Source organism: Rattus norvegicus, chromosome 4 (genome assembly GCF_036323735.1).
Source record: "Rattus norvegicus strain BN/NHsdMcwi chromosome 4, GRCr8, whole genome shotgun sequence".
Classification (NCBI taxonomy): domain Eukaryota; kingdom Metazoa; phylum Chordata; class Mammalia; order Rodentia; family Muridae; genus Rattus; species Rattus norvegicus.
In genome coordinates, this window is record NC_086022.1 from 11,855,957 (window position 1) to 12,000,135 (window position 144,179).

At 43.2% G+C, this 144,179-nt stretch overlaps 2 protein-coding genes and 2 long non-coding RNA genes across 9 annotated transcripts; 1 reads left to right on the top strand and 3 right to left on the bottom strand.

The window, feature by feature from the left end:
* Nucleotides 1–22,000: 22,000 nt before the first annotated feature.
* Nup42 (nucleoporin 42) lies at nt 22,001–39,035 on the bottom strand. Of its 5 annotated transcripts, none has more exons than NM_001109217.1 (7): nt 38,796–39,035; nt 36,501–36,723; nt 34,597–34,691; nt 30,883–30,959; nt 28,266–28,352; nt 24,339–24,423; nt 22,001–23,628 (listed from the first exon to the last, which is right to left on the bottom strand). In NM_001109217.1, the coding sequence occupies exons 1-7, from the start codon at nt 38,920–38,922 to the stop codon at nt 23,066–23,068; spliced, it is 1,257 nt and encodes a 418-aa protein (NP_001102687.1). In that variant the 5' UTR covers nt 38,923–39,035; the 3' UTR covers nt 22,001–23,065. The 5 variants fall into 5 exon arrangements, with proteins under 5 accessions (NP_001102687.1, XP_038963998.1, XP_038963999.1 ...); XM_039108070.2 differs by lacking the exon at nt 38,796–39,035 and adding an exon at nt 36,249–36,419 and having other exon boundaries at nt 22,620–23,628; nt 36,501–36,629; XM_039108071.2 differs by lacking the exon at nt 38,796–39,035 and having other exon boundaries at nt 22,620–23,628; nt 36,625–36,723.
* Nucleotides 38,895–41,046, top strand: LOC134486544 (uncharacterized). Of its 2 annotated transcripts, none has more exons than XR_010065741.1 (2): nt 38,895–39,023; nt 39,519–41,046. It is a non-coding gene; the product is annotated as an uncharacterized LOC134486544 (long non-coding RNA). The 2 variants fall into 2 exon arrangements; XR_010065742.1 differs by lacking the exon at nt 38,895–39,023 and adding an exon at nt 39,033–39,386.
* Nucleotides 41,047–42,809: 1,763 nt separating this feature from the next.
* Nucleotides 42,810–91,840, bottom strand: Klhl7 (kelch-like family member 7). The gene is made up of 11 exons (NM_001012187.1): nt 91,696–91,840; nt 70,979–71,081; nt 70,205–70,298; nt 69,445–69,569; nt 64,883–65,058; nt 61,391–61,565; nt 60,054–60,196; nt 52,519–52,759; nt 47,257–47,458; nt 45,637–45,734; nt 42,810–44,163 (listed from the first exon to the last, which is right to left on the bottom strand). The coding sequence occupies exons 1-11, from the start codon at nt 91,813–91,815 to the stop codon at nt 43,880–43,882; spliced, it is 1,761 nt and encodes a 586-aa protein (NP_001012187.1). The 5' UTR covers nt 91,816–91,840; the 3' UTR covers nt 42,810–43,879.
* On the bottom strand, nt 85,954–90,956 carry LOC134486543 (uncharacterized). The gene is made up of 2 exons (XR_010065740.1): nt 88,655–90,956; nt 85,954–88,514 (listed from the first exon to the last, which is right to left on the bottom strand). It is a non-coding gene; the product is annotated as an uncharacterized LOC134486543 (long non-coding RNA).
* Nucleotides 91,841–144,179: the final 52,339 nt, after the last annotated feature.

Here is a 144,179-nt window from a genome sequence, read left to right on the forward strand (position 1 = left end):
TTCTATAATATATGTCTGCATTCACTCCGCCTGGTGTTACAGACATTCATCACACTCTACTTGGAGTCAATGACTAATTTTTCCCTATCTAAGTTCTGAACTGTGGGTGAAAAATCCCCATGTGATTGTGATTCAGGTAATCTCTTTATTCTCTTCTTTCTAAAAACAAACTTAATCACCTTCTAATAATATCTGTCATTAAGAAGTAGCTTGTCTAACTAGGATTTCAACCCAAAATTCCGTTGGAGCCCACGTTAGAAGGAATATGAGTATCCTGAAAGACTTTCTCAAGAACTTTCTCTAAAAAGCAGCTTTTAATCTCTAACTCTCTGATCTGCCATTACTTATCACACAGTAGGGGACCTACAGCCTGCCAGCCCAGGCAGCTTCCCCGTTTCTTTGTTAAATTCCCACCCTTGAGATATCACATGACTTAACATGTCCCTGACCTCCTCTTACTTAGAAAATAAAAACTTTGTCTTAACTTTTAGGATTTCTAGTGGATTCTTGTCCATCACGTTGGTTCACCATCTACTGTTGTAAAAATATAAAAAATAAAAAAAATATGGTTGTCTTTTATCCTCACTAGGTCCGGCACCACATGCCCCAAGATTTCTGTTGGATATCTTAATTCTCAGTCACCTCAGTCAGAAGCCTCTCACTCACTCTGCTCCATCCCATATCACACTGCTGAAGGCCTCTCTCTGAGCCTGGCAGCCATCTCTCTACCCAACCAGTTCCCAAGGCAGGTTTCCATGCCAGACACACACATGCCAACTCTGTGGCGGCCCAGACCAGCCGCCCCACCTTTCTTTCACTTAAATCGCTACATGAAAGAACACACAACACAATAACCTTTGGTCCAATTGATAAGATATAATTGCCCACCTACACATACAAAGCCCAATACACATCCATCCCTTAAAAACATTTGTAACAACCTGTAAAGGTACAGCGTGGAATCTTAACATCACCCGCCATATTGTCCTGCACGGCTTCTCTCCCTCTCCTCCTGCCTCTTCCTCCTTTCCGTTCCAGTCTCCTCCTCTTCCTTCAGACTTTTCTCCCACCCATCCTTCCTTCTCCTCCAATGACAGGCCTCCCTCTATCCTGTACCTGCCCTCACCTGTATTTTACAAATTAAATAAGGAGAAGGTTCTGGTGAAGTCACCTGATTCCTGAGTATGTGACTAGACAGCTGTCCTTGGGGCAGCGGAATTACCATCAAAATACAGATAACTCCAGGGCAAACCACAACAGTATTCAGCTTATTTTTGAGAGAAAAGTTTTTTTTTTTAAATTAGTCAAAAAGGGTGGAATGTGGGATAATGTCACAGGTGAGGCAGGTACAAGATAGAATGGTGTGGAAGGAAGGATGGATGGGAGTTACGTTTGAGGGAAGGGGAAGAGATGGGAACGGGAAGGAGGAAGAAACAGAAGGAACTGAGAGAAGCCGAGGTGGGAAAGAGGTGCTAAGAACAAAGAGAGTACAGCTTCCTACTTGCAAGAGAAGCTAGATAGGTTCTGGAAAGAAGGTCACTAACAGATGTGATGGTTTGAATAGGTTTGGCCCCCATAGTCTCATGTGTTTGAATGCTTGGACCACAAGGAGTGACGCTATTAAGAGGTGTGGCCTTTTTGAAGTAGGTGTGGCCTTTTTGAAGTAGGTGTGGCCTTATTGGAGTAGGTGTGGCTTTCTTGGGGTAGGTGTGGCCTTCTTGGGGGAAGTGTGTCATTGTAGGGAGGTCTTTAAGGTCTCCTATGCTCAAGCTACATCCAGGGTGACATAGTCTCTTCCTGGCTGCCTTTGTATCAAGTTGTAGAACTCTTGGCTCCTTCAGCACCGCGTCTTCCTGCGCACTGCCATGCTTCTCACCATGATAATAATAATGGATTGACCTTCTGAAACTTTAAGCCAGACCCAATTAAATGTTTTCCTGTATAAGAAGGAACCTTGGTCATGGTGTCTCTTCACAGCAATAAAACCCAAACTAAGATGTTGGTACCAGGAGTTGGGTATTGCTGTGAGGCCTGACCATGCTTTTGTTTAAAGGAATGTAGATTCTGGGATTTGGGATTAGAAAAACAGTTGAATGTTTTCAGTGGGGCCTAATGAGTCAACTGAATAGGAACAAGGAAGACAGTAGTGTTGAAGATGATTTGAACTGTGGAGGCCTGTCTCAAGAGGTTTCAGGGGAGAAGAATTTTTGTGTGTTGTCTAGTGATCATCCTTATGAAGTTTACTGAAGAATGTGGTTGCTTTTTGCCCTTGTCCAAAAATTGTGCCTGATGCTAAATTGAAGAGTTTTTAGATTAATTACATTTGCAGAGAAAATTTCAAAACAGCCTAGTGTGGACTGTGTCATGTGGCCATGCTAATGCTGTGCTGTGGTGAAAAGAAGCAAACTGAGCAAGGGAAATTACAAAGTGTACAGTTTGAGGAGAAAGGGGCACCAGGAAGACTTGAGCGAAAACTTGTGTCCTGTGCTCAAGGGGGTAAACAGATTAAAGGACAGATGTTAAACGGAATAAGAGGAGTGGTGACCTCAGAGAAAGACTCCACCCGGCTAAACTTCCAATTTGTGAAGAGGAATTAAAGCCAAGCTTAGGTCCAAATGTAGTGGTACACACCTTTAATCCCAGTACTCAAGAGACAGAGGCATATAGAGCTCTGAGTTCAAGGTCAGACTGATCTGTAGATCCAGTTCCAGAGCAGCTATTCTTAGGCAATGAAGGAAACCACTGAAAACAGAAAGCTGGTGAAGATGTAATTGAATGAGGGAGCCATGTTCCATCCCCAGAAGCAGCAGAGTTTGCAAGCTCAGGCACATGATTCTGTTTTAGAGTCACGGATAGAAGAAAGGAGTTATGGAATTGCCCTCTGCGACTGAGGAAAGTCTCTGAGGCCAGGTGTATGGCAGGGGTGTGCCTGCATGGAAGCCTAGGAAAGGTCATTGTGTGAGGCTGTGAAGAGAAAGCCTGGATTGCCTTGAAGACCCTAAGAAGTTAGAGATGCCACAGCCCTGGGATAGCCAAGGAGAGCTGCTAACAGGGAGTGGAACCAGTTCAAGAGAAAGACGTGTGCTGCAGTCAACAAAGCTGAGAGGGGTTGGAGATCTAAAGGGTGTTTTGACACCAGACATGGGGATTCAGAGTTTGGAGTTTGCCCAGCTGGGTTTGTTCTTGTTTTGGTCGGGTCGTTTCTCACTGTTTCCTACACTTTGGAATGGTAATGTATGTTGGAAGTATGTAATCTGGCTTTGATTTGATTTTATTTTATGTTTGCCTGTTGCGTGTTATTTTATAAACATGCTCCCACCTTTGCCCGGACCGCAGCCCGTGCTTCCTGATTGGCTGCCTCCAGCCCCACTCCTGACATGTCAGTTCCTCCTGGCTTAACTCCACCAATGACCATTCCCAGCCCTTCCCAGCTTCTCTTTTGTTCCTCCCGGCCAAAGACTACCACCAGCCCCACTCCTGGCTTGGCAAAGCCATCGATGACCTGGCTACTATTTCTGCCCACCTTTACTCCAAACAATGAAAAACATTCAGACAGTTTTATTGTTTAGAACTTGCCAGACAGCACAACTGCTGGCCGCAGAATCTCCTGCCCTACACTTACCAGCTAACCTGTATCAGTTAGCCTCTATCAAGCAGACTCCATGGGTGGCTGAGACCGCTGGGTGTAACTACCCCAAGATCTCCCATGGTTGAGGTGTGCTTCTCTTCTAAAGTCTGGTCAAAAAGGCCTTTCTCTTCCTCCTGGGACCTGGAAGTCCCCCCCTTTACCCTTTGCTCAGCAATTAGCTCCTGCCTTCTTTATTAACCAAATCAAGAATCAATTAGGGAACCAGACTTTAGAATCAGCTCCTCCTGCTACACTTGCCTTTATAAGAGTTGCCCTGGTCATGGTGACTGTTTACAGCAGTAGAAATGCTAAGACGTGTTTTCTGTAGATCTGGGGCTTTTCCCTCTGACTTCTGAGGAGTAAGAATTTAATTAGAGGTAGCCAGGGCCAAGTTCCTGTCACAAGTAATTGGTTTACTGGCCACTCCCGCCCTCGGCTGTCTTGTCTGACTCCAGCACTCTTTGGAGTGGAAATGAATCCTGCAGAACTCGAAGCTTTTGATCAGTGTCTTGCTCTAGATAATGGTTCAATGTCAACTGGGAAGTAATCATCTCTCCAGCAAGGAGCTTTGGAGATATAAAGTCCTGTCTACAACTTCAACAATTTTAAACTGTTTTGAAATAACGTCAAAGGCACAGACGAGTTACAAAGTATCACGAGAACTGATGTACTCTTACTCAGACCGACCGATTTCACGATTTCACCGTATTTCAACACCTAGTGTACATGCACGCACACCATTTTTAATGAACTGTAAGTTGCAGACAGCATGCTCCTTCCCCTCATCTTCAGGTGCTGTTCCTGAGATGCAGGATGTCCTCTATGTTAGCAGAGCACAAATGGCAACGTTGGGGGACGTAACGTCAATACAGTGATCAGTACAGCGATCTGATATCGTCACTCATTTCAATAACATATCACCCCATCCCTGTCCCAGCCATGATCCGATCCTGGGTCATGGATCGTATTTGGTTATGTGATGTCTATCCCTTAATCTGGAACATTATTACTGTAGCCCATTGTGTTTCTTGACATCACCAGCGGTAAGGGCAAGATTTTGTAGAATGCTCCTCACTTTGGAGTGGTACATTTATTTAGGTACATCTGGGTCAGGAAAACCACACACACGATTTTTACTTCCTTTGTAGCACATTGTATATCTCAAGTGCCTTTGTATTTTGTTCAATAATTAAATATTTATTCATTTATTCATTTATGTATTTATTTAACGTGTGGTCTCATGTACCCTAGGCTGGTCTTGAAGTCACTTCTGTAGCTAGAAGTGAAGTGTTTACTGCTTTTGCTGGGTTTTATTCACTGCTGAAGATCATACCTAGTGCTTCCTGTAAGCTAGGCACACATTCTGCAAACTGGAAAAATATCTATGGTACAGGACAAGACAGAATCCGGGGCATCACTGCTGCCTGGTTGCATCTCGGAGACTCTGTCAATAAGGATGGACACTCAAATTCTTTTTATACAATATGTTCACTTTTTGTGATCGTCAAACTCAGCAAGCTTACTCTGATTTCAGTACATGTAGGGACTCTGAAAAAGTGTTTAAAGTGTGATTTCACGGGGAGATCCTTACAAAGTGTAACAAAATATACTGTAGTTCACATACAGAATAACACCTTCATTAGCAGAATTCTGGAAAAGGCATTGTACGTGGACTTTTCTCTGGGGTGATGGCCACTTAGCCTCGAAATTTATGGGGTTGTTCTTTCTTCAGAATTTCAGAGCCTAAGCATAACCCGGGTTGTAAGTTATTCCTGGTAAACTTGGAAAACTTACAATGACTGTGTTTGCTTCGGTAATGTTCCCTGAGACATGTAGATCTGATAAGAGATTTTAGTATGTGGAACTGATCCACCTTTTGAAACAATCAATAAAGAGCAGTCTGTGAAGCCTTCGGTCCTTGAGAGACTGATCCCGCTGCTGCTGAGAAGCCTAATTCCTCCTGCGGTATATCTCTCTCTCCGATCAATTGTCTGGCACACCCCGGAACACCAACACTCCCTTTCTTGTTCTAGCAGGCCACTCCCATAAAGGGCACATTGTACAAGTGTTCTGCCTGCTCTCTACTTCCCACATGCTTTAGTTCTCTGGGCTGGAATAACTGTCTTGTATAAGTGTTTACCTTCTTTTTTAATAATCTTTTGCACATAAATCTGACAGATCTTTAGAGCTAATTGGTATATTTCCAGTGGTTCTTTACAGGGTGGAGATAGGATGGGAGTATTTTCAAGGCTTTTAAGTTTTGGCTAGATATGGGTATGGAGGGCAAAGAAGCCCATTGGCTGGGGTGCACATGCTGTGTGGACTGAATTCAGGTGTGCTGCAAAGCAAAGATTTCTGAACAGAGTGGGAACTGGGGCCAGGCATCACCTGCACACCTCGGATCCTGCCAGATTTGCCATAGAACCCTTCCGTGCTGCCTCATTTCTTTTCTTTTCCATCCCTTCTCTACAGATGAAAATTCTAGTCAGATCCCTCTCTGTGTGTGGTGTGGTGTGGTGTGGAGTGGGGTGGTATGGTGTGTGTGTGTGTGTGTGTGTGTGTGTGTGTGTGTGTGAGAGAGAGAGAGAGAGAGAGAGAGAGAGAGAGAGAGAGAAGAGAGAGAGAGAGAGAGAGGCAGAGAGAGACAGAAAGTGGCAGAGAGAGAGTCTGTAGCATCTTTCCCTCCCTGACAGTTCACCATTACTTCACAATTTGGCCTTTTGGAGTAAATTCTGAGGACAATGACAACTTCTTGACTGGAAGAGAGAGGTTTGATCGTCTGTTGCAGGATCTCTGGCCTCCAAAGGGCTTTGGGTTCTTCTCTCAGGTTGTTAGTTGCATTGAGAACTATTAACTGAGTCGTGATCACAACTCACTCAGGGCTAAGTTCTTAAAGGCAAGCCCACTGTTTCATGGAGAGAGAACAAACAGAAAGCTTTTCAGCATCCCGCAGTTTTAGAAGGGCTTTCTGTGACAACCCTTAGAGTTAACATTTAGTATAGTCTTTAAAACCATAATGCATTTTTAAAAACTTTTTAAAGATTTGATCAGGTTTAATACGATGCAAATATGGTTTATTAAAAAATGATGGACTTATAAATTCCAAACTAAATTATTCAGGAGTAAAAGAAAGTCATAGCAAAGGGCTTTTAGACTGACCGAGGCCAGAATTAGCACAGAAGCTTGTACAGTGCATGCAGTATTGGCTTAATGCACTTAACATTTAGACTGAGACTCTTAGGAAAGACACTGGTCAGCTGGTTGATACAGTGGTGGACTATGGCCAGCACTGAAAATCTATCACACATGTTTGCCTGGCTGGCTATCAACCCTTGGTTTTAAACCAAGCCTTGCTAAGATACTCTGGTGCTTTTCAAGCCTGTTTTATCCTTAGGGTCAGACTATATCTTATGTCTGCTCCTCAGACACTTGTGCAAGTCTGAAGTAGAAACTTAAGGGTTCTTTGGAAAGTTGGTTAGATGGTGTTTTGCTGGAGCAAACGCATGAAGGAACGTTTAGCTGAAGTGAACACAGGTGAAAGACTAAAGCAGACTCATGAAGGAATGTTTCACTGAACCAGAAACAGGAGAGAGGATGTTCTCCTAAAGCAAGGATGTGAAAGGACACGTGATGAAGGATTGTTTGCTAACAACACGAATGTATTGGTCCACCTTACATTGTGTAGCTGAGATACGTTTGTCAGGACTCCATAAAGAGAAACTCACCAAAAAACTTCTGGTGGTGTGTTGCAATTTCTTGCCACTTCTGTGCACTTGGACTGATTGACAGAGTGATGTCAGCTGAGACAGACACACATGCTGAGGCAAGACATGTACTGAGGCAAGACCCATGGAAGACACGTGATGTCTGGAGGGTATAAATAGGACTTGGTGGACAGTGATGGAGGCTGAATGAGGCTTGCTGGTAGAGCTAGCTGTGCAATGCCTGTTGGTCTCATGTCTTTGCTGATCTTTGCTTCACCGAGAGAGGCACAGCCGAGAACTTCTGTCATCCCTCCTGCTGATTCAAGTGAAGGCTGAGGCCTGGCTGTCTCTGCTAGGTAGTGATGTAAGGTTCAAAGTGAATATTAACTACCAGAGACACCCCCCCCCCAAGTGAGACATGAGAACGGCGTTTGATGCAAATGCAAGAGGTTTATTTTCCGGCATGTCGGGGTCGACCTTCAATCAGCCCCTCTTGGCGAGTGACTGGAAGGTGACCCCAATGGCTATAACAAGCAGTTTTTATACTTTTTGCGGTACATGTTACATCATCAAGGTTACAGTTTAAACTTATTGGCTAAGCATATTGACCTTTGAATCTATTGGCTAGCAAGCATATGACATGCATTTGAACTCTATCTGGGACCAGAGGGTCAGGTGACTATCAGTCAGTACATGCTGCAGTTTTTCAAGAATGTTTTGTCCCTGCTCCTCCTGAGAATTGTGGGTGGAGAGTGGAACTTGGCCTAACCTTGACCTGAGGTGGAAAGCTGGCACTTGGCCTAATTTTGACCTGAGGCGGTGGCTGTAAAACTGGTGAAAGCCTTTAGGGTCCTTCACAGGAACTCCATAACCTACCTTCTTTCTACCTGGCCAAGTCTCTTAATAGCTCTTACACTTCAGTAGAACTAGGGCCCTTCAGTGATACCTCTGCTGATTCCTGTCTGCTATCCTGACTTTACCAAACTGGACTGCAGTGTGTCCGTGAAGTGTTTGCGAGTGGATCAAGCTGCTGCTGCTGACCTGTGAAATGAACTGCTGATTTCCAAACAACACAAATGGGAGTTGCTCCATAGAACCTTTCTAAACAGGTCCACTCCCCTGTATCCTTTCTTTCCAACTACCTCTGGAGGGTGGTGGGCTAGAAGGGAGGTTAAAGTGCTTAAGAACCATCATCAAAAATAGGTTTTGAAAAATGAAAGTTATACAAGCCAACATGAAAATTGCTCCCTTGGCAGACAGACATCAGCCCCTTCCTCATCAGCCAGCTGTGATTCAAAACAAGGACTCACAGCTTTCTGAAGCTTATCTTCCTACTTGCTGTTCATTTTAAAACATAGCCTGGCCATTTAACAAGTGTTTCCATTCCGTCCTCACACTGGTGGTGAGTGCTCCTGAGATTCAAGATTTTAGACACTTGCCCAGTGCTTAGTCCAGAAGGCCCTTCCGCGGAGGGTCACCCTCCTGCCCAGCCTGGCTGAGCTTCGTGAAGGCTTGAGAGACTGAGTCCATGACAGGACAGCTTTGGCCTGCGTCCTGCTTCTCTCTCTCACTGACACTATGATCTTAGGTAAGGGAGAAACTTGTGTGCCTCACTTTTCTCATCTGTGAGATGGGTAGCACAGGCATCCATGTATACAATATGTTCCAGTTTTATCCTGATAACTAAATGAGTTCATCTGTAAAGAAAAGAATCCAGTCAGTCTTAATCAGAAAGAGCTCATTCTCAAAGCAGCTGCTCTCTGTGTCCTAAGGTTTTATGCAGTGGATTTTGGAAGTGATCATGCAATGGCTCTTGAGGAAGTGAAAGCAGCTCAGTGCAGGTGAACTGTGTAGTTGTAGAATCATTGGGGGTACTCCCCTGCCTCATAATTTATCAAACATGAGATTTAGCAAGTTTGTCTTCAGTATGCAGTTTTATTCATTTGAAAAGAAACCTTTGGGGCTGGGGATTTAGCTCAGTGGTAGAGCGCTTACCTAGGAAGCGCAAGGCCCTGGGTTCGGTCCCCAGCTCCGAAAAAAAAAAAAGAACCAAAAAAAAAAAAAAAAAAAGAAAAGAAACCTTTGTGAATGGCAACAACTGTGGAAGCAATTATTATCTAGGACACAGGGCTGGGCTAGCTCTGTGCTACCCACATCATGTGACTAGCTAGGACACGTGGGATGATGCCATCATACAGGTGAGAAAGGTGCAAGATAGAACAAGGCCTGTCATTGGATGAAAAGGAAGGATGGGTGGGAGGAAGGTTTAAGGGAAAAGGAGGAGACCGGAATGGAAAGGAGGAAGAGAGAGGAGAAGGCAGCAGAGTAGCCACACGGAGAGAACATGGAGGCTGATTAACGTGATCCACTCTGTGTATTTACAGGTTGATATGAATGTTCTTAAGGGATGGATGTGTACAGGGCTTTGTATGTTTAGGTGGGCAATTATATCTTATCAATTGGATCAAAGATTATTGGGTTGTGTGTTCTTTCTTGTGGAGAATTTGAATTGGGAGAGTGTGTGGTAGCTAGAGACACTGGGCCGGCATGGAGTTGGGATGTGTGCTTCTGGCAAGATATCTACCAGATATCTTGGGGTACTGTGGCGATGGACCAAGAGCGGGGTAAAAGAAAGCCTTTTAATATAATTTTACAACAACAAGGACCCAGGGCTGGGCTGACCCTGGCTACCCACATCATGTGACTGTCTTTGTACAGCTTACTCATACCTCTATCACTGGCGAAAAGCTCACCATCTAACTGAAACAGGGTGTCCATTCCAACATTTTAATTTCTGGTAGATATTTGTATAGACTAAGAGTTAATGACAGGAACCAAAGCTTAAAATTCAATAATTTGGACATATTTTGTTCACCGTCTTCTGATCAGAGAGCATGTAAAAAGTTAGAACTATATATTTGACTGGTCAAGACAATTTACCTTTTCACAAAGTCAAGTTTTATTTGCTCTCTGAATATTTGTCACTACTCGAGATGGTTACGATTGTATCCAGGTTCCTGTGCAGGGAGATTGTATGGGTTGAACATTTACATCTGGGTCTTAAAGACAACGGTGGTATATGTGGTGTGTGTGTGTGTGAGTGCGTGTTGGGTGGTGTGGTGTGTGTGTGTGTGTGTGTGTGTGTGTGTGTGTGTGTGTGTGTGAGAGAGAGAGAGAGAGAGAGAGAGAGAGAGAGATAGGGGATATAAGCCACCAAACACAGGTGGAAATGTACAGCCCCAGCAAAACAATTTTTGAGGAATGTATAAAACACATCAAATCAAAACTCTATCCTTATGAAGCTGAACTCCAAGTTTGTAATTTTAGCCATCACTGCTTCTCTTGTTAGTCTGTGTTTGAGCATGACTTCCTGGGGCCATCTGCTCAGACCGGCCTATACTGGCTCACAGAGGGGCCATGGAGCAAGTGAGTGAGGCGCATCGAAGGAGCTGTGTGTTGGTGCACGTCATGGGCTCTGACTCGTGAGGGACAGGGACGTCTGCCCAGCTCTGGCTTTGGGACTTGCGGGAACCTGTGCATACACACCCCGGCCTTTCTTTGATGCCCTCTGTGAATTTTGGCCATAAATCATTGCTGTGCTTCGCTGTGATTACTTAGGTAACTGGTGAGCCTCACAAGCAGAGGATAGGAAGAGCTTTGGATGTGCAAGATTCACGTGATGCTGTCTATGACCTGTGTCACCTGAGTCTGTCTGTCCATCTGGAGTCCTGACTATGGAACACCAGATGTCATCAGCAAAGGCCAACCAGGGAGGACAGAAACCCCTCTGTGTGCTTTAGGGTTTTAAAATTGTCTGAAATTATTTAGAAAAGTTATTTTATTCTATTTAAAAATGATTATTTATCTTAGAAAAACCTGGAAACAATCTGTTGGTTGCTTCCATCCTCTAAAGCAGTTTAAACTGCTGGATCTCCTTTGTTTTTGAATGTTTTGTGTTTGTTTTAAATGTTTTTCTTTAAGATTTATTTATTTTATTTATGTGAGTACACTGTAGCTGTCTTCAGACATACCAGAAGAGGGCATTAGATCTCATTACAGATGGTTGTGAGCCACCATGTGGTTGCTGGGAATTGAACTCAGGACTCTTAACTGCTGAGCCATCACTCCAGCCCATGTTTTGTGCTTTTAAAAGTCAGGATCTTGCTCTGTGCCTAGAACTCATTATGAGGTCCAGGCTGGACTTGAACCTGTGGCAATTCACCTGCCTTAGCCTCTTAATTCGAATTATATAGCACCAGGCCCAGCTTGATGTTGCTTACTATTTCTCTTTCTTTTTTTTAGACAGGTCTCACCCCATAGCCCAGACTGTAACCCACAAACCTTAGCCTCCTGAGTTTCAGGATTACAGATGTGAGGCCTGAACTTTCTAAAATCAAACTTAGTTTCCATGCTGAGTTCCAGGCCAGCCAGAGCTAATAGTAAGACTTTGTCTGAAATCATCATCATCATCATCACCACCACCACCACCACCACTACCAACACCACCACCACCACCAAACGTGAGGACCCATGAAGTCCTAAGTGACGCATGCTGTTGGCATGAGCACAGCCATGTCAAGAATTCTAATGCCTCAGCTCTGGGGCGTGGGGGGGGGGGCAAAGCCTTCCGGGTGAGGCTCAGGTAGACGGGAAAGTCTTCTGGTCTGTATAAATGTTGAGGACAGATGGCTCTTTAGTCAATGTGTGCATAAACTATCAGTCACAGTTCACTTCTCTCTCCCCTACAGAAACTTCCTAATGGAACTAGGCCAACCTTCTTGTTCTATACATAGCATGTGAATTTACCTGTTCTATACATAACATGAATTTCCTGATGCCCTCTACCAGAGCCAGCCCACCCTCCCTATCCTGTCTTCCCTCTCTGTGTCTGTTGTCCATCAAGTGTCTATCACTTCTCTTCCTTCCTGCACTGCCCCAGTCAGGTTTCTAGAGCCAAACCCTCCAGGAATTGGCAAGCAATAAACTGTATGTATGTACAGTATGTGTGTGAGCTGGTAAGCGACCATCTATTACTGACTATGGTGTACTGTATGCAACTGGCCGTTCATTGCACGACTGTGCAAGGACCAGAACGGTGTGCTTTAAAAAAAAAAGATTTATTTGTTTGTTTATTTATTTATTATATATAAGTACACTATAACTATCTTCAGACACACCAGAAGAGGGCATTAGATCTCATTACAGATGGTTGTGAGCCACCATGTGGTTGCTGGGAATTGAACTCAGGACCTCTGGAAGAACAAACAGTGCTCTTAACCACTGAGCCATCTCTCCAGCCTGTTGTTTCCCTAAGGCAGCCTTTGTCCTTAAATTTGACTCTTATATGGTCAGTGGTAGAACACTTGCCTAGGATAAATGAGGCCCTGGGTTCAATCTCCTGAACTGAAAAAAGAAAAGAAGAAAAGAAAGAAAAGAAGAAGGCAATGACTAAGTGGGACTTTATCTGACAATTATGATTCTTTTATTATGCTGAGTGAGGGCCTTGCACATGCTGACTTTATCACTCTTACAGCCTCAGCCCAGCTCCAGCATATAATGGGTTACCTTGTGTGTACAGTCTGTCATTGTCAAACGTCACAAAGCTCGGCAAGAATCACTAACATCAGTAAGCCTGACTGCATACTATGTCAAGTTCTTTCCAGATACTCACAAGAGGAAAGGGTTTAAGGAGCTGTAGCAGCCATCCCGAAGCCATGAGGGCACAGGTAGGGCTGGGGTTTGTGGTTGTAGGACTCGATCAACCCTACGTCCGGGAGGTCCCACTCATGAAAACATGGAGATGGTGAGCGATGCAATCAAACAAGAGGTTTAACGATCCAGCGCACTGGGGTGCTCCTGTACTCGGGACAAAGGCGACCCCCCCCCAACAAAAGCACACACCTTTTATGCACTAGTGGAACAGCTTGAGTTGGTCCTTGATGACGCACATTGATCCTTACATTCATCAGTGGTGAGGATAAAAATTGTCACACGGACTGGGGGACTGCTATGGTTGATTAGCTCATTTCCTGGAACAGGGTGTTATCCTAAATTCTTTGGACAGTGTGTTAAAGTCCCAGCCACCTGTTGTTTCCCTAAGGCAGCCTTTGTCCTTAAATTTGAATCTTACATGGTCAGTGGTAGAACACTTGCCCTGATGAATGAGGCCCTGGGTTCAATCCCCTGAACTGAAAAAAGAAAAGAAGAAAAGAAAGAAAAGAAGGCAATGACTAAGCGGGACTTTATCTGACATCACGAGCTAAGATCAGTGTGCAGCCTTTCCTGTGGGAGTTCACAGTTCTTTGCACAGGTTTTCTACTTCAGATCCAGAGTCAGCATGAGCAGTATGGACAAACAGGCCCGATCAATGCAAGATAGGCAACTGTGCCACACAGACATCACCACTGTGGTAGACTGACACTGACAGTGCACTGTAAACAATGTCTCTGTGTCACACAGGAGTTTTAATTATTTGGGTGTTTCTCAGTAGAGAAACAAAAACCTTTCTTTGCTTGCTGTGTTATAAGACGCAGCTGGCTGGACTTGGCTTATGGCTGCTGACTTCTCTGGGCAAAGGAGGAGCCTAGAAAACAAAATGAAACTTAACCTGCCTCCTGCATACAGGAAAGGGAAAGTAGAGAGAAGGCAGGTTGTAAACCTTTTTCTTCACTTCCGTTGTATGAAAGAGAAGCTATGGTAGTTGAAAATGGCTGAGCAAGAGAGGAGGGAGGCCTGGGAACCAATTCAAGTGGAGAAACCGTGAGTGGTGGAAATCTCATGCTCTCAAGTCCCACTTACCAACTTCCCCAGGCCACTTAGTAGCTGAGGCTGGCCTTGAACCCTTGACCTTCTGCTCCTACTTCCCATGTGCTGAAATGACAGAAGGGCAGTATTAGCATGGCCCACAGCTTGGCCTCTACTGACCTAGACTAAATTTTGTAGGTAGCAGTAGCTGCGTGTTCTGTTTTATGTGAGGCTGTGTCCATCACAGGGATAAAGGGACAATAAAACCGAGGACTGCACATCACAGAGATCCCGACGGAACTGGTTTAGGCTCAACTGATCTGGAAGCATCTTTCATACTGGCTATCCAAGAAGGGTATGTAGGCTCCTGGAGGGGAAAAGTCATCAATGGTTTCTGAACTAAGCGAAGCAGGCAAGATGGACCTGTGGGACGTAAAACCATGGCAGGAAGTTTGGTAAGGTAGAGCAGGTTGAGACCGGAGACTCGGTGGGCACACACCTGAGGCTTAGGTGACTCTCAGCTCCCTGCCAGACTCCTGACTTGGAACATGTGCCATGCTTCTCCATAAAAGAAACGTGTCCTATGGTCATATGTGTTCTCTGAACATACGGTCACAGGACACTCTGAAAACAGAGTTCTCCATGCTACTGAGGTACCTAGAGGCCCAGAGGGCTCAGCCAATAAGCTTCCCTTCCCAGACACTCCTCCCTGTAAAAGGTGTTTAGTCTCAGGCCCACTCTGAGAAAGGGGATGTGGTTTTATGCATCTATTTTCTGCCGTGACAATAAACTGTTTAGAACATGAACTGACTCTTTTCATCAAGATCCTCCATGGGGAGCCCTGAGGAAGGCCTTCACCTGCAGAGCCACAGCCTAATCTCCCACAGAAGATGCACTCTGCCACAATGGCCATGAAGCGTATTAAGGACAATGGTCCTCTTGAGACAAGCCAGATTCCCCTTTCCCCGGCCTGTGGGCCCCTGACTCCATTCTCTGTTCTTCCTCAACTCCCCGCAGTGCCCGGATGCCCAAGAGTCTGAGAAGCCCATGGCCCCAGCCTTGTTGCAGGCCCGAGGACCCCCCCCCCCCACAACCAGCTCTGGGTTTCCCAAGTCTCAGATTGCGTTTCCCCACCCTTAGAGCACCGTCTCAGAGCTTCCCTAAGGCCCAGCACCCTCCCTGGGAATCCCTCTTACCACAGTCTGCCTTCCACCTCCTCAACTGGCTGTGCCCTGTGGTGGAGTGGACCCCCTGGACCCACTGGAGCAACTCTACTGTTTGTAGGCTAACCAATTGTATTCCAATTGAATTTGAGGTCCATCCCTGTTGGCATAACAGTATTGTACCTGATGTAAAGATTACCCTTTATTATTCCAATGCTGATTTCTTTGCCCCCATATCTGGTTGCAATCCAGATATGGCATTGTAATGCTTATTCTAAGAATCTCCTGTCTCAGTGTTGTGTAAACTATCTCTGATTAGTCAGTAAAAAGTAGATCAGCCAATGACTGGGCAGAGGAGAGAATAAGGCTAGACTTCCAATCCCAGCCAGGGAAGTAAAATTGAGAGATAATTTGCCACAAGAGGAAGGATCGGGAGCCACCATGAGGACACACATGGAGCAGAGAAAGACAGATCAATACTAACATGTAAATATATGGGGAATTTTGGCTGGGAGGTAGCCAGATTAGTTTAGAGGATTAGGATAGGTTAATATCGGCTCAGTTGTTGTGCCTAGAAGCTTATTAAATAAACTTAATAGTCTCTAGCTCAATTATTTGGGAGTTAGCCAGGTTAGAGAAAAAAATTGCCACTTGTAAATTTGCACCAACACACCCCACAGGAGGGAATATATCCTGGTGCTGTAAATCTGGCCAAAACACCTATGACTGGGGAGGTTGCAGGACCTAGGGGAGGAAGTGCTATTGATATTTTGTTAAATGAACATGTGGGCAAACCTCTTTCTAAACACTCATGTTTCTATCTGTGGACTAGTGCGCTCTCAGCACGGTCAGAGAAGCGTCCTGCAGAGGGCAACAGTTAGTGTAGAGTGTCACAACTGTCAAAGTGCTGAGAATAAGTGACTGTCTAGTCCTTAGCCCTCAGCAAGGCATCTATGTCACTGTGTCCAAGGCTCAGGGAGCACTACAGAAAAAGGGGTGGTAAGAACCAGAGCTGGAGAGGATGGAGAGGGCTGCTGTGAAACACTGGATGGGTCAGCAGCTGTGACTGCTGGAACACCGTCACAAAGCGTGTGGTTGGAGCAGGGACAGATGGGACAAAGGGAACAGAGAGGGGAGAGGACAGAGAGGGGACCATGGTGAATGTGAGGACAGTCTTCACACATACTGAATTATCACAAGTAAGTCATTAAGAAGAGAGACACCCCTGAAGACCTCAGGGCTGTGTGGGGTCTGTTCCTCTTGTTCCTTATGATTCTGCACTCGACGTCAGCTCTTTCACACAGACACTTGGAACCAGATGGTGGGCAGCAGGGTGTAGAAGGCAGGCAAGAGAATAAAGGGGCAGAGAAAATGTGGTGCAAGGAAGAGGGCTGATGGAGGGATAGCTGAGGGTAACTTGTACCTGACATCGAGGAGTCTGATGAGCAGAGGACAGAACACCTCAAAAGCCAGCCCTGCTCTCAGTGTGGCCTGGGTTCCCAACCCTTGCTGCCTGGTGGCTTCAAATGTCACACCAAGGTAGTAGCAGCTTGATTTTTAGGGAATAGCATACTTCTTGATCCCTTGATCAAGCTAGAGCGTCCTCAGATGCCGCAGCAGTGGACAAGAGCATGGGGAGGGACTTGAGCAGTGTGGGGAATTGGGAGTAGTGTGGGGGACTTGAGTAGTGTGGGGGATGGGGAGGGACTTGAGTAGTGTGGGGGATGGGAGGGACTTGAGCAGTGTGGGGGATGGGGAGGGATTTGAGCAGTGTGGGGAATGGGGAGGGATTTGAGCAGTGTGGGGAATGGGGAGGGACTTGAGCAGTGTGGGGGATGGGGAGGGATTTGAGCAGTGTGGTACAAGTCATCTTGGCAGGGCTGGCAGGGCTGGCAGGGCTGGCAGAGGCTAACCATCATCCACCCAGAAGGACAACAGTGTTGCCCACCATGAGGGCTACTTTTCCTGAGCCAGACAGAAACTCAAGTCTTTCATCTGGGTGGGGACACCGACTGATCTTACAGGAGACTCCTTAGTCACAGAGATTTGCCCAGTACACACTCAGTGCTGGGACTGGGGTCTGGACCCTGGCTGTGTGCCTCCAGAATTTGCTCTTGATCTCTTACCATACAGAGAGGCCCTGAGGGTTGGGTGTTAGCATACTCGGTGTTTTCCTCTCTTTATTTCATGCCATTTGTATTTCAAAGAGAAACAGAAGTTCAGTCTTCTTTTTGTTGCTGTTACATATTCAATTCTACTGTGGACTAGATATAGGGTTTTGGTCTGGAATTCTTTATTCCAGTGTCCAAGGCAAGCTACAACTCCAGATCTTAAATCTTTTTAAGGAGTATTTTCCCTATGGTTTTAACTACACCAGAGACTAGGTTCAGTCAAAATGAGGAGGCCATATCCTTGCTGGTGGCACTGAATGAGCTAGCTGTGAGTGATTCTACAAACAAAAGGCAAGAGTAACAAGAACCCCCAAACACTGACCGGGTCCATTTTGACAAAGGCACCGCACAAGGTAAAGGTCCCGGGACCTCATTTATGCTATCTGTGGTTCTGTTGGTGGAAACAATCCTGCCACCTCTTGTTGAGTTTTGAACGGATTGGATTGTGCACCAAGCTGATCCAGTGGTTCCAGAGAGCAAACAGGAAGAGGAAGGAAAATGGTTAGAGCAGTCAATGGACTGTTAAAGACATTTCCACCCAGCCTCTCCAGTGGTACACTCATCTTTCAGGCAAGCGTTTTGGAGTGTTCAAGCTAAGGAAAAGGGCCACATTCTTCATTAACTAGCAGTTATGAGCACATTCTGAGTGGGTCTAATGCTGGCTGGAGACCACACATTCAGCTGCTCTGCACTGTTCACTGATGTTCAAAGATAAGGACCGCATTGATCCATGTTCTCAGCCCGAGTGCTTTCGTCAGGTTTGTAAGTCATTGGCATGGCACACAAAGCCCCAGAAAGGAAGACCCCGCAAAGGGATCATAGAGGAGGCAGACCTGACTGGCAGAACACACTGGAACCTATGAAGGGAACACTGGGTGTCTGCGAGGTTGTGCCATGGGCCCCAGCTGTGAGATGAGACCTAGTGGAACATGTGGCGTGTGGCAAAGAAGCAGAGTTTCTGAGAAGGAACTAAGGGCAGGCCCATGTGGCAAAGGAAGGCCCGAGTGGTAGAGAGCAAGCTGGGCCTGGCACCAGGAGGGCACAGCAGATACAGGAAAGACACTCCTGCTTGAATGGGGGCCACTATACTGCAGCATGTCACCCCTCAACCCTAGGGTTCAGCCAGCCTCCTGAGAGGATGCTGCTGTCCCACCATGTTCTGCTGTTCAAAGACTTACTTCAACTCTTAAGGAATTACCCCCCCAAACAAAACAAAACAAAACAAAACACCAGGGCTGGAGAGAGCTGACTCAGTGGTTTAAGAGCACTGACTGCTCTTCCAGAGGTCGTGAGTTCAATTCCCAGCAAGCACATGGTGGCTCACAGCCATCTGTAATGGGATCTGATGCCCTCCTCAGATATGCAGGTGTGTATGTCCGCCCATCACTTAGATGCATCAGGACGGCAGGGTGAAGTTTCAAACAAACATTTATAGAGGCAAGTAAACAAACAAGGGGCTATTCAGCCTGGCACACATCTGATTGGGGGCTACTATGGAATTTGCTGCCCTTTAAAAGGATTGGCTGGTGTTGGGAGTCTGTGGTAGATGTATTCACCCCAGACTGCTGGGAAGAAGCTCGATCCTGGGTCTCATAGCACTTCCCAGGGAGCTGTTGGCTTCAAATAGACACAGAGTCTATTATAGAGCAAGATATAATTGAATATTATGAATGCTAAATGACATACAAATGCCTGTTAAATGACATTCCTGATGCAGCGGGATCGGAGGGTGAAGCTCCAAGTCCTCAGCAGGACAAGGGTTTATAGGTAATGGCAAGAGGGGGAGTCCAGCCCGACAAGCATCTAATTGAATGACTCTTGTAAGTCGGCAGGAGGGTGCTCTGAAGCAAAACCAAGAACAACCACAAAAGTTCTGAAAGTACAACTGGGACTACCAGACTAATTCTGATTGGCTGTTGCAAGAGAGTAGTTAGGGTCTAACTGGGAGATGGGCCAGAGATAAGCAATGTAATTTTTCTTGGAACTTGGGTGCAGCTTGAGTTCAGCTGCAGGTCAAGTTCTCAGGCCCCTTTTCTTTTAAAATGGAGGTCAGTTCCAAGATGGAGTAGGTTTGGCCTCTCGCAAGCAGAGGCAGAACAAATGAACTGGAATTACAAATGGTAACTTTGATACCATTCCCATTTTCTATAATACATCTCTTCAGATAAAACAACCTTTAAAACAAATGTGTCTGGGAATGCCAGAGATGTAGCACTTGCAAAGAAGCAATGTTGTTGGTTAAACTTGTTCCTTATTAGTGGATAACATTTATTCAACTTGCCATGTGAGAATACAAGGAGGTTTCAAAACAAAACACAGCAAGTACGGCCTGAGGGAAACTGCATTCCATAAAGCCCTGGAAGCTTCCCTAGACCTTCAGGAGTTAAAGGTGCAGTGGGTGGGTGTGACAAGGGCAGTGGTAGGAATGGGAGTTTGGCAGGAAGGGACAAAATGGAGGGGAACTTCTGTGGTAGGAAATGGAGTTAGGGAACAGATTTGATGGCATTTAACAGGGCACAAATGGGGACATGGAGGCAAAAGAAAGACCCATTGGAAACAGTGTTCATTCCCCCACATTCCTGGAACAGACCTTTTAGCAGCTATTAAGCAGAAATGAGAAAGTACAGCCAAGATTTAACACTGGGTTATGTTAAAGTCAGAAATGGGCTGGTTTAGACAGATGTATGATGGTGGTGGTGGTGGTGATGGATAGATTATGATAGTAATGGTGATGATGGTGATGGTGATGAAATAACATTCAGGTATCTGAAGCAGAAAGGACACATGGTACACTCCTAAAGCCCATGCTAGTAAATCAGCTCAGTTGGAAGCCATGGCTTCAGTAGTGGCTACAGATCATAATGCAGGAACAGGGCACCATGGGACAGGCAGGACTATTCATCATAAACAAAAGGTACTAGGACAAAGCTAAAAAGCCATACCCTGGACTGGGGTTTATTTATGAATAAATGCATAGGCCATACGGTTTAGATTGTTCCCCAACTAAGCTCATAATACATATTCTAGTCTATGTCTGCTGTATGGCTACCTCTCCTCAGTTTCATTCATCTGTCTCCCGAGTCTGGGGCAAAATCTCCCACCTGTGTCTAACTCCCAGAGTTCCAATCTCTGGAACTCCCATCTTCTATATCCTGCCTCAGCTAATAGGCCATCAGCTTTTTACTGACAGGTGGTGCTTCACAGTAGGACCTTGTTGGAGGAAGTGTTGTCACAGAAGGTGGGCTTTGAGGTTTCAAATGCCCAGGCAGGCTCATGTCTCTGCTTGTGGATCAGGATGGGTGCAGCTCTCAGCCACCTCTCCAGCAGCACCCCTGCCTGGCCACGCTCCCTGACACTGTGGTAAAGGATGGTCCTCTGAAACAGTAAGTCCTCAACTAAATGCCTTCTTAGAAGAGTGGCCTGGGTCACAGTGTCTCTTCATAGCAATAGAACAGTGACCAAGACAGTGTATTAGACCAGTTAGGCTGGCTGGGCATTGTGGCACATGCCTGAGCCTCAACCACTTGGGAGGTAGAAGTGGCAGGATTGCAGGTTCAAAGCCAGAATGAGACACACACTGAGAGTCTGTCATCAAATAAAATGAAGACAGTGCCAGACAGGAGGTAGGGGACATCACTTTCCTGCAAGTTTCTACCAGTAAGTTTCTCTATAAGGACCCAGTGTTATTTTCCTCAACAATGGAATTTGGAGCATAAATAGGCACCTTACAATGTTTCAAATGTAAGCTTCTCGCAATCATGGCCATGATGTTATTGACTCTATGGATAAGATTTAAAGGCTAGCTCCTTTTATCTTATCCAGCTGGTGAAAGACCAAACAAAACCGACTCACCTCAAAGCCAGTCTTTACAGGTTGTTTCTCTGCTTAGCTTAGAGTTAAGTGGCCTAGCTCTGGTAGCTTACCGAAGTTCCACACAGACTTGGCTTCAGGGCAAGTTCCTCTCTAGTCTGGATCACAGGTAAGCACTGCTGTGCCCAGGTAGATTATTATAACCCAACATAATTGACACTAATGGGGCCATTTGTGTGTATCTTCAGAGCCTTAAAGAAGTTAAATGGGACCTAGGGAGCCCATAATCAATCGTTAAGAGTCAGAATGCACCTCCTTTTTCCTACACTGAAACTTAATCGCCAACGGGACAGTAACAAGGTGTTCCTTTAGGTGACTAAGTCATTAGGCTGGACCCCTTGATGGATTGGGAACCCTTAGGGAAGGCCTTGAGGGAACAGGCTTACTCTGACGTAAGGACATACATAGCCTTCATCATTTGCTGACTCTCTCTCTGCCACGTAGTGAGTCACCTCTGCAGGACAGACACTGAAATTATGCTCTGGATTGCAATATAAGGAACTCATGAGGAATCAATTTCTGTTCTCTATAAATCTCAGGCAACAGGAATGACGAAGCATTCATCTATTGGCAGGTCTCATTTGAGGCCTTAGGGTTCATGAAGCAGAATTCTAGGACTCTATTCTGTTGGAACCCACAGACCAAAGCAGGAACAACTGATGTTCTACTTACTAAACAGAAAACATAAAAACAATCCTGAGAATGGCTTTGCTCTCACATGCCTCTGAAGTTAGATAGGCATCACACTGTTTAAAAGGATCCCAGGGACTGAATGCCTTGCACATATGCATGAACATTTGGAGGGCCCATCTTTCAATGGGTAAGCCATTTGGTTTTCTGGTCTACTATATGAGTGTGTGTTTGTGCACAGGTATGTGTGGTGGGCAAAGATTGGTGTTGGGTGTCTTCCCCCATCAGTTCTCCATCCTTAGATTCTGACAGGGTTTCTGGAAATCGCTGCTCAGCGAGTTCTGGCATCTACTCGTCTCTGCTTCTTCAGTGCTGAGGACTAAGTGCTGGGTATCAACTCAGGTCCTCACATACACAGCAACTGCTTCGCCCACTCAGTTTATTTCCCCCATGTAAAAAGTTAGGGCTTAGGATTGGAGAGATGGCTCAGAAACTCAGGACTGTTGTTGAGGACTAGAGTTCAATTCCTAGCACCTCTATACAGTGGCTCACAACCATCTGTAACCTCATAGGCAGGCACAAGTCAGAGTTGGGGGATGTGGCTCAGTGACAAAGAATTGCCTATCATGCACAGGACACTGTGCCTGGGTTTGATCTGCAGCAACCACTGTCCACATCCCTATAAAAAGGGGCAGATAGTGAACTGGAAGAAGGTGAAAATTACTTTATTCAATACACTGTATGAGTTCCACTCATAATTACAGCCCAAAATATTTCCCTTGCTTATTGACTTTTTGGCTGTCCTTTATTTACCTAGATGTTTAGAAAAGTTAAATCTCTCAAATTACTGAAAGCTTCCATATACACATAAACTCATCAAGACAACCTCAGAAGTCATAGTTAGGGTGGAGTATGGGTCAGGTAGTACTCGCCTTGCCTGGGTGAGGCCCCAGTGATTCCCAGCACTATAAAAACATTGCTTTAAAAGCCATCAGATCTTTCTCTTTGAAGGTCCCACACAGAGCTGCTGGTCTCTTACCACTCTGTGCTGAACACACTGGCCTGAATGTGAGGCGTTCTGGGTGCTCAGCCTCTCAGACTGCAGGCTGCACAGCGAGCCTGGCTAAAGCACTCTTTCTGTATTGCACCCGGTCCTTATACAGTCAGAAGCTCAACAGGTGGCGGCTTCAGTGGGATTTTCCCCAGGGTAAATTTCTGGGACTGAAACTGTTCCAGTTCTTCCTTCGTCAGCTGATCCCTGGGTGTGAACAGCGCGTTATCCGGGGCACTGGAAGCTGGGACAGAGCTAGATATGCTGCTACCTCCAAACACGTCAGTGCAAGGCTTGGCAAACACAGTCTGAGAATGTGGGCTAGGACTGCCGAAAGCAGCCACAGAACTTCCAAAGGCAGGGGCTGTGGCAGGGCCAAAGGGACTTGTTGCCATGGGAGCTGGAAATCCTGAAAACCCAGGCGATCCAAAGCTGGAAGCTTCAGGGCTCTTGAATGAAAATGACGCAGCAGATGTGGCTTCAGGTTTCCCAAGTCCAAAGGCTGGAATGGAGGACGAGACAGCAGAGCCAGCAGAGGGCCCAGCCCCAAAGGCTGGGTGACTTCCAAACACCGAGGTGTTTCCAGAAGGAGCAGTGGCCAGTCCAGGGCTTGTTTTAAAACTGAAGCTCTGAACAGTAGTGCTGCTGCTGTTATTCACCGGAAAACCTACAAACAGACTACAGTTGGGAAGTGTAGCCGCACCACTCCTTTCTCGTTTCAGACATGGGGGCGGGGGGGGGGGGGAGAGACCTGAAAACAAACTTAAAACCAGCCCTCTCAGCCCCACTGCCCGGTCATGACTGTGGCCGTGACCCACTGCACCCATGAGCAGAGTGGGGTGTGCACTTTTGGCTTGCCATCCTTTTCAGCAGTGTGGCTGTGTGATTGCTAGGCGCTGACAAAGGTCTCAAAGGCACTGCTGCTACACTGGGTGCTCCTATCAAGTCCCCTGAGGGCCTTGCTGTGAAGGCGGAGCTTGCCTGGGACTTCCAACTCTCTATTTCAGCCTCTTTCCCACGCCTAGTTTCCCATGAGGCTGAGAAACATTCCTAAAACTTCTCCTGGAGCTGGTGTGCTGGTTCCCATCTGAAATCCCACTGCAGGGGCAGAGGCAGAAGGATCAAGAGTCCTGGTTCAATAGTGAGTTCCAGGCCAGGCTACACAGTAATGCCCCGTCTCAGAGACAGTAGTCTATAAGCTGAGCTGCAGCAGTCCCCTCACCCCCTCCACCAGCCTGTCTTTCCAAAGCATTTGTGGAGCTAAGCTCTTCAAGGCTCCACAATGGAGGAATTTGTGAGAATTATTTAAAATGGTGACTCAGGCTTTCTAAAGTTGAAATCCACAGAATCCCACTTTTCTGAGCCACATTGTCTTACCTGGTGACCCAAATGTCCCTGCTTGCTTGCTTCCAAATCCAAACGCAGGTGCTGCTTGACTGACTGCATCCTTTAAGTCAGAGAGCTTAAACCAAACAAATGCAATACCTGATGAATAATCACCGCAGACTGCTGCTACACCATACAAATTTAAACTATCATTCAAGTACGCACTTTTAACATACAAAATGTCCATAATGTGATCATGAAAAGGAAGGATATGCCTCCACAAACTATAAAGTCCACTGTCATGAACATCTACATAAAACTGCTCTAGACATGAACAATGGTATCTCTGGCTGGGGAACAACTGACTTTTATACTTGCTAAATTTCAACTTGTTAAATTTCACTTGTTTAACTCAATTTATTAAATTAAAATTGTTAGAATTCGGGCTGAAGAGATGGCTCAGTGGTTAAGAACACTGACTGCTCTTTCCAGAGGTCCTGAGTTCAATTCCCAGCAACCACATAGTGGCTCACAACCATCTGTAATGGGATCCAAAGCCCTCTTCTGTGCATGTGTCTGAAGACAACAGCTACAGTGTACTCATATACACAGAATGAATAAATTAAAAAAATGTTAGAATTCAACTTGTTAAAAACATTATAATCAGAAAATCATTTTTAAATTCTGATACACTGTATCCATATATAAAAACTTAAAGGATAAATAAAACTGCACTTGACACTAACACACATGTCAGTGTTTATCGAGTTAAACCTGTGTGTCAGTCGCTCTAGACACAGGAGACAGGACTGTCAGAGTATGCCTGGTCTACACACTCAGACGCTTCAACCCAAGTGTGGTTGCAGTGTTGTAGAAAGCTTACCACTGAAACTCCAGTATCAGACTGTCCCACTCTGCTAACTGACAACACCCTTTCAAGGAACCTTTCACCCACTCCTTCCCACTAAGACAGTTTTCTTTCTTCCTCCTTTTTCTTTCTTTTCCTTCTCCCCCCACACCCCCACACATCCCCCCTCTTGTGAGACAGGGTTTCACTATGCATCCTTGGCTGTACTGGAACTGCTACATAGATTAGGCCTTGAGCTCATAGATATCTACTTGCCTCTACCTCCTAAGTGCTGGGACTGAAGTTGCACAGCATTGCACCCAGCTTGAAAACCTTCAGGCTGAGCTTCCTTTCCCTGGAAGTGCCTTAGACAATTTTATCTAGTTAAATAAAGCTAGTTTTCAACATTCCTCATGTCCTCATGTTGCAGTGTCCCCCCAAATAACAAAATTATTTTAGTTGCTGCTTCAAAACTGTAATTTTTCTTTTTTTTTTTTTTTGGTTCTTTTTTTTTCGGAGCTGGGGACCGAACCCAGGGCCTCGCGCTTCCTAGGCAAGCGCTCTACCACTGAGCTAAATCCCCAACCCCAAAACTGTAATTTTTCTACTGTCATGAACTGTAAATAAATATCTGATATATAGATGTCTTATATGTGACCTCTGTGAAAGGGTCATCTCCCTCAGGTTAAGCAGAGTTTTGACATATTTTAGTGACTCCTAACACACAGTCACCACAAACACACTTCTACTACTCTTAAGAGCTGCCTACATCCTGCCCAGGCAGACGGGCAGATAACAACCCTCGCTCCACTTCTAGTCCCACACGATTGCTCATTAGCTCATCACTACAGACAAGCTGTGGTTCATAACGAAGGAATTATATAGGTTCTCTTTTGTTTTGTTTGTTCCTTGCTTCTTTTGACAGGAGGAGTAGTCACTAATAGGTGAATGCATAAACAAATGTAAGTACACTATACTCATGACAAAGGAGTAACAACGGCGACGTGCTAAGCCACAGGTTGTTCCAGAAGAGCAGCTCCAGAAGAGCAGCGGAGGGACCTTACATTAACAATGGACTTCAAACATTCATCCCAGAGGGAAACTGTAGTTCCTTAGACTCAGATGTCACTGTCCTACCAGCTCTCGGCAATGGTGATGGGGCCACTTCTCAGCTGGGTCAGAATGTGCCCCACTAAATTCAAAGGGCTCACAGCCTTGCGAGATGAGTAAACACATTTGTAATATTTTCCAATTTTCAAAACTAGTCCTACCCCAGTTAAAAACTTTATGTTAAAAGTCTTAAAACTTATTTATTTATTTAGAAACCAGGTCGAAGCATCCCAGGCTGTCTTGGAGTCCAGTATGTAGATCAGGCTGTTCTGAATTCAGAGACGTCTATCTCTCCCTGTCTGCCCAGGGCTGGGACTAAAGGAGTCTGCCATGTCTAACTGAAAAATGGTTTTAAAAGGCACAACTGTCCCTACTGTTCTAAGAAACAGAAATAAGTTCTAGAACTTCAGCTACAGATGACCACGTGATGAGGGCGCATGAGCACTCAGTGATAGGACGTGTGTGTGTGAGCACAGGGTGAGGGTGTGTGTGTGAGCACAGGGTGAGGGTGTGTGTGAGCACAGGGTGAGGGTGTGTGTGTGAGCACAGGGTGAGGGTGTGTGTGTGAGCACAGGGTGAGGGTGTGTGTGTGAGCACAGGGTGAGGGTGTGTGTGTGAGCACAGGGTGAGGGTGTGTGTGTGAGCACAGGGTGAGGGTGTGTGTGAGCACAGGGTGAGGGTGTGTGTGAGCACAGGGTGAGGGTGTGTGTGTGAGCACAGGGTGAGGGTGTGTGTGTGAGCACAGGGTGAGGGTGTGTGTGACCACAGGGTGAGGGTGTGTGTGTGAGCACAGGGTGAGGGTGTGTGTGTGAGCACAGGGTGAGGGTGTGTGTGTGAGCACAGGGTGAGGGTGTGTGTGTGAGCACAGGGTGAGGGTGTGTGCGGGCACAGGGTGAGGGTGTGTGAGGGCACAGGGTGAGGGTGTGAGGGCACAGGGTGAGAGTGTGTGAGGGCACAGGGTGAGGGTGTGTGTGTGGGCACAGGGTGAGGGTATGTGTGTGGGCACAGGGTGAGGGTATGTGTGTGAGGGCATAGGGTGAGGGTATGTGTGTGAGGGCACAGGGTGAGGGTGTGTGTGTGTGGGCACAGGGTGAGGGTGTGTGTGAGGGCACAGGGTGAGGGTACGTGTGTGAGCACAGGGTGAGGGTGCGAGCTGTGATCTTCTACAGAGACTTTGCTTTGCCCTTCACTAAGGGGGTTGGAAAGATGGCTCACAGGTTAAGAACATTGTTCTTCAAGAGGGCAACCAACCAGAGCTTCCAGGGACTAAGCCACTACCTAAAGACTATACATGGACTGACCCTGGGCTCTAACCTCATAGGTAGCAATGAATATCCTAGTAAGAGCACCAGTGGAAGGGGAAGCCCTGGGTCCTGCCAAGACTGAACCCCCAGTGAACGTGATTGTTGGGGGGAGGACGGTAATGGGGGGAGGATAACACCCGTATAGAAGGGGAGGAGGAGGGGTCAGGGGGATGTTGGCCTGGAAACCGGGAAGGGGAATAACAATCAAAATGTAAATAAGAAATACTCAAGTTAATAAAGATAAAAAAAAAAAAAAAAAGAGGACCTGACTTCGATTCCCTGCACCACATGGCAGTCCTTAACCATAACTCCAGTTCTGGGGGACTGGACACCCTATTCTGACCTCTACTGCATCAGGCACATACTTGGTGCACAGACACACGTGCTGGCAAAACACACATAAAATAATGAAAATAAAAAGCAAAAGCAATAGAGCCAGTGCTCGCCTTTAATCCTGGTGGGCTCAGGGTTCTCTATGAGTTCCAGGCCAGCCAGGGTCATTTCAGATGAGATGCTGTCTCAACAAACACTTGGAAAGCAATCAAGAGCTGGGCCTGGTAGAGCATGGGATAATCACAGCATGGAAGAGACCAAGACGGATGGCTGCGTTCCAGAGCAGCCCGGGCGACGGCATCACGGCCTATTTACTTTTGTCTTAAACACCAACACAAAACAAAATACAAGGTACTTCTTTGAAGAAAATTCTTCAGTACTCACCAGAGCTCCTTTGGTCGACATATTTAGATTTTTCAGTTCATTTATCCTACTCCTCCACTGATTTACTAGCTGTTGAACAGAGTTTAGCTGGGGAGAGAAAACAAAAACTACTGAGGACTGACTGTGTGCCAGAGATGTCCCAGCTCCAGCTGCCGACTGCTCTCACTCCCTGTATCTTATGGTTCGTCACCTGGAAGTGCAGAACTGGTGCTATCTGGACAGGAAGGAATATGTGTAGTAGCTGAATGCACAGTGCTGACTGCAGACAACAGAAATTACTCCTTCAGGCACCCAGCTTATGCTACTGGCCCTGTCAGTCAGCCTGGTCTCTTTTGGCTGACTGGTCTGAGTGTTAATCTGTTGGGCAGAACTGCTGTTTGCGTGACTCTGCTTTCCTGGTCTTCATCCTGGATCAGCACCAATGCCTTTCAGATGACACAAGGTCTGAGCTGCAGGACTGGTCGATAACTTCTTAAAATAATAAAAACAATATCCCTTATCACTTAGTACATCATTATCAACTTATAGAACAACACAATTTAAAAAAGGCATTGACCTACATAAAATTAACAGTTCTCACTGTGGTGGTTTGAATATACTTGGCCCAGAGGGAGTAGAACTGTTAGGAGGTGTGGCCTTGTTGGAGGAAGTGTGTCACCAACCAATAGCCTCTCAAAGGTGCTCTTCACAGTGCCAAGCCACAACTCCTTTGCATGACCCCCTCAGTCCTGGGCAGCCAACACAAGTGAGGCTGCACCTTCACCAATGGCCTTCCCTGGCCTCTCACAGTGCCCAGCCTTAGCTGTTCTTCATGACCACGTCATGCCTTCAATACCAGTACCACCTAGGTGACTCTTACACATTACCAAGTACGCTGCAGCATGAGGAACAACCTTGGCTATCTCTGGAACACAGCTTCTTTGTGCTCTTAGAAAACACTTCCCAGAAGATTTCACCTCAGTGATGCTGGTGTCTTCTTTTCTTTTCTTTTTTTTTTTTTAAAGATTCTATTTTTTTTTATTTATTCACTTATTATATATAAGTACACTGTAGCTGTCTTCAGATAGCTGGTGTCTTCTTAATCACGGATTAGCTCCAGCTGACCAGCATCAATGGTCCCAGTAGTCCGTCCCGTCTATTCTTGACTCTAAAGCCAGAGGCACATGGCCGAAGCTGCTGAGTTGTGCTGCCTGCTGGGGCTGGATTATGGCCCCCTTGTTCTATTACATTCTTACCAGCCTTTTTTTCCAACTCCTTCAGTGCCTAAGGTGGGCTGTCCTGAAACATCTGTAGATTGACCTTGAACTCCGAGATCTGCATAGCTCTGTCTCCTTAATGCTGGGATTAAAGGTGAGTACCTTCAGGGCTGGGGATTTAGCTCAGTGGTAGAGCGCTTACCTAGGAAGCGCAAGGCCCTGGGTTCGGTCCCCAGCTCTGAAAAAAAGAACTCCCCCCCCCCCCCCCCAAAAAAAAAGTGAGTACCATCACGCCTGGACCTAAGCTTTTCATTTTTGATTTTAATCAAGTTGAAAACCAAGAATAGCCATCATGGTCCATCCCTTGTCAATTTGACACATGATGGTATCTCCCTATGTCCAAATGAAAACAATAACCAGCCACAGTATTGCCTAATGTAACTCTCCTTCTTACAACTGCAGATGCATATGCTCAGCTGGGTGGGGTCTTGCTGGGTGAGGTCACCACTCCCTTCATTCCACTACTCTCCTTGAACACAGGATTTAGCTTCATCCCACTTCCGGGTGCACCAGTCTTTGAGCCATACATTTTGTATTTTTCCTTTCTAAGCTTGCTACACTTCATCAAAACACTCCATGAGAGTAAACCAGAGGATAAAGTCTATGCTGGGCTTTTTTGAGACTTCTTTGTCAATGTAAATTAATATAAATCTCTTTACCTTAGCAGACTCTTTTGACAAGGGCAAAAAGCAGCAACATTCTTCACCAAAACATCAGAACAACAATCCAGAGTTGAAATCACCCTTGTTGGGTGATCACTAGCACCAATATTTTTCATATTCCTACTAGGTGGCTCATTAAGCCCCACTTAAAGTATTCTACGGCTTTCCAAATCAAAATACCAAAATCCATATTCCTCTAAACAAAACACAGTCTGGCCTATTACAGCAATACCCTAGTTCCTGGTACCAGCCTTAGTTAGAGTCTTCATTGCTATGAAGAGACGCCATGACCAAGGCAACTCTTATAAGGCCAACATTTAATTGGGGTTGGTTTAGTTTCACAGGTTCAGTCCATTATCATCATGGTGGGAGCATGGCAGTGTGCAGGCAGCGTGGTGCTGGAGTTGTTGCTGAGAGGTCTACATCTTCATCTAAAGACAGCCAGGAAAGGACTCCTTTTTGCAGGCAGCTAGAAGAAGCTCTTTTCCATACTAGGTGCAGCCTGACCACAGGGGACTTTCAAAGCCCAGCTTCTCAATGGCACGCTTTTCCTCCACAAAGGCCACACCTCCTAACAGCGCCATGCCCTGTGGGGCCAGCATATTCAAACCACCACTCTCACCAAACATGTCAAAACACAAGGAAGCCACTACCGATACAGGAAGCCGTAACTGGTAGAAGAACAGAAAACAGACTTACATAGCTCTGCAAGTTGTTGCTGGTTAAGAAGTTATGGTACTCAAGCCTCAACTCTTCTGGTGAAATGTCTGTGAAACCTGAAGTGAGGAATCAGTTGGAGTAAACAATAATTACTGTTGATTCTGGTAGTAAAGCTAGAGTTTAAGACAAAATGTGACAAGGCTGGTTATCAGAAAAATTTCAAGGTCACAGGAAAAAAAAATCAAAGCCTATACACGAATGTTTACATTATTAAATTGGAAGAAAATACAGTTATTTCATCTTTGAATGAAGACTTCTGTAAAGATAAAGAGTGAAGGAAAAAAAGAGCGGACCACAGACACATTCAAACCAACACTGTTCCATCTGCAATAAAGAAATGGAGAAGGCAAAGGAGAAGCCCGGAGGACACAACTGCACGCACATGAGTAACACAACACAGAAGCATTGCTCCCAAGTCAGAGCAGACACAGGCAAAGGCAGAGGTCAAGCAGCCCACTACAATTTCAAAAGCAAGTAAAGAAAAAAAGAAAATTAAAAATTCATCTCAGTCATAAAATGCTCTCCTCACAGACTGGCAGACAGTAAGAACACTGTCCCTCAGGTGTGCCGATAGGTGCTGTTCTGAACACACTAAGGGGTTTCCTGGGGCAAACTGTCCATAAAAAGCACAAGTGCTAACTGCTCAGACTCTGACTTACCTTTCCGGGGTTTAACTTCAGACACTTGTGTCATACAAAAGGACGCTTATTCTAATACTCTCATTGATAATTAATGTAGACCAGTGGGGCTTCGGAATGGAGCTCTGCTCCGTGGTAGGATGTTTGCTTGGTATGCATGGGGTCTGGGGCCCTGATGAAAAAGGCAAGTATGCAGAACAAGACTGCACGGTCACTTGATATAGAGCATGTAAGTGCATAAGTAACGTGGTGCAGGATGTTTTGCCTGCATGAATGCATGTGTACCACATGTGTGCCCAGTGTCAGATGGATCCCCTGGAACTGCAGTTAGTCAGTTTGAGCTGACATGCAGAAGCTAAAATCATTACAGGTCCTCTGGAAGAGCAGCTGGTGTTCTTAACATGCATAGATTTTAAAGGAAATACCAAAAATGTCTCAGTTTTTCTATACCACCGAGTGGTTTTATTGTCTACACTAATGGCTGTACTTTTAGCACTGAGAACACTAAGAAAGGCAATGTTTTTATTTTCAACACAGATGTCCTTGGAACCCATGTACCATTTAGTTTACTCCAGTGCAGAAAGCACTCAGGAATCATACTGGATTTATTTTTCTGTATCTAAAATATTAGCATCCTGCTGGTTCAAAACAGAACTCGACTTTGACCAATTCAGTATCCACTGCCAATAGGTCTAAGTCGGTCACCAGCCATCACTTCCTAACTTGTCTCCCTGCCTCTTTTCTTGTCCCCATCCCAAGGGCTCCTTCTCTCTCCTTCCTGTGCCACAGGATCAGACTTTCTAGTCAGACCTCAGCCTTCTGCTGGGGCTCTGCAACAGCTGCACACCCAACCTAATTAGAGCCAACAGCATGTGGGCCTCGGCCTCGGCTGCCGCTGCCGCGCTGGCACTGTGCTGTGTCACTTGTGATTGTCTTTCTTCTATTATTTGGGCTCACTGCTCTCACCTCAAGGCCCCCACACTAGCTGTCATATTGCTAGGAATGTCTTTCCCCAAGCTTCTTCTTTTTTTTTTTTTTTTTTTTCTTTTTTAAGGGCCTTGCGGTTGCTAGGCAAGCGCTCTACCACTGTGCTAAATCCCCAACCCCTTCCCCAAGCTTCTTATACCAGATACCTTCTCATCCTCCAAGGGTTTCATAAGAATGTAACAACTCTCCATCAAGAAACTGTTCACCTCAATCCCTGTTCTTTCAAGCTGTGACTAGTTTCTTATCTGAAGCACAGAATACAGAAATTAGAATACAGAATTATTTGAGTACAATAATTATTTGAGTAGCTATTTTTGCAGGTTTTAGAAGGATGGCATGTAATGGCTAATCCTGGTTGTCCATGACACTCTGGGGAAGAACCCCATTTGAGGAACTGCCTGTCAGACTGGCCTGTGAGAATGTCATGGGACGTTCTCCTGATTACTGACTGACGCATGAGGGCTGAGGCCCAGCTCACTGCAGTTAAAACCATCCCGAGGCAGCTGACCTGGACTGTGTATTGAGATATTTAAAGTGCATCTTCCATGGCTAAGAGAGTTTACTAGTCAGTGATTTTTTTTTTGGGGGGGGGTTCTTTTTTTCGGAGCTGGGGACCGAACCCAGGGCCTTGCGCTTCCTAGGTAAGCGCTCTACCACTGAGCTAAATCCCCAACCCCTAGTCAGTGATTTTTATTTCACTTAGAATAGGGATAATTTTACTTCCTCAAGTTAGATAAATCCATTGGTTTTATCAACAACACTTTTATACCAGCACTGCACATTTCAACACTGAAAGTGGCCATTAGTGTCTTAGTTATTATGAACTTGTATGAACGTATCCAGTGCCTAGTGATATCTCAGAGATAGGCTGCCAGATTTAACTAACAAGAAAAACAAACAAATAAAACAAAAAAGATGTGTACATAAATTGAAATTTCAAATATAAAACAAATTTAAGTATGTCCCATATATTATACAGGATACATATATTGAGAATATTTTCTTATCTGAACTTTAACTTTAATTTAACTGAATGTCCTATATTTTACATGGTCACCCCTATGCAGAGCTCTATTTCAGAGAGATAAGACATTAGGCTTTAGGTCCACTTGTGAATTAAGATTTACTACTTGGCAGTACTTAAGTACTAATATTTAAACCAACCTAGGGCTTACTAAGTTTACTATTTGCTTATGGAACTTACCGCTACCTTAAATGAACTGTTTTCTCAGTTTTTTGTTCTCCTTCACCCAGAACACAAGGTTCCAGGAAGAAGCTCAGCGGCCCAGGGCTTTTGTGTCCCTCGAATGCAGACTGGGGAGCAGGACAGACCAAAGTGAGTAAGTTTTTACCTGAAGAAGGGAGTGCTGGGGTCAACCGGAGGCAAGGGGGGAGGCCTGGCCCTCCTGAAATCTGACCCTGGCTCTGCTGGGCCTCACCAGGAGAGATTCAGGCTCTCCATGAGAGGCTTGGAAGAACTTGGGAGCCATAGGGATCATGGGAAAAAAAAAATGGAAAGAAAAGAATCTTCTACAGAAATGCCATGCCTGTGGCTTCCTGAGATTCTCAACAGGCTTTCTGAAGAAGTGGGATTTTTGGGAGGGAAGAAGAGGAACTGTAAGCAGCAGCAAGGGCTGTAATGGCGGGCAGCGTGGGACCCTCCTGTCTCTGAGGTAACTAGCGAGCGCGCCCTGAGGTTTTACAAAGGGAAACAATAAAGCAGAGCCTTTCCTTAGGTTGACAACTAAAATGTGGTAGGTTCTGATTTTACTATTCTTTCTTGAGAAGAATACAACTTAAAAGAATGACACTGTTGGTTCTCAGTCTCCGAAGCATGATGTTTAGCTGAATACTTGTACTCTAAAAAATATCAAATTCTAGTTAAGTTTGGAATAAATGTCTTTAGCATGGCCCAGTTCTAGACAGTAGAAATTTCCTATTTAAAACCACAAGGACTGGGCTGGTTCCACGGCCTAGCCACAGGGCTTTGGCTTGGCATGTCTGCAGGTCTGGGTCCAATCGTCACCGAGAACCAACCAGCCAACAAGTCAGCACGTGTCCCAGTTACCTGAAATGTTGGGTTTCTTTCTCACTGGTGAGTAAACAGAAAACATCCACTGCCCTGAAGACTCCCAAACCTCTACGTCCTTAACAATTCCTTCCCTGGGAGAAGAAAAGAAATAAAAGTGAGAGTAGTGGATATTTCACTTGCTTGTTGAAATTTGTTACTTATGAAGTTGAATGACTGAAAATTTAAATTCTAGTAAATACATAAATTTACATAGTTTTCATTTTCTTTTTTTTTTTTAGACAGTGTTTCATTCCTTGGCTATCTTGGAACTCACTCTGTAGACCAGGTTGACCTCAAACTTACCTCTGCTTCCAGAGTGCCAGGATTAAAGCCGTGCGCCGCCACCACCACCTTATTTTCTGAAGACTCTTTTCTACCTTAGAAGTTTACAGAACTATGAATTACAACCTGAGCATGGTGGAGCACAGCTGTAATTCCGGCACCTGGGTAAAATTTGACGAGAATTTTGAGGCCAGGCAGGGTAATACAGTGAGTTTAAGGTCAATCTGGGCTATACAACTTGTTTCCAAAACAACAAACACCTTGTATTTTGTAGTTACAAATAATATACAACAATTGATAGTGTTGGCTTCCTAATTCAGAGAAAAACTATGTATTTTGTAGTTACAAATAATATACAACAATTGATAGTGTTGGCTTCCTAATTCAGAGAAAAACTAATCGATATACTTAAGAATTGTCAGAAATATAATATTTTTTAAGGAACTAAATACAGTGTACCATATTTTTTAACTGGAAACAACAGAAAGCACTACTATTAGTCATAGAGAATCATTAAAACTTAAGAGTGGGTTATAGGACTTCAGACATGTTTTACTTAAATTCTCGACTTTGTAATATGAGAAGCAGGTCCATGCACTTAAAACATACACTTTTAAGTAATTTATTTCTAGTTTTATGTGCCTGGATGTATGCCTGTGTGAGGGTGTTGGATCCCTTGGAACCACAGTTACAGAAAGTTGTGAGCTGCTATGTGGGTGCTGGGAATTGAACCCAGGTCCCTTGAAGAACAGCCAGTGTTCTTAACTGCTAAGCTACCTCTTCAGCTTTCAGGTCTGTGCATTTAACAGCTAATCTCAACAAACTTATACATTAATAAATTAATGTTTCTTTCCTGTCAAATGCGACCATTAACTAGTCAAGTGATAGGTATCACAAAGAATGTTATTACACTTAGAATTGAAACACACACACACACACACACACACACACAGACAGACACACACACACACGCACACACACACACTTGATGCTTGCCCAATACAGTTGAAGATTTAGGTTCAGTCCTTAGTATTTCAGAAGCAAACAGCTGGTGAGGGGACACACACCTTTAGTCCCAGCAACCTGGAGGTAGAGGCTGTGAGACCTGAGTTACAAGTCAGCCTGGGCTACATAGGGACACCCTGCCTTAAAATAAAACAAAGCCCACCTGCCCCCTCAAAAAAAAAATACCCCAAACAAACCTAAAAATCCACTCTTTATGGCACTTCAAATAGAGTAACTGGAATAAAGGTTTTACAAAGACACATGTGTGCTATAACCAGTAACCTTGAGGATAGCAATTGTTCTGAATTATCCAATACTCTGTAACGAGCGCAGAGCACACGGACCATTTAAGCAAGACTAACCTTTGAAATGTGCTAGTACAGTAGGAAGTGGACCAGTGCAGGCAGTCCTAAGAACGCACACTGCTAAGTGACGCGGTCTGAGATGCTCACAGTGTGAACAGGCTGGCTGGGCCACAGGACCGTGGCCGACTTCTTTTTCTTGTTTTGTTTATTCTGACTTTCAAAACCATTCTTTTTTAAAAGAAAATACTGTAAGTGCTTCTGGAAAAACCAATCAATTGGGTGGTGATTTTCTATGGCACTTTAACTCACAGAAGTTTCTTTTCATCTTTCTGCTCATCAGAGAGAGGTGAGGCAAAAGGGTTTTGAGGTGACCCAAAGCCTCTGCTGGTAGAAGCTCCAGAATCAAAAGGGCCGAAGGGCGGTTTGTCCTGACCTCTGCTGCCACCCCAGGGCGTGCTCTTGGAGAAACTGGACGGCTGGATGACATTGGAGTACCTCTGGCTGCCTGCATTCCACCCCCGACGGTTACCCCCTGAAATCATCAACAAAACAACCAGAAAATTGGTAACTTTTTCAAATCTTGAAAATCTCTATAACATTTTATCTTATGTCTTGAAATTATACAAAGGCTAATAAAGTGCTATTTTCTACTAGTCTTAAATGGCGATCTCTTTCTGATTTACAGCTTATTATATGTTATAACAAATCACATGAAGTTCTATTTACATTAAAAAATAATATCAAGGCCAGCACTGTGGAGGGAGAGACAGGCAGACCTCTAAATTCCAGGTCAGCCAGGGCTACATAGTGAGGTCCCATCTCAAAAAGCAAATAAGAAACCCAAAACCCAAATCGACAAAAGGCAACAAGATGAGATCAGTGTGATCATAGAAATATAGAAATATATCGCTGAGTTCAGTGTTAAGCCTATTAAATTGACCATGGGGGGAATAAATTAAAAAATACTCTAAATATCTCTAAAAGCTTTGGGGTAAGCCAGGCATGCTCAGGACCTCTGTTTGACCTAGCACTGGATGTGTGTGTGCTTCTGCACTGGGCCATACGGAGACAATGAATGAAAGAGAACAATCAATAAACTGGACAATAAAAAGGGTTAAACTTTGCTTTCTGTAGTTAAATAGGTATTTAAAAGGCATTGCCCCAGTCTTTACTCTGTGAACACAGTGCCCACCCACCTATCCTTCATACGGAGATTACGGAACATACTAATAGGTGGATAAGTACAGTGTAGGTTTTTCACAACTCATAAATATATTAAAAAATAGCTAACTGGACTTGTTGAGGTTTCAATATTGTTTTTAATCTTATCACTTCCCAGATGATGCTAGGATAAAATAATTTATCTTAGAATTTAGAAAATATGCCATTTAATATATACTAAAAACAGAGCAATGGGTGTACCCATATTCTAAACTACTCAATAAATCCAAAGAGAAAGAAGGCAGCTGAACTGATCTCTGAAGCAGGAATTAATGGCATTATGGCATTTTGTTTTGAAGTTCCAAATCTGTTGCTGGGGGATTACACAGCATGGAAATAAAACTTCCTTTATGCTGCCGCTCAGTGGCCATAATTTTAGCCTTAAAATTCCAAAGCATTCTTTTTCTTTATTTTCATCCTAAAGTTTTATTTATATTTTATTTTTCACCTAATTATCTATCTACTGAACACTTACTTGCAAATTACTACATTTAAAGTAGGTTTCCAGAAACCAAACATTACTCTTAGCAGTCCCGGAGTACATCAATATCTATGCGACCCTGAATCCTAATTTGGAGTCCTTCACTAGACAAGACTGTAGATGATACAATCTGCCTTCTCCACGAAGAGTAGAAACATCAAACTACCATGCAACCGGGAGCTGGAGGGGTCTTAAAGAGAAGGGGAAAGAGAAGTACCCACTGATACCGTCAAGAACTAGGTTCCGGTTCGATAAGAACTGGGCAGTGGTGGCACATGACTTTAATTAAGCACTCAGGAGGTAGAGGCAGGTTGATCTCTGTGAGTTCAAGGACAGCCTGGTCTACAAAGAAGAGTTTCAGGACAGCCAGGGCTATTACACAGAGAAATACTGTCTCTAAAAACCTAAAAACCAAAACCAAAGCAAGCAAACAAACAAAGAACAACAAAACCCACCACCACAACAAAGCCAAAAAGAAAAAAAAAAGCCAAACAAATAAAACAAATAAAAAATTAAGAGAATAAAACGTATTTATCTTTGACTTTTGAAACCTTGTGTTATGCTGGTTTAATGTCTGGTTCCTGAATACCCTTTCCACAAAACCTGTAAGATTCTTGGCCCGGTGTCTCAAGCTACCGACTAGGTAGCCCAAATTTTAAGAGCTTGTGATCAAGAACAAGAGAGTAGGGCAAAGAGTCTGAACGAGACTTCTCCCAATCGCTGCCATTCACCAACATTAAAAACGCAGTTTGGAAGTAGCACCCAATCCAAACGCCTGTCCACATCTAACCAGTGGAAAGAACGAGCCCAACTACTGGGCGAAACATCGGAAGCCAGGGCAGATGTCAGGGTGAAGGAGAGCGTCTGCACCACGTGACCCTGGCTCAGGGCTCAGCCATCACCTGAGGGCGGCTGCTGCTGTGGTGGCGGCTGCCGGGCCCCGGCCGCACCCCGGGCGCCGGGATGCTCGTTCCAGCAGCGGTCTCCGAAGCGGCACCGGCCTTGAAGGAAAAACTGGCAAATGGTCATCGTAGCGCCGTCGCAGCCCGTCCCTACTCGCGGTCAGCTGCGAGGGCCCAAGCTCCAGCAACCGCGGTCCGGCTAGTGTGACGTCATCTCCCCGCGCCCAGGTTCTGTGACCTATCTGTGCGGCGAGAGGCGTGGGCTTTAGCCAATGGGGTTTGAGAGGAACTGAGACGTCAGCGCTCGGGTAAAGGAGTCCTGAGAAAGCGGGCTGTTGAAAAGGAACGCAGGCATTGGATCCCGGAACCGCACCCGAATCTAGAGGATACCAGACAACCAGCAACCCTCTACTTGGCTGCAGTTTGCGAGACTCATTCGTTCTTTACATTTACTTAGAAAAAAAAAAAAGGGGCCTGGCCGTTTATCATAAGGGAAGACTTACAGAAAGTCAGCTGTAACTAGGACATAGTACTCAATGCAGGCGAAAAGCATCTATTAGTTCCTTAGTTGGTACCGTCTTAAAATTTCACGTAAATGTTGCCTTTTGAAATTTTATCAGGAAGAATGAAAAAATGTAAAACCGACACAGCAACAGCCTGTTTTTCCTTAGGAGCACAGTTTCAATTTACTGGTTTTTGTTTGTTTTGTTTTTGTTTGTTTAGATACAGTCTTAGCCCCTGGTCGGCCACGAACCCACAGAAATCCACCTATCCAAGTATCAACTTGATTACTTTTAGAATCACCATAGACACATATCCCTGAGCATGTCTGTGAAGATGCTTCCAGAAAGGTTGAACTGGACAGAAGCTGTACCCTGAATGTGGACTGCACCCTCAAAGGAGTGGGCATGCACTGAATAAAAAGGTAAATTCGAGTTGAGCATCCATTGCTGTTGCTAGCCTGCAGTTGCAGTGTGACAGCTGTTTCATATTGAAATCCCTTCCGAGCTGTGATAGACAGCGCCTTTAATCTGCGAGCCAGAATCAACACAATTCCTCAGGTTGTTTTTGCCAGGTTTGTCACAGTAATAGGAAGTATACAAACACATTGAGACCCAGTCTGGTCTCAAAAGTTAGTTATCCTCCTGCCTTAGCTTAACCAGTGTGAACTGCCACTATTTTTAATCTTCATACCCCCCACAACAAATTGAATTATGTTAAAAAAGGAATAAAACTAGTAAGATCAGTGTGAAACTTAAGGTATTCAAAAGGATCAATCAGGGTTGAATGCTGCAACCTGCGAAATGCCCAGTTTACTGAAGTTGAGTGAGAATCTGGTTTGGTGCCATATTGAATGGAGTAAATTGGAATTTCCCTAATGCAAACAAATCAAAAAGGAATATACTTAGTTGAATAACTATTTATTAAATGGCACGCTTTGGTATTGGTATATTAAAATATTTCCTGGCTCAAGAAGTTTCCATGAGACTATAATAATAAGTTTTAAAAACTAGACCACAAAGTCACAATTACTGTTTATAGTATGTAACAATTCTTGGCTACTAAACATTCATAGTCAAATTGTGATTCTCAAAAGTAAAAACCATGTATTATCAAAATAGACCACTTCAAAGGACAGAATACTGACAAACCCAGTATCTATTGAAATGAAAGCAAAGTACATTATAGGAAAGGAAATTTTTGAAAAAGTAATGAAATGTACTTTGTATACAATTTTATACAAAGCAGTTTGTATAAAAGTAAAATACTTTGAATAGTTTACTTTAACCCATTTTCCTTTAGAATTGTGTACAATAGTTCTGGGATTGGGGGGAGACACATTCTTATTAGGAACATGATACAGGCTATTAGGGGTAAATGAACTTTATTAAAAGAACAGCTAGTATATTTAAAACATTTTAACAGCATAGTCTACAGGTGTAACTGCTCTGTCAGTATAACTATAGTGTGGTAAGTGAATATTTTGTCGCCAAAAAATTTAGCTACATTAACATTTTTTTTTGTGTTTGCCTGCATGTATGCATGTGCTTCACTGAGTGTGTCTGGTACTTGAGGTAGCCAGAAAGAGGGCATTGAATCCCCTGAAACTAGAGATGTTGATGATTGTGAGCCTCCGAGTGGATGTAAAGGACCACACCTAGGACTTTCTGCAAGAACAAGTGCCATCTCTCCAGCTTCAACTAGCCATAGTGCGAACTTCAATATCCTACATAAAAATGTTTGCAACGTCAAATCTAGTGTTGCAGGATGCTTGATTGTGCTGTGAACCTCCAAGATTGGGTTATTTACTGAAAAAACAAAAGTTTCTAGTTGTGGTGTAACTCTTAGCACACCTCTAATTCCTCTGCTAGAATACAGACATGCCTTAGTACACAGCTTTAATCCCAAACAAGGAGAGTAAAGTTAGTTTTTAATAGGGAGTCTCTATGTTCGGAAGTGGTGTCTAATTGAGTGGCAGACAAAGTGACGGGCCAGAGAAAGACTGGACAGAACAGGATATGCCCAACTCTCACAAGAGGAGGAACATGGAGCTACAGAAGAGGGAGCAGAGAGAAGGAAAGAGGAGGCAGTTACTGTGACTTGTAGAGAACAAGCTAGACACAGGTGAAGACAGAACAACCCAGAGAATGAGGAGAAGCCAGAAGATTAGAACAGATTGCCAGACGTACTACGAGGCCAAGCAGAGCAATTATTTCAGAGACTGAAAGAGAAGCCAAATTGAATCAATTTGGAGAGGAGTTTGAGCCAGAGCATCTGAGTGGAACCGGCCGGAGTTCAGGAAGAGCGAGAAAGGATGTTTATTCAGCAGTCAGTCTCAGGCTGAGAATGCTCTAGGCCTAGAATAGACTGTATGGAGGCTAGAAGCCTTCAGGACTAGGCCTAGGGTAGCAGACAGAGGCAGTAAGCTTCTGAAATGACAATCACATCAAGCGAATAAAAGATAACTTTACAGTTTAGAGGTGGAGGTTGCCTAAGGCTGGAATTTGTAAACGTGTAATGGGTTAAATAGTGTTCCTCAAAAAAATTCATTCATATTCATATATATATATATATGAAGCTCTAGAATGCATTTTCATTTGTAGACAGCATCTTTGCAGATGTAAGTGGTTTAAGACACAGTACCAGAATCCTTCTGATGTGGTGGTGCATACCTTTAATCTCAGCATTTAGAAAGCAGAGGCAGATGGGTATCTTGAATTCTGTCAGCTGGGGATAGCTCCAAGGTCAAGGGCACTAGTCGTTCTTCTAGAGGACCTGGGTTCAATTTCCAGTACCCACGTGGTGGTTCACAACCAGATTCAGGGGATCGGACTCCATTTTCTGACTTCTGTGGGCACCAGGCACACATTTGGTATACATTCATTCGTACAAGTGAGTAAAAAAAAAGTAATGGTCCAAATAAATGCTGTGTTTACAAAATAACTACGTGAAGAAAGTTACACAAGAGAAAAATGGCCATGAGAAGACCAAGGTATAAGCTAAGAAGTAAACGCCAAGGACAATGGCAACCAGCAGGAGTGGGAATGGGGTGTGTAGGGGTTTTGCCCAGTCCTGTGAAAGCCAGATTTGAGACATCTGGCCTCCAAGTAATGAAAATACACTGGTGGTTATCCATTAAGCAAGCAGTAGTTGGTAGCAGTCTAGAAAGCTAATACATGGGAAACAGGAGTGATTACTAAGTAAGTACAGAGTTTCTTCTGGAGGGGTTATGAAAACATTTGAAGAATATGACGACTGTACACAATAAAAATAGTAAAAGCCACTAAACTGGTAGTTTAAATGGCTAAGTTGTATGCCAATGGATTGCATCTCAATAAAGCTGTCTGTACATAAGAACTCGACACATAAACCTGTCATTTTCAACTTCACTTTTAGTTTAAACATTTTAGAGTCTGTTATAACCTCCATAGAGAGAAAACTTTTAAATGGAAACTTTCACAGATTTTAAAAATATTATTGAACACACTTAGAATGAATAAACAAAGCAAATTATTTAAGTTAAAAATATTTAATATCGGATAAAAACATTGATTGACAGTTTAACATGGCACATTTCATACATAGTCAAAGGGTAAAACATTGCTGGGAAAATTTATAGTCTGTTTGGTAATTTGTTGTCCAAATAAAAGCAATGAATAGTGATATATTTAATGCCAATTATTACAAAACTTTTAGAGAAAACTCAGTTATCTCTAACATGTTCTGCTAAGAGAGAGAAAAAAAAACGTATCTTTTAAGATCCATATGATTCTGGGCTAAATTATCAGTGCTTTTCTAGTAATCTAGAAATTTCTTCAAACAGCATTTCTTCTGTTGGTTAACTGTTCTTACTGATTGGCTCTCGCAGTAGGGAATGAGGACATACAGCACTTTTCACACTGTTCAGTAAAACCATATAAATTAACGATGGGTGCTAAGCTTAATATTTTATACAGAAATGTGTAATATTTCATTTAATTGGACTGAATATATTTTATGAGTACTTGGGTACAGTGTTAAGTCCCCCAAATCTGTGATGTTTTGTGAGAAGATATACATGTTTGAGCTGCTCTTGCTTACTTTAAAATGGAGTAATTTGGCACTAAATGAAATAAATGAAGACAAGCAAAACACATAACACTATTATAGTTTCTCTATCATCAGAGTTTACCATCTCGGATTGTAATTCATACTACTACTTAGTTCTCGACCAACCAGAAACAAAAAGACCTAACTACACAGCACGGACACAATTAGGAAAATAGAATCTAGAGCTAAGCTGAGGCTACTTCTCTGATGAGCATGCCCCACTCTGCCACAATCGGTTACACAGTTGCGATTCCTGTTTGCAAGAAGTGCTTGCAACTTTTCACGTTTTCTGGCTGATAGGTTCTTGGTTATATGGCCAACTAAAATATGGTCTTTGAATTAAGTAAGGAGGTCCAGATGATATAAACTGATATCTTACTGGAATCTTACTTTATCAAAATACTAGATCAGAACTTCATAACCGAACTCTTGGACTAAACCACTGGCGGCCATATGTCTAAGTTTCAGATGACCGGAGTCCGTTCACCGTCCCCTCATGTTTCCAGGGTCTCTTCGTTTGCCCCGCAGGTATCAACCACACAAATCAAACAGCTTGTGACTGGGAAAGCGCGGACTTTGGAGTTGGCTACCCACTTGTCTGTCTCAGTGTTGTATTCAAGGATGTGCCCCAATCGGCCTACACCCTGAAACCCTGCCAGGACATAGATGACAGAGCCAACTGCTGCACACTTCACTGTCACGCCCCTCCACGGCATCGGTGACACCATCTTCCATTCATTTAACTTGATGTCATAATACTCCACGTTGTCCAGGCCCCCTTCAAAAGAACAAGATACGAGAACTCTATCACCGATTCTTGGATCTCTTCACCAGTTTTGTTAAAAAAAATTTTATATTTTATTTTCAAAAAAAATTGTTAAAATGTAGAAAGGATATAAGAGCTTTATAATCATGACCCACATATCCACTACCTAAATACTTAAAACATAAAAGAAATTGAGAAACACAACAAAATGACAACAAAAAATAAACCCCACACATTTCCTACAAATGTTCTATTCTGAAAAAGAAAATTTAAAAAGCAGTGATTTGTTTTGGTTATAAATGATTTCAAATGTTTTTCTTCCTATCTTTTAGCAATTTATGGAAAATACCAGTGGATAAGAATAACAGAAAAGAAGTTATTGTTTTACTTAACACTTAAAAATCCTGAAAAAATGAAGTACTATTTCTAGATTCAGTTCATATTTCTCCTTATTTAAGATCATTATTAGCATTACATGAGAAAATGAAAAGGTCAGTCCTAAAGAGTAAAGACACTTCCAACAGTGTCTGAAGTGCTGAAAGCGGGGAGGTGGGAGGGGGTGGGGGTGACAGACCCCCTCACAGAAGCAGGGAGTGGGGGGTGGGATACCAGGTTTCTGGAGGGGAAACCAGGAAATGGGATAGCATTTAAAATATAAATTAAAACTGCAATTAAAAAAAGAATTCTCAACTGAGGAATATTGAATGGCTGAGAAGCAACTAAAGAAATGTTCAACGTCCTTAATCATCAGGGAAATGCAAATCAAAACAACCCTGAGATTCCACCTCACACCAGTCAGAATGGCTAAGATCAAAAACTCAGGGGACAGCAGATGCTGGCGAGGATGTGGAGAAAGAGGAACACTCCTCCATTGTTGGGAGGGATTGCAGACTGGTACAACCACTCTAGAAATCAGTCTGGAGGTTCCTCAGAAAATTGGATATAGTGCTACCTGGGGACCCAGCTATACCACTTTTGTTATTATTTTTATTTCCAAATCCCACTCCATTTCTCTTCTCTGCCCCAAAGCTATTTTCTTTAGAGGATGCTATCTGTGCTTGTCTATTTCCTGTAACTATGAAATGCTGTTGTTACCTGTAACTTGCTCCTCATGCCTACAGTTTTTTTTCTTTTAAGTGATTTAAAATTCATATATGCTTCTGTAACTTACTTTTTAAACTTAGATTTAAAAAAAATTTGAGAATTTTGTACATAAAAAAATAAAGTGTTGAAAGCTAAGACCTATTAACATTCAAATTTCTCAGCTGCTCAGTATGTCTGAGGCAGATGTGACAGCATTCCCTATGGGCACATGGACAATCCCAAGCCTGTCTGAGGTAGTCACAATCACTGCGTTTCTGACATTTCATAGTTTGTTAGTGCTTAGACATAATGCTGTGTAGATTCAAGTTTTAAAAATGTTCCAGTAATCTAGAAGTTAACAGCAAACCCAGAGAAACTGAAGAGTAAGTTAACATCATGTACCTAAACCATTCTGACCACCAACAGCAAATATCTTGTCCTTTACAAACACCAGCCCATGATTCTTCCTGGGCTCAATCATTGAACACAGCTCAGTCCATCTGGAAAAAAAAAAAAGCTTTAGTGTGCTCATTTATAAGAAGTGAAAGATTCATCCTAACAGGATTGGTTTGCTATCCTACACAAATACTCATTTACTACCATGTTTCATACATCTACACACATGTATTACATGTATACAAGCCTCAAAGGATTTTAGATAATAGGTTTTTTTTTTTTTTCCGGAGCTGGGGACCGAACCCAGGACCTTGAGCTTGCTAGGCAAGTGCTCTACCACTGAGCTAAATCCCCAACCCCTAGATAATAGTTTTATATGTAAGATAAATTGGGGACTTTAATAGGACATAAAAACAGGAGGAAACAAGTTATAACTTTTGAAGAAATCCATTTTCCATAGTTCCCAATAATTCTTGAAATGGCAACAGAGTGAAGAAAAGAATGTAAAGTGTCAGTCACAGCCTTTTCGCTCTTCTGAGACTCAGCCTCTCTGTAACCAGAGAACTAGAACTTGTCATGTAGAGGACACTGGCCTTGACTTGTGATGATCCATCCTCTATCTCTGCCTCAAGTGACAGGATTACATAAAACACCCCACAGAATGAATAAATACATGTTTGGGGGTTTTATAGTCACTATTATAGATGCCACTATGGCCCTGTTTTTCTGTGTGTGCTTACTGAGGTAAATGACAATCTTGTAGCTTGAAAATGGGAGTATTAAGTACGGTTCCTTCGCTGCCTCTTAGAGTAAGCTGCCACCATGTATTACAAAAATATTTGGCTTGGAAAAATGTTTATATTCTTTTCTAACTATGTCAATGATATAAGTCCATGTTTTCATGTACACAGATTCTGAAATCTGACAGCTTAAAAGTGGCCTAGTGCCACTTGCTCTTCCTGCTGCCTGCCAAGCTCTATGCGGGACTCTCAGTGCCTCTCCAGCACCATGTCTGCTTGAATGCCACCATTCTTCCTGCCATGGTGACAGTAGACTAACCCTGTGAACCTGTAGGCCAGCCCCAGTTAATACTTCCTTGTAAGAGTTGCCATGGTCATGGTGTCTATTCACAGCAATGAAACCCTAAGAAACATTTCATAAATGTTGTTTTTTAGAATTGAAAGCAATAGCGAGGAGGAGGAGGAAGAGGAGGAGACCACAGTTTCCCAATTAAAATGCTAATGCTTATATTTGAGCATAGGATTTATTGGGAGAGGGGAATGCCATGACAAGAACCAGTTTGTAATATTGCTACTTAAGGATTTAATTCTAAGTTTTCTCCCCTTCTCTCCTATATTTCTTGGTCTCTCAAACAACATTTTATGAATCGGATGGACCAATCGGGCGTATCTCATTCATGTTTGCTGCACAAGCAGGACCAGGAAGAGGGGCTCCCATGCGTGACAAAGCCAAGTTATTTCCTAAGATTCAGATTAGTCAAGTGTATGGATATTCTGAAAACGAGAATTAAGTTTCTGTTGGGCTCATTCTACCTTTTTGCATCTTCATCCAGTGAGCTTATGGAATATAATAGCGCTGAGAGAATCATTTTAAATAGATACATACGTTTCTGTGGCAGGATCATACACCTCACAGGAACTCAACACTCTCCCAGAAACATTGTTTCCCAAGCTTCCGCCACACACATAGATGAGGCCATTGGCCTCCACCATCCCATGGCTGCAGCGCTGAGTCAGCATGCTGGGCTTCGTGTGCCAGCTCTCAGTTCTGGTATCATAGCACTCAAACAAATACAGGGCTGAGTTTCCTGGGAAAGAAAAGGACCCAAAGTGAGAGGCCAGTCTGGGGCATAGAGTGGGACCCTGGAAAAGAAAGGCTCCTTCCTACCACTCACCATGCTTGGTTTGGAGTGGTTTGAACTGAGATCACCATAGAGCTACATGCGAAGAGGGAAGAACTGAGGTTTGTAAAGATCACCTTTCTATTTATCACAATAGTTTTTTTTTTAAAGCTAGTAATCTTGTATGGATCTTGGAAGGCATTATAAAAGAATCTTTTGGGCAGATTTATTATATACCTAGTATTCTATAATTGCAACTGTTATATTAACAAGACAATATGCAGATGAGCCTTAAAGTCATCTTGGTCCTTACTGGAATACAACATCAAAGTATCAAGGTGTACTTCTCTCTGGTACACTAATTATGCATTTTAAGAGCAAACACATATTTACTATATTTTGCAACTTAGGCAAACTGTAGGAGCTCAGTGAGAATTTAGAAATAATTCCATTAAAGAGTATTTCTAACAAAAATAGAAAGGACTGAGGAACTTTTATCTAATTATTTTTCTTTTTGAGATAGGGTCCCACTGTGTAGCCTTGGCTGTCCTGAACCCTACTATGCAGGAGCCAACTTTCAGTTCTTGTGTCATAACATTCAAATATAGGGCTGAATTCAGCCTTGAATTTACAGAAATATGCCTGCCTCTGCCTCAATGCTGGGGTTAAAGATGTATGTCACTATGCACAGTTATTAGAAATTACTAAAATTACATAATCATTTCTTGGGTTTTCTTTTGCTATAGTTGTTTTATTTGTTTTCTTGTTTTGTTTTTGAGACACAGTTTCTGTGTAGCCCTGGCTGTCCTGAAACTCACTCTGTACACCAGGTTGGCTTGAACTCAGAGATCAGCCTACTTCTGCACCAAAGTGCTAGGACTAAAGGTATGTGCCATCATGCCTGGCTCAGAAATTTCTTCTTTGGTTTGATTCTGACTTAGAGGAAGACTTAAACTTGCTTTTTGTTAGCTTACTGCTACAGAACAGGAAGTGAAGCCTGGTAGTAAACTGTTTCCTGTCTTCCTTAAGGAAAGTAAAATTTCTTATCTCCCCTGTTTTGATATAATGGCAAATGATTAAAAACATGATATATGGGTCTTCCTAAATATTTAATAAAATCCCATGGATTTTGAAGATTGTCTAGAACATTTAAGTTTCTTTATTTGACTTCCAAATTCATAATAAAAATTTCTATTTCAGTTCTCTTGTAAGGCAATATGGAAAAACATTAATTTAAAATACTGTTTTTTTATCTAGTTTTACACAGGTTTCACTTACAAATCAGAACTTACTGCAGGAAGTTGACTTCAACATTTTTTTATGTGACAAAATGGAGTATGTACCAACCTTGCAAACACTGCACAACCTTGCAACAAACCTTGCAACACTGAAGCATTTTTTTATGTGACAAAATGGAGTATGTACCAACTATGCTTCAAACCTTGCAACACTGAAGCATCACATTTTGTTACATTTTAAATCCGTGTATAAACATTCAGCAATGGCGGGCTGCGACATAGCTCTACTGGCAGCTCCTCAGTGTGAGGCCGAAGGCAGCTAGGATGGATGGCTCCCTCTGCCTGGTTGCTTCTTTGCTCCTCTTTCATTGCACTCATATGGAAGCAGCACAAACAGGTTTCTGAGCTTAGCCATAACTGCACCTCATGGTGACTGCAGTTCCCTTCCAGAAGTGTCACTTCAGACCCAGGTTACACCTCGCTGGGCAACAGCCACAGGGATTCAGAGCACAGAGCATAGGTGCATCAGACACCAATAACTCTATCCACAAGTCCCTTTGCCTGAAAGAGCTGTTCCCAAGCAGTGACATATGAGGACAAGGCAGAGCCTGAATCATTCTCACCTAAAACAATACCAGGCTATGGAGCTCTCAATACACCAGAGAATGATGGGGAAACAGGTTAGAACCCTAGTCATACTGCTGCGAGGTCTGCAACTGTCTTTTTCGGGCAAGCTCATGGCGAAGTATTCCTAAATTAATATGCATTCATTTCACTGATTTGCATTTAAATAAAGCAGCAGGATATGATTTTTACATATAAAAATCATTGGGCAGAAAGGAAAGGCTTAAAAATCTGGGAACCACAAATACACATAAAATTTCCATCTGAGAAAATTAGTTGAATGACTTGTATTTCCAATGCAAATCCCTAATTTGCAATTAGACATTCCAGGCTCAAATGATACACTAGTAAACTAGTAAATATGGTAGGGTAAATAGAAACAGCCCCCACAGATTCATGTATTTGAATATTTGGGTACAAGAAGTGGCACTATTAGGTGTTGGCTTACTGGAGGAAGTGTATCACTATGGGGCCAGCCTTGAGGTCTCATATGTCAAAGTTACACCCAATGTGACAGTCTCCTCCTGCCTGTGGATCAAGATGTATCACTCTCAGCACCATGTCTGCCTGCACACCTCCATGCTTCCTGCCATGATGAAAATGGACTAAACCTCTAAATTTATTTTCTTTTAAAAGAAAATAAGTGGGCTGGAGAGATGGCTCAGTGGTTAAGAGCACCCGACTGCTCTTCCAGAGGTCATGAGTTCAATTCCCAGCAACCATATGGTGGCTCACAACCATCTGTAAGGAGATCTGATGCCCTCTTCTGGTGTATCTGAAGACAGCTACAGTGTACTTATATATATATATAATAAATAAAATAAATCTTTAAAAAAAAAAAAGAAAATAAGTGATGTAACACTTTCACCTAATTCTTCATTTAAAACGGAGAAGTGACGATCATGGAGAACAACAAGTAAAAGAAACATCAGTCACGGTGACAACTCTCAGCAAGTTGGTTTGTTAAGGGAAAGGGTTTCCCTATACAGCCCTGACTGGCCTGAACTCGCTCTGTAGACCAGGCTGACTTCAGACTCAGAGCTCCGCCTGCCCCTGCCTCTCAAGTGCTGAGACTAAAGGTGTGCATCACCACACCTGGCTGCTACTTTTAAACGTTTCCAATTTGGAAGATTTAGTGGAAAATAATATTTAGCAGATATTACAAATATACTATTTAAGGGGCTGGATAGATGGCTTAACAGAAGAGTGCAGTCTACTGTTGCAGAAGACCTGGCTGTAGTTCCCAGCATCCACATGGCAGCTGATAACCATCTGGAACCCTAGTACTGGGGGACCTGACACTTCTGGCCTCTGCAGGTACTTACTAGGCATGCATACGGTACACCCACATAACATACAGGCAAAACACCATGCACATAATAAAGTAAAGGACAAACCTAAAGAAAAAACAAAACAAAACAATATACCAACAAACTCAAAACAAAAAACCCAAACCCAAATAGCCTGTTTTAATTAAAAATCAAACTCAATTAAGTGTTAAAGAAATAAAGCTATCAACAGAACAGGTGCTTCTGTTGGCTTTAGGTATATTTGAAATATACTATATGATATATTATATGACACGAATACTTTTAAAAATAGTAAGAGATTGCCTTTTTAAGTTACATTTAGAAAAACCTTGTTTTATCTTGCCCTTATTTCAGGATGTAAAAACAGAACAAAAAAACAAAAAATAAAAAAAATTACAAGTAAGCTGTTTCAAAGTAAAACATTCTCTGGGCTAATATAAGCTACAAAGAAAAATAAACACACTTAAATCACATGCCTTAGGTTTACTTGGTCTCCCTAGTTTTTTGTTTGTTTTTTTTTAAAGTTCGCTATGTAAGTAAAGAGATTATTTGAAAAATTACTTGAACAGAGGAAAGCATTAAAAAAATTATTAAATGCTAGTCTTTAAACTCTTATTAATCCTGGGCTGTACCTGGGAAAAGAGAAATACTGAGTCTAAAAAAAATTATTAGACAGGTATTTATAGTTAAACCCACACCCTACATTGATCCATCAAAACAAAATTTAAAGCAGGGACTAGGGATATGCCTTAATTGGTAGCGCACGTGTCTACTAGGCACAAAATCCTAGCTTTGAGACTCACACTGCAAACCAGTGATGATGGTGGCACAAGCTTGCAGGTACAGCACTTGGGAGAATGGAAGTTCAAGATCATCCACAGCTACAGTGTAAGTGGGAAGATAGCCTCGGCTACATGACAGCCAATCTCCAGACCAGCGAGCCAGCCAGCCAGCCAGCCAAGCAAGTAAGTAAGCAAGCAAGTTGTTCTTCCAGAGGTTGTGAGTTCAATTCTCAGCAACCACATGGTGGCTCAGAACCATCTGTAATGGGATCTGATTGAAGAGAACAAGAGTGTACGTCCATATAGAAAATAAAAAATCTTTTTAAAAATTTAGGAAGTATATATATATATTTTTTTTTAAAAAATAAAAGGATATAGAGCTCTCAGCTCCTTCTCCAGCACCATGTCTGCCTGGGCGCTGCCATGCTTCCCACCACAATGACAATGGATTAAACCTCTGAATCTGTTAGCCAGCCCAATTAAAGGTTTTCCTAAGAGTTGCCTTGGTTATGGTATCTCTTCACAGCAGTGGAAACCCTGACTAAATACCCTCAAAATAACATGTTCTTAGTGGGTCAGTGAATAAATAAAACTCTAAAACCTTCAAGGGAAATAACATTACCTACTCAAAACCAACTAATCTACAAGTAAAGTTCAAACACTGTCAACCAGCAGCTCACCAAAGGCAACTTATCTAGAAAGATGGCGTTACAATTCCCTGTTACTTTGAACTGTGTAAGGGTGAACATGCAGATGGCCAGAGGCCAGGGGTACTGAAGGCCTTCAGAGCTGGAGTTCCAGGTGGTCGCAAGGCCGTTTGCTGTCCTCTACAGCAGCACTACCTGGTTTAAATCACTGAGCCAGCACTGCAACCCCAAATGCTGGCACTCTTGTCAATTAATACTTTGAAGGACAAAGGTAAGTTAGAAGGAAACAGGCCCTAAAATGTTAACAGACATATGCTTAAACTAATGAAGTATTGGAACACATTTTCAAAATTTTTGAAAACTATGAATGCCAAGAAGCCTGGATTAAAATACTTCTGTTAAACAAATATTCCAACAGGGTCTTACCTACTTCTGAACCTCCAGATGTATAAATTTTGCCTTCTGCAGCACAGGCAGCAAGGCTGTCTCGAGGTGTTGGAGGTCCCAGTTTGGAATACCAGCTATCCTTTACAACATTGTAGCAATCCATTCGCTTTATGGGGAAAAGCTGAGAACCTCCCAAAATGTACACTACGTTGTCCCAAAACACACAAGCTGCATCTCTTCGTTTTTCAAAGGGGCAGCGAATGTCTGTCCAACTGTAATCCTGAAAGGAAGAGCAGGAAGCTTTCAGAAGCAGAAGCCGTAAACAACAAAGCACAGACAAGACAGAGAAAGGCTATTTATTCACTGGACTGCACACATGGAATGTTTAATTCAAGACTGTCACCCAGTGTAGACTGAGTGACTTCTTCAGAATGTTGGTTAGCTAACATGAAATAACATGACTGCATGTCCCAAGGCTTTGAAATGAACATATCTGGACAGATTACTACTACCCTGTCTTCTCTGTCATTAAAGCTCAAAGGTAATAACTCAAATAAATAAAATCATTGCTATTTTAAAAGTATTAATTTTTATTATTTTAATTATGTGTTTGTATCTGTGTGTGGTTATGTGCATGTGAGTGCACTCTAATCAATACTATCCGCTTTAAGGAGCTGTTTTCTGCAATGATTACCAGTGCCAACCAGGTCCTTAAAGTCTGCCCCCATATTCTTTTTCTTTCCTTTCCCGTCCATCCGTCCATCCATCCATTTTCTTTCTTTCTTTCCAAGCAGGGTTTCTCTGTGTGGCCCTGACTGTCCTAGAACTCGCTCGGTAGACCCGGCAGCCCTTGAACTTGGGAGACCCACCTGCCTCCGCCTCCCGAGTGCTGGGATAAAGGCATGCGCACCACTGCCCATCAAAGGATCCCTTTGCTTGTTTTGTATGTGCTTTTCCTTTTAGCTTAGTATTTCCAGTTCAATTATAACAAGAGCAATCAGCTCGAAACCATTTAATCATGTATAAAACAAATTTACCCACAAATTAGTAGACAAGACATGAACAATAATTGTTGAATGGAAATTTAACTTACACTCAAAGTTCCATGATTTCAAAACAATGACTGAACCAATATCAAATAAGAAGCAGGAAGAACAAGAATGAGAGGAGCTAACACGTTACTTAGGTTGGTGAATAACCATCACCACTTCAGCAGACCAAGGGGAAGGAAAGCGTGCACCAAAAGTCTCTATTTACAGCGAAACTACATAGTGTTATGTTATGTGAAAAGAGATTGAAGGTTGTATCCTGATAAAATTCTATATCATTTTGACTCTGAATTCTGCATTTCATTGTAATGAAAATTCATTGTAACGTCTTACTGAAGATGGTGACATGTTCCAGTGTGTACTGGTGATATCTGCTTTCACTTAACGGGGAACTGCCGACCAGACCAGACCTGAACACCTGATGTGCCTATGTGTCCCTTTGCCAGCCCTGTTCCTGGCCCAGGTAACTGACCCGTCTCTAGGCAACATCAGTGCTTCTTATCTGGTGAGAGCTTTGCAGGCGCTTTGCTTTGCCTTTCAGCATATATCACATGCTGGGAACAATAGGTTTCACTGTGTCCATTTCTCACTCGGCTACAAGGTTCTCCATTATATCTGTGTCCCCATTACTCTTATTTTCTTTTCCCACCTCCTTTTCTCTTCCAGTTCCATGTCATTAAAAAATGAAGAGTCCACATATGAGAAAACACACGATACTGTCTAAGTCTGGCTTATCATTTTCTATGTAATGCCCACCATGCATGTGCACGGAAATCCCTGAGGTATAGCATACTGACACTGTGTCCAACTACTTTCCAAAGTCGCTGAAGTGGTCAGTGAGTCCCAGGCTCACTGAGTAAGGCACTCTGTGAATGCCACTGTTGAGGTCCTATAAAAATATCAAATTGGTATTTATATCTTGTAAGCATCTGTTGTGCCAGATGTTCATTAGATTAGAATATAGCCTAAGAATTTCTATTCTGTTCTGAACTCCTAGGAAAGCATTTGCAGGAACTTTAAACTCTTTAATGATACATTAAAAAAAAAAAAAGAACAGAACATTAATTACTCAGGACTTTAGCCTTAAATCTTGGTCCCCTTGGATTACTTGGTGGCATACCTACTGGTTCGCAAGACCAGCTACAAGCTTTATTTTGAAGCTTTAGGAATAAATACTTCCACTTACTCATTTGAGAAAAACTACATACTATAGAATAAGAGTAATTAACATATTTTCTACGGGGAGTATTCTTTAAAGGTAATCTACACGATTCTCATCTATTGTACAAGTCCCCACAGAGCAGAGAAATACAACTTTAATAAACGACATTAACTCAGCCATAGGCCTCAGCACTCTTCACATAACTTGCTGAAAGCTATGTGGGAAACGCTCTGTAACTTTAAGGTATCACTAACTCTCCTATGAGCTTCAACTAAATTCAAGCTGGAAAGATTGGTCACTTGTTCTTTTAAGTGACCTCCAACACCTGCTATTCTTCGAATTAAAAATAACCACTCAGGGCTGGGAACTGACTCAGTGGTTAGAGCACATACTTCTCAAGGCAGCAGCAACAATGCTGGGGGCTCACAGCTGCTTGTAACTCAGCTCTAGGGTATCTGCGGTGGCTACTCTCAGTTATCTACCTGACTCCATTTGGAATTATAAACCCAAGTGGCTGGACACAGCTGTGAGCAATTTTTTCTTAAACAATTTGAAGTGGGAAAAGCCACTGTAAATCCAGATCTTATGAGGTTAGAAGGTCTATCTGGTCACATCTTCTGTGGCGGCCTATAAAAAGGACACTCGGTCTCCTTGCCTGCTTGCTCTTGCTAGCTGGTCCATTCCTTCACTGGCTGCAGAACCCACTTTTTCAGGATTCTGCTACATAGTTGAAGACCAGCTGAGACATCCAGCCTCATGGACTGAACAACTCCTGGATTCTCGGACCTTCCATTGTTAAACAGCCACTGTTGGGATAGCTGGAGTGCAGCTTGTAAGCCATTCTAATATATCCCCTTTACATGCACGCACAAACACATGTACGCAGACACGCATGTTCTTTCTCACCTCTCCCCCCCACACTTCTCCACTCTCTCGCAAATTCTATCAGGTCTGTGCCTCTACAGCAGTAGTTCTCAACCTGTGGGTCAATATCCCTTTTGAGGGATGTCTGTCAAATGGCCCTTTCACAGGGATTCCCTAAGACCATCAGAAAACACAGATATTTACATTGTAATTCATTACAGCAAATTAGAGTTATGACGTAGCAATGAAAATATTTTCATGGTTGGGGGTCACCACATGAGAAACTGTGTATAAAGGGTTGCAGCCTTAGGAAGGTTGAGACCACTGCTTTAGAGAACCCTGAACAAATAATTTGGTACCAGGAGTGGGGCAACCCTAACATGATGTTTGATATCCTCTTTTGACCACCAAGGGCAACTAGACTCATATCAACCCTTACTCCCACTCAGACAAATGCTCATACTCCTAATTAAAAATAAATCTTAACATGTTTTATGGTGTCTTCCTACATTCCAAATTTAAGGATGAAAATAACTTTAGAGGTAGCAAGATAATTCAGAGATAAAGATGCCTGCCAAGGTTGATGACCTATAATTTAATCCCACAGACCTATAATTTATGCTGTTTCTCAGGAAAGTTCTGATTTTTTTCCTTTTTTTTTTTCCGGAGCTGGGGACCGAACCCAGGGCCTTGCGCTTGCTAGGCAAGCGCTCTACCGCTGAGCTAAATCCCCAACCCCTTGTTCTGATTTTTTTGTTGTTGTTTTGAATCAAGATCTTGCAGTGTTGTAGTCATACTCCAACTCTCAGGTGATTCTCCGCCCCAACCTCCTGAGCAACGGATCTGCAGGCACACACCACACCCAGCTCCTCCTCCTTAACATATTCCAGGAGAGTTCATTTTAAACTCAATTGTTACTGTACATGTCAGACACTATGTTTAATAACTATTAGCTACATGTACTCCTGTAATGGTTTCCATTTTTCAGAAGGTAATTTATGTGTCTTTTGTAAGCATTTCTACGAGCACAAAAATACTCATCTCAGCTACCATTTTGTGTCTTACAATTCAGCCTAAATTTAAAAAGGCTCATTTCAGTGTCCTTGGCTATGCTTGTGTATATAAATGAAAAAGAGGGAGAGATGATCTTTGTCTTTTTTAAATATGCATGTGGTTCAGCATCTCTGGAAAGTTGATCTCATCCCTACTTGTGCCACCCCAAGTACTATACTGAGAAAGTGCTCTGATGTTCACTCTTGATGAATGGAGATAATACAGTTGGAGAAAGGTGTTTTGGGCTTGTTAGCTTATAAGTATGAATGCTGGGCCTACCTTAGCAAAGGAATCCATTCTGACTTAGGCCATGCAGGGAAGGAGAGTCATTTACAATCCTCTGAAGGTTGGAGGAACATGTAGCTTCCATGTAGTCAATACAACAGACAAAGGCACTAAGTTACACGTAGGGAGGTGACTATGGACCCAGGAAAGTGATTCAGTGTATTTAATGGGTATTTCATTGCAAAGTTATGTGCTTAGGTGCTGAGAAAACTAAGAAGGATGTGAACAGCATGTGTAAATTTTCATATGCCACCCACACATGTGTACACACTGAAGCATCATGCATGTATAAGCATGATATACTGTCTTCCTTGGTCCTAGTCAGCCTTTCTTGCCACAGACTACAAAATTTTAACAGCAAAGCTCCTTTCCTCTGGCAGGCTTTATTGATTCCCTTCTTCTGAATCATGACCATGCAGAAGTCCAGATGGGAAACTGAGCTCGCCATTCTGCCCTACCCTGTGTAACTGTCCAGCTGCAGGGAACAGAGCTGCCCCCGTTTGCTTATGCACTGTTTATGGCTGTTTACCTTCTATAGCAACACAGCTCAGGAGCTGTGGCAACAAAGTCAGCAATCTACAAGGATGAAACTAATTCTCTCTGGTCTCTTTATAGAAGTCTGCTAAGCCCCTGGTCTAGCTGGTGTATGCAGGACAAATTGATGCCCCAGCTCCTCCTATATATTAGAGACAGGATAGGTCTAGATGTTTCTTTTAAACTCCAGAACACGACACCCCTCCAATAACTGGGACAAGTTATGGTAGTATGGCCCAGCAGATGTTTCCTTCAAATGGCTTCAGGACACCCAAATACGACCACAGTGCACAGCTAGATTCATCTTTAAGCAGGTATGAATCTTCTCGTTCTACCGTTTGTTTGACACCAGGTTACTAACCTTATCATTAACCCATACCCAATAGCTGCCTGATCTAACCACAGAACTAAGGTGGCACCAAACGACTCTGTTGTATATAAACACCAGACTGTGCTTATGGGGGTTTCAAACACACAAGCTATCCAAACGGGCTAAACCCAAACCTTACTCAGCAGCCCTTTGATGGAATGCTCTTCCCATCAACTAGGACCAAACATGGAGGGATTCCCTATCAGCTAACAGACTTGAGAGACTTTGCCAATAGTGAACAGATAAGGCAGTATATAGACAGCCCTTCTAGAAATTGTCCAAGTATTCTTACTTGGCAGAATTGTAAATAGTTTTAGTGTTCATTGTCTTTTAAAAAGAATGGGACTGGGTGGTAGTGACTCACACCTTTGATTCCAATCCACTGGAGGCCGAGGCAGAAGGATCTCTGTGAGTTCGCAGCCAGCGTAGTCTAGACAGTGAGTTCCAGGAGAGCCAACACTACACGCAGAAACCCTGACGCCAAAACCAAAACCAAAACTGAGTGTGTATGTGTGTGTACACATGTGTGTATTACGATACACTTGTGTAGGTGAGTTCATGTGCTATCAGTGTGTTATGACTGTGGAGGGCGGTGGACAACCTTGGGTGTCATTTTTAAGAACACCATCCACCTGCTTTGAGACAGGGTTACTCACAGTCTGAAGAACATCACTTAGACTGGCCATCCTCCTGCCTCAGCCTCCACAAGAGCAGGATTATAGACGTGTACTATCATGGCCAGCATTTTTATGGAGGCCTGGGGTGTTAAGTGTTCACAACAAAACTTTAGTGATTTTGACTATTTGTACTGGGGGTGTGTGTCAAAAATCAAGGGGTTTTTGTTTCTTTGTTTTGTTTTCTGTCTTTTTCATTTTTGCTTTTTGTTTGTTTTAAATCAATTTTGGGGCAGTTAATGGTTTACTATGATGGACGGACCCCCCCCCCCAAAAAAAAACAACAAAGAATGCAAAACTGGTGACAGACAGGTAGTGCTCAAAAGACATGCAAATGTGTGCACCACATTAAATATCAGAATATTCACTACAAATATCTCTTGTGTACAAAACAGCATCTATGTCTTCCCACTCAGTCAACCTGATGCATGCCCAATGAGTGTGAGTACTACTGAGAGGCTGCCTAAGCCAGTAGGCATACGATAGTCCCTAGGGCCACTGTGGCTGAATGGTGCTGACCTATCAGCAGCACTGACCAATTCTAAATCCTGATTTGTTACCATAATTTGAGAGAACCACTTGGACACCCAATAATATTGGGACACATCCACTCACAAAGAGACAATGCTTGGCTCTCACATTGGTGCTTAGTACAGATATGAACTGTCTGTGTCAGTCTTGACATCTCCATACTTGTATAAGTACCCTGTATATCAACACGACCTTATTCCATGGGTGTCTCAAAGAACATATTTATAAATATCCTGTATATGAACATGAAATTATTTGATGGGTATCTTAAAGAATGTATTTCACATAGAAAAAAAAATCTGACAAGTATCCTAGTTTCAATAGTACTAATCATCAATTTAAAAGCTTAAATTGATAAAATTTAATCAATGAAAAAGGGCTTAGTAAAGATATTATGTCATGCATGGACTCAGCCCAAGTTATGGCTATCATCTTTCAAGGTCTGGGTGTTATCTTTTAAGACTTTGGTATATTCTCTGCCCCAGCAACGTATGTAATGTCGGAAAAATATGACATTTCCCCACATCATACCCCTAAACAGGACTAAGACACTAGTGGGTCCTCTCAAAGCTGTAACTAAACATCTACATAGTTTAAAAATTGTGTCCCTAGACCTGTAACTTACACTGTGCTCCTCCAAATGCCATCAATGTACTGGAGAGCAGACTAAAAGAGTTCCTTGTTTCTAGATTGTTGGGTAAAGGTCTCTTTGTTTCTTTGTAACTACATTTTTTTAAATGTTCTAGAATGACATGTATTATAATTATTCAGGAAAGAAAACATATCTAGCCTAAGAAGTGGATTTTCCCTCAAGACAATCATCTCATGAAAGCGAGGACATCTGTATGAGTGTGCGAACTTGCCAATAAAGATTGAGCTTTGTTTCTTTCTGCAGTGGTTCCTTTTAAAGCACTCCAGAGCAGTTCTAGGGACATTTGAAATCTATAAAACAACGAGACCTAGGCAAGCAATTACTACTTACTAGGTGGGAGATGTTAGTGTCTACATGTACTTAGTTCCTTCAGAATAAAAACTGGTGTCAACTTAGTTACCTTTGGGTTAAAATATCTACAGGATTGTGGCTGGGAGCCTCCGAACAGAGCTATGCGGTAATCATGTTTCTTTCTTCTAGGCCTTGTGCCCCCTGCAAGTTCTTCCCGATCCTCAGGAGACAGCAGATGGTACCTCATTCCACCTGTACAGAAATACATAGTAACTCTTCGAGAACAGGAATGCAGTTCCCTCCTTTCCCCCTGCCCTGTAACTTAAAAATCATTTTCTTTTTATCTCTTTAGTGTTTTAGGAAGAAAGGGGAAAGGGGCAGGATAAATGTCTAAGGATCTTAATAAACTTATGATCCTCAGCAATCAAAATTACTGTGCCACCACCTACTACACACCAGTGAATTCTCTGGTTCCTTAAAGTAGTTGTCAAAATAATAATTACTGAAATCTAGATCTCTTAAACCCAGTGATTTTCATTTTTTCATGAAATAAGATTCACTATGTAACCGAGGAAGCTGTCATTTAACTAGGCAGCTTCTCCGTTCAGTTCCTTGCTACTGAGATTACAAGCATGCCACTATCATCAGCTCTCTGTTTTAGGTACACGTTAGAGTCACACAAGAAATCTCTGTTTACACCTGGTTCCTATCGCAGACCAATTGCAATGTCTAGCGGAAGCACTGGGTATTTGCTGGGTTAAAGGGACCCATCTTCCCATTTGAATACAGTACAAATAAGAGCATCTTCAGAACCTGGAACTTTGTTAGAAATGCTGTCTCCCACAACCTAAAACAACAAATTAGCATGTACATAACGACATCCTAAGTTAACCCTGATGTGCGTAACACTTGGAGAAGGACAATCTTAGATGGAATATAACAAGGATTCCCAACACTGTGGATCTTCCTTACTGTGGCCAAGGCTCACATACTCAAGAACTGCAGTGTGGGGAAAATGCACTACCTACCGTGTTCGGTAACACAGGGAAAACTCTATTCTCTACCTCATATACTCTTCTCAACACAACCTGAGATGAGTTTTTAAAAAATCTCATAAAAGCAGCAGAGGAAAAGCGGTAAGTGATGAAAACATATAAACAAAACTGCAAAGCTATCCTATTAATAAGATTAAGTCCAGCAACTTTACAAAAAAGTAGGCTAAGTGCCTAGATGTTGTTTGCTGAAACATAAAACAAAACAATTCAACATATAAAAGCCGCCTGACTATTCTTTACCACTTTTTATTCATGATTTGCTGAGATTAAACAACCGAACATAGGGCTATGGACCCCTAGACTAAGGAGCCTGACCCTCCCCTCCACACTCTTCTGTCTGTCGGAAAATGGCCCTGAGACCCATGTGGAACTGGGTACGATGGGAACTTACTGATCACCATTTTAAGGCATTCAGGATTATCTTGAATAAGAGGTTCAGCTTGTACTGTTTTACTTAGGAAATTCTTCGATATAAGAGGAAACCTGACTTTAGCAAGGATATCAACCATAAACGGCTGACGATTGGGCTCGTCATATTTCAACCACCTCACTGCAGCGTCGTAGACCTAAAGGGGACAAAGAAAACAGCAAAGGTCTGAGGGGGCACCACTCCAAACATCTACTTTCATTGTTCACACTGGAAAGCGGCAGTTCCTTATTCTCAGCATCTTGTCCACAGATCCACACCCTCCATGCCCTAGTACAGCCTACACACTCCATACACGGGTTTGAGTTTGCTAGAACTTACTACTAACTACAGGGATGGGAAGAGTCTTAAATTGTGATTTAAAAAGGCTTATGGGTTGGAGAGAGGCTTCAGCTGTTAAGAGCAGGTATTGCTCTTCCAGAGGGCTTGAGTCTGGTTCCTCGTGCCCATGTCAGGCAAGTCACAATGCTCGAGAGGGTCCAACGTGTCTGACTTCTAAGGGCACTTGTACACAAGAGCACATATCTGCACACATATACATGTAATTAAAATAATAATTAAATTCTTAGAAAAGGCTTATTTTTACTTATGTCTCTGTATGTATGCATCTCCATGTATTTGTTGGTGGGTACCTACGGAGGCAGAAGAGGTTATCATATTTCTTGTAGCTGGGATTACAGGCAGTTGTGGCCCATCTGTTATGGCTGCCAGGAACTGAACTCAGGTACCTGGCAGAGCAGCAAGAGCTTTGACCACTGAGCCAGCCATCACTCCAGTCCTGAATGTGTGTGGGGGTGGTTTTAAAACAACAAGCCATGGCTTCCTCTTCAGAAGCAGACACATGACCCTCAGAGAAGTTTACTGACTATGGACGGTCCCAACACACCCTCAGCTCAGCACCAGGACCACAGACTTCCCATGATGGCTTCCATTTCAGCAGACATGAAGGTTATATATCTTTACCTTGTACCTCTACACTTACACTTAAACCAACAAACTTACCTGCTTTAGAAAATGTAAGATATACAATTCTATAGTTAATAAAATATAGGCTATTTATAAGAACTGCTACAGCATTCATTTAACTGTACCAAACATGTTCGAGCTTATTAATTTAGTAATCATAAAACAGCGTCAACAACTTACTTCATACACACATGTCTACTATACTCATACACAAGTACTCAGACAATTTACTTCATACACACATGTCTACTATACTCAAACACAGGTACTCAGACAACTTACTTCATACACACATGTCTACTATACTCATACACACGTACTCAGACTACTCACTCAACATGTTCGAGCTTGTCAATCAATTATGGGAAATGGAATTTTAAAGAAAGGCTTTTTATAACAGGTTTAGATTGTTTTCAGTCTTTTGGCTAAGATCAAGTGCAGAACAGATTTAAATGTAGTATTCTCTGTACTCAGTCACTGTGGTGTGAAGCATCTGTCCTAACCAATAAGTTAATACTCCTACATGAATACCATAGTATTTTTATATTTCTTTAGTGTTTACCTAGCATTATTTTCCTTCCTGTTATCCCATAAGCAGACATTATATTCAGTTAAGAAGTAATCTACAGAATTTTAAAATGTGGCATCTTCTCAGACTTTCCTTCTTTCTGACAACCTTAACAGTTCTGAATTCTGGTCAGGTAAACTGTCCAGTTTCAGTTTGCTTGATGTCTTGTGCATTAACCTAGTACATTTCTGGAGAGGGTGACCACAGTGATCGGCTTAGGGTTTCTTGTGCTGTGATAAAACACAAGACAAAAAGTAACTTGAGAAAAGGATTTATTTTAACTCGTTCTCTCAGGTCACACTCTATCAACGAGGGAAGTCGGGGTAGGAATTCATGGCAGGAACCAGGAAGCAGGAACTGAAGCAGAGACCATGAAGTACTCTGCTTGCTGGCTTGCTTAGTTTGTTTTCTCATACATACCAGGACCACCTGCCTAGAAGTTGCACTGCTCACAATGGGATGGACAATCCCATATCAATCATTAAACAAGAAAACTGCCTACTGGCCCGACCTATAGAGACATTTTCTCAAATAAGATTCCCTCTTTCCAAATATGTCTAGGTTTGTGTCAAGTTGACAAACCTCAACCACAATAGTGAACAGGTACTCACTATGACCTCACTGACGTTCCATCAAGGGAGCATGCGCTATGACCTCACTGACGTTCCGTCAAGGAAGCATGCGCTATGACCTCACTGACGTTCCGTCAAGGAAGTATGCGCTATGACCTCACTGACGTTCTGTCAAGGAAGCATGCGCTATGACCTCACTGACGTTCCATCAAGGGAGCATGCGCTATGACCTCACTGACGTTCCATCAAGGAAGTATGCGCTATGACCTCACTGACGTTCCATCAAGGGAGCATGCGCTATGACCTCACTGACGTTCCGTCAAGGGAGCATGCGCTATGACCTCACTGACGTTCCATCAAGGGAGCATGCGCTATGACCTCACTGACGTTCCATCAAGGGAGCATGCGCTCACTATGCCCTCACTGATCACCGGCAGACCATGTCAGTTAGGTCTTCCAGTATAAAGGCACTTTTGCTTCACCTGCATACAAGCCAGATAGTTAATTGAAGAGAGAACTTAAGTTTCTATCTTTGTTTTGTTTCTTTTGACGGAGTCACAATGCATTGAAACTGGTCTCAACATCTTGGGCTCAAGTAACTCTTTTTCAGCAGCCTCCTACGTAACTGAACTTTAGGCACACTTGCTGTACCAGACGTACAGAACTCAGCTGCTTTTTCTTATTATCTGATCAAGTTTTCCAACTGGAAAAATCTATGCTATGAACAGCACGGGTTAAAGGAAAACAGGAACTCAAAACCTGTGATCTTATCTCAGTATACTCATTTCCTATTGCAGCTGTAACAATCAGCAAAGACTTAGTGACCTAAAATAGACAAGGATGTGGGGCTAAAATATAAGGATTGAGTGAGTCTACATATTAAACCAATTTACACAGCTAACACTTAAACTGATGGTCCTAGAGAAGAGAATGTAAACCAAGAGATCGCTGGGCTAAAATTAAAATCAAGGTGTAAGGAGGGCTACCTGGAGGCTACACAGAACAGATTGTTTACATTTCAAGTCTCTTATGACCTAGCTACACCTACCCACCCTCCCATCCTCATCTTGGTCACATCGTCTAAGTTCCTATTAACATGTAAGCTAACATAAGTTCAAGAAATCTTTTGGGGGAAGCTAACGTGGCATTCGGTAAGTTTTATGTCTACTGTGCAATCTATCTTTCAAATAGTTTTGACTCCTCCAATGAGAAGGCTTTGTGATGATATATTTATTATAAGGAACACATTCTCTCCGATTTCAAGACTTTTTGTTGTCATATATAAAACATCAGGCATAAGGAACTGATAAGAAATTTACTAAGAAATATCTAAGAAGACAATTCAGTTACCTGATCCTCTGCTCTCACAGTCAGGGTGTCCTGGCTGAGAAGATGTGTCACTCGCTTGACGTCAAGCTGTAGAAATTCGTCAGTTTTGTAAACTTCAGTGAAGTGCTGATGGATGAAGTCGTCGGCTGTAGACTTCAGCTCGGGACAGTCCAGACACTCCGCAAGCACACTTATACCTATAGGCAGAGAGGAGAGACGACACTGCTTCCAGACAGAACATAGTCCCAGAACTTGAGAAGATAATGAGGGAAAAAAGTCTCAAACTTAAGGCCAGTCTGGACTATAGAGTAAGACCCCAAATTTTAAGAAACAAAACAGTACTATGTGTTTCAGGGGGTGCAGGGGAGGAGAGAAAGCAAGGCTTAGGGAAAACTTAAATGGATCTCAAAGCTAGATCCTTTTTGTTTCAATAATTTGAACTTGAGGCTGTCTTACGTTTGACAATAATAAGAGTATCAGTTTTTTCCAAACTCTTCTCAGGTCATGTTAAACATCTTCTTTGACAAATTTAAAACTCAAGTATATATTTTACTTAAGAGTGAGATGTGTTTATGAGGATTGCACTAGGCCTTTGGGTTGTTTTGGGGACAGCTGACTTCTGCGACACTGACGAGGAGCTCCAGGGGAGACCTTGGCACTGGGCGGGAGATGCGCATGGGGTGAGACAGTGCTTGCCTCCTACATGCTGTCTCCCAACACCGTGCACCAGTCCACAACACATCACTAACGAAGGAGCTGAACAGTTCAGTTTTACCACACTGTAAGTTATTTATGATATTCAGCTTTTATTACACTCTCCAATATAAATATACCTTTTCTTCCTTATGAGCTTTGTACATTTTTTTATTCAGCATTTTCCCAACTTTTCTACTTTGTTTTAGAAGGAGTTTATACTCTATATAAGGATGTAAAGAATTGTCCGCAAGTCAAATTTAGTCAGTCCTCGATCTGACAGTGTAGCAGCACCTTACCAAGGTTAATTAGTGTTTATTAAAATGTTATGGGCCGGGTTGTTGTTATTTTGTCTTTGTAGCCCTGGGTGCCTAGGATTAAAAAGGCACCATGTCTGGACTATACAGAGTTTTGATGGTTTCATATTTATGCTCATCACTACCAGCCAGTTTGCTAAGGTAGGTGCTATATTTCATCTCCTTTGTATAAATGAACTGACTCCTTCCCATGGCATTCTGAACACTCATGGTAAAAAGCATATGAATTCTATACATATTTGCTCACACCAGTCAGATGACTAGATTTGGCCTGTGGTCTATGGTTTAATTATTAACTGGTTTAATTATTAACTGGTTTAATTACATATGTAGTCTGGATTTACCGTAAACTCACAATCTTTCTTCTGCCTCTTGGGTGCTAGGAGTACAGACACGTGCCACCATAATAAGCTAAACGTTCTCATTTGCCTAAACATCATAGGTACCGACACTGCGGGGAGTGCTTGTCTCCTCTATGATGTCAAGTTCATTTTAGCTTGTTTGTTAGTAATCTCTGACAGTGAAATGATCCAAGGATAGAGTTTCTGAGTAAATCTATTACTAATAAACTTAGAGGATAGTTTTAGGTTTATTCTAAATTTTCTATCATCACACACATTAATTAATCTTCCTCTCTATTAGTATCATCATTTTAAAAAAGATTTTACTGTGTGTGTGTGTGTGACCTGTACATGTCTGTGTACCATGTGCAAGTAGTGCCTATGAAGGCCAAAAGAGAGTGTCAGGCCTCTGGAATTGGAGTTACAGTTGTGAGCCACCACATGGGTGTTGGGAAACTGAACACAAGTCTTTTGCAAAAGCAACAAGTGCCCTTAACCACTGAGCCATCTTTCTGTCCCCCATTATCATCAACTTGGTCTGGAGAGGGCAAGAATTCTTTTTAAAAAGACATTCATTGCTGGATCGGAAATTGTTTTACACTAAAAACAATAAGGCTCTAAGGGAAACAGTTTTTTTTTTCTTTTTCTTTTTTCTTTTTTTCGGAGCTGGGGACCGAACCCAGGGCCTTGCGCTTTCTAGGCAAGTGCTCTACCAGTGAGCTAAATCCCCAACCCCGAGAAACGGGTTTTATGCACATTTATATACACACATTCTTTGTTCAAAGTGGGCATTATGCCAGTCCTATTTCTGGGAACCTTATTTACTGATGTCAAATTTAAATATAATCTGCACTTTTGGTGCTCACTAGCATTGCTGCTGCAGACACGCCCCCGAGCCTTCCCGGCTGTCTGAGCTTACAGCTCCAGTTCCCGGCTTCCGCTCCCAAGGGCAGCTTGGTCTTGCCTCTTGTTTTCTCAGCTACAGAGCTGACACTGGTAGTACTCTGAGCTTTCCTTCCTAAGCAGACTTCCACAGTTTTCTTTGAAATAATTAGCTACTGTCTTTCTGACCACACATAGAGTCTGCCCCCCACCCCTTAACTTCCAAAGGAAAGTTTTAGAAAAGGAATACTGGGTCTGGAGAGATTATGCAGCGGTTAAAGGAACTCGCTGCTCTTGAAGCAGATCTGGGTCCATGCACCCGCACGGAGGCTCACAACCACCTGTTTCAGAGGACCCGACTCTCTCCTGTGTTCTGAGGGCCCCAGGCACAAACCTGACACACATGCATGTGTATTTATGCACACACATAAATAGCTTTAAAAAGGAATACTAGTACTTTTACTAAATATTGAGAACTTTTCTTAGTACTTTTCCTAAATATTAAGAACTTTTCTGATCTCTTTGCATAGGATGCTTAAGTCAAGAAAGACTAAAAGTGAATTTCTTTCTAAAAAAAAAATCCTTTGATTACATTCGAAAGTGTCTGATTTACTGTTATTATGCTTTTCAATAAGCCTATAAGTTAATTTTAAATATTTCTTTAATTTTCTTTTATTCAGTTAGCTTTCCAAGTGCCTGAAAATGGTGCTGACAGAGTAGACGCCCCTCTGAAGCCCTTTCCTGCCTTGCTGTGCTGCTGCTGGGGTCAGGCCCTGGGCACTTTTTGTTTTAGGAGCTTGGTGTTCTCTGCTGCTCCTGATCAGCGGATATGAACACTTGGGCTGCACTCACTCTTCTGATTCCAGTATAAACATCCTGTGATAACTAGCTCAAGTTTTTTACTCAATTCTTCTAAGCCTGATTTTTTTTTTTTGAGGGATCTGGGCAATTATGAGTTATCTATCAGCCCCTCACAGCCTCTCAAATTCGCTTTCTGCTTAAAACAACAAAAGTCATCTTATTTTACTGGGCACAGTAGCCTATGCCTTTAATCCCAGCCCTCAGTGGTTGTGGGCAGGGGCAGAGGCAGGTGAATTTCTCTAAGTTTGAGGCTAGCACTGGTGTACACACCGAGTTCCCAAGCCAGCCAAGGATACAGACCCTGACTCAAAAACCAGAGCATCAGCTATAACATTCTAACTGATGAAGCTGGTACTCTCATGACATAGTTGGAAACCAAACTTACAAACATAGAAGTTAATTAGGTGGGACACTTCATACGCAAGCATGCTAGGACAGAAATAGTTTGGTTTTTGTAATCTAATGTATCACTTTTCTCTACAAACAAATTTTGGTGGCAAATACATATGACAAATCTACCAAATCACATTTAGCACCACTCCTGCCATCCAGCGCAGTCTTTATCTAGCTCCGAACCATTCTCATCACTCCAGTCCAGCTCTCGATCTTTAGAGGTCGTGCTCATGAGGCAGACTGTGGATGTGAAGGTCCGAGCACTTTTCCTGTGGGCTGTCCTGCTACTCCTACCTACCCTGGGGCTCCTGTCGTACACCACTGCACTGCTTCTTCCTTTATTGGCTCTCTCCTCTCTCAGTAAAATCCCCATCTTCCCCTTAAGTCAGAGATCTCAGCGCTGACTCAGTCCCAGGCGCCTCTATTCCCTCCATTGTACTGTGCTCTGTCCTGCATCTCTAGCCAGCTCTTTCCCTGAAGCCTGTGAGTGACAGTAGGGTAGGAAAATGCAGTTACAGAGAATGAGTGTTTGCAGGCACAAAGGGTCATCCCACAGGGAAATGCACAGGAAAACTCTAAATTACTTTCTCCGCTTCTTTCAAGGACAACTTATTTACTGGCAGCAATGGCTTCAAGGGAAGAAATAAAGTAGTTCTTCGATTAGCACCTTAGTTTATGACATCTCGGTTTCCTAGAGTAAAACATTAACAATGGAGGCGACATAGGCAGCATGATGTTCCAAGCAAGCAACAGATGACTACAGGACTTAGATCAGGGAAGTTATCAACAATCTTCTCAGCACTCCGTGAGAAATGTTCTTGCTTCTCATATTACACTGCCACAAATAGATGGCATTCTTGTTCCTTGTCTTTGATAAATGAAAACTCATTGTAAAAGCCATATTAATTTTAGAAAATAGTGATACTTATTGCTGCCTCTTTATAAGTTCCTTTTGTATTTTATGTTTAAAATTTAAAAATGTTTGATTGGATAGTATCTTTAAGGTTAAATGAAGAAGCTTACTAATGTGTTTTTTCTTTATTTAAATACACAATGAGGATTTAAAAAAAAAAGCCAGGAATCTAGTATTTCTTACCAAGACAATTTGAAGCATCAACTTGTTCTTTCAAAAAATCAACACACATTTTCTTCACAGGCTCAATCTGGTACTGATTTGCTGCATCTAACAAAGACTGAACATTGTTGCTATTCACAGAAATTCTGTAAGTTAAAGGGAATATTAATTTCATACAAGTTTTAATTGCTTTAATAACAGTACTGTGAAGTACACTGTCCTATGACATCACAGTCCTCTAACCCTCCCATTAAATAACAGCACTGTGAAGTGTACTGTCCTATGACATCACAGTCCTCTAACTCGTCCATTAAATAACAGCACTGTGAAGTGTACTGTCCTATGACATCACAGTCCTCTAACTCTTCCATTAAATAACAGCACTGTGAAGTGTACAGTCCTATGACATCACAGTCCTCTAACTCGTCCATTAAATAACAGCACTGTGAAGTGTACTGTCCTATGACATCACAGTCCTCTTACTCTTCCATTAAATAACAGCACTGTGAAGTGTACTGTCCTATGACATCACAGTCCTCTAACCCTCCCATTAAATAACAGCACTGTGAAGTGTACTGTCCTATGACATCACAGTCCTCTAACTCGTCCATTAAATAACAGCACTGTGAAGTGTACTGTCCTATGACATCACAGTCCTCTAACTCTTCCACTACAGTTTTTTGTTCTAAGAAATCAGGAGCAAACTAATTTGTTACAATGATGTTTTTCTGTGTCAGACCCCAACTTATTCCCCCCAAAAGAATGACCCTTTTCCACTCACCTCGCAGTGTAGGCGAATTCCACCAGCTGTTCAATAATATCAGGCTCGGCATCTTTGAGTTCTACTTCGAAGGACTTAGACTCAAGCATGTTAGCTGAAAGAGGAGAAGAAGCATCAATGGCACTGCACCACCACAGGTTTAACTGAGGATCCAGCAGCTCCAGCTTACAGGAAATACAGTGTACACTAGGACAGTTGTCTCTAAAGGGAAAGAAATGCAAAACCTCTTCATGTTAGCGGCACCCGTTGAATTAATCTAAGAGCGTCCTCAAGTGTAAATGAGAAAGACATAAAATTAGATTTTTTTCCTAAAATAATTCAGCCTCATTCTTCCCCAATGTCCCTCCCAATTCTCACTATTTAACTTGCGGAAGATCAAAGACAGAGACAGGCGCCCCGATGCACACCTGCAGTCTCAGCACTGGGGAGGCAGAGGGAAGAGGACGGACCACTGACAGTTTCAAACCCGCCTTGGCTCCACACCAAGCTCCTGTCTCAAATCACCAAACAAACCTAAGATAAGACTGAATCGTGCAATCAGGGTCTAGGTGTCAGCTAAAAGAGAGCTCTCTTCACCACAGTGTCCTCCGTCCTCCAACTGGGGCTAATGAAGGAGCACTTACTGTGTGCCTGGCAATGCGACTGACCACTTCATTCTCTTTACTGTCTTGTAGCCTTAAGTTCTAAAGAGCTTTAAAAACTAAGAAAAAATGTTTATTTAGACTCTACACAATTCTCATAGAAAAACAATAGTTTTTATCTGGAAATACTCACTTGTGAACATTAAGTTAAAGAAGTGACTGGCTGCAGCCAGGACAACACGGTGAGCAGGTATCTTTCTTTCCTGGACCATGAGGATCACATCACATAATGTTCTCTAGTAGAGAAGAAAAGGAGAATATAAGAACGAGCTCGCCGGTGGCTGCTGGGTTCATATAAAGATAAAGAGGGGATGCGTCCTGGGTTTTGGCACCAAGGCTGTGTTTATAACAAGAGAGTGGGGACATGTTCTATGGAGGTGTGATGAGGTGTGAGGAAAGGGATGCCTTGGCAGACCCATGCTGAGACATCCCTTCTCCCTGAGGGACCAGCCACAGTAAAGTATAGAGTAGAGTTTATTCTGGGAATGGGGAGGGAGCTGAGAGGGTAGTAGGGACAGGGGTGGGGGGAGTAGAGAAATGGAGTAGAGGAGTAGAAGAGTAGAGGCCAGCCATGAGCATGTGGAGAGAAGGGGGAAGGGGGAGGGGAATAGGGAAAGAAGAGACAAAAGGGGAAGAGGTTAAGAGCAAGAGAGAACAAGAGAGTGAGAGGGGGCAAGCAGCTCCTTTATAGTGTCAGGCATACCTGGCTGTTGCCAGATAACTGTGGGGCGGAGCATACCTGGCTGTTGCCAGGTAACTGTGGGGGTGGAGCTTAGATAGAATGCTAACAGTTGCAGCTCAGCAATATTAAGAACAAAGCAGGAACCTATGAAATGCTGTAATGCCTGCATATATTTTCTACTTATACTCTTTCGACACACTTTAGAATGCATTTGTCAAAGACTTAGAGAGTGAGTGTTACATAGTATCCAAATTTGGCACTATACTTCCCAACAGTCAGAAGAAACATGAGTTAGTGTATTAAAAACACATAAATTCTAAGGCCTTTATCATTAGCTTTCAGCAGGGAGGGAACAATTACATGATATAATAGCATATGCAAATTATAATTTTTCAAACATTGCAGTCAATCTATACTTGATTTTTCTAACTTATCAATGCTTGGTAAAATCCAGGGTACATGGCACATTACCCAAAAACACGGCTGTCATAGACATAATGGGAACCAGAAAGGATTCAGAACACACAGAGTAAATGAACTACCTGACTCTTCAGTAATCTTTCCTTAAATAACTTGCCTCACAAATGCCCTTCTGATAGAAGCTGGATAGCAGCCATTTCTAAACGAATTTCTAACCAAGACAACAGCAGTGACACTCTAGGTGCAGGAAGAAGGTACATATGCAATAACTTAAACTTCAAAAGGAAGAAGGAAAGGAAATATATCAGGATTAACACCTTACAGATGACTTAAAGAAAAAGAAATGTCTTTGGGGGCACATCAAAACATATAGTCACAATGAAGCTGAAGATGTTATTTATAGAGCTCACTGAAAATTTGGTGCTTACCATTTGCAACCAGTATTCTAACCACTGCTAGTTAACATATTCTGTCATTCTTTTTTTTTTTTTTTACAGTTTTAAACTTTATGTGTTTGGGTGTTTTGATTTAAGTATGCTGTGTACCACATGACACCTGAGGGGGTCAGATGAGGATGTCAATCCTCAGGGATTGGGATGGTTTTAAAATGCCATGTGGGTGATGGGAATTGAACCTGGGTCCTTGGCTGAGCCATCGTTCCAGTCCCATACTGAGTGGTTTGTAAATCTTGTTGCAAATCAGTAACAGTTTAGTAACTTTGCAAATTTTAAGTGTTTTCCTAGCTAAGTATTTTACTAAGACAGTTTTTGAGAACTTGGCATTTCCTACTAGTTAGCTATTTTGTGCTTATGTGAGTGCACATGTGCATGCATATGTATGTGGGTATACGTGTGTATACATACATGCAGGCATGTGGGCCCATGCCTGTGCATACAGTGGCTAAAGGATACCAATTGTCTCCCTCCTCCCCTCTCCACCTACCTCCACTCACTGACAGTCTCTCAGTAACCATAAAACTTGCTGTTTTGGTGAGGCTGGCCAACCAGAGAGCTCTCAGGACCTGATTCTCTCCACCCTCTGCTAGGTCACAAACACATTTGGCACGTGTGGCTTTTCTGTGGGTACTGGGAATTTGAAATCAGCTCCTCTTACTTTCACAGCAAGTGCTCTTGCCCATTAAACCATTCCACCAATCCTATTTTGTTTTGTGAATAAAAATCCAAGTAAGATGCCAAGGCTTAGGAAAAAGGAAAGGAGGCACCCAAAGCAGACTGAAAGGGAAACAGCTCTTCAGATTTACAGCTGACTTCAAGCCTTGTTAATAAGTTTGTGGGCCAGTACTTGGACTCTTATGCAGATTGATAGCCCCTAAAGCTATTGTTGCCTCTACAAAGAGTAGCTCGTTTACAAGCACTGGTCTCAGGTGACTTGCCATTACCATACCAAAATATGCAAAGTAATGTAGAGAATCGCTTATGTACTGTGTGGACACATCGCCTGTCAAAAAAATACCTACGGCCTGTGGGAAGGACTAGAATAGAAGGTGGGGCATCTGGTAGGCAAAAAGGATTCTGGGGGAGAGACGTGTTGGAAATTCACTCAGGAACATGGCAGACAGAAGCCTGTGGGCTAGGTGGAGATAACCAACCATGGTGGCAGAATTTAGATCAGAATGAACGGGATATTAAGTCATGATCTAATCAGGGAACCAACAAAGCATAAGGCCAAGATGTTTATAAATGTATTTTGACTCTCAGAGCTGTTATTTGAGGGGGAGGAGAGGTTGGTGCCAGTAAGAAAAACTCTTTTTACAGATGGTGCTCAAGACGGAGGGCATGCAATCCAAACCTTTTCATTCATATTCAGTTATCAGACCACCCGCGGGTAAAAGCAGACTGGAATAGCCCCGACAGGAATTGCACCCTTGCTGCTACAGCAAGAGACAAAGGCGGGCGCCTCTAAGATTAGAATGCGAGCAGGAGAGCTTCTGTGGGTCCAAGAACCCAATTCAGTGTAGCTAGAAGACCTGGAGAGCAGGGAGACAGAGCCTGAGGGCTCACTGAGCTGAACACAGAGCGGAAACACGGAAGTTCAAAACACAGCTCTCAGTTAACCCGAGGGCATGGGGCTGGACTAGCGCCACCTTCCCAGAGTCGGGGAAAGTCACAGGGGGTATCCGTGAGTATATGCTGCACATGTGAGAGCCCAGGACTACAGCGGCATAAAGACAAAACTGCGGCCTTTTCTGGGATTCACCCACCCTATTAACCAGAGGGCCAAGGACCACTGCAGTGTCCCGAGCTAAACAATGAAGGGTGACAAAGAACACACAAAAAGAACCCAAACAAACCAAAACTGCAGACAGAGAAAGGAAAAAATAGTTTTAAGGCTGAAAAGAAAAGGAAACTGGATTTAAACTTCACATATACATATAAATAATTCAAAACCGATACCTATAAAGATGGAAGGAACAATTTCAGAGGCTGTCTAGTTTATCATCTGATCGCTTTTAAATGGTTCAAAGACACAAATAAAAGAGAAACGGATGCATCTAAACTCGAACTGGCACAATGCTGATTATGACTATTATCATATGAATAGTCTCATTTTCACCTTAATATTATTATTGACTTCTCAGAGATATAAAGCCTTTAGACAAAAATTTTGAAAATTGAATAAATTAGACTAAAAGAAATGATAAAAAAATTAAGGCAGACTTCAAGAAAGAAGAGACTGAAAAATTAGATGCTATGTTAGAGATCACAGAACAGAGATTGGAAGATTCTTTGAATCTAAATAGGGAACGTTCAGAGAAATCCAATGAAGAAATTGAAATAACATCAAGAGAGCCAGTTCCACATGAGAAACATCTACAAAAGCTTGAAGAGTTAAAATGGCAGCCCATGAGAAGACAATGTATGAGTTAAGGATCTAGATTCTACTTATGGGACAATGCCATTATGGTTCATTTTATGGAATTTAGAGAAGACATACGTGTGTTGATGCATCATACTATGGACATACATTCAGAATCCCGACAGGCCTCTGCCTGGAACTCTGAGAAAGAGGATTCTGAGATTGCACATTTATTGGAATTAGGACAACTGAGGAAACACCTGCACAGACTGAGACTAACTGCATACATCTCTGATAAAAACCCAACAGATGTTTCCACATTACACTGTGAGGCATGCTGCAGGTACAGCACACTGTCCTTCAGGACGAGGACTGTAGAACCATCCATCAGCCTCTGAAGGAATGCATTACAGACGAAAGCTGATGTTGCTTTGGCCTATGTGTCCACTGGATACAACCAACTTCTTAGACATTACATCATGAAACCTGTCATAGACAGAATTTATAATCCTAAAGGCCAAGCAACTATGGAGAGAACTAAACATATTTAAGAGATGCTCATAGAGCGGGATGATTAAAAACCTTCCAGGGATAAATTAAATGTTTTGACTTTGAATTTTTTAAGTCAATGAAGCAGGTAGCAAAGCTGTTAAAAAGCTCTGGATTTTAGAAAGAACTGCTGAATTAGGTCAGCCTATTAGAATCCTAATTGGAAATGGAAAAACAGAAGCATGTTGCACTGGGAAGGAGATTTTGCATTTGCTCCAACAAGAAAAGGAAAGATAGGTTTTCTAACATGTGGTGGTTTGAATATGCTTGATTGACCCAAGGAATGGCACTATTTGGAGGTGTGGTCTTGTTGGAGGAAGTGTGTCACTGTGGGCTTTGGCTTTAGAACCCTCATCCTAGCTGCCTGGAAGCCAGTCTTCTCCTAGCAGCCTTCAGATGAAGATGTAGAACTCTCAGCTCCTCCTGCACCATGCCTGCCTGGATGCTGCCATGGTCCTGCCTTGATGATAATAGACTGAACCTCTGAACCTGTAAGCCAGCCCCAATTCAATGTTGTCCTTATAAGAGTTGCCATGAGGGTTGGAGAGAAGATTCAGTGGTTAAGAGCGCTGACTGCTCTTGCAGGGGTCCTGAGTTCAAATCCCAGCAACCACATGGTGGCTCACAACCATCTGTAATGGGATCTGATGCCCTTTTCTGGTGTGTCTGAAGACAGCTACAGTGTACTTATATATAATAAATAAATCTTTGGAAAAAAAAGAGTTGCCTTGGTCATGGTGTCTGTTTACCTCCAAACTGTTGGAAATCAAATTTGACCCCTGAAGATTTTGGCTGTAAATAGGAAGAAAGAAATCAGCAAGACCAACATGGCATGTGATTTATGAAGCTGACCCTTCTACACTGGCACAGCTCTGAGACTGGCTGAGACCTCGGTGTCCCTATAGTGCCGTAAATCCTGTTGGCTGCAGCATCCTCGTGACTCAGTGCACGCCACCCTTTCTTATGGCATGGATGGGGTTTAAATGGCTGCCTGGCTTTACACTCCACACTAACTTAAGATGCCTTTCACCTGTTCAAGAGCAGAGAATTATCTTTAACTGGTATGTGCACGGTGCACATTCTACATGGATGTTATACGGAACTGTGTATTACTTGTGAGAGTTTGTGTTTTCAGAGGACAAGGACCAGACACCAATGAAGACAAACGCGTAGCCGGGGGATCCAGTCTCACATACTGCCCACCTCAACTGCTGTTTCATCAAAACTTCCACTGTTCATGAACCCAGTCCATAAGTGCTTACCACAACAGAAAGCAGACGGAAGGAGTAACTTTGTTTAAATTCTCGCTAAGACAAATCTCTAGAGGTCTTAGTTTATTCTTTCATATTTATTATAACATTTCATCTGACCTATGTTATCTTCAGCTATGATATGGGTTATGCTTGTCTTAGTTTGGGTTTCACTGCTGTGAGGAGACGCTATGACCACACCAACTCTTATTAAAACATTTAATTAATTGGGTCTGGCTTACAGTTTCAGAAGTGAAGTCCATTATCATAATGGCAGAAAACATGGTGGCATGCAGGCAGACATCGTGCTGGAGACAGAGCTGAGAGGTCTACATATCAACCCACAGGCAAGCAGAAGGGGACTGTGTGTGTCACTGGGTGTAGCCTGAGTATATAAAGCCTCAAAGCCTGCCTCCACAGTGTAAGAATTCCAACAAGGCCTCACCTACTCTAACAAGGCCACACCTCCCAATAGTGCCACTTTTACTCTCCAAGTATTCAAGCACAAATCTATGGGGGCCATACCTATTCAAACCGCCACACTTGTCAAGATAAATTGCTGCCTTCGTTACTGTTCTATTGCTGTGAAGAGACTATATCTAAAGCAGCTTAAGGGAGGAAAGCATTTATTGGAAGCTTGCGTACAGTTTCAGAGGATTCATCCTTTAGTCCTTTATTAACAAGACAGCAGCCAGGCATGGAGCAGGCAGGCAGAGATGGAACCCAGTGTGGGCTTTTGAAACCTCAGAGCTCACACCCTTGACACACCTCCTCCTACATAGGTTACATCCATTTCAACAAAGCCTTACCATTCATTCATTCATTCATCCATCCATCCATCCATTCATTCATTCATCTACAGGGTTTCTCGTTGTAGCCCTATCTGTCCTAGACTTGCTCTGAAGACCAGACAAGCTTTGAACTCAGAAATCCACCTGCCTCTGACACCAGAGTGCTGCATTAAAGCTCTACCTCTTAATCCTTTCCAAATAGTTCCACTAACAGGGGACCGAAGAATTCAAACATAAGCCTATGGGGACCATTATCTTTCAAACATTCCACTCCCTGGCCCCCATAGGCTTGTAGCCATATCATAATGCAAAATGCATTCAGTAGAACTTTAAAAGTCCCCACAGTCTTTCAGTTTTAAGACTTCTTAAAACTCCACAATCTCTTGGAGACTCAAGGAGTCTCTTGGAGACTCTTAACTGTAACCTCCTATCAAAAAGCAAATCACATACATCCAACATACAATGCACACAATATACATTACAATTCCGAGAGAGGAGAAAGGCATAGATAGTAAGGAAACAATGGACCGAAGACTGAAAACCAGTAGGGTAAACTTTGTCTGATGTCAAATGGTTATTAGATGCCTCTTCCTTTCCAGCTTTGCTGACTGCAGCACACTTCCTTCTTTGGGGCTGGTTCTACATCCTGTCTGCATACCTACTTAGCAGGTACTCCCTGGGTCTGGCATCTCTGAGAACTTTCTTAGGGGTCTTCAATGCAATTGGGTTTCATTTTCATGGCTACATACAATGGCCTCTCTGGATCTCCATGCAGAAACTCCCCTGCCACCAGCCTAGCTTAACAGCCTTCTTGAACTGCAGAAGAAGGTTCTACGTCCCTTTCTTTCGTGTATGTGCCTTGAAAAAAACCAGAACCAAGTGGCTGATCCTGCCAAGTTTTTCCGCTTGTTGGAGACAGGAACTGGCTCCCTCCTTGACTTACATTGACTTGCTGATGGCTTCTAGGTTACAAGATTAACTGGGTGCAGCCTCACCCTGAGGGTACCAATTCCTGTACTCTATTTTGAATCAAACCTTTCTTTAAACATCAAATCTCCTGGATCACAAGACTTGGTTCTAGTATTGCGCTTCCTGGTACTCTTTTTCTCCCCAAACTGTACATTTTGTATTTCTCTTAACAAGTTTGCTTCTTTTCATTTTAAGTTTCAAAACTGGGACAAGTGGCTGGTGTGTCTATTTAACATGAAAATGAACCTGGCCTCCAAGTTCTCCTTATCATCCCTCTGTCCTTACCTGCCTGTTACAGGGTATGACTGGCACAGCCTACCCTCTTTCTCTGTTACAAAGTATGACTGGCACAGCCTACCCTCTTACTCTGTTACAGAGTATAACTGGCATAGCCTACCCTCTTACTCTGTTACAAAGTATGACTGGCATAGCCTACCCTCTTTCTCTGTTACAAAGTATGACTGGCATAGCCTACCCTCTTACTCTGTTACAAAGTATGACTGGCACAGCCTACCCTCTTTCTCTGTTACAGGGAATGACTGGCACAGCCTACCCTCTTTCTCTGTTACAGGGTATGACTGGCACAGCCTACCCTCTTTCTCTGTTACAGAGTATGACTGGCACAGCCTACCTACTTACTCAGAACACTCCAGCCCAGGGGCCCTGCCCTTCTCCAGAGGCTCCCATCTCTCATGGTAAGGGTCATGACTACGCTGGACTCTCCCAGATGTTCCTGCCATGCTCTCTCTCTTATCTACAATAATCTTTCTCCTCCACAACACCTAAGAGCAGTCCTGTTCTGTCATACACTATAACAAGGACTGAGGGACTCTGGGAGAATCTGGAGACCAGGTCCCATTTTAAGTTAATAGGCATACCTAAGCTATTTGTTCCAGATATATTACATCTGAATATGACTGATTACTAATAACTATGTGGTAGTCATTACACTAAGCTGTCTTAAAAATCTCCTTTGCCAATAACATTGATCCAAAACACTTCAATTTGACCTCTGGTAAAAATTTTAGAACAATGGCCAAGAGCAGCCATGTTCTTTACCAAAACAGCACAACAGTTGCTAGGCTATTTGCTCTACTTGCTAATATTCATCCCCTTCTGAAAGCTTCTAAGCGGGGCTTAGGTCCACATTGCCTGTGTTACTATTGTTTTCATTGCTCCTACCAGGATGGTCTATTAAGCCATACTTAAAACATTCAACCATTTTTCTAGTCCAATGTCCCAGTATTCCATATTCCTCCAAACAACAGCATGGTCAATCCTGTTACAACAATACACTACTTCCTGGTACCAACGTCTTAGTGTTCTGTTGCTATGAAGAGACACCAGGACCCAGGCAACTCACACAAGTACAAGAAAACATTTAATCGTGGTTAGTTCATTATCATCATGGTGGGGAGGATGGCAGCAGGCAGACAGGCACAGAACTGGAGAAGTAGCTGAGAGCTATATTGTAATCCAAAGGCAGAAAGAAGAGAGGGAGAGAGAAGAGGGAGGGAGGAAGGGAGGCAGACGGACGGACGGACTGTGCATTGGGGTTTTGAAACCTCAAAGCTCACCTCCAGAAGCATACCTTGTCCAACAAGGCCACAGCTCTCCCAATAAGGCCAAACCTTCTAATCATTATCAAACAGTTCCACTAATTGGTGACCCCTCTCATTCCAACTACAACTATTACCCCCAGTGAGGTTAAAAGGCAGTCATGGGTATATTCCTGAGTAGACTGTAGATCTAACCATAAATCAATAAAAAGACAAATGGGGCTGGGGAAATGGCTCATGAGTTAAACTACTCACTGAGTGTAAGGAGCAGAGTTTGGATCCTCAGAACCCACATGTGATGCTGGATGGGCATGGGTTTCCTGTCATTCCAGCCTTGGGCAGTAGAACCAGAGCCTAGAACAAGCTAGCTAGAAAATTCAGCAATAGTCACAACCTGAGTTTCACTGAGAAACCTACCTCAGGAAGAGAGGGGAAAGCTATCTATGGAGTGGAATTCTCTCTAGCTAGCTAGCGCTCTCTCTCTCTCTCTCTCTCTCTCTCTCTCTCTCTCTCTCTCTCCTCTCTTCTCTCTTCTCTCTTCCTTCTTTCCTTGTCCCCTCTCATGTCTCCCTGCCTTTTTCTAGATGGCCTTCTGTTCTCCTTTCCCACAATCAACTTCTTACACTAGATCAATAAACCTCTGACATTACATCTGCTGGGCAGGGGTACACCTTGGCACAGCCCAACAAGAGTACACCCTCACCTCAATTTATCTATCAAAGACTAGGCTTAAACATGCATCCAATCTGAGTAATACAAATAGAAAATGGAGAGAAAGGGCTGGAGAGATGGTTCAGTGGTTAAAAGTACTGATTGCTCTTCCTGAGGTCCCGAATTCAAATCCCAGCAACCAGATGGTGGCTCACAACCATTGTTAATGAGATCTGATGCCCTCTTCTGGTGTGCTTAACTGAAGAAAGCAACAGTGTACTCACATAAAATGAATAAAAATAAATTTAAAAAAAGAAAAGAGAAAAACATAAAACTAGATTACATTAGAAGAAGAGAATTTTTAAGGGAAAAATAAGTAAGTTCTGAAAGAGAAACAGTTGAATGTAACTACCCTCTGAAAGGAAGAGGACAAGACACTCTATTCTGTTAAAAGAAAGGACAGCATTAGACCAAAAACACAAACAAACACAACAACAACAACAACAACAACAACAACAACAACAACAACAACAAGAACTCAGTTGAAGACTAAACCATCTCTCTCAGAAACAGAGCCTGGGTCTACAGAGTTTTATAAGATTCTTTTTAAAGCTAAACAGTTTTTCCCTTCGAGCTAAAGCCCTGTCCTTAAAGACTAAGGAGGATTTTTCCTGCATTATTAAGTACTTTTAAAGGTGATGATGGTGGGAAGACAGGAATGGGATACATTACAGTGGAACGTATCTAGGAATTTATGGAAATAAGACTCTAGAACTCCTCAATCCTAAACATAGACCTCTTATAATTTCCAATGTGGAAAACTCAATTTTACAAAAGCAATGGAAGAACAACCATGATCAGATTAATCATCTGGAACTAAAATCGTGTGTGTGTGTGTGTGTGTGTGTGTGTGTGTGTGTGTGTGTGTGTGTGTGTGTGTGTGTGTGTGAATGTCAGGTTTACCTACCAAATGAAACACACAAGCAAGTGGGCTGGGACTGCTTGAATGGGGAAATGTGTTACAGAGGGACGAGGCACTAGAGACACAGTCCATTTTGCTACAAATGAGGAAAAACTTGTCTGCTGCTCCTTTGTTCATAAAGTCTGGACAATTCAAACATCCAGGAAAGATAAAGTTTTAGGGGTACCCTCTAAAGATGACACTTATCCCCACAGAACCGTGGGCCCTAAAGGCATCTATTACATTCTACAACTACTACAAACTATGTATAAAGAGGAAAGACTCCAAGAGATAGATTTACAGATAGAGGAACTCCACAAAGGGGTAGCGTCAGAGACACAGGCAAGATGCAGAACTGTCTGGAGGAGGAGAACTTCAGAAGTTACAAGGCCATAATCTGCTTTGCCCAAGCACTGGCTATAAATAGGGGTAGGTAAGTTCTCCCATGAGGGAGAGAAGCTCTATCACACACGAGAACTTGGGACCTTCAGCCACACAAGGTTCAAACAAAAACAAAACCACTGAACCTTAAATGAATGAACAACAGACAAAGAAAAAAAATGCAAGGGAACCTGGGTACTCAGTCTATGCATTTGGCAAATTTCTAACATTTTGCACAAGAAAAAAGAATGAATCATAGGCTAGAGAAGCAGTAGTGTACACAGACAAGAAGCTCTATTTTCAGAGATAAATGGTTCCCCTGGAGGGAAAATTCCTCCAAGCTGGGTTTAGTCTGACACCCTAAAGACCAGAGATTGGGGGGAGGGGGATGCACACAACCTGTTATAGCCAAAAGTGAGATTTTTTTTCTTGAAAATTATCTTTAATCCCAGAGGTAGGGGGATCTCTTAGTATGAGACCAGCCTGGTCTACAGATCAATAGCCAGGAGCCAGGGTCACACAGAGAAACCCTGCCTTGAAAAACAAAATTATCTGTTCTGTCAAGCAGGGTTTTACATTTTATTTTGTATTCATCCTCTTTCACTGTGCAAAGTTATAGTATGATAGATAATCCAAAATGCCTTTTTTTTGTGCTTTTGAATGAAGTAAAAATCAAAATGTGTTCTCTTTCAATTCCCTCAGACCTTTTACCTCTGCTCCCAATCTTTCTCTCTTCCTCTCTTTCTCTCTCTCTCTCTCTCTCTCTCTCTCTCTCTCTCTCTCTCCACACAGAGCGGGAGGGAGGCAAAGGGGGGATAATGTGTTGGGATAGGAGTAGGTCAGTACAACCAAAGAACATTACATGCATGGAGAAGAATGTAAGAATGAAATACACCATTTTATACAATATGTGCTAAAGCTGATTTCCTATAAGAAAAAAGATCTAATTTCATATAATTGTCTTATTTTTTAGATAGTGTCTCTCTACCTAACCCTGGCTCTCCAGGAGAGAAAGCATACAATATGTAAGAATCTGTCAGCTAGGCTGACATGAAACAGAGATTTGCCTGCCTCTAGCTCCAGAATGCTGGGATTAAAGGTGTGTGCCACCACAGAATGGTTTCTATGTGGCCAGAATTAATAACATTTAGGCTGTAGGACAGGGAGGCAGGCTACTTTTAGCCAAGTTTACAATAAAGTTGAAGTAGAAAGATTTGCAATTTGGCCAGAAAAGCATGTGTAAAGTTGGGAGGGGTAAACCAAGAAGACATGGTTTCTGAAAAGTTAGCGCTATTGTTAAGCTGCAACATCAGGACAACAGGAAAATATGCCTTGAGAGCTGGCCAAACTCCAGCCACTCCAGACTCAAAGATATGGATGTATTAAATTCTCTTGAATGACTTCCTCTTAAAAGAGAACCTCCAAGACACCCTGCTCCCAAAGGACTGCCAGGAAGTTGGTTTCCCCAAGGTTCATTTCACTGTGCTCAATCAATCCAAAATCTTGGCAGTTTTAGTCTGTTAAGTCTCTGGCTACTGCTTCAAGCTGCAGTTGGTGGCAGAATCTATCACTGTGGTGATGACGGTTTTACAGGCAAGACATGACAGATCTGTGGGACCCGTGAGGACAACAGTGCAATGATTAAGGTTTGGTGGATAAGTCTGGCAGGCCTCCTCTCTTCCTCCCCCATGTTGCTCTTACCAGGACCTCATCCCTGGCAGAGCAGCACTTGAGGGCTCTGCTACTTATTAAGTCCCCATAGACCTTCTGTTCATCCCCAGTGCACTGTTCCCTGCACTTGGTTAAGTGTTTCTGCTCCAGTGGAAGGGCATCCTGAGGCACGGGAGCTCAAGGACCTTACATCTCTGAGGTGGGACAGTGTCCCAGTAGAAGGGCATCCTGAGACACGGGAGCCCAGGGACCACACACAGCTCTGAGAGGAAGCCTCCTCAGCAGAGGGGCTGCAGCTCCCAGGGTAGGGGATCCCCAGCCGAGCTCAGAAGCTCAGGAGCCTCGGCCTCGCTCCTTCTCTTTGCTGCTTCTCTTCTCCTCTTCATTGCTTCTTCATGGCTTCTTCCTAAAAGAGAATCACACCAGGCAGAAAACCTCATGAAGGAGATTTATTGGAGGGTCCAGGGTGTGGATGGACATAATCCAGGGATGGTGGCCCTCTGCTCCCGGGAGTGGACAGCGGGGAACTGGACAAGGGGGCAGGGCTTCTATAGGACTTCTGAGGGGTGGAGCTTCTCAGGGCAGAGATTTCTAGAGTGAGGATTTCAAGTCCTGGGTTTGGGTTAGGGATTAGTGCGGGTTTGTGGGGAGCACAGGGATTGGTGAGTTTTTCTGCTCAGGGACTTTTCACCCTCTTTTCCCTGCATCAGGCCTTGGTTGTGAAGGGAAATCCTTCCTGGCTACAGCTGGCTTTTGCAGAGGCACCATCTCTGGTGGGGCTACTGTGGTCCGAGGAGGAGGCTGGAGAGCCACCAATGTGGACAGCTCCCGTGAGAGCTCCTGCAGTGGTGTTTCAGAAAGCTGTCCACATGCTGGAAGTAGGCTGAGGCAGGAAAGGCAGTGCGTCACCGTGGACAGCTCCTGTGGGACATTTTACCACTGCGGCCATAGGCTGGGGCGGACAGGAAGGAGGGATCTGCCACCACTCTGATGGCTTTCGTGGTGTGTCACTCATGGAGACTTCGCTCAGTCCTAGCGTCAAGCCTCACCCATGGTGCTGCAGCAAGTCCCTCTGCTTCTGCCCACCCCACCCCACCATGTACCTGCACCAGTACCTCCCTAGCAACTAATTACATGACCATTAGTGTTGGGACATCTTGGTCCCTTCCTGCCATCCATTCATCAATCTCACTTAAGCACGTACATAGCCACCCCATCCCCAATGATTCTCAATAGCCAGGAAGTTAGAAACACTCACGAATCAACACCACGTATCCTAGGGTTCTGAGCAGCTTTGTACTTCCAACAGAATCTGAAATCTGCCAAAAGGGAACAGAAGCAACTCCTACTCAATACAACTGGACTAAAAGTATCAAGCATATACTCAACAACCTAACTCCAGATGCCCAAGGCTCAGTGCACACACCAAGATCATCAACCCTACAGTAATATTCCCCAAAGAGAACCACCCCGATGAACCTCAAGACAAAACTGAAAAAAAAAATTATAAACATGGTCTAAGAGTATAACAGGAAAAACAAACAACTGAATGAACTTAATTAAAGAAGACAGAAATAAACTTCTCATTTAGCCTGAAGCAACACGAACTGACTGAAATGATTTAAATATAATATATAAAATGTATAAACATATATATGAATATAAATATTAGGATATATAAATATAGTTGGGATATTAAAAGTGAACTCAACAAAGAATCTGAACTAAAGAAAACCAAGGCTGAAGTAAAGACAGAAAAACATTCCACAGCTTGCCAGAAAGTTCAGTGGGAAGCCATGCCGACACGTAGCTCACACAGAAGACGGACTGTCTGGACAAGAGGACAAGGTAGACTGTTACCCACCAAACTAAAGAAAGTGAGTCAAAACAAAACAAAACCCCTCGAGAAATAGATATGAAGAAACTTTGGGACATCATGAAAGATTAAATCTATGAATCATGAGTAGTTGTCATGAAGGCAGACAAGACAAGACGAGGCCTACCTTTGGACGAGAAGAAAGGGAGGCAGGAACAGAGGTTTAGAAGAGGGAGAAGCAGGAGAATCAAGATGGAGACTGGGAAAGATGACCCAGATCTGCATGGTCTTGAATTGTCAAGGTAGTCGGGATGGATTTCTGTAGGCAAATTTATCTTATCTAGGTGGGTGGTTTATATCCTTATCAATTGGTTGTGAGTTTATTGTGTGGATGTATTGTGGATTGATAATCTGTTGGGCTGCAGTTTGTTGAGTCTTGATTTCACTGGGTTGTTGAGAATGTGAACAGAGTCCGTGACAGGGAACCGCAATAGGCCAGCCCACGCTGGACTTCTAGAGCCCCGATTTTACTGGGTAACTGGTACCAGAGAGTTCCCTGCTAGCAGAGAGCTGCTGGGAGACATATTAACCAGATATAAATTATGGTTAGTTCCATCTGGCCCCATCAGGGCCAGAGCTAACACTAGAGCCCAGAGTGGCAAGGTGCCACGCTGGAACAGCTCACCGACTGCCCAGGTCAGAAAGTACTTGGGGGTAGCGTGGAGCTGCTGAGATAAATCAGCGCTCATCCCTAAGGCCCGACCGAGCCAGAACTAGCGAGAGAGCGACCACCCGAGCGATCACCCGGGCCTGAGTGAGCCCAGGAGAGAAGCGCCGAGTATGCGGCAACAATCATGGGCACAGACAAATGAGAACAACTCCAGATCACAGGCGCAGGACAGACCTTCAAACACCTCCCAAAACTAAAGGAGGTGCCTCTTTAGATTCAAGAGGTGCAGTCTACCCCAGCTTCCTGCGTGCAGCTAAAACCATAATTGACCATGCTTTCTTTTAGTGGCCACACCTTACCTACCATAATGGACTCTATTCATCTAGAACCATAGACTTAAGTAAACCTTTTCTTCTTCAAATTGCTTTTATCTGGGTATGCATGTTAGATTTAAGGTCTGCTTCAACAACAGGAAACTGATGACCCATACTGTAAATTTGGCCATGAAGCTGTAGCTAGAAAGAAATCTACCACCACCCTTTTGTTACACTGATGTAATATCTAACTGCCTCCTAAATGCTTATCTCTAACCCACAGGCCAGTCCAGAGCTTACCCTCCTCAGAGAAGCTCCTTTTGGCAGTGGATGGAACTATTACAGAAGACGGACAGTGATCAAGAGTAGAGACTAAGTCATCCCCAGGTGGCACCCATCCAGCGTCCTCTGAACACGACAGACAGGTGCGCTCATGGATTCTCAACAACTACGGATGCTACACAAAGCTGCACTCCTATGCGAGATGCTGCATGGAGGCTAGGGGACAGTCAGGTTTCTTCAGGGCTAGGGACCCTGATTTAGTTAACCGTGCTTCACTGCACAGCCCTACAGCAATGTATGATTTGACTGATTTGACTCAGCAAGTATCATGACAGCGGGAAGCTGATATGGGGAAGAGAATTGGGAGTTGGAGGGGAGAGTGAAGAATTGATGTGATCAGACTAAAATGCGATCATGTAAAAAACTAAATTGAAAGAGATCTTTATAAAGCACAACACAGTAACTTATGCTTAAACAGGAAACTCCAGAATCTGTCATCTTTGTAATCCCTGAGCGGTGCGCCTCAAAGGCGGTCAAATCAGCGGCTGGCCCCTCCTTTCCACCCCGGGCCACCCCACAGCGGCTGTAAGAAGCCCCACAGGAGCTGTTGAAATGGCAGTTTCTGTCAAGTGAGGGCATCTCAACATCTTCAACCTATAGCGTTGGGAGCTGTCCACGGTGGAGCACCTCCTCGCCCACTGGTCTCACAGGAGCTGTCCACGGTGGTGCGCATCTCTGCTCCTGCCTCAGCAGGAGCTGTCCTCAGGAGCTCTTTCCTGCCTCAGCGTACAGCCTTCGTAATATCCACAGTGGCATCAATACCAAGCTGTCGGAAGGGTGCACATGGCACAACCATGCTGGAAAACTTGAGAGCTGTGTGGTAAATCAAATGTGGTATCCCTTCTGTAATAACTTAAGTAACTTCTCACCTTGGCCATTTGCCATAAAAGCATAAACGCATGTATACCATAAGACATAAAAACATTCAAGGCAGTATTTTTTTTAATGTTTTTACTTATTTGAGAATTTCATACGTGTTTTTTGGTGATATTCTTCCTGCTAATAACTCCTCCTCAACTCCATGTTCTTTCAGCATTTAGAAATTTTCCCTTTTCCTTTCTTTTTCTTTTGAAGCAGAATGTCCTTTCATAACTAACACCACACTGGATAAGTCATGATATAGTTGTATAATGAAGAAGTACCACATTCCATAAGGAATGCGCTACTTGGTACTACATATTACAACACAGATAAAGCCCACTGTTCGTTTTAAGCAGCTGGAGCATGATGCCAGAGCACACCTCAGTGTGGTATACTGCTTACTCAGCATGTTCAAGGCCCTGGGCTTAATCACCAGTGAGATATAAAAAACAGAAACAAAATAAAACCCAAGTATACACTGCATGATTCTACATTTATTTATAAAAATAAATTCATAAGATAATGGTAATCATCACGGGGAAAGCAATTGAGAAGGCACAAGAAACCTTTTTTACACTGGTCACACTTTAGTCTTAGTATTAGGGATGTATTCACTTTATAATTACTGAGTTTCAGTTTTGTAAAACTTACACTTTACCAGAAAGTTCACTTTTAAAACAAAAAGACAGAAACGACCAGGATGATGAAGGAAAAAGTACAAAACCCAAAAAGCTAAGGCTGCTGTCTCAGCAAAATGCTACTTCTACAGTTTGTCTGTACCAAAACCAGAGTGAAAACTTCCATACACTGGTAAGTAAACCATGGGACAAAGGTGGGCCCTTTCATTTCTTAGACCTCCAAAATCAAAAAGCAAATAATTTTGTTTTCTTCATAATTACTAATCTTTGATTATTTTGTTATAGCAACAAAATAATGAATTCATAGCAGCACATAAAAGAAATGACCTAGGGGCTGGGGATTTAGCTCAGTGGTAGAGCGCTTACCTAGGAAGCGCAAGGCCCTGGGTTCGGTCCCCAGCTCCGAAAAAAAGAACCAAAAAAAAAAAAAAAAAAAAAAAAAAAAAAAAAAAAAAAAAAGAAATGACCTAAACTGTTCTACCTAAATCCCTAGAACAAATTGGCAGGTAGGGTAGGGATTGGAGCTGTGGTATGCTAACTGCGCCTGTCCTGGAATCTTAAAGAATATTCCAGGGTATATGCAGAGGGCCCTTGTCCTCCAAGCACTCATTACCTTCATGGGCAATGCAATAAGGTTTAAAATCAAACAAAATATGACAGAATTTAAGATATGAAGAACAAGAACACTTCTAAAATTCAAGCCTTTTTTCTTGGCTTCTGCCTCAAACTAGTCCCATCAACTGCCCTTGTCAATCATTCTTAGTTAAAATTTTTCCTGTGTTATGAGCAACACTATATAAATAATCAATTACAAAATTCAATGATTTGAATGAGGCCCATAGGAGGTAGCATTATTAGGAGGTGTGGCCTTCCTGGGGGAAGTGTGTCACTGGGGGTGGGCTTAGAAGCTTCAAATGCTCAAGCCTGGCCCAGTATCTCTTTCTTTCTGCTGCCTGCTGATCCAGATGCAGAATTCTCAGCTACCTCTCTCAGCGCTCTGCCTGCACGCTGCCGTGCTTCCCACGTGCTTCCCACGACGACAGTGGACTAAACCTCTGAATCCATAAGCCAGCCCCAATTCACGTTTTCCTTCATAAGAGTTGACTTGGCCATGGTGTTTTGGCACTCTGGTTTAGGAATGTGTTCTTTAAGGTTTTTTTTTTTTTTTCCCTTTTCTTTTTTTTTGGAGCTGGGGACCGAACCCAGGGCCTAAGCGCTCTACCACTGAGCTAAATCCCCAACCCCGTTCTTTAAGGTTTTAATGAGCCATACTAATAGGAGCATAGAAAACAGTAGGTTAATGGGGGCGGGGGTGGGGGGCTGGCTCGAGTGGTTCCAGAGAAGTTTATTAGTATGTGGGCTAGAGAATACGCCTTTGGTATTTTGGTGAAGATTGTAGCTGCTTTCTACCCTTGTCCAAAAATCTGCCTGAGGCTAAATTGGAAGGTTATAGATTAACAGCTTTGGCAGAGATTTCAAAAATACCCTACTTTAACTGTGTGGTTATCAGTGGCCCATTTTATACAGATCTATAACAAAAAAAGGAAAGAGGTGAGCAAGGAAAATATACAAAGGGAACAGTCTGAAGACAAAAGGGGCACCAGGAAGTGTAATGGTCCTTGTGCTCAAGGAGATGAAGTTTAAAAAGCCTAATTCTAAATGTAATATAGGGAGTGGTGACCTCAGGGCAAGACTCCATCCAATCAAGCTTTTGACTTGTGAAAAGTATAGGGGCAGGCATAGTAGTGCACACCTTTAACACCAGCACTAAGAAGGCAGAGGCAGGCAGAGCTCTGAGTTCAAGGCCATCATGACCTATACACCAAGTTCCAGGGCAGACAAGATTGAGTAGTAAAGGAAACCATGGTAAAAATGTTTTGAATAAGGGGTCCATGTTCCAGCCCCAGCAAGCATCAGAACTTGGCAATAAAACCCTAAGACAAAGATATAGGACTCCATTAAGGTGATTAAAATGCTACAGGAGTCTGCCATAGCTCAACAAAGCTAAACAATGTAAACCAATACAGAATGGTTCTATGCATCTTTATAAATACAGGAACCCACCAAGTCGATAAAACCGCTACAGGAGTCTGAAATACACCCAAGTCAATGGTGAAAAAAACATAAGACATTAACTTAGCCACAGCAGAAGGCTCAGATCCCTGAGGGCTCACCAAGTATCCATATTTTTCTTTGTATTCAGTAGCATAACCTTGATTTTTCAGTAACTCTCATAACTGTATTTCTATTTTAACAACAAAAGATGTCACACTATTCTAAAGCTAAGTCTAAAAAATATGAATCAATTTTAAAATCAAATGTGCAGGTTCAAACAATCTTCTCCTCGGAACACCTGATGCTGTGACTTTGTTGCAGTCTGTCTATTTAAGGAATGAGGTAATGCTTTACAAAGCTCCAGTCTATGGGTGACAAGGTTTGGGGTAGTGGAGTATACTAGAATGTGCTTAAACAAATTTAAGCACCAGTGAGCTCGATTTAATTACCACTGCAGGTGCACATCAAAAACACCTGCAATCTCAAATCATCAATTCTATAGATCACAAAAAGGTTACACAAAAAGAACACGAATATGAAAAGATACATTTTAATAAAGAAGACAGCCATTCACAGCTATTTCAGCATAGAAGCTAGGAAAGATCTAGGCATCGAGAATATAGTATCCACTGCAACCGGAGAGGTGTGCCAGCTTGTGAACAAAGAGAAGACTGCTGCGACCAGTGTTTGCTTGAAGAAATCAGGAGTTGGTATCTTCTGAAATAAATCTTAGATTCGCCTGCTGCCCATACTCACAGCAAAAGGGCCAGCGAGGCGAATTAAGTTTTTCAATCACTCAATCACGCAGTGCTTTGTCCTCTTAAAAAACAGATTTCAGAGTCAACAAACTGACCAACATCCCCAGAATCCATAATGTGCTCTCAACCAAGTAAAGCTCACAGAACCAAAACACCAACCGAGCAGCGTTCCCCCTGCTTACCGGTCTATCGGAGCTTATAATCTAGTCAATTAAAACACCCATCTACCGTCTCCATCGTTAAACCGTGCCTTTCACAACCCACCTTTCCACCAAATGCTGCAGATTCCCGAATACACAGCAAAATCAAAAACAGCACAAAGAGATCCTTCTTGGTAACAGTGGCGCCAGAGCCCTTAGAAAATGGTTATTTACTGGTGACTGGTGTCGCCCTAAATGAGCAGGTATGGGATGATTTGTTAACTAATGCTACATGGGTGACAGGGCGGCGGGGTGGGAAGCCTCCCTCCGAGAGCTCCAGATGACACCGCACGGCAACGGAAGGCTCCAGGCCTCACGGAGACTGGAGGAGACTGGTTACACAACCGCCCCGGAGGCCCCCCGCCCGCCTCAGGAGTCCCCGCCGAGCGGGCCTCGGAAGCCCCGTGGCGGAGCAGGCTGGCAGCCAAGGCGCCCGGCCCCGCCACCAGCCTCCGCCGTGCCCCTGCCCTCCGCACCGCCCTTCACCGCCCGCACCTGCTTCCTCATGTTGTTCATGACGCCCATGAACCCCGCCAGCAGCTTGGCTTCTTCGCGAGCCGCAAGTTTCTTCTCGGTTTTCTTCTTGCTACTCTTCTCCACGCCCGAGGTGGCCATCCTCTCCTTGCCCTCTGCGGGTTCGCGGCGACGGTTCGCCCGCCACACGCGGCAGTTGGGAGCACGGCTTTGGTGGCGGAGCGCGGGGAGCTGCGGGAGCACCGAGGGAGGACGAGACGAAGCCAACTTGGCCACAGTTGCAAGCAAAGGGAGTCCCAAGCATGCGCACTGGGTCCGGCGCGGGTAGGGGCGCTCTAAGGAGGAGGGGGCGGGGCAGTGCGTCACAGCCACGCGACGTCCTAGCAACCCGCTGCGTCGCGCGGTTCCGCGGTCTGAACGGGTGGTACCCGGGCCTTATCCAAGCTCCCCTGTGTCTTTCCTCTACTGAAGACCGAGTTCTCAGGTTTAGATTTCGTGATGATCTGTTCTGGATAATTGTATGATAGAACAAACTAAAACGTGTCCCCATGGCGTAAGCTCCCTGAGCAGTCAGTTCTTCACTGCCTTGTCAGACTGGGGCTCATTATAGGCGCTCTGTAACTATGACATGAAAATTGCGTACTGAAAGCAAAAGGTTATTTAGGACGAGCACAAGAATTACTTGTTTGGGATTCAGGAAGCGAAACCATTGTCCTATCAATTTCTCCTTAGCGAGACATACCTGCCTGTTTAGTAGGCTGCCTTATTCATTTAAACAGATCAGACAGGCAGGTGGTGGTGGTGGTGGTAGTGGTGGTGGAGGCAGAGGGAGGTGAACCTCTGAGAGAAACGCTGTCTGGAAAAACAAGCAAGCAAACAAACAAAAACCCCTAGAGATCGGGTGTCAGTTCCAGTCATCTTCAATGAGGCTGGCTTCCCAGGGAGTTCTACTGGAACACAGAGTCAATCCTAGAACTCACAGAAACGTGTTTCATAACTAGAGGGTTTTTTTTTTGTTTTTTTGTTTTTTGTTTTTTGTTTTTGTTTTGTTTTTAATTTTGCTGTTTAGGAATAGACAGGACTGCCTGAAATTGTTTCTAATAATGAAATTTTTCTACATAGCCTCAATTTTCTACCTAGAAGTATGAAGGACTAGACAAGTTTTGTGTAAAATGATCTAGACTGCTGTTGATCTAAAACAAAAACTGCTTAAAAGAAAATTAAATTTTCTAAGCCGCATAGAACAGCAATGGCCTAAAAAGGGATTCTACGTATCCTGGACAATATGTTTCTTTCTAAAAGAGATTAGGTAAATATTTATAGTCGCTGAAAGAAAAGGAAAGTTAAAAGAAAAAAATCAAGGCGTTTACCAAACTCACTGGTAGGAGCATCAGGTTTGCGGACTACAGTATGGTGGGCAAATTCTTGTGGAGATTTTTAAACATCCTTCGAAAATATATATATTCCCCTTTCAATATTTTTTACTTAAAATAGCTTTTAGATTTAAATATATTCTGATCATATTTTTCTTCTCCCTCAAATTCTTCCAGATCCACTCCCCATCCCTACTCACCCAGCTTTAAGTTGTTTCTCAAACAAACAAACAAACAAATCCAATACTATAACAAAACCAAGAAAACATATAAAACAACACCCAAAAAGAAAAACAAACACCAAATTGTAACTAAAGAAAAGTGGGTTCACACAAACACACACACACACACACAAACACACACAAGCTGGAGTCTCTCATATGTTGGTCAACTACTCTTAAAAATGACCCCTGCACTGGAGTGATTGGTATACCCAGTCACTCCCTTGAACAAAACTGGTTTCCCCTCTCCCAGCAGGTATACATGACAGTACAGTTCTTACCTTTACCCTAAGGGCTTGGTTTTCATGCATTTATGCATTCATTTTTTTTAAAAAAAAATACAACAAAATAAAATATAGAACAAAACCTATCACTTTCAGATTGGACAAGGCAACCCAACAGAAGGGAGAAAACCCATGAGAAGACATAAGAATAAGAGGCTCACTTGTTCACAGAAAGGATTCATAAAAACAGTAAACCGAAAACCACACTAGATCAGCCAAGGACCTGCTGCAGACCCATGCAGACCCATGCAGGCCTTGTGCATGCCGTGTCAGTCTCTGTGGGTGCATGTGAGCTGTGCTCATGCTGACTCAGCGGGCCTTGTTTCCCTTGGTGTCCTCTGTCCCTTCCGGCTCTTACACTCTTCCTGCCTCCTCTTTTGCAGAGTTCCCTGAGCTCTGATGGAAGAGATTTGATGGAGACGACCTATTTAGAGCTGAATGTTTCAAGGTCTCTCACTCTCATTGTAATGTCCGGCTGTGGGGCCCTGTGTTTGTTTCCATCTGCTTCAGGAGGAAGCTTTTCTGATGACGGCTGAGCAAGGCACTAATCTATGAGTAGAATAGAATATTGTTAGAATAGTAAATATTATTTGTAATTTATCACTACACTGTCCCCTTCCTTCCTTCCTTCCTTCCTTCCTTTCTTTCTTTTTGGACTAGTGTCATTGGATTTCATCCTAGGTCCCTGTGCTATTCAGTCTCTGGTTCTTGGCTGTCTGAGCAGCGTGGACTACGAGTTGGTTGGTTACTCCAGAAGCTTTGTGCCACCACTGCCCTAGCACATCTTGTAGGCAGGGCACCATTGTAGATAAAGAGTTTGTTGCTGGTCTGGTGTTTCTCTCTCTTTTGGTAGTGTGAAGAATGTCTTTCTCTACACGAGCTCGCTGGGGTGAAGGCTCTCTGTAGGCACCAGCTTGACATTTCCATGTTCAGTGAGTTGTGCGGGTGTTGTCTTCAGCAGTAGGCTCTTGCTGTCCGTTTGTAGATAGCGGCCTATAGTCTTGGCCACAGCCTGGGTTGGTTTGGGATTACAATAAGGCCCTGTTGGCCAACAGCTCAATGAGATGTAATTCAGTTCTGGTCCTGGGAGCTTAATTTGATGACTCCAGATGGCCAGCTGGAACCCTGTGTCCCCCATTACTTGGTGATTTCTTTTAAATCACCTTTATATGTGAATGTATTTCAGGAAGTTTCTGTAGTGTGAAATAAAAAATATGAATTCCATGCCACTGCTGGCAGGACACTGGCGGACAGACCGTACTGTTCTCAGCCCAGCAGACTCTCTGACCTGAAGCTCTGAAACCTCTCTGCCTGGCTTGCTAAGTTCCCATGGCGGGTCGCTGCCATGCCATTCCCACACTTCCAAATTCCCACAGCTAGTTAGAGTGCACTTCTCACAAACCCACACTTTACCACAGCGCCTTTCTCTCTTGAACCAATTGAGTCGCCGTGTGAAGGAAAACAGCACACAAACTCGGTTTAAAACCAGCAGGTAACACAATCACTGGGCACAGCAACTCGTATCCTAATCTGTGAGCTTTTTCCTCAGATGGCGGATCCGTTGGGAACTGGGGACTTCCGCTACCTACATTTTGGCTTCCATCCTCATCTCCCATCCCAAAAGCAAGTATACTTCTCCTCCTCCCCTCTTCCCCTCTCCCTCTCTCCAAAAGTCCCACCTACTCTTTATTCATTAGGGGAATGTTCCACCACAAGTTTCTGTATGATTAACCTCAGGAAGGGGGAAGCCAGGGGTCTGCTAAGCTTACATTCTGAGAATGTAATTATGAGTATGTCAGATCAGATACAAACATTGATGTAAGTGGATAACCTGAGCCCAGGGTTGTGTTGGCTCCCTTTACCTCATTCTGCCTCTCCACATTCTCAGCACTCATGCAGTCTGCAGGGTCTATAAGGAGATGTTGCTTCTTCAGAGAACTTGGAACACATTTTGAAGCATTTTGCTTTCCCTTGATTAGTATAAACAATAGGGTAATCGAGAAAATAGCAATTAAAGATCTATGTTTACATACCAAAAAGATGTGTTTCTGTTTACATGATTTTTTTTTAACTTAGGGGTTCTCTAATGTCTGTTAACTTTAGCTAGTTGATAATTTGAAGACTTAAAAGTGGAGTGTTAATAATCAGAATTACATAACATAGAAATTGGGAGAAAAAACAACCTATGTACAATTAAGCAGAATGCTGGAGAATGAAAACCTAATTCTAAGCCTCTGGAGACAGCAAGAATCCATGATTCAAAGTCAGAAGTAAAGGCGATAGGATTGAGTGCTGTTTCTAACAAGGCAAAAACAAACAAACAAACAAACAAACAAACAAACAGCACACTTGAATCCCTCTTCCAATCAAGACCTGATTCTCAGATGTCGCTCCTCACTTTTGTCTCAGCTTGTTCTATAAAATCTACTTCTTGAGGCCAGCAAGATTGCTCAGTGGTTAGGGATACTTACCACCAGGACTGATGATCTGAGTTTGATTCCTGAAACTGTTGGTGGAAAGAAATGCGCATACACATGCACACACACACACACACACACACACACACACACACACACACAGAGTATAATATCTATATGTTTGTCTATATTGTCTATCATCTGTCTGTCCATCTGTCTGTCTGTGGTGGTTTGAATAGGAATGCCCCCAGTAGGTTCATATATTTGAATGTTTAGGGAATGGTGCTATGATGTTACTTGACAGGGATTAGGAGGTGTGGCCTTGTTGGGAGAAGTATGTCACTGATGGTGAACTTTGGGGTTTCAAATGCTCAAGATAGGCCCAGTATCTCTCTCCATCCTCCTGCCTGGATCTGAATATAGAGCTCTCAGTGATCATGTCTCCCTGTATGCTGCCATGATCCCCACCATGAGGATAATGGGCTGAACTGCTGCAATCGTATGTAAGCCCAATTACCAGCCTTCAAAAGTAAGAGTTGCCCTGGTCATGGTGTCTTTTCACAGCAATAAAACAGTGACTAAGACATTCTCTATCTGAATACATCTGTCTATATTAAAAATCAGCTCGGGGCTGGGGATTTAGCTCAGTGGTAGAGTGCTTACCTAGGAAGCGCAAGGCCCTGGGTTCGGTCCCCAGCTCCGAAAAAAAGAACCAAAAAAAAAAAAAAAATCAGCTCACATCAACGTTAGAAACACAGGAATCCTTCTTTCCTCAAGGTCACATCTGAAAGAATGCTTGCCCAAAAGTGGACCATAAAAAATTCAGACACAAGCTACTTTAATGAACACAGAAACTTCGATGGTCTATTGTAGATCGTGTGGGACCTACAATAAAGCATATGGCGCAGGCATAAGACAGGCATTAGAACTGGTAAGGCTGAGTGAACTCAAACCCAGGGAATCTCAGTTGAGAAGACCAACAATCAAGTCATTCTCTACCTGCATCTCCCTGCTCCAGTACACTGAACCATGACAGCCATGAGGACTATGGGCACTGGGGCATGTAGTATAAACACCCGAGTTCTTCTCCATGCTAATGAGGTATCTAGATAGCCTTGAGCTCCCCTTCCTGGGTATTTTCTCCCACAAAAGATATATGATTCCTGGTTTACCCCAAATAAAGTGTATAAACTCATATCCACCATTGAATAAACCAATATAAATAAACAAGAATCATCTTAGAGAGCTGTTTCATTAAGGATCACCACAGAGCCAGACACCGCTTGGATCTGAAGGGACCCGGTCAAACAGCTCCCTGCACCAAAATCCCATGGGAGGGAGACCTAGACCTTCAGAGGGGCAGACACACCTGGGAAGCCAGAGGAGACTACTCTCTGCCCACATTTCTGACTCTAGAGGAAAACACCTAACACCATCTGGGCCCCCTGTGCACAGGGTCCTGAGTGAAGGCGGAGCAGGACCTTCTGGTTGCTGCCCTCATGGAGAGCTGAAACCCAGCTCTGAGGAGTGACTCCAGGCCTGAGACCAGAGATAAGACCAACTTTTCTGCTCCAAGCGACCTACCTGGTGGACTCAGGACACACACCCACAGGAACACCTGAAGACCAGTAGACAGGACTGACTACACACCTGAAAGCAGAGCACTCTGTTCCCATAACTGGCTGAAAGAAAACAGGAAAACAGGTCTACAGCACTCCTGACACATAGAACTATAGGATGGTCTAACCACTGTCAGAAATAGCAGAACAAGGTAACACCAGAGACAACATGATGGCAAGAGGCAAGTGCAGGAACCCAAGCAACAGAAACCAAGACCACATGGTATCATCGGAGCCCATTTTCCCACCAAAGCAAACAATGAATATCCAAACACACCAGAAAAGCAAGATCTAGATTTAAAATCACATTTGATCATGATGCTGGAGGACTTGAAGAAAGACATGAAGAACTCCCTTAAAGAAATGCAGAAAAACACAAGTAAACAAGCAGAAGCCTACAGAGAGGAATCACAAAAAATCCCTGAAAGAATTCCAGGAAAACACAATCAAACAGGTGAAGGAATTGAAAATGGAAATAGAAGCAATAAAGAAAGCACAAAGGGAAACAACCCTGGATATAGAAAACCAAAGGAAGAGACAAGGAGCCTATAGAAGAGAATCTCAGGAGCAGAAGATTCCATAGAAATCATCAACACAACTGTCAAAGATAACGGAAAATGGAAAAAGCTACTGGTCCAAAACATACAGGAAATCCAGGACTCAATGAGAAGATCAAACCTAAGGATAACAGGTATAGAAGAGAGTGAATACTCCCAACTCAAAGGACCAGTAAATATCTTCAACAAAATCACAGAAGAAAACTTCCCTAACCTAAAGAAAGAGATGCCCATAAACATACAAGAAGCCTACAGAACTCCAAAAAGACTGGACCAGAAAAGAAAATCCTCCCGTCACATAATAGTCAACACACCAAATGCACAAAATAAAGAAAGAATATTCAAACCAGTAAGGGAAAAAGGTCAAGTAACATAAAGGCAGACCTATCAGAATCACACCAGACTTCTCACCAGAGACTATGAAAGCCAGAAGATCCTGAACAGATGTCATACAGACCCTAAGAGAACACAAATGCCAACACAGGTTACTGTATCCTGCAAAACTCAATAAACATAGATGGAGAAACCAAGATATTTCATAACAAAACCAAATTTACACAATATCTTTCTACAAATCCAGTACTACAAAGGATAATAAATGGTAAAGCCCAACATAAGGAGGCAAGCTACACTCTAGAAAAAGCAAGAAACTAATCATCTTGGCAACAAAACAGAGAAGAAAAGAACACAAACATACTCTCACATCCAAATATGAATATAACAAAGCAATAATCACTATTCCTTAATATCTCTCAACATCAATGATCTAAAATCTCCAATAAAAAGACATAGATTAACAAACTGGATATGCGATGAGGACTCTGCATTCTGCTGCCTACAGGAAACAAACCTCAGAGACAAAGAAAGACACTACTTCAGAGTGAAAGGCTGGAAAACAACTTTCCAAGCAAATGATCTGAAGAAGAAAGCTGGAGTAGCCATTCTAATATCGAATAAAATGAATTTTCAACTAAAAGTCATCAAAAAAGATAAGGAAGGACACTTCATATTCATCAAAGGAAAACTCCACCAAGATGAACTCTCAATCCTAAATATCTATGCTCCAAATACAAGGGCACCTACATACATAAAAGAAACCTTACTAAAGCTCAAAGCACACATTGCAACTCACACAATAATAGTAGGAGATTTCAACACCCCACTCTCATTAATGGACAGATTATGGAAACAATTTAAACAGAGACATGGACAAACTAAGAGAAGTCATGAACCAAATGGATCTAATAGATATTTGTAGAACATTCTATCCTAAAACAAAAGGATATACCTTCTTCTCACCACCTCACGGTACTTTCTCCAAAATTGACCATATAATCGGTCATAAAACAAGCCTCATCAGATACAGAAAGATAGAAATAATCCCATGCATCCTATCAGACCACGACAGGCTAAAGCTGGTCTTGAATAGCAATAAGGAAAGAACACCCACAAATGCATGGACATTGAATAATGCTCTACTCAACGATAACCTGGTCAAGGAAGAAATAAAGAAACTGAAGACTTCGTAGAATCTAATGAAAATGAAGGTACAACATACCCAAACTGATGAGACACAATGAACGCTGTGCTAAGAGGAAGACTCATAGCTCTAAGTGCCTGCAGAAAGAAACAGGAGAGAACATATATCAGCAACTTGACAGCACACCTAAAAGTCCTAGAACAAAAAGAAGCAAACACACCCAGGAGGAGTAGAAGGCAGGAAATAATCAAACTCAGAGCTGAAAGCAACCAAGTAGAAACAAAAAGGACCATAGAAAGAATCAACAGAACCAAAAGTTGGTTCTTTGAGAAAATCAACAAGATAGATAAACCCTTAGCCAGACTAACCAGAGGACACAGACAGTGTGTCCAAATTAACAAAGTCAGAAATGAAAAGGGACACCTAACAAGAGAATCAGAGGAAATCCAAAAAATCATCAGATCCTACTACAAAAGCCTATATTCAACAAAACTGGAAAATCTGCAGGAAATGGACAATTTCCTACACAGATACCAGGTACCGAAGTTAAATCAGGAACAGATAAACCAGTTAAACAACCCCATAACTCCTAAGGAAATAGAAACAGTCATTAAAGGTCTCCCAACCAAAAAGAGCCCAGGTGCAGACGGGTTTAGTGCAGAATTCTATCAAACCTTCATAGAAGACCTCATACCAATACTATCCAAACTATTCCACAAAATTGAAACAGATGGAGCACTACCGAATTCCTTCTATGAAGCCACAATTACTCTTATACCTAAACCACACAAAGACACAACAAAGAAAGAGAACTTCAGACCAATTTCCCTTATGAATATCGACGCAAAAATACTCAATAAAATTCTGGCAAACCGAATCCAAGAGCACATCAAAACAATCATCCACCATGATCAAGTAGGCTTCATCCCAGGCATGCAGGGATGGTTTAATATACGGAAAACCATCAACGTGATCCATTATATAAACAAACTGAAAGAACAAAACCACATGATCATTTCATTAGATGCTGAGAAAGCATTTGACAAAATTCAACACCCCTTCATGATAAAAGTCCTGGAAAGAATAGGAATTCAAGGCCCATACCTAAACATAGTAAAAGCCATATACAGCAAACCAGTAGCTAACATTAAACTAAATGGAGAGAAACTTGAAGCAATCCCACTAAAATCAGGGACTAGACAAGGCTGCCCACTCTCTACCTACTTATTCAATATAGTTCTTGAAGTTCTAGCTAGAGCAATCAAACAACAAAAGGAGGTCAAAGGGATACAGATTGGAAAAGAAGAAGTCAAAATATCACTATTTGCAGATGATATGATAGTATATTTAAGTGATCCCAAAAGTTCCACCAGAGAACTACTAAAGCTGATAAACAACTTCAGCAAAGTGGCTGGGTATAAAATTAACTCAAATAAATCAGTAGCCTTCCTCTACACAAAAGAGAAACAAGCTGAGAAAGAAATTAGGGAAACGACAACCTTCATAATAGACCCAAATAATATAAAATACCTTGGTGTGACTTTAACCAAGCAAGTAAAAGATCTGTATGATAAGAACTTCAAGCCTCTGAAGAAAGAAATTGAAGAAGACCTCAGAAGATAGAAAGATCTCCCATGCTCATGGATTGGCAGGATTAATATAGTAAAAATGGCCATTTTACCAAAAGCGATCTACAGATTCAATGTAATCCCCATCAAAATACCAATCCACTTCTTCAAAGAGTTAGAACAATTTGCAAATTCATCTGGAATAACAAAAACCCAGGATAGCTAAAACTATCCTGAACAATAAAAGGACTTCAGGGGGAATCACTATCCCTAAACTCAAGCAGTATTACAGAGCAATAGTGATAAAAACTGCATGGTATTGGTACAGAGACAGACAGATAGACCAGTGGAACAGAATTGAAGACCCAGAAATGAACCCACACACCTATGGGCACTTGATTTTTGACAAAGGAGCCAAAACCATCAAATGGAAAAAAGAGAGCATTTTCAGCAAATGGTGCTGGTTCAACTGGAGGTCAACATGTAGAAGAATGCAGATCGATCCATGCTTATCACCCTGTACAAAGCTTAAGTCCAAGTGGATCAAGGACCTCCACATCAAACCAGATACACTCAAACTAGTAGAAGAAAAACTAGGGAAGCATCTGGAACACATGGGCACTGGAAAAAATTTCCTGAACAAAACACCAATGGCTTATGCTCTAAGATCAAGATCGACAAATGGGGTCTCATAAAACCGCCAAGCTTCTGTAAGGCAAAGGACACTGTGGTTAGGACAAAACAGCAACCAACAGATTGGGAAAATATCTTTACCAATCCTACAACTTATAGAGGGCTTATATCCAAAATATACAAAGAACTCAAGAAGTTAGACCGCAGGGAGACAAACAACCCTATTAAAAATGGGGTTCAGAGCTAAACAAAGAATTCACAGCTGAGGAATGCCGAATGGCTGAGAAACACCTAAAGAAATGTTCAACATCGGGGGCTGGAGAGATGGCTCAGTGGTTAAGAGCACCGACTGTTCTTCCTGAGGTCCTGAGTTCAAATCCCAGCAACCACATGGTGGCTCACAACCATCTGTAATGAGATCTGATGCCCTCTTCTGGTGTGTCTGAAGGCAGCTACAGTGTACTCATACAATAAAATAAAATCTTAAAAAAAATAAATTTATATAAAGAAATGTTCAACATCTTTAGTCATAAGGGAAATGCAAATCAAAACAACCCTGAGATTTCACCTCACACCAGTGAGAATGACTAAGATCAAAAACTCAGGTGACAGCAGATGCTGGTGAGGATGTGGAGAAAGAGGAACACTCCTCCATTGTTGGTGGGATTGCAGACTGGTACAACCATTCTGGAAATCAGTCTGGAGATTCCTCCGAAAATTGGACATTGAACTACCTGAGGATCCTGCTATACCTCTCTTGGGCATATACCCAAAGGATGCCCCAACATATAAAAAAGACACGTGCTCCACTATGTTCATAGCAGCCTTATTTATAATAGCCAGAAGCTGGAAAGAACCCAGATGCCCTTCAACAGAGGAATGGATACAGAAAATGTGGTACATCTACACAATGGAATACTACTCAGCTATCAAAAACAATGACTTTATGAAATTCGTAGGCAAATGATCGGAACTGGAAAATATCATCCTGAGTGAGGTAACCCAATCAGAGAAAAACACACATGGTATGCACTCATTGATAAGTGGCTATTAGCTCAAATGCTTGAATTACCCTAGATGCCTAGAACAAATGAAACTCAAGATGGATGATCAAAATGTGAATGCTTCACTCCTTCTTTAAAAGGGGAACAAGAATACCCTTGGCAGGGAATAGAGAGGAAAAGATTAAAACAGACACAGAAGGAACGCCCATTCAGAGCCTGCCCCACATGTGGCCCATACATATACAGCCATCCAATTAGACAAGATGGATGAAGCAAAGAAGGGCAGGCTGACAGGAACCGGATGTACACAGCCAGAATACAGCAAATACAGAGGCGAATGCCAGCAGCAAACCACTGAACTGAAAATAGGACCCCATTGAAGGAATCAGAGAAAGAACTGGAAGTGCTCGAAGGGGCTCGAGACCCCTTATGAACAACAATGCCAAGCAACCAGAGCTTCAGGGACTAAGCCACTACCTAAAGACTATACATGGACTGACCCCTGGACTCTGACCTCATAGGTAGCAATGAATATCCTAGTAAGAGCACCAGTGGAAGGAGAAGCCCTGGGTCCTGCTAAGACTGAACCCCCAGTGAACGTGATTGTTGGGGGGAGGGAGGCAATGAGGGGAGGATGGGGAGGGGAACACCCATAAAGAATGGGAGGGGGAGGGATTAGGGGGATGTTTGCCCGGAAACCGGGAAAGGGAATAACACTCAAAATGTAAATAAGAAATACTCAAGTTAATAAAAATAAATAAATAATTAATTAAAAAATGCTTAGCTTGGTATCAGCACAAGGTGCTTAGTATTACTTTTCTGAGTTAATAATAATAGAATTATTTAATAATTTCCCTAAATGTGTCCAACAGTATTCTATTCTCATAATGCTTCCCCTTTCCCTATCCTTCTATAGTTGGCTTCCTGGAAACATGCCTGAAGAGCAGATGGGCTTGGCCAACCCTGCTTTGCCCCTTCCTGCTTGTGGTTCTCACAGTAATGGTATAATGCAACATCCCGACATGGGGAAGCAATGTTTTTTTTTTTTTTTTTTATTAACTTGAGTATTTCTTATATACATTTCGAGTGTTATTCCCTTTCCCGGTTTCCGGGCAAACATCCCCCTCCCCCCTCCCCTTCCTTATGGGTGTTCCCCTCCCAACCCTCCCCCCATTGCCGCCCTCCCCCCATAGACTAGTTCACTGTGGGTTCAGTCTTAGCAGGACCCAGGGGGAAGCAATGTTTATAAGAAGCATGGTTATGCTCGCCTCACTGCTTCAGAATAGGGTGTGCTGTGGACTTGATTCCCATGACCCCAGCAATATTTAGGGCAGAACCACCCAAGCAGAGTGTCTTCATGGTCTCTCCACCATAATAACATATGGGATAGGAAAAGATGAGATGCCATCTGCCTGGGCTACCTTTCTGAGTCTTGAAGGAGCCATGACTCTTAGGCTGCTGTTTTTGCTGCCTGTCTGTGAGTAATAAATCATCTGACCTCTCACATGAATGTTCTATGTCATTGGATTTATGAACATGATAGCCTTTGCCTACAACCCCGAGAGGTATCTAAAGAGTCTAAAGAGTAACCTTGAAGAAAGCCCCACAGATATTTATATTTCAGGTCTGGAGATTGGTGGCACCTATTGTGTGAGCCTATTTGACTTTGTTTCAGTCTATTGCCTTTTGAAATATCAGCTCAGCTCAGCTCCATTTTTCCAAGAATTACCCACTTCTGTATCCACTCATGGTATGGCTTACTAAAGCTGTGTCTGATCTGTGGAGGGCTTGACCTCTAATGCCTCAGCTGTTGAATCAAGGTGGAACACCAGGAGGAGGAGGGGTGGGGAGGAGGAGGAAAAGGAGAAGGAGGGAAAAAGGAGAAAAGAGAAAGGGAGAAAGGGAGAGAAAGGGAGAGAGAGGAGAAAAGGAGGAAGAAGAAGGAGGAGGAGGAGGAGGAAGAAGAAAATGGAAGAAGGAGGAGGAAGGAGGAGGAAGAAGAAGAAGAAGAGGAAGAGGAGGAGGAGGAGGATGAGGATGAAGAGGAAGGATAAGGAGAAGGAGAAGGAGGAGAAGAAGAAGAAGAAAAAGAAGGAAAAGAAGAAGCAGCAGCCAACTGGTAAACCTCAGTATGTGACATCAAATGTTCTCCGGACCTTGAATAGAGGGATCTTGGTATTTTGCTGTTTTGCAAATCATCTAGGGGTAGGTACAAGGGACTGACCCACTCATGGTCTGGACCGTTGGTATAAATAAGCCCAAAAAGGCAATTTGTAGAGACTGCAGTTAGGAAAACAAAACAAAGCTGAAACCCTAGGAGACTCAGAGGAGACATTAAGCAGTGGGTGAAATTTGCTGAGGTTAATCAAGCTCAAACTTCATTGTCTCCAGTTTGGGAAAATCAAGGTAGCAGGGCTAGTAATGTGTTCACATTATCATTCGGCTTTGTAAAAAATTTTTTAAAAAATTTAATGTATATGAGTACACTGTAGCTGTCTTCAGATACACCAGAAGAGGGCATCAGATCCCATTGCAGATGGTTGTGAGCCACCATGTGGTTGCTGGGGATTGAACTCAGGACCTCTGGAAGAGCAGATAGTGCTCTTAACCACTGAGCCATCTCTCCAGCCCTAGTTTTGTAAAGTTAATAAAAGATTTTAATTATAATAGTTTGAACATTGTCTCATTCCACCAATTTCCTCTCTAACACACTTCTTACTTTCATGGTGAGTTGAAGTAGCCATAGGAATTTTGGGAACTTAAGGACCAATAAAGTTGAAAGTACATTTTATGGTTGCCCAGTGGACTATTTGCAGATCACACCGAGGTCCACATAATAAACTCTTTTTAGCCCTTTACCTGTAGGAATTTCACTGGGGCTGTCCTTATGCCAGCTGCCCACCTGCTTTGTAATCCAAAGGCGTGGGACCAGAGATATTACCCCAATGCCTTGCAGTACTCATTGGAAGAAGTTTGAAACAAGTTTGGAAGCTGTTCTATGGTAAATTCCTCAGATCGTTGGATCTGTAGAAACTACAAGGCAGAAATTTGGCGCTATAGTCAAGCGTGGAAGAAGTCACATCGTCACACCTATATACATCATAAGGATGAGCACAATCTCCAGAATGGCAGAACAAGGCCTCTGCAAACCCATCCCTCTATGATACCAACAAGAACCTTGGGAAACTGTCAAGAATTACCTTTTTTGGAATGTTATAAATTAATGGAAGGCTTATAGCCACTGGGGAGAATTTATTCAATAAAGACGCTTTAATGTCTGTAAGAACAGTGAAAGGTGACATATCAGCTTTCAATAATCCCTGTGCCTGTCCCCACATTACCTGGAAATCAGGAACCCAACAGCTGTGGTGGCAAGCAACCTAGAAGCCATTGGAGGAGCAGGGCAGAATAAGGCCCTGCTCCTCCAGTCTCACCAAAACCATTTTCTGGACTTTCTTATTTTTATCAATCATTTTATTCATTTACATTTCAAATGATACCCCCTTCTCATCCCCATCTCCCCTCCTCTTTGCCTCTATGCGGGTGCTGCTCCACCCACACACCCACTTCTGCCTCACCTCTCTAGCATCCCCCAACACTGGGCGTCAAGTCTCCACAGTACCAAGGGCTTCTCCTCCCATTGATTAGATATGACCATCCTCTGCTACATATGTATCTGGAGCCATGGCTCCCTCCACATGTACTCTGGTGTGTGATTTAGTCTCTAGGAGCTCAGAGTGGTCCAGTTAGTTTATGGGGTTGCAGTCCTCTTCAGCTCCTTCAGTCCTTCCCCTAGCTCTTTTACTGGAGTCTCCTGGCTCAGTCCAGTGGTTGACTATGAGTATCTGTATCTGTATTGGTCAGGTGCTGGTAGAACCTCTCAGGGAACAGCCATACCCTGCTCCTGTTGGCAAGCACTTCTTGGCATCAGCAATAGTGTGGGGGTTTGGTCTGCAGATGGGATGGATCCCTAGGTGGGGCAGTCTCTGGATGGCCTTTCCTCAGTCTCTGTTCCATTTTTTTGTCCTTGTCTTTCCTTTGAACAGGGAACATTTCAGGGTTAAAATTTTTGAGCTGTGTGGGTGGTCCCATGCCTCTACTAAGGGCTGTGCCTATCTACTGGAGGTGGTCTCTATAGGTTGTATCTCTCCTTGGTTGGGCACTTCAGCTAAAGTCATAGGAGCCTCTCACTTCCTTGGAGTCTTGGACTTTCTCTTTTCTTTTTTTTTTTTTTCTTTTTCTTTTTTTCGGAGCTGGGGACCGAACCCAGGGCCTTGCGCTTGCTAGGCAAGTGCTCTACCGCTGAGCTAAATCCCCAACCCCGAGTCTTGGACTTTCTAGTGCTAAAGTGGCTTTCAGTTGACCCGATTTACAGCTTGCTTTGCACAAATAACCCTGTCAGCAAGACACTTCATAAAAATAAGTGTCATTCTCTTTTGAGTTGTTGGCTAGGCTTGACTCCCAAACAGCCCATTGCTGGTGTCCTTATTTCCTCCCTCCCCACTGAGGTGTAAGTCCCTATTGCTGAAGACACCATGTATTTCAGACACAGGGCACAGAGGTCTCCAAGCTGGGACTGACTGAATACTCCCTCCCCAAGGGCTAGCATTCATGGAAACAGAAGGCATCATGCAAGCTTGCAAAAGAGGGAGGAAACCAACAGCCTACCAAGCTGAGCTATATCTCTTAACCAATGTCAGTGACCAGCATGGCACAATAGTCCTATGGGTGCAGTAGTGACACACAGTCCTTGGTAGTAAACAGCTGCTCTCTAATTGAATGTAAGACTTGCTCAAAAAGAGGGATACCATGCTTGATACTGGATACCTGCCTAACTACTAATCCATGCTAGTGAAAACATGGCTACTGGAGGAGAGTCAGCAACCACTACTTTACTGAACCAGCAAAATCCCTAACAATCTATAAGCATCTGTCCTTATCCACAGGAAGTGTGTAGTCTTAACCCTTATCAATGAAACTTCTCTTTGAAAGAAAGGGAAACTACTACAGAAAGCCACAACCAATCAACTGCAGAGTTGCGGGTATGTATGCACATATTCGGAGTTGTAATGTATCCAGTGGATACATCTACAAAACATTCCTGCACATACGGCTCAGAGAACATTATAGAAGAGGGAGTTGAAAACTGTACAGGCTAGAGAATCAGGAACTTTTCTGCGAGATGGGATCTCCTAGCAAGGTTAGAAACTCTACCTATACAGTCTCATCCAATAATGAGCTGAACAAAAATGACACAATGACCTCAACAAAGAACTCCAGGCAACCTAGAAAGCTGTGTGTGGGAAAGGTGGTCCTCCCTCGGGAAGAACATAGCAATGGTTTGTCCAGTGTCAAATGGTCAGCCCTGAAAACGTGCATACAAGTAACATTATATGGGCTCAACAGGTTATATTCAGGGATATATACATATATGTATGTATATATGCATACAGATACATATTTGTGTGCCATCAGAGAAATAATACAGACATAGTAAGATAGCACCTCATACTCCTCAAATAATCCTATCTTTGAAAGACTGACTACATTAAGTGTTGGTGAAGTTGTGGAAGAGCTCAACATATACATGGCAATGAGGATGTAAAACAAATATGGACCTTGGAAAACAGATTGTCCACTGCTTAAAGCTGACTGCTGGCCTGCTTTGAACCAGCCGTTCTGGTTCTAGATGCTTGTTGCCCCAATGAAGTGAAGACATCTGCTCTAATGAAGACAAAACTCATCCAACTTTTATGTTTAAAAAGCCTAAAATTGAGAGCATTCAGTGTTTACCAGGTGAAGACTTTGAGGAAGACAAAACATCCAAACACTGGAAGGCAAGTTGAATATTCTTAATCTGGAAATCTGAATCCCAAACAGCTGAAAAGTCCAAAACTCTTTGAGCATTGACTTGAGACCATGAGGTCTGTATTAGGAGTGTCCAAACCTCTGTGTGTGTGAGTGTGAGTGTGTGTGTGTGTGTGTGTGTGTGTATGTGTGTGTGTCTGTGTGAGTGTGTGTGTCTGTGTGAGTGTGTGTGTGTGTGTGAAGTTTTAAAATATTTAGGTGTTATTAAAATATTTAAAAGATGGTATAAAGTTGCCTTCAGGCTACGTGTATAAGGTGTACAAAGTATAAATTAACTTTGTGTTTAAGTATCAAGAAGTAATAGAAAGGAATTAGCTATGGATACTAAAAGTACAGACAAAAACAGTACCCAAAGCAAAGTTCTACTTAAATAAAGGTTTGAACACTGCAAACTCATCTTTAACGCCAGAAAACAAATCACTGAGATATTGGCACATAGGTGTACACATGACAGTCAGGGAGGAAGGACTGAGAAGGAGAATGGGGAAGGATTTTGAGGGACAGACACTCATTATCTTGATCATGATGATGATTTGCCAAGTCATGGCAAAAATAATAAATCACACATCTCAAGTATATGTAGTTTGTGGTATTCCCATCATATTTCAATCAAGCTGTTAGAAACGAGTCCACCATGGTGGCTTTTGCATATATGAGACATGACACTTCATTAGTTGAATGATTTAGAACTTGGCTTTGACTAACACATTTAAGCTGATTAAGAAAAAATACCCTTGTAGTTAACATTAAATTAAAGGGGTTGGGGATTTAGCTCAGTGGTAGAGCGCTTGCCTAGCAAGTGCAAGGCCCTGGGTTCGGTCCCCAGCTCCGAAAAAAAAAAAAACATTAAATTAAATTGTTGCTTTTTTTTTTTTGCTTGTTTTGTGTGTTTATTCTGCCATAGGCTTTATTATGTAGCCCAGGTTCCCCTCAAACTTGAAATTCTCCTGTGTAACTTCTTAATTGCTAGGATCAGATGTGGTGCAGTTAACTTTGTAAGAAAAGCTTTAATTCTTAATTTTATTTTATGTGTATGTGTATTTTTCCTGTAATACGTTGTATTTTTCTGTGTGCTACTTTTGTACTTGGCTCTTGTAAAGGCCTGAAGAGGTTGTTGTATGCCCTGGAACTTGAATTATAGAGGTCGATGATCTGACATGTGAATTCGGGGAATCAAACTCTGGCCCTCTGGAAAAGAAGCTCCAGCCAGAACTAACTTTTTAAAAGGTGTTTTGTTTTCAAATCTATATTGCCAATGAAACAAATGGGCATTGGGAAATTATCAATATGAATAAGCAGGGTGGTTTTTTGTTTTTTTAGTATTACTGTCAAACTGTCAAAGCCTTAATGAGGTTGAACAACTTTCCCTGTGTTTATTGGTACCTGTGGTTTTCCTTTGTGTGGTGCCTATTTGTCTTGGTTCTGTTTTCTCCTGGGCCTTTTCTTTTTTGGTTTGTGTGTTGTCTTTGTTGAGGTTGCTTTCAGCCAAAGTGAGCATGAGGTCATTTGCCTGTAAAAATGTTCAGTAAGTCACTGCAGATGTAGGATTGGGTCTCCAGGGAAAAGAAAACAAATGAACAAAAGCAAATTAAAGTTAAAGGAATGAAAAGGATCCAGTGGAGGCAAAATCCAGTGGAGGATTGAGTGACCTGGAAAAACATGTCCTTGTGTAACCCCAGCCAGCTGGACTTCCTTTAATAACCAATTTAGTGTGGCATACAAGTCTGCAAGAAGTCCCCAGGCTGCTGATGCTTATCAAAGTGTCTGCCTACTCTGTTGGGGTTTTTTCTTTGTTTTGTTTTGTTTTGAAGTTTTTTCTTTGCTCTTGGCGAACTCCAGTTCGGTGTGCCCTCTTAAGACTACAGGATTTCTCGGTCCCCAGCTCCGGAAAAAAAGAACCAAAAAAAAAAAAAAAAAAAAAGACTACAGGATTCCGCCGTTGCCTCTGCACTGGGAATTTGGAGGTGCTGCTTCTGCAGCTGGCCTAGATGTCTGGCTTGGTGCCTCTGAAACCCCAGCTAGCTGAAGACGTCAGTCTTGTCTAATGCCACTGCTGTTGAAGCTGAGCCTCAGGGCTGCTGTCACAAGAGACAAGACAAACAGCTGTGGCTTGTGTATGCAGGGTCACTTGCCCTAGTTACGGCAGCCAGAGATATCGAGGCCAGGCTCTAGCTGCTCTTGATTGTCCTCAAGCCGTGTTCACACATTCTCAGACTTTTTAGGTTGATCTGCAAAATAGGATATTTTAATATTTTCCTCTTAAACAAATTTCCTTCCCTTCTCCCAATTCTGGTAACTTAGACTTCACAAAACCTGAAGCCACCCCTGATTCCAGGCAAAACTCCATGAGAAGTGTTTCTGTTGGGGCTGCTGGTTTTCATCATCTTTTTTTTTTTTTGGTTCTTTTTTTCGGAGCTGGGGACCGAACCCAGGCCCTTGCGCTTCCTAGGTAAGCACTCTACCACTGAGCTAAATCCCCAGCCCCTTCATCATCTTTTTAACTGTTAAGTGGCAGGGTGAAGGAACAGAATCGGTCTGATTTCATTTTTCTATTTCCTAGTGATGTGTTTATAAAAAGATAAAGAGCGTGAAGATATGTTCTGTGGAGGTGTAGTAAGTTGTGGGGGGGAAGGGGTGCCTATGCTGAGACATCCTTTCCCCTGAGGCACCAGCTACAGGACTATTCAGGGCATGGGGAGGGGAGTTAAGAGAGTAGAAGAGGCAGAGAAAGGCAGAGAGAGTGGGGGAGGGGAAGAGAGAGAGAAGGGGAGAGAGGAGAGGAGAGGAGAGGAGAGGAGAGGAGAGGAGAGGAGAGGAGAGGAGAGGAGAGGAGAGGAGAGGAGAGGAGAGGAGAGGAGAGGAGAGAAGAAGTACAGGCCGGCCATGAGCATGTGGAGGGGTGGGGGAGGGAATGGGAGGACAAGGCAGGAAGGCAGGAGCAAGAGAGGAAGCAAGCAGCCCCTTTTATAAAGCCAGACATACCTAGCTGTTGCCAGGTAACTGTGGGGTGCAGCCTAGACAGAATGCTAACACCTATTATCTGCAATGTAAGGCTTGTATGCTGGCTAGTTTTATGTCAACTTGACACAAGCTGGAGTCATTGGAAAGAGGGTCTCTCAACTGAGAAAATGCATCCAAACGATTGGCCTGGAGTGTATTTTCTCTTTTCTTCCTTTTCTTTCTTCTGTCCGTTCTTCTTTTACTTCCTTCCTTCCTTCCTTCCTTCCTTCCTTCCTTCCTTCCTTCCTTCCTTCTCTCTTTAAAGTTTATTTAACACAACATAATCACTACTTCACTGAGGTGGCTGACCACATCCACTACCAAAGCTGCCTCTAAACTGGAATTCATTGTCTTAGCTTTCTTGTCAGCTCCAGGGGCACAGCGCTCCTTCTGAAGGCTGCTCTGTCTGCCTCCCCTCTTGTGAATCTCACAAGCCACTCACCTTCTGGATCTTAGGGCCGAGGCCTGCCAGCTGGACAGCTGCTGCGCAGGGTGGCAGGCATGATCTTGGAGATACTGGATACTCCCATGCATAAGGTACCAACAGAAATACCTCCAGGCAAACTGCTCCTTCACATGGCCTTGAGAGACTTGAGAGACTACATGTCCTGCATTGCATGAAGGTTGGGCAGACTCTTGTCCTCCAGCGGGAAGTGTAAACTTCTTTCTTGGCAACTATCGCCACCTTAAAAAGAAGCTTACAGGTGTCAGTCAGATTCTTAGGCATCAGCTTCACGGCAGCTGCAGGATCCAAGGTGGAGGCTAGAAAGGAAGGGGCGTGTGTGCCTCAGCGTCTCTTCCTGGAGTGTCTTTTCTTAATTAGTGATTGATTGAACGGTCACGATTCCCTCAGGGTCTTAGTGTCTTGTTAATTGTGGAGATAGTCCCTCATCTCCCTCGTTTCCTACACATCTACTGATTATCCCCTCTGAACCAAGCTTAGCCAAACACAACATTGAATTTGAAAGAAGAGGAAAGCAGAAGTGGGCTTGGCTCTTCACTTAACTGATTCAGTCAGTCAATCACTAACTATGGTTTTTTCTTACATATCTTAAATTTAAGGTTTTTCCAAGGGAGAGGATTGCTTTGCTTTTCCTATTTCTAAGGCTTCAGTGTAGGTAAAAAGGCTATACCAGGAGCCTTCACCACCATATGTTTCCCCATGACATTGAAAGGGTAATGTAAGAAGAGAGAATTCTTTCAACAAGACAGTAAGCCATTCTATTGACACGTCCTATAATCCCAGCAAGCACGCAGAAGGTGCAGGCAGGAGGATCAGGTCAACCTGATTCAAGGTCATCCTTGGCTACATAGTGAATTTGAGGTCAATCTAGGCTAGCGACATGAGACCTTGTCGAAAAACTAAACTCAAAAGTCAAAGTAGCAGTGTGTAGGCTGTTCAGATACATGTTTTCATGCTTGCATCCAGGAGCATGATGGTTCTTTCCCCGCCCCCTAGCTAACATACAAACAAATATATTCACTGTTCCACTTTCAGCTGATTTTTTAAAAAAGTGTAATTTAGTTATAACCTCATCCTCATCCAAAAAGGGGCGTGTGTGTGTGTGTGTGAGTGTGTGAGTGTGTGTGTGTGTGTGTGTGTGTGTGTGTGTTTATAAATTCTAAAGAGAAAGAGTCAGGAGTGAAAAGCAGTCTCTCAAATATCCTCAAAAAAATTGAAATCTAATGGGGTTGATGTATTTCTTAAAATTCCATAATTGGCTGATCGCCTGTGGGTCATACACCAATTCACTTCAACCATAACTTGTGAAATTGCAATGCCATTTTTAGTTTTAAAAGACACCATGACAATAAATCATGCTACGAATGGATTTCAGTCCAAGCATTTAGCTGTGCCTCACATTTGCTAAATGAGAGTCAAAGTTGGCTCTGATAGAGTATCTGTCGCACAGCCACCTTGATTCAGCGGTATAAATATTTATGTGAAGCCTAGTTGGGGCGGTGTGAAAGACTGCAAACACATCTCTTCTCGTTATATAAACTATCAAACTCTTCTGATTATTTTGTTTCCTTCAAAGCCATTTACTAACAACACACACAAGGATGAGAGCGAGCGTCCACATTTCCTAGCCCAGGCGTCCTCGGAAGTGGATTACAGAGAGTAGCCCAGTACCTGAGGGAATTCTGGATGTATAAGACCTACTTCTTGCTCCTGGGTACTTTCCAGTGTTGTCGTCAGAAGCCCAGCAGGAGAGTGCTCTGAGATACTCAATTGAAGGACATAGATTACTTCCTGAGGAAGACTGAAACTTGTGAACAGAGTAAAAAGCCATTGCAGCAGCTGAATACTCACTGTGTACCAGGCACTGTGAATAGCATCACTGTCTCATTCAAAGAGAACAGCACTCAGCATAGGGAATGCTACCGGCTTCATTTTGCAGGTAAAGAGACAGCTTTTGAGAGATGAAGCAATTTGCCTAAGAGTGGCAGGCAAGGCTGGAGTTCTCCCTCTTGACATGTTGTTTACCTATCATTCACAAAGCTCTGGCTTGGATCCCAGCACCTCGCAGATTGGGTGTAGCGGGCGTGCCTGCAATTCCAGCATTTGGGAGGTGGTTAGCTAGCCTGGTCAGGGACTGTGCCGGATGCCGGAGAGGCGGCAGGCGTGGTGGGGCACATTCTTGTGCCCTGACATAGCCTCTCCTGATATAGCCAAGCACAGAAGCTTTGGATAGGCCTTGCCCGCATCGCCTACAAACACACAGCCTGAATGTACTCATCTGTATATTCATATATGTATAAATATATACTGATGTGTCTGTAAAAAGATAAAGAGAAGGGAGATATGTTTTGGTGGATGTGTTAGTGAGGTATGGGGAAGTGGGTGCCTCAGTAGGCCCATGCTGAGACATCCCTTCCCCCTGAGGGACCAGCCTCACAGCGGTATAGTATAGCATTTATTCAGGGCATGGAGAGGGGAGTTGAGAGGGTAATAGAGGCAGAGAAAGAAAGGCAGGGAGAGAGAGAGAGAGAGAGAGAGAGAGAGAGAGAGAGAGAGGAAGAAGGAGGAGGAGGAGGAGGAGGAGGAGGACGAAGCCAGCCATGAACATGTGGGGAGAGAGGGAGGAAGGGAATGGAGAGGGGAGGGGAAGAGGTGAGGGGACAGAGCAGGAGCAGAAAGACAAGAGCAAGAGAGCGAGGAGGAAGCAAGCAGCCCCTTTTATAGTGAGTCAGGCATACCTGGCTGTTGCTAGGTAACTGTGGAGTGGAGCTTAGACAAAATGCTAACATGTGAATGTGTGAAATTGTCAAAGTTAATTAGAAATATTTTCTTTTTCAAAAAGGACTTGCTGTGGAAGCTAGGTGTGAGGGGGGCATGCTTCTAATATGAGTCTTGTGGGACTCAGGAAGCTGACAGTAGGATGGTGAACTCAAGGCTGGCCTGGGACGCACAATGAGCTCGTAACTCAGAGAGAGGGTGTGGGGATGCTAGCTTAATGTTTTACAGTCACAGGAGGAAAATGGACAGCATGCAGTGTTTTAATGGGGATGAGGGTGGGGAGTGGACAGCACTGAAGCCCAGAAGCCCACGTTCCTACTTTATTATACTAACCCCGAATGCAGAAGTAGGTTTTCCCCAGTGGGATCAAACACTCATCTACTGAGTGAACTTGAGCAGGGCAGATCGGAGCCTGACAGTTCATGGTTTACATTCTTAAAGAACCCCAAGTCGTGCTACCGCCCGGGCACTTCTCAGCTGCTGCCATGATGACCTCCCCCACCAATCCCTCTCACAGACTGTGGAGACCACGGACTGCCAGAAAACCTGGACTTCCTTGAGTTCCCTTCTCCAGCCATGTGTATATCTACATGTTCCTGCCTTCCTATCCTGAGCTTGGATGTCCGTCTTTGAAGAACTTCACCAAATGCTTCATTCACCAGGTTCATGCTAGGAGCTGATAAAGATACGGACCACACGAAGAGCTTTCCTTCAGGGAAGCAAGCTTCTGAGACCTCACTGAACCAGAGACGATTGGAACTACACCTAAGTGACTTCACGTAGCCATATTGCCGAAAGAGCATGTGAAATCTATCAAGAATTGGGGACCGTGGAGAGAACATCAGTCATGGAAAAGAAAGAAAGAAAGAAAGAAAGAAAGAAAGAAAGGAAGGAAGGAAGGAAGGAAGGAAGGAAGGAAGAAAGAAAGAAAGAAAGAAAGAAAGAAAGAAAGAAAGAAAGAAAGAAAGAAAGATTGGACACAACACTGGGAGACGACAACAAGGAGAAGCTCAGCAAACCTGTGGGACTGAGAGCTCCCGCCCACAGGAGCCATCTGTGAGAGTGCTAAAGCAAGGGGGCTGCAGGGGCTGGCGGTTCCCAGGGCACCCCTCTAAGATGCTGCATTATCTTCTCATTGCAGAACACTTGACAAAAGCATCCTAAAGAAGGTTTTATTTTGGTTCTCAGCTTGAGTGTGGACAGAAAGGCGTGGAGGCAGGAGCATGCCCAGCTAGTGACAACTTAGTCGCTGACAAGAAGCAGAGGGTAATGAACATTGGTCCTCAGCATGCTTTCTTGTTTGTTTTCAGTTGAGAACCCAAACCAAGGGAATAGTGTCACCCATATTCAAAACCTCTCTAGAACACTTTCACAGTCCCACCTGGAGCTCTGTTTCTATGGTGATTCTACATCCAGTCAAATTAACAGTGAAGATTAACAGTCACACAGGATTCATCCTTCTTAGGCCACCCTGCTCCTCCACCTCCTCTTGTCTGCCTGAGGAGGCACTGACTTGAAAGGGCTGAGAATCAGCTAACCCCAGGCAGTTCCCTCCAGCTCCTCGCCTTGGCATCCTTTGTGCCTGGCAACGAGAGTCACTGTACCTGCTCTTTCTTCCACATCGTAGGAGAACAAGATAAACTTCTCAATTTACTTCTTTCTCAAGCCAAGACTGGGGGGAACTGTGAATCCAGCTTGCACTCACCCTAGCACCTGCAACCCTGCCAGCCAACCACTGGAAACGGTAAAGGAAGACTCCACTTTCTTCTCCTACCATTTCACTCATCGACTTCCTGCTCTCTGGCTCTCCAGAGACACAGCCACACTCCAGACGCTCAACCATCTCCACCAAGCGTACTGTGGGCTGCTCTCAGCTTCTGGCAAGTGCTCTACATGGCAAGAAAACTGTGGTGTCTCACGGGCGACTTTCTCCGCAGACTGTTTAGCATCTTATCAAATGCTTGAGGGTGACCTGCAGCTTTGCAACCCATTTAGGCTTTTATCAGCTGTGGATTGGCAGTCAAGTACACTTTGGAAACTTAGTTACAATATTCATCAGGAGAACTGGGTGAGCCATGGCTTCCAGGATGCACCATGTCCCCCACTCAACGCTCATTCTAGAACTAACTTCTCCAAACCTCTCTTTAAAAAGAAGCTACTATTTCACTGTAATGGGTGTGTTCCCAGCGTCTGATGTACACATTCAACATGACTTTTAGGACCTGGAATGTGTGAGATCTATTTTGAGTGTTTGGCAGCAGCCTTGGCTTACCAGATAACTCTGGATTATGTTTTGTTCAGGCAGACTGGTCAGTCCCTCTTTAGATGTCTTTGCAACCAATGTGAGTCAGAACCGTTCATTTCTTCCAAGATTAATAGCAATCTTGGTGGCAGGGCCAAGGGGATTCTGTTTGTATGGCAAATAGTAGATATTCGGTAAATTAAATAAGCATATGAACCCCAATAAATTATGAATTATTCTTGCTGTTGGAGCTTTTCTAGCACTGGAATATGATTGTTGGTGCGAAATACCGTTTTCACTTTAAAAAGAATAAAAGAGAGCTTACTCTGAGCCAAATGTAATTGCTCATAAGCAAGGCATACCTTTAACTCAAGGCATACTTAGGACAGCACTTCGGAGGCAGAGGCAAGATCTCTGAGTTCGGGGGCAGCCTGGTCTACAGAGTGAGTTCAGGACAGTCAGGGCTATACAGGAAAACTGTCTTAAACAAGCAAACAGAACAAACAAACACCAACTGAACATGACCCAAGAAATGACTTTAGGCTTCTCTGCATCACATACTCCACCACAGAAGGGATAACATGACTTTTTTTTTGTCACAGAAGAAATTGTAAGGCATTTGCTTAGTGCACTGTTGGGGAGTTCTAGAAAAGGCAGGTTAAGGTAAAGCAGAGAAAACCCAGCTCTAGGTCTTAGATGTTGTTTGATGGCACTGCAAACTTTAGGCTTGGTGGAACCCAGTGGTTTTCAAAGAATACATTTCTAAGAGTTTTACTTAAGATCCAAAGGATGTCAGATCAGACACTGGGGTGGGCCATGAATGGCCGTTCCAGAGACTAAAAAGAACCTAAAATCGTTTGTCTCTGGACCATCAACATTCTTACTCTTCACAGCCACTCAGCCTTTGAAAGAACAATGTCTCCCTCTTTGGAGACAGCATTAACTCTTTAGTGATAAGCAATGACTGGAGCCCACCACTGCTCTGGACTCAATCGCCATTGGTGGCTACTCGCTTTAGACTGGTGCAGAGGAAGCCATTCCTCAAGGCTGAAATAAAAAGTCCTCAATTATGGGCATCTGAGTATTCCCATGGCCAGTGGTGTGTGTGTGTGTGTGTGTGTAGACTGAGTGTTCTCAGGGACTTGCTATTTTGTTCAAAGTATTGAAGGAGTGCACATAAACACAGCAGTAGTGGATGGCAAGACAAAGCCACCTGAGCTAGAATGCTCAACACCTGCTTATTGCTAGGGGTTTCCCTTTGGGAATCCTCAAGATATGGAGGAGTGGGTAGTTTTCTGTTTTGATCAATAGACTTGGATATATATATATATATATATGTATATATATATATATGTATATATATATATCCCCATTGTGCAATGTCCTTTGCCACGACATATCTGACTTTAACTATATGCCTACTGAATCCTGCAAAGCCATATGATAGTAAGTAGATGAATTTCTTTGGATGTTCGCTCAGAGGACATGGTTTGCCTTACTGTGTGTGCACCCCAAACTAGTTGCAGGCCGGATTCGCACACTGCCCCTCCTTTCTAGATATGTTCCAGGATGCGTTTGGCCACAAATGAGGAGTTACCAAGGGGTTGCTAGGAATGGCCAGATTGCTTTGTTTGCAGAGCGATGTGCACGAGGCTCCATGTAAGTGCAACTCACAGGTGGCTAAGTGCTTTTTTAGGAGAGATGTGTTTGTGTGTGTGTGCCTTCAGCCAAATGGCCTCCCAGGTGGCTAAGGTAGCAGTACGCTTGCCTGCTTCAGTCTTACAAAGTACACACGAATAGTAAGTATATTAATAATCTGTGGCATTGTCTGACCACAACATAATGATTATAGCATGATCCCTATCCTCTGTGCTATGTGTGTACATATACATGCATGTGTGTGTGAGCCATGTAAAAGAGAGAGCAGAATCTCAAGTGTTTGCGCCTGTTTGAGAAACAGTCTAGGGATTTCAGAGATCGTGTGAGTTCTGCACTCAGGCTAGTGACCACCATGAGAGGAACCCGTCTGTGCTGCCCTCTGGCTGTCTTGAGGGAGTACTGGGAGGATGCCTGAGCCCTAACTCAGATGCCTCTGTGTTCATGCTAATCAGAACCTGCAGATCCAAAGATCTAGGATTAGCCATGGTTTTTCTAGTTCCCCAGGTAGCTAGCACAGGATGCCATCTTGTATCTGCAAAATCTGCAGCTAAGGAGAGGGGGTAAAAACAATTTTAGAATCAAGTGGTCCCTGATTTCCACCAGAAGGAAAAACTCCAAGTGGGAAAATTTTGCCTCTTGCTTAGAGGAAGCCCCCAAACTGTAATGAACATCCAGTGTCCTTAGAGACCACAGCCATCTCTGTCACTGCCGGATGGGACATTAAAGCTAATGTTTTATCTCACATCAAACAAAAAACCTGGTTCAAACCCAGAAGACTGGAGACTGTCTGAGATGGAGCTGGGTTTTTCTCACTTATGGTCCATATCTTGTTCCCATGCTGTCTCTCATCTGTTTTTTGACATTTCCCCTCTGTTTACACAAAAACACACACAGGAGTGGAGTAAGGAAACATTAGAATTCAAACATAAACTGCGTTTATAGCTCTCCCAAAACTCAATTTCTGTTAAGATGCCTATGCCAAAACACACCTGGTCTCCAGGTTTCCCCAGCATCCCTCAGTCCCTACCTGCTATAGGGCATGGCTGGCTTTCCCTGCACTCTGCCTTGAACTTTCCAGCCTAGGGGCAGGCTTCCTGTCTCCCTCTGTCTCTCTCTCCCTCTCTCCCCCCCCTCTCCTTCCTTCCCTCTCTCCCTTCCCTCTTTCATTTCGCCAGAGAACCCCTTTTGTTTAAACAATAAGCATATTAAAGTGAGCTTATAGAAGTGAGTGAAACCTCAGATTACATGAAATGGAGGGCACCGCAACTTGGGAAAATCAGCATAAACTCGAGCCTTTCAAGAAACCTTTTCCAGCTCCACGATTTCTCAAGAGGCCCAGAACAAAAACAAAAAACAAAGAACAAACAAAAAGCAAAACAAACAAAACAAAACAAAACAAAAAACGCTTCCTGCTGCTGGCTTCTGGCACTCACACCCAGCCAGCCCCAAGGCTGTGAAGCTTTACTCCACCAGAGGGAGCTTTATGACTTAGATAAGAGAAATTTTCAAGACAGGAGAAATGGGGAAAATTAATGAGTTATAAAATAGCCTTTGCCTTCTACTATTGGAAAACAAGAACCCCAGGCCTTAACAACAACAACAGCAATGATTGTGGTAGTGGGGGGCGGGTTCATGCAGCCTGTCCCCCCTCCGGCCAATTTATATGTAGAAGTCAGAGGACAACAACCTCAGGTTATCTATCAATCCTTGCCTTCCACCTTGTTTGAGAAGAATCTCTTGTTGTTTGGTGCTATGTACACCAGCCTGGTTGCCCCGTGGGCTTCTGGGAGTTCTCCTTTTTCCAACTCTCAGCTCACATGAGAAGCGCTTGGATTGCAGATACACACAACTTAAAGTAGATTCTGGGAATCAAACTCAGGTCTTATGTTATAAGGCAAACTCCTTTAATTAATTAGTTAAAATAGTAATTCATTAGAATTTTATCAGAGAAAGAGAAATGTTGAAATTAATTTACTAATAGGTGCAAAATACATCTTTTCAAAAGACAATAATCAATTGCACTCCACTAGCAATTTGTATTTCTACACAAAAGAATCCTTTGTAATATTATTAGTTCATTAAAATTTAACCAAGTTGTAAAACATTTCAAGTAAACCTTGAAAAGTGTGTCAGACAAGACTGCCAAAAATCTTTTTTAAAAAATATGTATTTATTATATATATATACCATATATACATATGTATGTATACATATATATTATGACACACACATACACACACACACATATACACATATATATGGCAAGTGCCCTTAGCTGCTGAGTCATCTCTCTGGCCAACTTTTTCTTAAAGTTCACATCCCTCTTTTTGTAGAAAGCCCCTGGCAGAGCATCTCTGGTGGTAGACTATTCGCCGTCACGCCTCTAGAGCGAACAGGTGTTCTGGGTACACCCGAGCTTATGTTGGAATCCTGGAGGCCAGTCAGTGTCCAGTTGAGCGAGTAGAGCTACTGTTAATGAGGGAAACCCAGATGCCTGTTAGATCTGAATCGCAGTCCCTTGGGTTCCATCGGTTCCAGCTTCTGGCTGTGTTACCAGTGCTGGCTGGGGTTTCTCAGCTGTGCTGGGTGCAGGGTGGCTGTTCAGTGTTGGCTAAGTTGAGTCCTTGATCTGAGTGGCAAAGACTTGTAGACTAGACTCCCAGACCCCAAGGTTTATGGCTCCAAGTCTCTCTGTCTCTCTGTCTCTCTGCCCCTCTCTGTGCATGTGTCTCTCTCCCTCTGCCTCCCCGCTTCTCTCACATCAGACATCAGCTTTGAATTCTGGAACAAAGTGTTGAGCTCCAACATCACTGCTTCTCCAAATGTCTTGTCCTTTTTTGTGACTGACATGTCCCTTCATCTACTCCCACTCTTCCTCATCCTCTGTATTACCGTTTCTTACTCCCTTTTGTCTCTTCTATGGTTACACCCATTTATATATAAGTGTGGTGCATGTGTGTGCATGTGTGTGTGTGTGTGTGTGTATTTGTGTATATGCATGCACATGCATGCCTTACCTTCTACATATGAGACAGAGTATGTATTTTTTTTTCTCTTTCTGAATTTGGGTCATCTTGCTTAACATTATCCATTAATCCAGCAAATTAATTGATTTCATTTTTCTTTGTAGCTGAATAAAATTTCCATTAAAAAAAAGGATCATGTTTTCTCCGTGTATTCCTGTGTTGATGGACATCTGGACTGGTTCCGTTTCCTTGCTGTTTTACGTAGAGCAGCGATGAACGTGGACGAGCGCACATCTCTACCACAGGCTATGGGGACCGTTGGTTATATGCTGAGGAACGGTATGGCTGGATCGTGTGGAGTTCTGGTTTTCATTGCTTAGATACCCCCACATCGATTACCATAATGACCGTATTAGTTAGCGCTCCCATGCGAAGTGAATAAGGGTTCCGATAATCTTGTTTCTATTTTTCATATTTTTCCATGACAGTTTAATTATAAAATGTAGATTATCTTTATTTCTTTGTCTATAAGAAAAACACAGACCGGGAAGAAACATCAGAAGTATATATTGTTTCTAGGAAGTGAGAAACTGATAGTCACACAGCAGCCATGAAGTCAAGACGAGAAAATACCTTTTCAACCCTGCATACAGGAGTTCAACAGCCACATGGTTGACATCTTGTGCTGTTAGACATGCGGAATCTCAGGCCCTGCTCTGGGTCCACTGAACCACCATCTATAGCTTACTAAGACTCTCAGGTAATTTGAATGTACCTTAAATTTCTGAAAAACGTTAATCTACAATCTCTATTTACTATAAAGAGGCTATTTAGGAGGTGGGGGTCTCTAATCACATCCGTAGACCAGAATATTCTACATGGAAACCAGAAAGCATAAATTCTTTTGATCAAAAACAATGTATGAGAAATCCAAGACTAGGGGCCAGTGAGTTGGCTAGTCCATAGTCATGGCCGCCAACCCTGACACCCTGAGTTCAATTCCCAGGACCCACACTGTAGAAAGAGAAACCCATTTCTGAAAGTTGCGTTCTGACTTCCATATATGTGCCCACAAACATACACATAAAATAAAAAGTAAATAAACGTTAAAGGTTGAAGTCTCTTTGAATGGCAACTTATTAAAAGCAAAGGTGAATTTCAGTTATAAATTTCAACTTAATAAGAAGTGGTTTGGAGTTGAATAAATCTGGACAGTGTGATCAGATTTCAAATTCAATTGAGCTTTAATCCTTTAGCAACCTAAATCTTGCAGAGCCAATAATCGATATAATATTGGTATATGCCTTGCTTTATTATAAATTATCTAAAATGTTTGCAGTAAAGCTGTGATTTTTAACTATTTAAAGAGTATAATTGTATCGGTGACTTTTGCTGTGGCTAAGGGTGTAACAGAATCAACTCAGAAGAGGACAGACTACTCGGCTCAGGTTTTCAGAGTTCACTTCACGATTGCTTGGCCCAGTGTGCTCTGCAGAACAGGGTGGGAGATGGGAGTAAGTGGCACAGGAGAAGAAACTTCATAATGGAGAAGAAGAGGGGGAAGGAGGGTGGCCACGCTAACCTTAAAAGGCACCATCTTGGCCTCTAAGGTTTTCATAAGTTCCCAGAACATTGCCACCAGTTGGAGATGACGTATTCACTACATGACCCTGTGCCATCTCATAATAATAAATAATAAATAAACATGTTTAATTCAGCCTCAGGAATCTCCAAAGTATTTTTATTCTTTAAGGTTTTTAAACATTTATTTATGTTTATGAGTATGTATGTGTGGGCCAGTGTACATATGCCTACCATATGTGTCCTTAGAGTCAGAAGAGCTATCAGATACCCTGGTATCTAGTAGACACCATGTGGGTGCTAGGACGTGAGCCTGCATCCCCTGTAAGAGCACTAAGTGCTCTTAACCATTGAGCCATCTCTCCCACCCAAGAGTCTCTAAAGTCTTGTCAGTTCCAACATTGTTCAAAAGTCAGTCCGAAAACTCTGCTGAGATTCAAGGCAAAGTACTTATCTATTATAAGCCTCTGTAATATCAAAATGAAAATTATGTGTTTCTAAGATACATAGCAGAAAGTAAACGATTCTATCCCAAAGGAAAAGGTTAGAAAGAACTGGACCACCGTGAGACCGAAACCGAACAAGGCAAACATTAAATCCTCTCATTCTGGGTGTCAAATCTGGACTGTGTGATGGTGTTGGAAGCTCCGGTCATCTTGGGCAGCCCTGTGCCTACAACCTTCCTAGCTTCAGGCCACGAGGCCTGTCCCTCACCTGACTGTCAAACACTGCTCCCCCTTCTAGGCTTTCCTTTGATGTGTGGTTCTGGAGAAGTCTTCATGACGCTACAACTCTTAAATCCTGCATGATTGTGAAATCATAATGCCAAAGTCAGCTCAAGCTGGAGCCAGGCCTTTGCTGTCCTCTGAGTCCTGGGTGGCTGGACAAGCAGAGCACTCTAGGGGCCACTCAAGGGGCGGCCTTGTTCCTTCAAGCCTATGGTGACTGGGTTCTGGCTGATTCCTGAGGCACCCTGAAGGCAACTTTCTTCCCAGTGTGAAGTCCTTCGCTTGTATTTACAAAAAAGTGCTCTTAACCATTGTATATTTTAGAAACTGTAATTTTGTTAGGCCCAACATTACAAGTCTTCCAAGTTGGTTCTTTTTTTTTTCCTTCTTTCTTTCTTTCTTTCTTTTTTTTTTTACTTTTTGCTCCTATTCTTACAGTAAACCTGGCTAAAAGCATAGCAACGTTAATGCCATAGCTTGGGTACTTAAGATTTTCCTCTGTGATAAGGTCTCACAGAAACACAGTGTAGACAAATTCTTTCCCACAGTGCAGCATTCATCGTGTCAAGTGCAATCTCTGAACCACTGAGCAGGCCTTCAGTGTCTTCAATCCTGTTGCTCTTCTTATCCTGTGAGCTCACACTAGAATTTCCCTTTAAGTAAAGCTCACAGACAGCATGCTAGTATATCCCTGGGCTCTTCCAAATTCCTCCCCCAGGATCACATTTCTTGAGTACCAAATATCTGACACAAACGTGTTGAAAGAGACCATGGGCTCACGGTCTTAGACGGTTCAGATTGTAGTTGCTTGGTTCTCTGAGCTTGGACCAAACATCACAGTGAGGATAGGACAACCTTTGCTTCTGGGGTTCAGGAAGTAGGAGAGGGAGAGGAGATGAGACTTAACGTGCAGGACATGCCCTTGAACCCTATTTACCCCAGGCTGGCCCCTCTTTCAAACATTTCTATGTTCTCCTCAAACAGTGCTACCAGCTGGGGACCAAGTGTTCAATAGATGAGCCTGTGAGGGGCATTTCATATTTGAACCCTAGTAATTGTCGGGGAATCACCACACAGACCACTCAGACGCCAATCTCAGTCAAACAGGGTGGGTTTATTAAATGCACACCCCAAGTCTGTTGACCAGAGACACATTCCAGACTTGGGAGCTGAACTTCAATGTCTAGCTAGAATCCTACAGAGCTTTTTAAGCCTGGTATCCACAGACATCTGTGCCAAGTTATTCCACCAGGACTTAGGGATAGGGAATTTCCTTAGGAACAGGTCTTTGTTGTACATTTATTCTGTTCTCATTGGTTGGGGTATTCAACTGTGGCAGGGGCCTTGCCTTGCCTAACATTCAGGATGCCAATCAGGATGTACCTGTCTCTTTCTGTCAAGCAGGATGTCAGTTCCCAGGGAGGCCTTGGGAACTTAAACTTTATTAACCCCCTACTCAAAATGGAAGTTGTATTCCAAATGGCTTCTTTTACTGGTGCAGCTGTTTCTCTTATGTTGGGTCCATCCCAGGGACAGATTATAAAGGCAAATACCATAAAAGCTCACACACAGGTGGGAGAAGCTCTGCTCTGTGCTTGGTTTGGGTCCAAGCCTATTGTGGCTAATTGTACAAAGCTGTTCTAACTGACTTCTCTTGTGACTGGTTTCCAAGAACACCAGAGCACAGAACATAACAGAATATGCAGTCAACTTGGGCAGGAAAAGGTTTCCTTATAACATTAGTAATGGCACAAAATGGCTGGCTAGACAGGCAACAGTTATCTAGGCCAATAACAATCAACCTCTTTCACTCAGGAGACTGAGGCAGGAAGACAGCTGAGTGATTTTCTAAAATACTCTTCCATTTCAGTTTCAGCAAATGTAATCTGTCAAAGTAACGGCAGTGATGTTTTTTAAAAATTCAAGTGTTTTCTTCATCACCCCCTCCCAACACACCTTTTAAAAGAACTCAAAACGGGCCTGCGGAGATGTTGCTGTGGGTGAAAGTTCAACCAGCTCTCCCAGGAATGTGGGAGGCTCAGATAAGAAGACCTTGGCTTAAACAAAAGACAATGGAAGATAGCAACTGTAAGAGCAGAAGCAACCAAGAAGGAATGCTGCACTTGCCCTTTGGGGCTTCTAAGACCTTGAAAGCACCAGAATCCTATCCAGCATAGAGTATTGAAAGGTTTCCTGCAGGGGGTGGGGGTGGGGGTTCAAACTGAGCTGAAATCCCATCAGGACTTGTTAAAATCTGGGAGATGAGCCGATCTCAGTGATGAGAGGGCAGGGCAGTGCTTCTTCTGTTCTCTGACTGCTGACCCTGGAGCCTCGGTGACACTTCCGACAGGCCTGTGCACTGAGCATTGACTGTGCTGATGCAAACCTTAGTGGAGAGTCTAGACTGTCCTCCCGTCCAAGTGGTCATCCAGACAGGAGGAGCACAGCACATATTTTCGAGCCCGCTTAAGGAGAGAGAACATTCCGTGAACCATATTGTTTGCTGCTCCCTGCAGACTTAATCTCACTGGCTGCTACGCGAGCCCCATGAGGCTGAGATTATATGTTTAAACACCCGGAGTGCAGACATACTGAGGCTCAGTTTCAACCCTAGCAAGTGGCTCCTGGTTACAAGGAAAGCAAACGACTGGTACACATGAAATCAGCACGGCTCGGGTCCAGCTGACATGTTAGATCCTTTCTGGGCATATGAATTTAGGAGATGGTAATAGTATCATGGCCTTCGAGGTTCAACTCTTTCTGTTTTGTTTGCTGTAAGCCACAGTTGATCATCATTTCCACTTCATACCTCAGCGGCTGAGAGCTCTGCCATGGGTGTTTTCCATATATTTAGGTAAGAGAGCTGCAGGGAGTGAATTGGTGGAGTCTGCCAGTGAGCTTAGTATAAAGCCCTTGAGGGTAGACGTAGCATTTTCATGATGTAACAGCAGCACAGTGCTTGTATAGAGTGGGTCCTTAATAGAGGCTTGATGAGTGATTTTTAAAGATTTAGAAAATAGGACAGAAAGGATTCTGGGAGCCAGATCAACTTGCTTCTAGTCCCATGGCTTTCCTAATCATCCGTGTCCAGAAACATGGTGTCTTACTGCACAGCTCTGACTACAGCTTTAAATATCCCTGCACACTGCAGAGAACCGCGGGACCTGTGAGATTGCATGGCTGCGTTACTGTGGGTCTCGACTCAAACAGGCTTTTCTCATTTACTTGATAAGTTCCTTCATTTGGTAAAATTATATTGACGACATAAATTCATACTAGGCGCTGCATAAAAGGAGAAGCTTCCTCAAGTAACATGTGCTCCCAAACCAGGTCACTCTATCAACCCTAACGTCCGCAACCTATCCTTGGCCGGATGAGACCAGGCAAAAGTGAAAGGCACCGAGTCCATTGCCATTTTGGTTCCCAGCTCACTGTGAAGTCTTGGAGAAGCATGGGCTAGAACTTCTTCAAAGGGCCCGGCAGGAGTCTCCTTCTGCCTCGCTCTGTCCAGGAAGGCCACCAGGATGAGGACTTGAGGGGCCCCAGAGGAATTTAGCAAAATCAGGGAACTGGAAGGAGACCGGAGGATGGCGGCAGTGTATTATCCTCTGCGCCGCTCCATCCCATGTGACTAAGGACCGGCACCACCTTCACCAGTCCTTGCTTTCTCTCCTCTTAGGTCTGGAGTGGTGAGCCTTCCCTTATAATCTATTCTTTTCCCTACACTCTAGCTACACCCTCACCACCACCTAAGTTAATATGGTCACTAAATTTCCTGGGCTCCCATTTCTAAATTTCCACATCACAGGATAGATGTTATTATTATCGTAGTATCACAACACATTTTAGGTGTTTTTGTCATTGTTTTTGATATGGAGAAAAATGTTCTTACTTGGCAAAAAAAATCTTGCTAGAGAAACAAAAAGTATATTAGCTAGCTGTTACTGCACTAAAGATCACCACAAACTTAGCAGCTTAAAGAAGCCCACACTCTTTCTCTCACACTTCCTGTGGGTCAGGAGTCAGGCACAGCTCATTTGGTCCTTCCTCAGCGTCTCCCACGATGGCGGACCGGACGAATGGTTGGTTTCGTCTTTAAGTTTCACTGGAGAAGACATTTCCTTGCAGTGATAAGACTGAGGACCCAGGCTTCCTGCTGCGTGTAAACTAGCCTCAGCTCCTGCTGACCAGCCAGTTCCTAGCAGACACATCCTGTTTCCCAGCATGTGGGACTCCGTCCTTAGGTCAGCGAGGAGAGTCTCGTGAAGGCGGCTGCTACCAAGACGCCTTGTGTAACCTAACTACAGAAGGTACATTTGATTGTCTTCACTGTTTTATTCACTAGAGGCAAACTTCAGATCTTGCTCACAGGGGTGAGAAAAAGGCACAAATGCCATGAGGTGTGGTCCCAAAAGAGCATCTTACAAGTGGGAGAGGAATAGGAACTCTGCTGAGCGCTTGAGGGTTGCGTATGACCCAAGAGGGGCTGCGTAGGGACAAATGCAACATGCTTGAAAAAAGTGAGGGAATGAAAGAGGGGGGAGGGGGAGAGGGAGAGGGAGAGAGGGGGGAGAGAGGGGGAGGGAGAGAGGGGAGGGAGAAAGGAGGTGAGGGAGAAGGAGTGAGGGGGAGAGAAAGAAGGAGGGAGAGAGGGGGAGGGAGAGAAGAGGGAGAGAGGAGGGAGAGAGGGGGAGAGGAGGTGAGGGAGAAGGAGCAAGGGGGAGAGAAAGAAGGAGAGAGAGAGGGAGGGTGAGAGGTGGTAGGAGAGAGAGAAGAGGGTGAGAGGAGGAAGGAAGAGATGGGGAGGGAGGGAGGGAGAGAGATTCACACACATACACACACACACACACACACACACAGAGAGAGAGAGAGAGAGAGAGAGAGAGAGAGAGAGAGAGAGAGAGAGAGAGAGAGATATTAAACTAGGAGAAAGGAACCAAGAAGATGAAACAAGGTTGCAGACATGACTGCCTGAGTTCCGTGCCCAGGACCCACATGGTAGAAAACAGACTCCTACAAGTTGTCATTTGACCTCAAAGTGTGTGCACATGCACACAGGCATAATAAAATTTAAAATAAGTACAATGTCAAACAGACAAAAATTAAAACAAGGCTGTAATTAAACAAAGCCGGCAGAAAACCCAGGGTTCAGTCAGTGGGTCTTCTGGGAATGGCAATGCCTGCCTCCTGAACATAGGTCCTTGCACTACCCAAGGCCCCGAGAAGAGTCTGGCATACTCAGGAATGGAAGGCATAGGGGCTTTTGCTTTCGATGCCGTGGACATTCACTTCAAGTCCCAAGTTTGACCTAAAAGAAGAGGTGTGGGGCAGAAGGAACTTCCAAGGACACGAGAGCTGAGAGAACCTGGTGGCCATAATTCACCACAATCTTAGACAGGCTCTTGAATTTCTCTTACTCATGGAAGTAGACAGATATCTTGGGGGCTGGGAGCTCCTCCAGGCACACTGCAGTAGATGTAAAATAGATTTGAACAAGATCACGTCTCAATGGGGGAGGGGAGAAGGGGGAAAGGAGAGGGGGAAGAGGAAGAGGAGGAGTGCACAAGGAGACAGCACCGAGGCTGAATGGAGGTATGGATTCTAGCTAGCCTGTATACAGAATCCAGGTGTTTTATTATTTATTTAAGCTGCCAGCCTAAACCGGGCAGGTTTGGGAGCTGTTTTAACCTACATGCCTCCCTTGTGACTTGCTGTGTGCTCACCGTCCATCTCCCCTTCTGGTGGCTTCCATCCCCCTTCTCCTCTCTCCTCCCCTGTTTCCTTCTACCAGTGACCCTCAGACAGGAAACTGAAAGCCCACCTACTTCTTTCTACTGCCCAATCACAGGCCTTAGCCTTTATTGACCAACTAACTTGGGGAGTAAGGTTTACACAATAAAAGCTGGTGTGAGAACTCACTGGCCTGGGGGCAACCAGTGTTGGGATACAGCACTTAGCATCCCAGCACCAGACCAACTCTAACAAGGCGACCTTTGCAGTGCACCTCAATCACACTATGTAATACAAGATATATGGTCACTAAACCTTTCCTACGTGCCCTGGGCCTACATAACTGAAAGGAAATTAAGAAAGAATGTATTTTACCTACATGTTTGATCCGTGCCACAAATGCTACCAAGTAATATTATCCTATTTCAAAAACTGAGGCATAGAGATAAAATAGTTTGCATAAGGTCACACTGCTGGTTAAGAAGCAGATCTTCCAGTTTAAATTTACCTCAGCTTGAAGCTCGCTTGCTTTGTATTTAGTGATGCTGGAACTAAGTCCAGGGCCCCATGACAGGCTGAGCACGTGCCCTACCACAAAGCTGCAGTCCTTTATGCCTTTCTCCCTGGTAAAGCTTTGGCCATGTGATCATATGTAAATACAGCCAGCTATGATTCACTCCTAAGGGCAGACTCTTCTCTCCCTGTGCAAATTGCTGCCTGCCCATTGAACAAATCTGGCATTGTAATGGTACTGGAAAATAGTGGAGCCGTAGCCACAGTGTCTACAGCAGGAGCCTGAGCCCAAGGAGGCCTGCAGTAGGCTGTGTAGGCCAGTCAAGGCACTGAGTCAGCTTGCCTGAGGAGAATTTGCCTTAGTAACCAATGACCCTGTCATCCTTCCCCAGGGCTCATGTGGAAGGGTTAGGTTCAAAAGATTTTGCCCTTTCATTTGTGAGAAATAATTGCTATTCTGTGGTTCGTGGTGTTTTCACACAACATGTGCTATTGTTCCGAATTCTTACTGTTCAGTTTCAAACAATTTCAAAGGCAGAGTAATAAGAAGTCTTCTTACACCGGACTGGATAAATACATATAAATACACATATAAATACAACCTAAAACAGCAACCGTTCTTCCCACCATTCCTAGTGTCTCACAGTAACATATAACAGCCACAATGGTAGCAGTAGGCCTGTACATCACCGTCTTCCCACCATGACAATAACGAACTAAACCTCTGAACCTGTAAGGCAGCCACAGTGAAATGTTTGCCTTTCTAAGGGTGCAGTCATGGAGTTTCTTCACAACACTAGAAACCCTAACAAAGACATGGGGATATCTACTGGAGCAGAGTTGACCACTTATGAGGTCAGACCTTAGAAGAAAACTGATTCTCGCTCCCAAGAAGCCTGTTGACTGTCTGCAGCTCCCCAGCTAGAGGGTGAAGGGTTAAGTAAACTTCGTCTCCCTACCTGCTAGAACGGTGACTAGTTGATCGTGTGTAGGCAGCCACAGCTGCCGAGTTCATGAGTGCAGAGGTCCTATCACACCCTGTTTGTGTCTAGCCCTTCCCAACCTGTGGCTTCTGCAATCTTTCTGCTCTCTCTTCCCTGGTGGCTCCTGCGCCTTCAGGATAGGGTGTGTGATACATGGTCCACTTATGGAATAGAATGCTGTTCCATACATTCATTCACAGACATTTATTCTCTGAAATTTGGCTAACTGTGAGTTTCTGAATTAACTATCTCACAGAGACTTCTTTGATGAGGGTTGAGAGCTATACAATCTACAGAGGCAAATGTACAAAGAGATGCACATCGTACAGATGTATGCGGTTAGATGCTGTGTCCATTTAAAAATAGAACTAGGTTCTCCCGTAGGGCCTTTAAGTTCCCCAGCCACTGGATCTTGGTATATTTACAGCAGCAGGCAGTTTTTTTCTCTTGTGGATTGGGCTTTAAAGGCCAGAAGGAAGCAGGAGGTTATCCCAGTCACATTCGTGTGACTATTGTAATCATAGGCCTGTCTAGATAGGACTCACATCCATACAAACAGTGACAATTTTCTCCTTCAGCTGCCTTCACCTTCTGCTACTGTGAAAAGTAGCCATCAGGGAGGTGGCATCCTCTGCCATAGCTGCTTGATCTTTCCATGTCCTGTGACCAAAACGTGTGGTATCTTTAGGGACTTACCACCAAGTTCTGATGCGTAACCAAGACCCATGGCAAGAGTCTAACAGTCTGTATTGTTTTGAGGGTCTCTGAAACACCTCTGACCAACAACTCAAAGGGAGAGATTCAACACTGACCACTGGGCTTTTAATTTGGCCACCAATGACTTCTGGGTTCAATGTTTGAAAATAATTGACATATGTATTTATTTTGGTGTGTGTGTGTGCGCGTGCACGCACCCGTGTGGAGGTCAGAGGACCACTTGTCAGTATTCTCCTTCTACCTTCCACCATATGGATCCTGGTGACAAGTTCTTTTTTGTAAGCCCCCTGTGTGTTTGTTTTGGGGATGGGGTCTCTATGTTGTCCCAGCTTACCTCTTAGTTCTAAACCAAAATGGTCCTTCTGCTTCAGTCATTCAAGTAGCTGGGGCTATAAGCCTGTGCTGCTGTCTTCTCTGGGGCTCTCTTCTGAACCAGATAGCCCTGAAGAAGAAACTCTGAAAACTGGTTCACCGAAAATCATTAGCGGTCTCTGTAATTGCCATTTATAGCGAATATCTAAAAATATTTGGAAATTTCAAGCGAAGATGAAGAATGCACTCATTATAAGAATTGTAGCGATTTTTGTTAGGAGAGTCTCCTAAGGCCTCTCACGGCTCGCACTTTTCCTCGTTGGGTTGAGAGCTATCAGAAGCACTGGTGGGAGGAGCAGAACAAGCCCAGTGCAGGGTAGCACTGCAGTGAGGACATCTTGCCCATGGCAGAGTCTTTCCTTAGCCATGCACCAAACACGTTCATTGCATTAGACTAATTAGGTCTAATGCAATGAACACATGTTTCACAGCCAAACATCCCCGTGTTTCACTAATATGAAAGATTGCGTTTGTAATCTTACCTTACAATGAATTTTTCCCCCTGTTAACTAAGGTTAGACTTTTTCAGGAATAACGTTGCTATTCTGTGAAATTGTTGTCAAGACAACAGCTTGGTCAGAGCAATAGATAGTTGCCCTGAGATGGCAGAAGGCATCACCCAAATGTCTGCTTCCTTTTGGGCTTATTAAGACAACATTTCAGCATTAGTGCGTATGGTGGGTTAAATACGAACACCCCCTCCCATAGGTCCATATATTTGAACACTTAGTCCCCAGGGAGTGAAACTGTTGTAAAGAATTACAACGAGTAAGGGGTGTGGCCTTGTTGGAAATCTGTCATTCTCAGTCTAGCTCTGGACAACTGTTCCAGTGTCACGTCTGCCTTGTGCTTCCAGGCTCCCAGCCCTGATGCTGATGGACTCTGAAACGCTAATCAAGTCCCCCGTGAGATGAAATGTTTTCTTTTGTAAGAGTTACCTTGGCCGTGGTATCTCTTCACAGCAATAGAAAGAAAGTAGGAAAGTAGGCAAGCAGGTTTCCCACAGAGACCCACAGGGACCATGACCAGCTAAGCTGCCGCTCTTCCCTAGGGTAAAATGGTAATCAATTTCCAAGCCTTAGACCTTTTACAATTGAATTGGATTGACAAACCAGAAACAAGATTTGGTTTTCACCAGCATCTGGGGAGTAGAACTCCCCACCACACCATTAAGCACTTCTTGGCAGTGGCTCGCTGGCTGCTCCTGACGGCTCTTGGCAGGAGCTGTAAGGGAATAGGTCCTCCTCTAACACCCTAGCGATTCACAGTTGATTGATAGCACTCTCTGGGAATGGCAAGTCCCAGTCCTAAGGGATGCCACAATGAAAGCTCACCAAATGAAGTGTTTAATTTTATCAACCCAAGAATAAGTACGGAGTTTTTCCTCCTGCGGTTCCTTCAGGCAAAACAGCCTTCTGTTAGAGGCTGGACTCCAGGAGCACTCCCCAGATCAGTCCCTGTGAGAGACCATGTAAGTTGTCACAGGGGGGAAACATTTGAGTAAATGCAGATCCGTTGAGTTCACTACTTATGGGCTGACAAGAGTTTTTAAAGAAATGCAACAAATAAACCCTAAAATATATCCAATGGGACAAGAATTAATTTCTTTTAGTTTTAAGTTAAGAGACTAAATTAGAGCAGATTTAAGATACAGAAAGGTTGAGGGGGAAAAAAGGTGTTTTCCATAAATCCCTGGATCTCCCCACAGCTCGGTTCTCCTCACTGTTACCATCCTGAGTTTGCTACACTTGATGAGCTGATATGAGTACCTCAGGATTGCGATTAACAGTGCCACCTCAGGACTCAGGCTGTGCTGCAGGTGCGCATGAGAACAAGCATCCACATTAGGGCACCACGCACTGCTGCTATGCCGCCTTACACATCCCTGTGCTTGTTTATTTGTCCCCTTCTTCTCCAGCTCCCGGCAGCCCCTACTTTCCTTTGTCTCCGTGGTGCTGTCTTTTTCAGAATGCGCTATATCCAGAACCATATGATAAGCACCTTTCCAGACCAGCTTTTTCACTGAACAACATGCATTTCAGGTTCCAACATTTTGTGGTTTCTTTTCTTGTTTAGCTTTGTTGAGATGCACGTACCCCAGTTTTGTTTTCATTTGCCTACCTGAAGGCATGTCAGATATTGTTTCAGATATTGGTGATTATCAGTAGAGCAGATGGAAATATTTGAGTGTATTTTTGTGTGGACGAATGTGCTTTAAACGTAATGCCGTGAGCATGGCTGTTTGATCATTTTGTGAGATGTGCTTGACTTTATGAGACGCTCGCACACTGTTTTCCCAAGTACCTGTACCACCTTCCTTCCTGTGAGTGTTCAGGGAGTCTTCTGGCTGCTCATCTTCTGCCCCAGAGTTTGTTACTGTTGGTGCCTTGGCCTTGAGCATCCCGAAGAGCCTCCTCTGGGTTCGTAGCTCTATTACTGCTTGGATGCACTCCAGAGCATCTTAAAACACACTCTTCTCCTACCCCTGCAGCTTAGAACTTTGTATCTGAGAGATGAGATTTAGGACCTTCATAAAACCGTAAGGTCAAATGATGGGAGTTATTTTTATTATCAGAATTTTGGTTTGTTTTTTTTTTTCTTAAGACAGAGCTTCAGATACTCCAGTATTCTAGTTCGCTTTTTATTGCTGTGATTTAAATACTCTGACCAGGGCAGTTGAGGGGAAGAGAGAATTTATTTGCCTTGCACTTCTCTCTAGGTCACAGTACACCAGCAAGGAAGGCAGGGCACGGACTCGGAGCAGAGCCGGGAGGCAGGAAGCACAGAGGAATTCTGTTTCCCAGTTTGACCTCTGACTTTCCCTGCTCAGTTAGGTTCTTATATAGCTAACCTACCCGGAATGAGGCTGGACCCTCCTGTACCAAGGGATAATCAAGACAATCCCTCACAGGTCAATCTACCTTCGGCAATTCCTCAATGAAGGATTTTCTCCTCAGGTGATCCTAGGCTGTGACATGTTGTTGACAGCCAAAACTAAATAGGACACCATAATAGGAGTATTTTAATAAGTCCTGGTGCAGGGTTCCTTCTGCCTTTGACCACTTCTGTTCCCAGATCTCACACACACACACACACACACACACACACACACACACACGTCTTATAATGTGCCTTATGCAGTACAATAGCTAGGCAGCTGCCCACCCTCCATGCTGGTAGTTTCTGCTTACTAATTGCTCTCCATCTTGGCTACTCTTAACTCCAATTACTTAGCCCTCTGGGCCACAATCTCTGGGCCTGGCTCTCTCCGTCCTGCTCCTTACTCCTGATCCCAAGCCTAGGAACCCTAAACGACCCCCCACCACACACACCTATTGACTGCTGGCATCTTTATTTGCCAATCAGAATTAACTGGGGGCAGGGTCCCTCAGTGTCTTGTGTGGCCTCTCATGCAAACAAATTTGGGGAACACAAATTAACATTACAACAGAAGCAGCGTTAGGCCAAACCCACTGGATACCCAGGCTGGCTGAGGCTGGCTTTGAATTCATGGTTTTCCTTCTCCACCCTCATAAGTACTGGAATTATAGACATGCACCACAGCACCCAGCTTATTATTATTGGAACTTAGAAGGTGTTCGTCAGCAGTGAAAGCCCACCAACCTGGTCAGATCACCTGCTTGATAAAATTTAGACATCTCCCTCTGCCTTTTTCCTCCCTTGTTTTGTTTGGTATACGTATCAAAATGGATTCATATAGATTTTTTCTTACTAGCACAGATTGAGAACCGCCATGGACACAAAACTGTATTTATTTGAAAAGTTTAAGGAGCCCTTTGGAGCATAATTAAAAATCAGTATGCAAAAGGAGACTGAATACTTATTAATATTTTAATATAAGATATGGAGTCTGAATACCTATCAATACTTTAATAAAGATACAGCGACGGAGGCTGCAGCTGCATAACCTTGGAGGTTTGCTGAATGTTATAAACTAGACATTACTTCTGTTTCATGATGTCTTCCCCTCTTTAAAACCTAACAATAAATTGATAACTTATAGTAATGGTGAAAGATTTAAATTTTAACCTTTATCACACATAGATTATTTTAGAGAACATTTTATTCTGTCACAGGAAGAATTTGATGCGTGGAAAAATGGAACCAAATATTAAGAGCCTCGCTTTAATTTTAAAGGGCTTGTATAGTCACTAAATAAAATTTTCTAATGCTCTAAAATTGTCATGACCTGTGCTGATATCATATTCACAATGAGATCATATTTCAGTAAGAGTGAATTTTCTGAAACAAGACTTTAAGTAATGCTTACACAAATAAAGCCAGACTCACTTGGATATAATATGTGTCTTCTGTAGTCTCAACACACCAATAAACTAATGAGCTATTCTCGACTACGCCATGTGGAGGCTGAGAAGGTCTTTCTTGGTCCTAGGGAGCTGTTGCTTTGGCTGTAGTCACTTGCTCTAGAAAGGGTAGCTCTCTGCAGGTATCCACAGCCCAAATAGTCTTCACCAGTAAGGCCCTTCTTTATACAGTCACTCTGGAGAAGAATTTGTTTGTAAATGCTCATAGGTAACAGGTGTGTGTGTGTGTGTGTGTGTGTGTGTGTGTGTGTGTATGTGTGTGTGTGTGTGTGTGTGTGTGTGTGTGTGTGTGTTTAGGGGTTGGAAACCTATGGTTTGTGCTGAGAAGGTCAGCATGGGAGACTCACGTGTGGCACACACCTTTAATCCCAGCAATCAGAAGGCAGAGGCAAGGGAATCTCTGAGTTAAGGCCAGCCTGGTCTACAGATTGAGTTCTAGGATGGTCAGGGCTACACAGAGAAACCCTGTCTCCAAAAACCAAAACCAAACAAACACAAACATAGGATTTCCATCTGTAACTCCAGCTGGCCTACAACCCATTGGGTAAAATGGGCTGGCCTTGAACTCACAGAGCTCTGCTTGTCTCTGTCTACCTAGTGTTGGGATTAAAGGCGTGTGCACCGTTCCCAACAAGGAATTTAATGTAGAAGAAATTCAGGGGCCCATAGAAACATTTTTAATGTCTGAAAACTTGAATGGGTGGGGTGTTGGCATTGTATAACTTTCGAATATCAGGAGTCATTGGAGAAAACCAGCCCTCTGGTGTGGCAGGCCAACAAAGGCTGAGGAGGCATGGGTAGGGAAGGGAAAACCCTAAGGTCTTTATGTCTGCTTTGGAATCTTTTTCTGTAGACAGGAGGGGGCTACCAGGATATTTTACTCACAGTGATGATTAGATTTGTGTTTTAAAATGGTGATTTTGCCTGCATTTCTGGAATGTTGGTTAAAATGGAGAAAACAGAAAGGAAAACAATCTGCTTCTCGCTATGGAAATGGCCGTGTGGTACACAGAGGGTCTGGCTGAAGGCACTAGACTAGAATTTAGATTAAAAGGCACTTTCCAGAGATACCTGGATGTGATCAGCTGAAAGTGTGTGGGAGGGACCTGCGCAGGGGGACAAGGGGGTGGGCTGTCTCCCAGAGTTCTGGTTTGGATGGTGACGCCTTTAACCTCTTCGTTATGTAGAAAGCACAGATTCTCTAATAAAAACTTCACACAAGAGACCAAACCCCACCCTCTGCCTCCTATTCTTTCCCTGCCAAGGGCTTGCTTCTTTGCTACTTTTCATTCAATTACTGGAACAAAATGGGATCTGAGATTTTTCAGACCATGACCAGTTCTTGCTTGGAGTGCCTGCCTAGTGCTCCAGTGGTTTCCTGGGAATGAGACAGATACGATTCGGAGTTGTGGCCTAGGCAGAAAAATTCTAGTCTCAGGCTCTCAGTAAAGAGGCAGGAAGGGTATGTACTATTTCCTTTTCTAAGTTTATTTTTCTCTGCTTTTGAGATTTTCATTGTAATCTTAAACTAAGGTATCCCAAGTTTATTGAACATGCCTATGTCTAGGGCTGGGGAGATAGCTCAAATTTTGAGAGCAGTAGTTGATTCCCAGCACCCTCATGATGGCTTACAACAGTCTCTAACTCCAGTTCCAGGGTATCTGACGCCCTCTTCTGGCCTCCTTGGGCACTGCATGCACATGGTAAACACCCACTCACATGCAGGCAAAACACCCATACACATAAAATAAAAATAAATACTTTTTAATAAAGTGCACGTCTTCAATAACTTCTACAATTGTGACAGCAGTTACTGAATGTCTGTGTTAAAACAGAAAGTTTTGAGGAGGAAGAACAAATCCCCAAATGTCTGACTGGAACAAGCTTTATTTTAGAGGTACACCAGCCCCAGGTTAAGTTGGGATTGTAGAGGGTGTCCCTAGATGTAAGGAAAATAAGATTTTTATATAGCCCAGGGGTAGGGGCTTTCCAAATGGAGGAGTTGTTGGGTAAAGTAGTTGGGTTGACAGGGCAGTACATAAGCATAGCACATTAGTTAGAACTGGAAACAAACCAGGACCGCCATTCCTGGAACAGGCAGTACAGAACCATTCACAGTTAGGTTACAAGTGGGAAATGGAGGTCTAAAAACAAACAGGCATGGGTCTAGCTTGTCTCTACTACAAGATGGCTTTCAGACCTAAGATGGGGGCAAGCCCACTCCTCGTCTGCTCTGCAGGATGTCATGTGTGATTTCTTCTCACATCCATGATACCTGTGAGGCAGAAATCAGTCTCACTGCTGACGTCTGTCCCCACCCCCAGCATAGCTGTAGCCATTTTGGTCCACTTCCCCCAGCTATTTCATATGGTTGCTGTAATGTGCCTGCCAGTCACTGACACAGAGAAATAACTTGACTCAGAGCAGAGTCATGCTGACCACATACCCTGTTGTGTTCTGTGTGTTCTGGGGTTTGTTAATCTTAAGAAATTCTACAAAGCTTTACGTGGGACCCATCAAATTAAAGGTCAACATGAACTGTTCTGTCCAAAATGGCTAGAATCAGAGCAGACCATCAGGAGCACTTCCTGTAGCTGCATATGAGCTCACTGTGGTTTTCATGTTTTTTTTTCCTTTATAAGCTGACAGAGAAAGATGTTCAATGTTGTGGCTCAGCCTCTGTCTGAGCTATGCGGTCCTGATCAATGAGTCTTAGGGTGTTCGTTCAATAAACCATCCCTGTCAGATCATTGGTGTTCATGTGGTTCATGGGGTGATTTTTGGACACCCCCCCCCCCGTCACCACTTTAATGATTAAATAGGAACTCTGTAAGCGTAAGAATTTTTCCTTAGGTCAGACCTTTATTAACAAATCTGTAAAAAGAGCAAGTTTTTGTAATTGTTTTACCTGACTCCAAACCCTTTGAAATTCCATTCATCATACTGGTTAAAGACATACCTAGAAACATGAACAGAAAATACTGGAAATTTTAAATACAAACGAAAGGGGAGGCAACACGTTATGATGAAGCCTGTGTATCCCTCATTTATCTTTAATGACTGATTCATTCAATCTCATTCCCTTTCTACTGGCTTACTATTTCTTTAATATCTCCTCCTATCCATCTCTTTTTTTCAGTTGAACATAGATATGATGTTATTTCAGTTAAAAAATATATGTAGTTTCAAAAGGTAAGTATTTGGTCTGGAGAGATGGCTCAGCAGTTAAGAGCACTGACTGCTTTTCCAGAGGTTCTGAGTTCAAGTCCCAGCAACATGGTGGCTTACAATTGTCTGTAATGGTATCCAATGCACTCTTCTGGTGTGCTCATATATAAAAAATAAATACATCTTTTTTTTAAAGGTAAGCATTCTAGACAAACAAAAAATAAACAAACGAAAAGTATATTTGTCATAGTTAGCATCCTAGTTTCATTGATTTTATTGTTATAAAAGACCCTGATCTAAAGAAGAGCGCAAGTGATGGCTTATCTGTTTAGAGTACTTGCTGTTCCTCTGAAGGGCGTAGGATCAATTCCTAGCACCCACATAGTGGCTCACAACCATTCCATAACTTCAGTTCTAGAGGCCCTAACACCCCCTGTTCACCTCCTAGGGTACTAGGCATGCACACAGTACACATACATACACTTAGGAAAAACATCCATGCATATGCAGTTCAGGACCTGTTGCCTTCTTGTCAATCTCTTTTCTGCTTTCTGACCATCCTAGGGAGTTCATGCTCCTTATGTCTTAAGAGTCTATTTCACCACGGGTCTAGAAGCAACATGGGCTGAAACCTACAGTGGGCTGGGTTTTCCATATCAATTAACTTAGTTAACACAGTCCCCCATAGACATGCCCACAGACCAACCCACTGTAGCTCCCTACAGTGGGCTGGGTTTTCCATATCAATTAACTTAGTTAACACAGTCCCCCATAGACATGCCCACAGACCAACCCACCATAGCTCCCTACAGTGGGCTGGGTTTTCCATATCAATTAACTTAGTTAACACAGTCCCCCATAGACATGCCCACAGACCAACCCACTGTAGACAATCCCTCACCGAGACTCTTTTCAGGTGATTTCTAAGTTATATCAAATTGAAAATTGAAGCTAGGTATTACAGTTGGGTATTAAAGTGTTTCTCCAGTGTCTCGTCCTTTGAAACCTTGGTTCCCATGCAGCAGTGGGTTTTTGGTAAGTGGCTGGGTAATGGAAGGTCTGATTTCATTACTGGCAGATTCGTAATTTGGTGGGAAGTGATGAAATTTGGTAGAACCTGGTTAGCGAATACAGGTTATTTAAGGGTGTGTCTTTGAAGTGTGCATTATTCCTTGTCCCTTCTTGTCAATCTCTTTTCTGCTTTCTGACCATCCTAGGGAGTTCATGCTCCTTATGTCTTAAGAGTCTATTTCACCACGGGTCTAGAAGCAACATGGGCTGAAACCTCTGAAACTCTTATTAAACTAAAATACATCTTTCTCCCTTATCAAGTCATCTTGTCACTTCATTTTAACATTCTAACACAGCGATCAACTATAATGCTATTATTGCAACTAAAGAAGTAGGGTATACATTTCTTAACATTCCATCCATATTCCTATTTTCTTTTCTTTATGTGTTATGTTTAGATGTGCTTCTTTATATTTATGTATGTACATATGTATGTGCATGTGAGCATGTGTTCATGTGTTTCCGTGGAGACCAGATGACAGCCTTGGGTGTCATTCCTCAGGTGTCACTGACCTTGTTTTTCAGACTGGGTCTCTCATTGGTTGGGAACTCTTCAAGAAGGCCAGGCTGGCTGAATACCAAACCCCAGCTATCATCTGTCTCTGCCTCCCCAGCTCTTGGATTACAAGCATGTACCTGGTTTCGTTTTTTAATGTGGACTCTAGGGTTTGAACTAATGTCTTTGTGCTTGCACAAGCTATGCCCCCAGCCTCTTATACATTATTTTATTCAGTTTGTTGTTTGAATAAGGATGAGTGGGACCAATTTTCTTTCTGTTTTGCTTTTGCTGGTTGTTTATTATTTAAAAATGTCTCTTCATTCTGGTTTATCTTGGACTGTGTAAGAAGAGGATTGGGCTTGCGGGAACTAAGGAAACTGTAGCTGTATTTTGTGTGTTGGTAACTGTGTCTCTCTATCCTCCGAATGTCCTGTGGCAGTTAAACATCTCTGATGCTGCAGTTACAGTCTTTCTACTGTATTAGAAACCCAGAAATTGGCACAGGCACTAGCAAAAGACCCGGGATTCATTACAATGTAGTTTCCATATTTACATTGAGGCCTTGACCTCTTCCCTTTCTAAGAAAATCATGGGAAGAAATATCCTAGTAGAAAGATCTGTCCATCATAATGTGGGGAAGGAAAAAGAATCACCTTTCCTCATGAATATTCTATCTATCTCATGAATATTCTGTCCATCTCATGAATATTCTGTCCTTCTCACAAATATTCTGTACATGTTATGAATATTCATATACCTCTTAAACTGACTGCCCCCTTTGGGTCTACCTGCTGCAGTTTCTCTCTCCAGAGTGCTTATCCTTTGCACTGCTAAGTAAACTCCACTTAAACTGTGTGTGCCACTTAGCTGAGCTCTCTCCTGGCAACATCTATGATTACACTCAGGGCCACAGGAGCTAGGAACATTTCAGTAATAAATAGTAGATAAAGTAACAAATCACTACTGACTTGGGCACTATGGCAGGAGTCAGTCTCTGTGCCGTATCTTAAAGAACATGCAAAGGTTGCAACATTGAGCACCCATGACTCATGAAAACGGTTTGTTCCGTTTCCTTTGCTGACTGCTTAAAACACAAGCTAAAGAAGCAAATGAATACAGAGGTTACATATAGACCTGTATAGTTAAAATGCTACAGAATAAGACATTTAAGTGTTGTACGTATTTAGTTTTCCTATAACACGGAGTACATACCAGACTCTAATCTGATGGTGTTTGCAAGGTTTGAAGTTAGTGATGCAGCCTCAGGTCCTTCTCCTCCTTCCTTCCAGCTCATGGGTGGGTGGTACCCTTCTTTCTTTTTGTCTTTCCAGAGGTCCTTAACATTTATTTAGGCACGATCTGATCCCAATTTCAACTGTCCAAATTTGTTCATGTTTTGTCCCATTCTCTGAACAAAAATCTTTTCCTAAAAGTCAAACCAACCCCCCCAAAAAACAAACAAAAACAAAAACAAACAAAAGTCAAGACAATGTAATAAAAGCTGATGGTATCTGCAGTAAAAAATTCTAACAGAGAATTATGGGTCAAGTCTCATGCCTACACTGGGTAACCCTGGTCAAGTTGCTTAATGTTGCATTAAGATACTGAATTACAAAATAATTGTTTTGAATTTAAAAATGAGCTGCTGTAAGGCATGACTATATTTCCCTCTACATTTTTAGCTAGTTCCTTCCTCCAACCTCGGTTTTATGTGATGAGCTATAGTGGGTTTCCTTCCCTAGGTTCTCTAGAATGCTTTTGGAGACCAAATTTGGAGAGAGCAGGACAATACATGAGAGAAAAATGCAGCACGTTGGAGAGCTTGCTTGATTCTTTGACCTATTAGAAAAGCCTGTGCTGGCTGAGAAGACCAAGCGTGTTGGCATACACCTGTGACCACACACCTGTGACCACACACCTGTGACCACACACCTGTGACCACACACCTGTGACCACACACTTGGGAGGCTGAGGGAAAGAAGGTCTAACTAATGTACAAGGTCAGCTTGGAATTCATCGCAAGACCTGTTTCCAAATTTAAAAAAACAAACAAACAAACAAACAAATGTAGTGGAGGAGCATTTGCCTGTCATAAACAAGACCCTGGGTTCAATTCCTAACATTACCAAGAAAACAGAATAGTAAATAAATCAAACTCGAACCAACGACGACAGAAAATCTTATCAATACGGAAGCTAAAAACATTTTTCTGAATTTTCATTCGTGGGTAGAGCCAGAGTTTCCTGGGTGGGGCTGGTTGTTAGTTGGTGTCCATAGACAGTTCTAGTTTTCCTTGCTGCATTTGAAATAAGCCTTCTTTTCGTAGCAGGGGATGGAATGAAGCTCATTAGTGTCAGAGACTCAGATTTCCTTTTAAAAGTTCTCTGGGAGAAATGAACCCACATACCTATGGTCACTTGATTTTTGACAAAGGAGCCAAAACCATCCAATGGAAAAAAGATAGCATTTTCAGCAAATGGTGCTGGTTCAACTGGAGGTCAACATGTAGAAGAATGCAGATCGATCCATGCTTATCACCCTGTACAAAGCTTAAGTCCAAGTGGATCAAGGACCTCCACATCAAACCAGATACACTCAAACTAATAGAAGAAAAACTAGGGAAGCATCTGGAACACATGGGCACTGGAAAAAATTTCCTGAACAA

Bases quoted from the DNA above. Each gene is read 5' to 3' on its own strand.
- Nup42 (NM_001109217.1), bottom strand. From the start codon at position 38,922: ATGACCATTTGCCAGTTTTTCCTTCAAGGCCGGTGCCGCTTCGGAGAC. The intron at 36,724-38,795 runs GTGATGGCTGAG...TGATGATTTCAG, and splicing joins ACAGCAGCAGCCGCCCTCAG to GGGGTAACCGTCGGGGGTGG. The intron at 28,353-30,882 runs GTAAGTCTGTTT...TTCTCTCCCCAG, and splicing joins GCAACAACTTGCAGAGCTAT to CTAAACTCTGTTCAACAGCT.
- Klhl7 (NM_001012187.1), bottom strand. From the start codon at position 91,815: ATGGCCACCTCGGGCGTGGAGAAGAGTAGCAAGAAGAAAACCGAGAAG. The intron at 52,760-60,053 runs GTAACTAAGTTG...TCTTCCTTTCAG, and splicing joins GTAGATATTTTAACCCAAAG to GATTACAGTTGGACAGACAT. The intron at 44,164-45,636 runs GTACATGATGTT...GTTCTTTTGAAG, and splicing joins TGGTGGTCAGAATGGTTTAG to GGGGCCTGGACAACGTGGAG.